The sequence below is a fragment of the Phytophthora cinnamomi genome, assembly GCF_018691715.1.
Source record: "Phytophthora cinnamomi strain GKB4 chromosome Unknown Contig102, whole genome shotgun sequence".
NCBI classification, from domain to species: Eukaryota; Oomycota; class Peronosporomycetes; order Peronosporales; family Peronosporaceae; genus Phytophthora; species Phytophthora cinnamomi.
This window is the reverse complement of record NW_027151035.1, coordinates 945,727-1,074,544: the sequence shown is the minus strand read 5'-3', so window position 1 is coordinate 1,074,544 and position 128,818 is coordinate 945,727. Positions and strand designations below refer to the sequence as shown.

The 128,818-nt window shown below is 52.3% G+C and overlaps 20 protein-coding genes across 23 annotated transcripts; 12 read left to right on the top strand and 8 right to left on the bottom strand.

The window, feature by feature from the left end:
• Positions 1-18,102: 18,102 nt before the first annotated feature.
• Positions 18,103-18,963, bottom strand: IUM83_08056 (serine protease trypsin-like protein; the record flags this gene model as incomplete). The annotated part of the gene is made up of 1 exon (XM_067932407.1): positions 18,103-18,963. The coding sequence occupies one exon, from the start codon at positions 18,961-18,963 to the stop codon at positions 18,103-18,105; it is 861 nt and encodes a 286-aa protein (XP_067783102.1).
• Positions 18,964-19,267: 304 nt separating this feature from the next.
• On the top strand, positions 19,268-20,977 carry IUM83_08055 (MADS box transcription factor; the record flags this gene model as incomplete). The annotated part of the gene is made up of 1 exon (XM_067932406.1): positions 19,268-20,977. The coding sequence occupies one exon, from the start codon at positions 19,268-19,270 to the stop codon at positions 20,975-20,977; it is 1,710 nt and encodes a 569-aa protein (XP_067783100.1).
• Positions 20,978-21,068: 91 nt separating this feature from the next.
• On the bottom strand, positions 21,069-21,864 carry IUM83_08054 (Kelch repeat-containing protein; the record flags this gene model as incomplete). Its single annotated transcript, XM_067932405.1, has 3 exons — positions 21,069-21,257; positions 21,332-21,467; positions 21,737-21,864. 3 exons carry the CDS (start codon positions 21,862-21,864, stop codon positions 21,069-21,071), a joined length of 453 nt encoding a protein of 150 aa, XP_067783101.1.
• Positions 21,865-22,810: 946 nt separating this feature from the next.
• IUM83_08053 (Kelch repeat-containing protein) lies at positions 22,811-28,406 on the bottom strand (the record flags this gene model as incomplete). The annotated part of the gene is made up of 5 exons (XM_067932404.1): positions 22,811-22,841; positions 22,920-23,027; positions 23,098-23,244; positions 23,303-24,070; positions 28,006-28,406. 5 exons carry the CDS (start codon positions 28,404-28,406, stop codon positions 22,811-22,813), a joined length of 1,455 nt encoding a protein of 484 aa, XP_067782988.1.
• Positions 28,407-33,068: 4,662 nt separating this feature from the next.
• Positions 33,069-33,926, top strand: IUM83_08052 (putative secreted RxLR effector protein; the record flags this gene model as incomplete). The annotated part of the gene is made up of 1 exon (XM_067932403.1): positions 33,069-33,926. The coding sequence occupies one exon, from the start codon at positions 33,069-33,071 to the stop codon at positions 33,924-33,926; it is 858 nt and encodes a 285-aa protein (XP_067783099.1).
• A 12,471-nt stretch (positions 33,927-46,397) lies between these two features.
• Positions 46,398-47,136, bottom strand: IUM83_08051 (putative Nudix hydrolase YfcD; the record flags this gene model as incomplete). Its single annotated transcript, XM_067932402.1, has 4 exons — positions 46,398-46,776; positions 46,862-46,914; positions 46,986-47,042; positions 47,113-47,136. The coding sequence occupies 4 exons, from the start codon at positions 47,134-47,136 to the stop codon at positions 46,398-46,400; spliced, it is 513 nt and encodes a 170-aa protein (XP_067782987.1).
• Positions 47,137-53,172: 6,036 nt separating this feature from the next.
• Positions 53,173-64,809, top strand: IUM83_08050 (Integrase catalytic core protein; the record flags this gene model as incomplete). Of its 2 annotated transcripts, XM_067932401.1 has the most annotated exons (3): positions 53,173-53,739; positions 64,317-64,693; positions 64,767-64,809. In XM_067932401.1, the coding sequence occupies 3 exons, from the start codon at positions 53,173-53,175 to the stop codon at positions 64,807-64,809; spliced, it is 987 nt and encodes a 328-aa protein (XP_067783097.1). The 2 variants fall into 2 exon arrangements, with proteins under 2 accessions (XP_067783097.1, XP_067783098.1); XM_067932400.1 differs by lacking the exon at positions 53,173-53,739 and having other exon boundaries at positions 64,152-64,693.
• Positions 64,810-72,365: 7,556 nt separating this feature from the next.
• IUM83_08046 (uncharacterized protein) lies at positions 72,366-93,163 on the bottom strand (the record flags this gene model as incomplete). Its single annotated transcript, XM_067932396.1, has 9 exons — positions 72,366-72,744; positions 72,830-72,882; positions 85,064-85,120; positions 90,330-90,528; positions 90,614-90,666; positions 90,738-90,794; positions 90,866-90,911; positions 90,990-91,016; positions 92,265-93,163. 9 exons carry the CDS (start codon positions 93,161-93,163, stop codon positions 72,366-72,368), a joined length of 1,770 nt encoding a protein of 589 aa, XP_067782958.1.
• On the top strand, positions 79,833-80,432 carry IUM83_08049 (uncharacterized protein; the record flags this gene model as incomplete). The annotated part of the gene is made up of 1 exon (XM_067932399.1): positions 79,833-80,432. One exon carries the CDS (start codon positions 79,833-79,835, stop codon positions 80,430-80,432), a length of 600 nt encoding a protein of 199 aa, XP_067782966.1.
• On the top strand, positions 80,818-83,793 carry IUM83_08048 (WD repeat-containing protein 43; the record flags this gene model as incomplete). Its single annotated transcript, XM_067932398.1, has 2 exons — positions 80,818-80,925; positions 83,404-83,793. 2 exons carry the CDS (start codon positions 80,818-80,820, stop codon positions 83,791-83,793), a joined length of 498 nt encoding a protein of 165 aa, XP_067782965.1.
• IUM83_08047 (uncharacterized protein) lies at positions 91,183-91,782 on the top strand (the record flags this gene model as incomplete). The annotated part of the gene is made up of 1 exon (XM_067932397.1): positions 91,183-91,782. One exon carries the CDS (start codon positions 91,183-91,185, stop codon positions 91,780-91,782), a length of 600 nt encoding a protein of 199 aa, XP_067783026.1.
• A 4,433-nt stretch (positions 93,164-97,596) lies between the features above and the next one.
• IUM83_08045 (Retinol dehydrogenase 10-A) lies at positions 97,597-98,790 on the bottom strand (the record flags this gene model as incomplete). Its single annotated transcript, XM_067932395.1, has 4 exons — positions 97,597-97,973; positions 98,040-98,270; positions 98,335-98,411; positions 98,489-98,790. The coding sequence occupies 4 exons, from the start codon at positions 98,788-98,790 to the stop codon at positions 97,597-97,599; spliced, it is 987 nt and encodes a 328-aa protein (XP_067783032.1).
• Positions 98,791-98,917: 127 nt separating this feature from the next.
• On the top strand, positions 98,918-103,240 carry IUM83_08044 (putative Ca2-dependent phospholipid-binding protein; the record flags this gene model as incomplete). Its single annotated transcript, XM_067932394.1, has 12 exons — positions 98,918-99,877; positions 99,949-100,107; positions 100,190-100,284; positions 100,381-100,599; positions 100,675-100,749; positions 100,825-101,038; positions 101,124-101,285; positions 101,360-101,437; positions 101,513-102,034; positions 102,120-102,283; positions 102,348-102,429; positions 102,509-103,240. The coding sequence occupies 12 exons, from the start codon at positions 98,918-98,920 to the stop codon at positions 103,238-103,240; spliced, it is 3,462 nt and encodes a 1,153-aa protein (XP_067783089.1).
• A 120-nt stretch (positions 103,241-103,360) lies between these two features.
• On the top strand, positions 103,361-104,304 carry IUM83_08043 (peptidyl-prolyl cis-trans isomerase-like 1; the record flags this gene model as incomplete). Its single annotated transcript, XM_067932393.1, has 6 exons — positions 103,361-103,417; positions 103,526-103,701; positions 103,778-103,841; positions 103,927-103,996; positions 104,081-104,165; positions 104,256-104,304. The coding sequence occupies 6 exons, from the start codon at positions 103,361-103,363 to the stop codon at positions 104,302-104,304; spliced, it is 501 nt and encodes a 166-aa protein (XP_067782961.1).
• Positions 104,305-106,403: 2,099 nt separating this feature from the next.
• IUM83_08042 (LRR-containing protein) lies at positions 106,404-108,026 on the top strand (the record flags this gene model as incomplete). 2 transcript variants are annotated; one of them, XM_067932392.1, is made up of 1 exon in its annotated part: positions 106,404-108,026. In XM_067932392.1, one exon carries the CDS (start codon positions 106,404-106,406, stop codon positions 108,024-108,026), a length of 1,623 nt encoding a protein of 540 aa, XP_067782960.1. The 2 variants fall into 2 exon arrangements, with proteins under 2 accessions (XP_067782960.1, XP_067782959.1); XM_067932391.1 differs by having other exon boundaries at positions 106,806-108,026.
• A 331-nt stretch (positions 108,027-108,357) lies between these two features.
• On the top strand, positions 108,358-111,129 carry IUM83_08041 (AP-2 complex subunit beta; the record flags this gene model as incomplete). Of its 2 annotated transcripts, none has more annotated exons than XM_067932390.1 (1): positions 108,358-111,129. In XM_067932390.1, the coding sequence occupies one exon, from the start codon at positions 108,358-108,360 to the stop codon at positions 111,127-111,129; it is 2,772 nt and encodes a 923-aa protein (XP_067782964.1). The 2 variants fall into 2 exon arrangements, with proteins under 2 accessions (XP_067782964.1, XP_067782963.1); XM_067932389.1 differs by having other exon boundaries at positions 110,671-111,129.
• Positions 111,130-111,379: 250 nt separating this feature from the next.
• IUM83_08040 (Bardet-Biedl syndrome 5 protein) lies at positions 111,380-112,426 on the top strand (the record flags this gene model as incomplete). The annotated part of the gene is made up of 1 exon (XM_067932388.1): positions 111,380-112,426. One exon carries the CDS (start codon positions 111,380-111,382, stop codon positions 112,424-112,426), a length of 1,047 nt encoding a protein of 348 aa, XP_067782962.1.
• A 151-nt stretch (positions 112,427-112,577) lies between these two features.
• Positions 112,578-113,907, bottom strand: IUM83_08039 (Histone H4; the record flags this gene model as incomplete). Its single annotated transcript, XM_067932387.1, has 3 exons — positions 112,578-113,029; positions 113,111-113,411; positions 113,497-113,907. 3 exons carry the CDS (start codon positions 113,905-113,907, stop codon positions 112,578-112,580), a joined length of 1,164 nt encoding a protein of 387 aa, XP_067783068.1.
• A 4,933-nt stretch (positions 113,908-118,840) lies between these two features.
• On the top strand, positions 118,841-119,508 carry IUM83_08038 (30S ribosomal protein S16; the record flags this gene model as incomplete). The annotated part of the gene is made up of 2 exons (XM_067932386.1): positions 118,841-119,188; positions 119,266-119,508. 2 exons carry the CDS (start codon positions 118,841-118,843, stop codon positions 119,506-119,508), a joined length of 591 nt encoding a protein of 196 aa, XP_067783069.1.
• An 881-nt stretch (positions 119,509-120,389) lies between these two features.
• On the bottom strand, positions 120,390-121,977 carry IUM83_08037 (nucleotide-binding oligomerization domain-containing protein 2; the record flags this gene model as incomplete). Its single annotated transcript, XM_067932385.1, has 8 exons — positions 120,390-120,489; positions 120,573-120,629; positions 120,705-120,802; positions 120,868-121,008; positions 121,091-121,186; positions 121,262-121,589; positions 121,667-121,825; positions 121,892-121,977. 8 exons carry the CDS (start codon positions 121,975-121,977, stop codon positions 120,390-120,392), a joined length of 1,065 nt encoding a protein of 354 aa, XP_067783064.1.
• Between the last annotated feature and the right edge of the window lie 6,841 nt (positions 121,978-128,818).

The window sequence follows — 128,818 nt, the reverse complement described above, 5'->3', positions numbered from 1 at the left end:
ATCTATGAAAGGGGTTGACAGCGGCTGGCTGTCAGAGTCCCGCCAATATGCACGTCTCTAATTGGTAGAAAGATGCTGCTTTCTACCAATAGGATTTTTGGGTAGGTGTGGACCACTCATTGTGGTGGCCCACTTCAATGTATCCGTTGGTGTGACTTACACCAAGATGAGGAAGTATCTAAAACTTTTAACAGATATTTTATCTGTTAAAAATCACAAGTGGCAACCTCGTTACACCATCCCCCCTTAAGGTTACACGCGCGGGGTCTCCGCACGTCAATCTTCTGAATTGACCATTCGTCAATTCTCCGCGTTTGGAGAAGAAACCCGCGCTCATTGAACGATGAGCGCGCCCCAGAAGAAGAACCCGAAGGCGGTGGAGAGTCATCTCTCCATCGATGACTACTTTGAGCGCCAGAAGGCGACGTATGGCGACATCGTCGACTTCGACGACGACGACGAAGACATGGAGGACGAGAAGGACTCGTCCTCAAAGCGCAGAGACTCAGTGTCGAGCGAATCACTCGACCCCCACGCTAAGAACATTCGCCAGCGTGAAGGGGACGAATCGGACGCTTCGAGTTCGAAGCGTTCGCGAACTGAGAGTGATACTCCACTCGCTTCCGCTGGGGCTCTCAGTTCTCCGCGCGCTGCAACTGCAGCGCGTGATTCCAAAGCTCAAGGCTCTCCGCGCGCTGCGCCTGCAGCGCGCGATCCGTGGATGCCGTCCGCATCCGAGATCTCGGACCGGTATGGGAACTCGATGCCTCGGAATGAGGTGCCGTTATACGTATGCAGCGCCATCAAAGATGACGCCGTGGCTGCCGAGCTGTACTTTGATGCGGAGACGCATCAAAGGCGCGATTATTACATTGGACTCTTCCATGAGCTTCGATGGTTTCAAAGCAAGAAGACATCTTCTCGCAGCAAAGTGCCCGAGTGGCAGGCACTTTGTCAAAGTTGGAATGCTTTTGTTGAGAACTTTAACAAAAAGCCGAGTGCTTACAGTGATCGGATTAAGCAAGCGCGTGATCGCTTCGAGACGTACTCGAAGCGTGGAAAGTTGGAGCAACTCCACGTTGCTGCGGAGGAGGCTAATGTGCCGTGCGCTGTGCCCGAGGGCTTTCAGTGCGCGAAGTGCTTCCCAGGCGCGGTCCGCTTGAGCGACCGCGACCTGAACGGGTACACGTCGTTCCGTGTGCCCGAGAGCCTCAAAGATCTCCGTGCTAAATTCTTAGCACGTGAGGGTTCGGGCGCTAGCGATGACCGCAGCGCTCGTACTACTTCTGCTGCACCAGCGCGTACTGCTCCTCGTACGCCCTCACCAATTCCGGAACGTCCTCCAGCAAGACGTTCCACGGCTCCCATGTATCTCGATGGGGAGGAAATCCTCTCCAACGAATACGAAAACGGGCCCCTTGAGGGTTCGTTTTCGGGATACTATGGTCAACAACCCGCTCAACAATCCAGCGGGTTGAGCCGCGGGCGTCACGGATCGGCGGTGGCGGGGGTGGGAACACGCCCCGGGTATGATCAGCCCCGGGCTGATCAGTATGCGTCTCTCCACGACCGGGTGACCGCCGTGGAGCGTTTGCAGGGCGCTGAGTTCGCCGCCCTGAAGCAGGAGCTGGCGAACCAGAAGGCCCAAGTTGCGGCGGTCTCACAGACCGCCTCGAATATCCAGGTCGAGTTGGGGACCCGAATGAAGAGAGGAGAGGCTGCTCGTCGCCGAGGCCAAGGCTTCCGCTTCTGCCTCGGCTCTTGTCGAGGCTTCGGGTCAGCCGAGCTAGATGGCTCGTGCTGCAGGTATGGCTTCAGCCGTCCGACGTAAAAGGTATGATGGAGGCGCATGCTAGACGGTATGTCTAGCGTGTAAGCGTTGCCGTGCCGTGCCAACACAGTGAACGGCCCGATGAAGCGCGGAGCAAGCTTGCTTGCCCCGAAATCCGAAACTGCATGTTTAGGCAGGTTTTGAGTAGCTAACAAAACCAATGAACTAACTTTGAATTCATTTGTGTTGCCTCTGCCCACATTGTCTGCGTTCAGCTTCTGTTGATCAACAGAAGCTGCTATTGCATCTTGGACAAACCGAATCACGGATTGTCTTTTGGTAAGGAAGTTGATTGCATTCGAGCTGAAGTCATTCAGCTCGCTCTCCGCTAGAGGCCCGGCCTCTCCGTGGTTCTTCGCGGTGTCTGCGCCCTGCGCAGAACCGTGGTCTTTGTCCTTGTTGTTGGAGGAGTCTGCGCCCTGCGCAGACTCATGCGTTTTGTTCGTTGTTGCAGCTGACATTGTGCAACTATCAGCGGTTTTCTGCGGCTGCTGTATTGCAGTCGTAGATCCTCCCCCACTTAAAGTGGGAGCCATCGCTCCGAGTAAACTCGGTAGACGTGGATGCCGCATGGCATTCACGTAGAACGGTGTATGCCCGGTCGAGGCATGCACTGAGTTATTGATGGCAAACTCTGCCATCGATAAGCACTCGCTCCAGTATTGGAACGAGTGAGCGTAGCTCTTCAAAATATCGACGAGCACGCGATTCACGCGCTCGGTTTGACCGTCCGTCTGCGGATGGTCCGCAGTCGACATGTAAAGCTGGCTCCCAAGAAGTGTAAACACTTCTTGCCACAGATGCGCTGTGAAGCGCGGGTCTCTGTCCGACACGATGTCGGACGGCATGCCATGGTGTTTGAACACCATGTCGACGAGCAGACGGGCCGTCTGCTTCGCGGTCACCTCTGCTGGCACCGCAGCAAGATGTACCATCTTGCTGAAGCGGTCTACAAAGACCACAACACCGGTGTTCCCTCCGTTATCCGGGGGAAGACCAAAGATGAAGTCCAAAGACATGGACTTCCAACACTCCGACGGAGTCGGTAGTGATTGCAATGGAGCCTGCGCAAACGGCGCAGGCTTTACGCGTTGGCATACCTCGCAAGCACGGATGTACTTGCGCACCCACTTATACTGGTGGTGCCAGTAGAAGTCGCGCGTGAGAAGGACGCATGTCTTCTCACGTCCGAGATGTCGGGGCATCATGATATTCGTACATGATCCTGAGTCGCAAGTCATGATCATTCGGCAGGACAACGCGATCCGCGTTGTCGTCGACTGCATTGTAAAGCAGTAGTCCGTCGTGCACTCGAAAGCGGTGTGCACGCGCTCGAAGGTGCTTGGGCAGCTTCTGACGGGACTTATCTGAAGGCGCTGTGCCATAGGCCAGCAAGAGCTTCGCGTCCGCGTCGTGCGCGTACGCGGCCTTCACGTCGTCCAACAGAGATGATGTGGGTTTGCTCGATCGCATGACGTCAATGGCATTGACGTCAGCAGCTTCTGCATAGTCCGGCCGACGTGATAACGCGTCGGCCACTACATTCAATCTTCCGGGTTTGTATTCGACCCGGAAGTTATACTCCGCAAAGAATGAGAGCCATCTCGCCATTCTTTGTGATATGTGTGGCGACTTCACTGCGGTGCGCAGTGAAGCATGGTCGGTGTAGACCACAAATGGTCTACTCCCAAGCAAATACACTCCGAACTTTGCGAGTGCATACTTCATGGCAAGGAGTTCCTTGTCATGCACCGGATAGTTGCGCTCAGCTGGCTTCAGCTGACGCGATTGGTAGTAGACGACACGATCACGGCCCTCGTGATCGTGCTGCATCAACGCGCATCCGATCGCGAAATCGGATGCGTCACACACTACGTGAAATGGGCGATCTTGGTCAGCTACTGCCAAGATCGGCGCCTCAGTCAAGCCCCGCTTGACAGCATCGAATGCCTTTTGGCAATCGGTTGTCCAATTCCACACAGCTTCTTTCTTAAGAAGTTGTGACAGCGGGCGGATCTTGCCCGCATAATCCTCCACGTACTTGCACAAGTACGTGGCCAAGCCAAGAAACCCCTCAGTTCCTTGACACTTGAAGGCGTTGGCCATTCATTGATCACTCTGACCTTTTCCGGGTCAGGGCGAACACCATTCTTCCCTACGAGACACCCGAGGACGGGTATCTCACTTGCCCCGAAGATACACTTCTTCAGGTTCGCGTAGAGCTTATGCTTTCGCATAAGCTCAAGTAGCTTCCGGAGGTGCACCCTGTGCATTTCTATGTCGCTCTTCCCGTCCGCAGCTCGGCTGTGGATGAACACATCATCGAAGTAGCTCGGTGCGAAGTCGCGCACCGAGCGCAACAAGTGCGTCACGCACCTGTTGAAGGTCGCAGGGGCGTTCTTAAGCCCCTGCGGCATTACTAGCCACTCCCAGAGCATGCCACTTGGCGTGCTCACTGCCGTGAGAGGGATATCGCTCTCACGCATTAGGATCTGATAGAATCCATCTCGCAAGTCGAGAGTACTGTAAACGGTGCTCCCGGCCATCGAATCGATGATAACATCTTTTTGTGGTATCGGCGTCTGCACCGGTACCGTCGCATCGTTCAGCTTGTTATACGCATGAACGATGCGCCATCCGCCCTGTGGCTTTTTGACACAGAACGTCGGATCACTGTGCGGGGACTTTGATTCCCGCACTTGTCCTGCTTTGCGACGACTTCCAAAGAAGTCGTCGATTGCTTTTACTTGTTCTCGCAGCAGTGGCCACTGCCGCGTGACACAGTACTTCGTGCCCGGCACGAGATCAATCTCGTGCTGAATGCCCTTATCCTGCGGAAGCTCCGCAGGAATGTCTTCCGGGAGTACATCTTTGTACTCTCTCAATAATTCGTAATAGGGACTCGACTTCAGCGAGTCCCAACCTTGTTCCTCGAAGCGCTCTCGCTTCGTCTTCGCACTGAGAGTGTCATCACTATCAGTGGTACTTCCCATGAAGAGCTGCCTCAGCTCTTCGCTCTCGCTCTCCGTTCTTTCGCTGTTCGAAAGAACACAGACTTGCTCGATGCGTCCATCGTGCAAGTCGCACGTGAAGCGCTTCCAGCTCATGACTAGAAGCGAAGTCAACTCCGACGCCGTCGTCGGAGGATTAGCGAGTCCCATTTCACGATACTGGAATCCAGTATCGGTGCGCGTCAAGACGCTTAGCGTCTCGACGTCCGGCGTTATCGCCTCAGTCTGCCCAGCAGCGGTTCTCGTGGCATCTCGGTCCCGGACCGAGACTTGCGCAGCGTTCTCCGCATGCGCCGTCTTCTTGTTGTGCGGAGCCCGGCTCCGCACAGTTGTTCTTCTGGTCCAGGCCCGGCCGTGGTCAGTTGTTCACCGGCGGACCCTGTCTGCGGGCGCGCGATATCAAGCCCGGCTTGATCGCATGGCGCTTCGTCGTGCAGCCCGGCTGCACGACAGCATGCAAATTGCGTCAGTGCGGTACGTTTGCAACCGTCCGCACTGTTTGCAGCGTCAACTCCCGGAGTTGACACGCCTTCGTCACCTCGACGTCATTAATTGGCGGAGCCCCTCATGGCCAAGGGTGCGTCGTTGTCGACCTGACCTCTTCGGGTCAGGGACTGTCCCTTACACACTTGAACGTGGTTGTTGGTTCCCGGAACCAGTACATCTTTTTCTTCTGACGTCGGCAGCATTGCCGACGTTGGTCTCACTTGTGCGCGCCCTCGCGCACTTCTTGGACACTCCGGGGCAGCAACATTAAGCGCTGTCTCGACTGGTGAGCCGCGCGCACCTGCTGGTGCGTGTGCTGCGGTAACAGGGCCATCGCTCTCTGTTCCGCTGTCGCGGCCGAAGCGCACGAGCGTGCGCTTCTTCCAGTCTATCACCGGATCATGCCGTGCAAGCCACGGCATGCCCATTACCACGTCAAACTTATCGTCCAGGTCCAGGACGATAAACTGTTCGACAAACACTCGTTGTTTGTACGAGAAGCGCACGTTCACGACGCACTTCTCGGTCTTCACGATGGCACCTGTTGCCAGTCGCACTTCCAGAAGACTTCGAGGTACATTTACCTCCTCGAAGTCAAGACTCGGCAGGCTCCGTAGTCGAACAAAGTTGTTCGACGCGCCTGAATCTACCAAAGCTCGAAGAGGGTCACTCGCTCTCTTCGAGTAAACCTTCAAGATGACTAGGTTCGGCCTGTCATCTTGTTTCTTGCAGTGAGAGCTAGTCTCACTGGGGGCTGCAGTCCTCAGTGTCGCGTGCCCGATGTCGGCACGCGTGACTGCATTACCAGTAGGGCGCCCCGCGCCTACTGGATGTTCGCGGTTTTTGTTGGTCCGCGGCGATGCCTAGCATCGCCACGACGGCCACCTCCAGGGGGCATGGGAGCTGTGCACTCCCGTGCAAAGTGACCGATCCTTCCGCAACGGAAGCATCGCACGTTGCCTCCCTGCTGCTGGTAACCAGCCGTTGTTGCGTTCGAGAGGTCCATTGGTTCTGGATCTCCCGTCCTCACTACCGGGCGCGGTTGCGGCCTCGGCACATTTGCATGGAGTTTAGCCTGCCGCAGGCTAAACGCTTCTTGCATGACAAGGGTGATTGCAGCTCCGAGTACTCGGGTACTCTCGGAAGAGATAGTCTTCACGGGACCATCTCTAAGTCCCTTCATGAACGTGACGACCTTAGTCGCCTCGTCAATTGGATTGGTCACGATATTTGAGACCAAGTATCGTGCGCGCTGCGCGTAAGCATGAACGTCATGCTTACCCTGCTGAAGGTCGAGGAACTCCGCCCTCGACCGGAACTCGTTTTGCGGGGGCTCAAACGCTTGTCTGAGCTCCTCTTTGAATACTTCGTACGTGCTGAAGCACGTAGGATCGGAGAGTCGGCGCCCATACGCCCAACTCCTTGCGCGTCCGCCAAGGCAGGACATGGCGAACGCGACCTTCGACAGCGGGTCGACGATGCGTCGAGCCGCTATGGCTGTGTCGAGCTCGACAAGCCACCGGAGGAGAGGCTCGCCCTCTCTTCCCACGTAATTGCTTACGCTCAATTTCAATGATTGAGCACGCGGTGTCGTCCCTGACGACGCCGTCACTGAGGAAGCAGCATCACGCTGCTCCTTCATGATGAATCCTAGAGCAACGCCATGTTGCTCCGTCGGCGATAGCGTACGCAGCATCGTAGCTATCGCCGCTTCTCCAATGCCTGTTGACAGTCGTTGGAGGGCTTCCCACTCTGGGTTGGACAGGTGGGGGCAGTCGACGCGTGCAACATGCGTTGCAAGCGTGTTGGAGCTCTCCATGAGCACCTCAGTGCTCATGTGGTTCTCGGCTCCGCGTTCGCACTCCTCGTACGAACGTCAAGCTGTCGGTCGTTGGACGGACTACAACGTGCTACCTGGTGTAGTGGGCCTACTTTGCTCACTACTTTTGGTTACTGTGACGGGGTTGAAATCACAAGTGGCTTGTAGCCACTTGTGTGTGTATATGATATAAGATATCTGTTAAAAGTTTTAGATACTTCCTCACCTTGGTGTAAGTCACACCAACGGATACATTGAAGTGGGCCACCACAATGAGTGGTCCACACATACCCAAAGATCCTATTGGTAGAAAGCAGCATCTTTCTACCAATTAGAGACGTGCATATTAGCGGGGCTCTGACAGTCAGCCGCTGTCAACCCCTTTCATAGATGATAAACAGTTTTATCAGTTCTAGGAGGAAGATCAATTTACAAACAATACAGTTCTCATTTTACCTAAACGAAGTCACTTGGAATCTTTATTTGGGTTATATTACACTTGTGTACTCAAGTATAATTAACTCAAGTTATTAATAAACTCCTACGCTTCCTCATACACGTAGCGCGACGTGTAGGCTAAAGTAGTGAGCAAAGTAGGCCCACTACACCAGGTAGCACGTTGTAGTCCGTCCAACGACCGACAGCTTGACGTTCGTACGAGGAGTGCGAACGCGGAGCCGAGAACCACATGAGCACTGAGGTGCTCATGGAGAGCTCCAACACGCTTGCAACGCATGTTGCACGCGTCGACTGCCCCCACCTGTCCAACCCAGAGTGGGAAGCCCTCCAACGACTGTCAACAGGCATTGGAGAAGCGGCGATAGCTACGATGCTGCGTACGCTATCGCCGACGGAGCAACATGGCGTTGCTCTAGGATTCATCATGAAGGAGCAGCGTGATGCTGCTTCCTCAGTGACGGCGTCGTCAGGGACGACACCGCGTGCTCAATCATTGAAATTGAGCGTAAGCAATTACGTGGGAAGAGAGGGCGAGCTCTCCTCCGGTGGCTTGTCGAGCTCGACACAGCCATAGCGGCTCGACGCATCGTCGACCCGCTGTCGAAGGTCGCGTTCGCCATGTCCTGCCTTGGCGGACGCGCAAGGAGTTGGGCGTATGGGCGCCGACTCTCCGATCCTACGTGATTCAGCACGTACGAAGTATTCAAAGAGGAGCTCAGACAAGCGTTTGAGCCCCCGCAAAACGAGTTCCGGGTCGAGGGCGGAGTTCCTCGACCTTCAGCAGGGTAAGCATGACGTTCATGCTTACGCGCAGCGCGCACGATACTTGGTCTCAAATATCGTGACCAATCCAATTGACGAGGCGACTAAGGTCGTCACGTTCATGAAGGGACTTAGAGATGGTCCCGTGAAGACCTATCTCTTCCGAGAGTACCCGAGTACTCTCGGAGCTGCAATCACCCTTGTCATGCAAGAAGCGTTTAGCCTGCGGCAGGCTAAACTCCATGCAAATGTGCCGAGGCCGCAACCGCGCCCGGTAGTGAGGACGGGAGATCCAGAACCAATGGACCTCTCGAACGCAACAACGGCTGGTTACCAGCAGCAGGGAGGCAACGTGCGATGCTTCCGTTGCGGAAGGATCGGTCACTTTGCACGGGAGTGCACAGCTCCCATGCCCCCTGGAGGTGGCCGTCGTGGCGATGCTAGGCATCGCCGCGGACCAACAAAAACCGCGAACATCCAGTAGGCGCGGGGCGCCCTACTGGTAATGCAGTCACGCGTGCCGACATCGGGCACGCGACACTGAGGACTGCAGCCCCCAGTGAGACTAGCTTTCACTGCAAGAAACAAGATGACAGGCCGAACCTAGTCATCTTGAAGGTTTACTCGAAGAGAGCGAGTGACCCTCTTCGCGCTCTGGTAGATTCGGGCGCGTCGAACAACTTTGTTCGACTACGGAGCCTGCCGAGTCTTGACTTCGAGGAGGTAAATGTACCTCGAAGTCTTCTGGAAGTGCGACTGGCAACAGGTGCCATCGTGAAGACCGAGAAGTGCGTCGTGAACGTGCGCTTCTCGTACAAACAACGAGTGTTTGTCGAACAGTTTATCGTCCTGGACCTGGACGATAAGTTTGACGTGGTAATGGGCATGCCGTGGCTTGCACGGCATGATCCGGTGATAGACTGGAAGAAGCGCACGCTCGTGCGCTTCGGCCGCGACAGCGGAACAGAGAGCGATGGCCCTGTTACCGCAGCACACGCACCAGCAGGTGCGCGCGGCTCACCAGTCGAGACAGCGCTTAATGTTGCTGCCCCGGAGTAACAAGAAGTGCGCGAGGGCGCGCACAGTGAGACCAACGTCGGCAATGCTGCCGACGTCAGAAGAAAAGATGTACTGGTTCCGGGAACCAACAACCACGTTCAAGTGTAAGGGACAGTCCCTGACCCGAAGAGGTCAGGTCGACAACGACGCACCCTTGGCCGCGAGGGGCTCCGCCAATTAATGACGTCGAGGTGACGAAGGCGTGTCAACTCCGGGAGTTGACGCTGCAAACAGTGCGGACGGTTGCAAACGTACCGCACTGACGCAATTTGCATGCTGTCGTGCAGCCGGGCTGCACGACGAAGCGCCATGCGATCAAGCCGGGCTTGATATCGCGCGCCCGCAGACAGGGTCCGCCGGTGAACAACTGACCACGGCCGGGCCTGGACCAGAAGAATAACTGTGCGGAGCCGGGCCCGCACAACAAGAAGACGGCGCATGCGGAGAACGTTGCGCAAGTCTCGGTCCGGGACCGAGATGCCACGAGAACCGCTGCTGGGCAGACTGAGGCGATAACGCCGGACGTCGAGACGCTAAGCGTCTTGACGCGCACCGATACTGGATTCCAGTATCGTGAAATGGGACTTCGCTAATCCTCCGACGACGGCGTCGGAGTTGACTTCGCTTCAGTCATGAGCTGGAAGCGTTACGTGCGACTTGCACGATGGACGCATCGAGCAGTCTGTGTTCTTCGAACAGCGAAAGAACGGAGAGCGAGAGCGAAGAGCTGAGGCAGCTCTTCATGGAAGTACCACTGATAGTGATGACACTCTCAGTGCGAAGACGAAGCGAGAGCGCTTCGAGGAATAAGGTTGGGACTCGCTGAAGTCGAGTCCCTATTACGAATTATTGAGGAGTACAAAGACGTACTCCCGGAAGAGATTTCGCGGAGCTTCCGCAGGATAAGGGCATTCAGCACGAGATTGATCTCGTGCCGGGCACGAAGTACTGTGTCACGCGGCAGTGGCCACTGCTGCGAGAACAAGTAAAGCAATCGACGACTTCTTTGGAAGTCGTCGCAAAGTAGGACAAGTGCGGGAATCAAAGTCCCCGCACAGTGATCCGACGTTCTGTGTCAAAAGCCACAGGATGGCGCATCGTTCATGCGTATAACAAGCTGAACGATGCGACGGTACCGGCGCAGACGCCGATACCACGAAAAGATGTTATCATCGATTCGATGGCCGGGAGCACCGTTTACAGTGCTCTCGACTTGCGAGATGGATTTTATCAAATCCTAATGCGTGAGAGCGATATCCCTCTCACGGCAGTGAGCACGCCAAGTGGCATGCTCTGGGAGTGGCTAGTAATGCCGCAGGGGCTTAAGAACGCCCCTGCGACCTTCAACAGGTGCGTGACGCACTTGTTGCGCTCGGTGCGCGACTTCGCACCGAGCTACTTCGATGATGTGTTCATCCACAGCCGAGCTGTGGACGGGAAGAGCGACATAGAAATGCACAGGGTGCACCTCCGGAAGCTACTTGAGCTTATGCGAAAGCATAAGCTCTACGTGAACCTGAAGAAGTGTATCTTCGGGGCAAGTGAGATACCCGTCCTCGGGTGTCTCGTAGGGAAGAATGGTGTTCGCCCTGACCCGGAAAAGGTCAGAGTGATCAATGAATGGCCAACGCCTTCAAGTGTCAAGGAACTGAGGGGTTTCTTGGCTTGGCCACGTACTTGTGCAAGCACGTGGAGGATTATGCGGGCAAGATCCGCCCGCTGTCACAACTTCTTAAGAAAGAAGCTGTGTGGAATTGGACAACCGATTGCCAAAAGGCATTCGATGCTGTCAAGCGGGGCTTGACTGAGGCGCCGATCTTGGCAGTGGCTGACCAACATCGCCCATTTCACGTAGTGTGCGACGCATCCGATTTCGCGATCGGATGCGCGTTGATGCAGCACGATCACGAGGGCCGTGATCGTGTCGTCTACTACCAATCGCGTCAGCTGAAGCCAGCTGAGCGCAACTATCCGGTGCATGACAAGGAACTCCTTGCCATGAAGTATGCACTCGCAAAGTTCGGAGTGTATTTGCTTGGGAGTAGACCATTTGTGGTCTACACCGACCATGTTTCACTGCGCACCGCAGTGAAGTCGCCACACATATCACAAAGAATGGCGAGATGGCTATCATTCTTTGCGGAGTATAACTTCCGGGTCGAATACAAACCCGGAAGATTGAATGTAGTGGCCGACGCGTTATCACGTCGGCCGGACTATGCAGAAGTTGTTGACGTCAATGCCATTGACGTCATGCGATCGAGCAAACCCACATCATCTCTGTTGGATGATGTGAAGGCCGCGTACGCGCACGACGCGGACGCGAAGCTCTTGCTGGCCTATGGCACAGCGCCTTCTGACAAGTCCCGTCAGAAGCTGCCCAAGCACCTTCGAGCGCGTGCACACCGCTTTCGAGTGCACGACGGACTACTGCTTTACAATGCAGTCGACGACAACGCGGATCGCGTTGTCCTGCCGAATGATCATGACTTGCGACTCAGGATCATGTACGAATATCATGATGCCCCGACATCTCGGACGTGAGAAGACATGCGTCCTTCTCACGCGCGACTTCTACTGGCACCACCAGTATAAGTGGGTGCGCAAGTACATCCGTGCTTGCGAGGTATGCCAACGCGTAAAGCCTGCGCCATTCGCGCAGGCTCCTTTACAATCACTACCGACTCCGTCGGAGTGTTGGAAGTCCATATCTTTGGACTTCATCTTTGGTCTTCACCCGGACAGCGGAGGGAATACCGGTGTTGTGGTTTTCGTCGACCGCTTCAGCAAGATGGTACATCTTGCTGCGGTGCCGGCAGAGATGACCGCGAAGCAGACGGCCTGTCTGTTCGTCGACATGGTGTTCAAACACCATGGCATGCCGACCGACATTGTGTCGGACAGAGACCCGCGCTTCACAGCGCACCTGTGACAAGAAGTGTTTACACTTCTTGGGAGCCAGCTTTCCATGTCGACTGCGGGTCATCCGCAGACAGACGGTCAAACCGAGCGCGTGAATCGCGTGCTCGTCGATATGTTAAAGAGCTACGCTCGCTCGTTCCAATTCTGGAGCGAGTGTTTATCGATGGCAGAGTTTGCCATCAATAACTCAGTGCATGCCTCGACGGGGCATACACCGTTCTACGTGAATGCCATGCGGCATCCACGTCTACCGAGCTTACTCGGAGTGATGGCTCCCACCTTAAGTGGGGGAGGATCTACGACTGCAATACAACAGCCGCAGAAAACCGCTGACACTTGCACAGTGTCAGCTGCAACAACGAACAAAACGCATGAGTCTGCGCAGGGCGCAGACTCCTCCAACAACAAGGACAAAGACCACGGTTCTGCGCAGGGCGCAGACACCGCGAAGAACCACGGAGAGGCCGGGCCTCTAGCGGAGAGCGAGCTGAATGACTTCAGCTCGAATGCAATCAGTTTCATCACCAAAAGACAATCCGTGATTCGGTTTGTCCAAGATGCAATAGCAGCTTCTGTTGATCAACAGAAGCTGAACGCAGACAATGTGGGCAGAGGCAACACAAATGAATTCAAAGTTAGTTCATTGGTTTTGCTAGCTACTCAAAACCTGCCTAAACATGCAGTTTCGGATTTCGGGGCAAGCAAGCTTGCTCCGCGCTTCATCGGGCCGTTCACTGTGTTGGCACGGCACGGCAACGCTTACACGCTAGACATACCGTCTAGCATGCGCCTCCATCATACCTTTTACGTCGGACGGCTGAAGTCATACCTGCAGCACGAGCCATCTAGCTCGGCTGACCCGAAGCCTCGACAAGAGCCGAGGCAGAAGCGGAAGCCTTGGCCTCGGCGACGAGCAGCCTCTCCTCTCTTCATTCGGGTCCCCAACTCGACCTGGATATTCGAGGCGGTCTGTGAGACCGCCGCAACTTGGGCCTTCTGGTTCGCCAGCTCCTGCTTCAGGGCGGCGAACTCAGCGCCCTGCAAACGCTCCACGGCGGTCACCCGGTCGTGGAGAGACGCATACTGATCAGCCCGGGGCTGATCATACCCGGGGCGTGTTCCCACCCCCGCCACCGCCGATCCGTGACGCCCGCGGCTCAACCCGCTGGATTGTTGAGCGGGTTGTTGACCATAGTATCCCGAAAACGAACCCTCAAGGGGCCCGTTTTCGTATTCGTTGGAGAGGATTTCCTCCCCATCGAGATACATGGGAGCCGCGGAACGTCTTGCTGGAGGACGTTCCGGAATTGGTGAGGGCGTACGAGGAGCAGTACGCGCTGGCGCAGCGGAAGTAACACGAGCGCTGCGATCATCGCTAGCGCCCGAACCCTCACGTGCTAAGAATTTAGCACGGAGATCTTTGAGGCTCTCGGGCACACGGAACGACGTGTACCCGTTCAGGTCGCGGTCGCTCAAGCGGACCGCGCCTGGGAAGCACTTCGCGCACTGAAAGCCCTCGGGCACAGCGCACGGCACATTAGCCTCCTCCGCAGCAACGTGGAGTTGCTCCAACTTTCCACGCTTCGAGTACGTCTCGAAGCGATCACGCGCTTGCTTAATCCGATCACTGTAAGCACTCGGCTTTTTGTTAAAGTTCTCAACAAAAGCATTCCAACTTTGACAAAGTGCCTGCCACTCGGGCACTTTGCTGCGAGAAGATGTCTTCTTGCTTTGAAACCATCGAAGCTCATGGAAGAGTCCAATGTAATAATCGCGCCTTTGATGCGTCTCCGCATCAAAGTACAGCTCGGCAGCCACGGCGTCATCTTTGATGGCGCTGCATACGTATAACGGCACCTCATTCCGAGGCATCGAGTTCCCATACCGGTCCGAGATCTCGGACGCGGACGGCATCCACGGATCGCGCGCTGCAGGCGCAGCGCGCGGAGAGCCTTGAGCTTTGGAATCACGCGCTGCAGTTGCAGCGCGCGGAGAACTGAGAGCCCCAGCGGAAGCGAGTGGGGTATCACTCTCAGTTCGCGAACGCTTCGAACTCGAAGCGTCCGATTCGTCCCCTTCACGCTGGCGAATGTTCTTAGCGTGGGGTCGAGCGATTCGCTCGACACTGAGTCTCTGCGCTTTGAGGACGAGTCCTTCTCGTCCTCCATGTCTTCGTCGTCGTCGTCGAAGTCGACGATGTCGCCATACGTCGCCTTCTGGCGCTCAAAGTAGTCATCGATGGAGAGATGACTCTCCACCGCCTTCGGGTTCTTCTTCTGGGGCGCGCTCATCGTTCAATGAGCGCGGGTTTCTTCTCCAAACGCGGAGAATTGACGAATGGTCAATTCAGAAGATTGACGTGCGGAGACCCCGCGCGTGTAACCTTAAGGGGGGATGGTGTAACGAGGTTGCCACTTGTGATTTTTAACAGATAAAATATCTGTTAAAAGTTTTAGATACTTCCTCATCTTGGTGTAAGTCACACCAACGGATACATTGAAGTGGGCCACCCCAATGAGTGGTCCACGCCTACCCAAAGATCCTATTGGTAGAAAGCAGCATGTTTCTACCAATTAGAGATGTGCATATTGGCGGGACTCTGACAGCCAGCCGCTGTCAACCCCTTTCATAGATGATAAACAGTTTTATCAGTTCTAGGAGGAAGATCAATTTACAAACAATACAGTTCTTGTTTTACCTAATCTAAGTCACTTGGTGTTTTATTTGATTTATATTATACTTGTGTACTCAAGTATAATTAATTCAAATTATTAATAAACTCCTACGCTTCCGCATACACGTAGCGCGACGTGTAAGCTAAAGTAGTGAGTCAAGTTACGCCCACTACAGCCAGCGTATTTGCAAACGGTAAAAAATCATGACCGCGCATCACCATCTTCGATAGGAGCGATGTCCAATGCAATTACAACGATATCGTGATTGGGGCTTAGCATTGTCGCACAATACAATGTGCCACCTAGATCACACTTGAGATGACAAGCATGTCAAGCAATTACAGGAAGGCAATAACGCACATGGTAACCACGGCAAAAGTGCTGAAACCACACGCTGGAAACGGCCGTCCATCACTTCAGAATCATAGTTTGAACCTGGATTTGCTTCCCCAGATTACCGATATCCATGGAATGAGCATAGAATAGCTCATCAAGCCTCGATCTAACAACGATGCTTTGATTCGCGCAACGGCTGTGCGGGGGGGGGATAACAAGGTCTAACTTGTAGTGGGTCTAACTTAGACCCACTACTTTTGCTTACATGTTGCGCTACGTGTATGAGGAAGCGTAAGTACATAGTAATTACTTGAGTTAATTATATTTGAATACGCAAATATAATTTAAATCAAATAAAGACACCAAGTGACTTAGATTAGGTAAAAATGAGAACTGTATTGTTTGTAAATTGATCTTCCTCCTAAATATGCTAAAACTGTTTATCATCTATGAAAGGGGTTGACAGCGGCTGGCTGTCAGAGTCCCGCCAATATGCACATCTCTAATTGGTAGAATCATGCTGCTTTCTACCAATAGGATCTTTGGGTAGGCGTGGACCACTCATTGTGGTGGCCCACTTCAATGTATCCATTGGTGTGACTTACACCAAGATGAGGAAGTATCTAAAAAACTTTTAACAGATATTTATCTGTTAAATCACAAGTGGCTTGTAGCCACTTGTGCGTGTAACCCCGTTACACTGGCACATTCGCGTAAGGGACTGCTCGGGGTTCTTGTGCTCGTCGATGTAACGTGCATACCACTGGGGCTCCTGTAGCCACATGAAATCGATCATTGCGCGTGTTGAAAGGGCCTATACATACTGTAAAATCAGAATAAAATCATTAAAACCACGTATTAGCATGCTTTAACCGACCTTTTCATCTCTGTGTGTGTCCTTCATAAACGTCACAAGAGCAGGGACGCTAGGAAATATTTCCTTGCGTCCCTGCCCCTTGAGCGTCGGCGATCTCGCGTTGCCGCGAAAAGCGAGCAGCCGGTCGGCCTGCTTCAACCACCCGAAAACTGTGCCGCGGGGTCTCTCGAGTCGGCGCGCTGCCTCTTCGACGCCAACTTCGATGGCGAGCAGCGCGCCTTCGCGCTACTCGTTGATTGAAAAGCGCTGTTGTTTTGGCGCCATTGAGGGAGTAACCCTCGGGTTTAGTTGGTTAGGCGTCGAGTTTTACGCTGTCCACTCGATTACATAGGGCCAGTGATTCGCTAAAAAAAATAACTCAATCTAACGGTTTTGATTTGCTAAAAAAAATCAATTTTGATATGAGACCGGTCTCTGTTTTTGACTAATGCCAGCTTTTTGAGTCTGCCGGCTTTGTAAGTCGTTGTCCGTAAACCAGCCTCACTTCTGCGAAGTTAAATTGTAAATTCCCATATCCGTGTCAATTGTATGTAAGTTAATTTTGACTCTAATGCTACAGGACCATGCCTAGCTGAAGTTGTTACCAAGGCACCCCGAATCTTGAATTCAAGTGAAAATTTCTACAGTTTCCGTGCGACTCGGAAGAAGGTGCTGAAGGCAATCATCTTCAAAGCAAGTTTGTCATCGACGGCAAAAATGTCCACGGGAATTAAGTTACTCGAGAACGGGCACACCGGTAACCTACTTGTACTTATGTGATAAAACCCACACAGATACAGGTACTGACTGCTGCGCGATTTAGGTTTATGAATTCTCTTCGTGGTGATCTGACGCCAAAACCCACGGTAAATGAGGTGGAATTGCTATTTCTCTCTCCACAAGGTGGATTTACTGCATACGGGGTCATTGCAGATTTCGGTGCAGGCTTCGCTGTCGTTGGACGAGGTGCGTTGATTCTGTCAATTTAACAAACTTCATTTTATGCTGACCTTTGTTTCATTTTAGATTGTTTCTATCAGGGGAAAATACAAGTGCGACTGTGGCAGTGTGCGCACTCTATTGCGGCAATGGTGCTGCAAAAGGATTTGGTACTAGAAGGGACTCGTCGCGCGGCTGGCCGTCAGGAAAGTAGGAGGTTGACAGAAGAAGAATCGAGGTGCGCTGTGCGAAGACCGCAGCAGCCAGCACTTCTTCTCCGTTGACAACCGTTCGCTTACACTCTGTTTAAAGTCGTTGCAATGTTCCTCAGAAATCAGCAGTTGCAAACATTAGCGTCGCCGGAATAACGATTTGAAGGTTTACTCGTTTTTCCGAGCAGAAGCGGCTTTCCTCAGAACTCAGCAACGTTTACTCGTTTTTAAGGCCGTTCCGTGATTCATTACTAGTTACACGCACTACTCGACCGTAGTACGAGGAGGAAAGGAAAAACCCTTTGGCCAGTTGCCATCCATCGGATAGTGAACAGGTCGATCACAACCTGTCCGATTGACAAATTGGTGCTTGGTAAGGAACTTGACTTCATCTTTCTCAAATGTTCCCTCATATTCTTCACCCGCTTCCTGAATGCAACTTGCAGCACTGAGCATTTCTTTAACATAATGATTTTTGTGGTCGTTTCGATGTCGCATTCGCGGGCATGGTCAGTCGAGGCGACTTTCATTCTGTATTACTATTCGAGACAACCAGGGCCGGGGTCACCGATACGCATGTAGGCTTCGCTAACTTTTTACAGTAACACAAATTGGGGTGGGGGGGGGAGCGCCGAGTAGAAATGGCTCGTGAGATGTTTTGAAATGGCTGCACCTACAATGGATATGGTTAGGCTTCGTGCTAATCCGTGTGCTGCAGTTGAAGAAAACAACCTTTTAGCGGAATGTGGTGCCGGGGGCGATGGTGTCCAGCCACTCTCGAGCGACAGACACACGCGCGTAGACGCCGGGGTATCCAGCACGTCCGCAGCCATTGCCCCAACTCACTACACCAACTAGGACATCTCCGGTTGGTTGCTCGAGGATGAGTGGACCACCGGAGTCGCCCTGGCACGAGTCCATGTCGAGTTCTCCGCCAGCGCACAGCATCGTAGCGTCCACATCGAGCACCTTGGCGCACGCAGTATTATTGACGATAGGAACGTCGACGCGCAGCAGCTCGTTGGATTGAGTGCTTCCCTGTGCCGTGGCACCCCACCCCATGACCGTCGCGTTGCCGCCGCCAGCGACGTCTGAGTCGTCGGCCTTGGCGAGCGCAACGGGAGGGAAGGAGCTGGCCTCCTCCAGTTCCAGCACTACGAAGTCGTACGAGTTGGTTTCACTCGCATACTTGGGGTGGCGGGTCGTTCTCACGACCTTGATTTGCTCACCGTCCTCGGTGCCACTTAGGAAGTGAGTGCCAACGGAGACGTACTGGATGTCTCCAGCCATGCAATGCGCGGCGGTGAGCACGTGCGTCGGCGTGATGAGGGAGCCGCCGCAGAAGTCCGTGCCATTCGCCGTCGGTCTAACACCAGTGGTGTACGTCTTGGTCCCGGGAGGTACGATGCCTCCCCCGAGGATTAGCGGCTCGATGTCGATGGGAGCCATCGAGTCGTTGCTGGTCAGGAACTGTGAGACGTACTGCTGGTAGTCGAGCTTGGAGAGGTTGTCGCCGTCGAACTTGATCTGTCCATCGGCGTTGGCCGCGAGGGTGGCCGCGATGGCAGTCAGGCGCACAAGTCCAGTGAGGTTCATCGTTGCTGGGATGCAGCAAAAAGGAGAATGAGCTGTTCCTCGTCGACTTGAGGCTCGAAATCAATATCAACTCCGAAGTATCGTGGCCTGGGCGACAGCAATCCACGCGCAGGCCGTAGTTCTCAGACGTATAGTTGATCCATACGCCGCTCAACTATATCTTTGCATGCGTGTTGCCCGCTCACAGAATCAGCTTGTGGGTTGCACGATTCCAGCAACAGCAACTCCAAGTTGAAGTAGTGACACAGCATAAAGCCTTCGACACAAAGATCAGCCTATTTATGCCACCATTGATCGAGTCGCTATGGAGCTCTTCCCGCCGCCAACCGTAGAAGAGAACGAGGCGCGCTACTGCTTCTTCCTGCCGGTGCCTCCCACCAAGCAGACCGAACAGGACCTTCTCCTTGCAGCTGAGCAGCAGTGCAGCGCGTTCCTGGACTCCGCGGCGCAGCAGACGAGAGGTTTCCTGTGGCACAAGCATCGGTTCCACCTCCAAGTGAACAGGACCAAGAGTGGGCGTTATGTTATGTCCGGACGAACCAGAGTCGGTGATGCCATTCAGGACGAGTGGGTCGTAGCCAAGCTCGTGTTCGACATCACCAAGCAGTTCTCAGGCGTCGTGGGACGTATCGCAGACTCAGACGGGGAGTTTCTGCTCATTGAGAGCGCCGAGGCGCTGCCCGATTGGGTCACGCCCGAAGACAGTGATCGGCGGGTGTTCGTGGTGGACGGAAAGCTGCACATTGCGTCGCCTGCAAGCGCCAGCAAGAGGGGCAACGACGGAGATCTATTCGATGAAGACGCGTTGCGGCAGGTGCTGGATGCAGGTGTCAAGACGGAAGCGAGTGCGGCGGTGCAGCGGCTGATTCAGCATAAGTTGAAGGAGGTGCCGGCCTACCTGCGTAATAATCGCCATCGAGTGAGGTGCTTGCTGCCGGAGAGAGCTGCGAGAGTGTTTGCGGCGAATGGAGAGCTGGTAGGGCCGGCGGTTGAGGCGTTCTACTATCGTGAGCCGAAGCAGGCTGGGTTGGTGTGTGGCAAAATGACCGGGTTTTTGCCTGAAGGAGAGGTGGTTGTGGAGCACAAGGTCTCGTTTTCGAGGGCGATGTTTGCTCAGCTGAAGCAGCAGGAATTCTTCCCGCCCAAGTCGTTTTTCCGGCGAGATGCGCGCTATCGCGTACTGGAAAGGTTGAAGAGAGATGAGATCACGCACGCGGACGCGCAGGCGGCAGACATTGGCGTCAAATTGGCGTGCGGTCTCGAGCTGCTGTATGCAGGCGACGGTGAAGACCAGCTTGGACGATCGTGGAAGCAAATTGTCGACGAAGCACTGCAGCAAGTTGGTATGAAGCTTTCAGCGCAGCCAACTGAGCCGGATGATGATGACTCGTGGCTGTACATGCACCCGGACACGCTGGAAAGTCAGCTTCAGCGTGCGGCCATGGCTGGATCTGCAGCGGGTCCTGGTGGCGCCGATGAATTGCAGAACATGGCTGCCATGTTTGGCAAATTTGTGGAAGGAGTTTCCGGTGTGGAAGGTGTGGAAGGAGCCGAGCCTATCCAGTTTGACATGAGTTCCTTCATGGACATCTTGAATGGTCATGAGGCTGGTGGCAGGGGAACTGCAGGACTGGAGGCCCCGTGGGGTGAACACTTTATGGACGAGGATGAACCTGACAGTGACGATGAGTCCGTGGAGGAAGGAGGTGACGACGAAGACCTTGCGCTGGACGAGGCCATGGCTGAAATGGAGGCGGAGTTGGCAGGCACCAAGGTCGCGAAAAGTTTCTCGCGTTTCGAGGAAGTTGAGGACGATCAAAAGGAGGCTTCACAGTCTGCCCAGGAAGACGAACCCACAGACACTGGCTCCGCATCTTTCTCGTCCGCTAAACCGCTGGACCTGGATTACAATCTGTTGTCGAACTTGCTGGAATCGTTTGCTTCTCAAGAGGGCCACGCTGGACCTGTGAGCAACATTCTGAACGAGATGAACTTCCCCAAGACCACGCCGTAAGAAGTCATTCAGCAAGCGTTGCATATCTGTCACCTATAGTGCACGAGGCAACTCCATGTGTGGACATTATCAATAGGTTAGTTACAACTTCTTAGCTGTCTACACTGTTGGGCACATTATCCGTGCCAGTGGTCACAGACTCGGATTCTGCTGTACTTATTGTCGCAGGCAGGCTAGCTGCCATTGGGTTGTTGTCACCTTGGCACCACGAGAAAAGAAATTGCCGCGCCTGCGCTTCTCTCCCTTCCACGCGCTTCAACTTCTCCGTCATTTCCTTGACCTATCCAGACAACGCAAATGTACCCACACATGAGCAGAGAAGGCTAAAATGAACACAGTCAGCACTAACATCACCTGGGTTTCCAGTGCCTCCTTCTCGGACTGCATCACTCGAATCTTCTCTTCCAGCGCTAGCACCACACGCTGCGGATATAACAGCGGTTTTGGTGGTGACGGAGTTGGCTGAGTTGCCACACTATCGTCAAGGCGTCTAGCTTGGACAAGCACACAGTAGCGTCAGTGCGCGTACGGGAATGGAAGCGAAAATGTACGATCCGTATCTGTCCTTAAAGGGAATTCTAGCCCTCTAAAGTCATCAGGAGATCATGATGAAAGCCGTGAGGTTCCAAGTTTAATGTGAGGGGCCGTGCAAAGTATGAGCTCCAGACGCGATACGAAGAATTCTTCAACCCATACCGCGCCACATCGAGCAGACCCCCAAAAGCACATGCAATATGCAGCACACAAAACGCAACGTACCCTAGTCGTCGCTGAGGAGAATCGTTGGCCTCTGTACCTTCGCCACCAGCATTACGGAGTTCATCCATGAAGTCATGAACGGCAGATATCTTGGATTCGATGACCCTCGACACGTTCAACTGCTGCATGTGCGAAGCTTCAATTGCTCGGACACGTTCATTCAGAGGCGGTATTGCGGCTTCGAGGCTGTGCTTGTGCATGTATAGCTCCGTCTCGCGTGCCATCAGTTTTTCGTGGATCGAGGCCCTTTCGGCTTCGGAACGAGCAAGGCGTCCTTCCAATGCTTCATTTCTCCCAGTCATAGCTTCAAGACGTTTGCTCTGCTCCTCACTATGAACCCGCATCAAGGTCTCTTGGTTCATGCTTTGCTGTTGTCGTGCAGTTTGCTCCCTAGTGATCATTGACAAGATACGAGCAAGCGTGTCTTCCACTCGAGGTTGATGCTGCAGAAGCTGCAGTAGCGTGGTCTGGACCCCCACCTGCGCTGTTGTCAGCTCCCCACTTCCGTTGCTGCTGATACTATTGCTATTGCTGCTGTCTTGGCTATCCTCTACAAGTCGACGGCGTTTGTGTTTTTTCAATGCACTTGGAAAGGCCGCATCCACGTCCGTAGCGGCAGTGCCTGAGGTGCGTACCACTATTGGCTGCTGTTGCTGTTTCTGTGAGTTGGAACTTGGTTGGTTTGTGATGTCGGTCAAAACGCAGCTTCCGGTGGTAGTAGTGGTAGGTCGCTGTAGTGTATCAGACCGAGATATTTCCCGTGGCGGTAGCTGTCGAGACGGAGAGCTTGCAGGTGCTACCGATGCCAAAGAGCTCTGCGGCAATGACGAGGGCTGTTCAGCATTTAACTCGTCCGGTTTGTTGTCTGGGCCAACTGTTTCTGGAGGTGGTTCCTGTAGCGGTTGCGTTGACTGAGAAGCAGGTGGAGGTTCTTGGCGGGGTGGTGCAGACTGCTCGAGTCGTCCCTCCGACTGGGTAGAGTCCTGCGGCAAGCGAGCCGACTGTGAAGATAGGCGCGTCTGAACGGGTTGCTGAGGAGCTGATAACGCTACTCGAGCCACAGCACCAATTTTGTTAACAGAGGCTCGTGTTGGTCGGGTACGTTCTGCAATAAAAAAAACAATGGCAGCGTTAGATAACACAAATGAATGTCACCGAGCAAGCACAGGTGTTCACAACGTACGCGTGGCTACCATCGATCGAGATGAGTTTCTGTTTGTAGACGGCGGCTGCATCAACACGGCTTGGGGTAACGAAAGTAAGTGCAAGTCGTCGAGCCACTGATGCGACCCTGCGTAGCCGCCGAAAACGAGCAACTTTTGCACAGCATCAGGTCCCTCTGGTTCCGGCCGAAACATTACCGTAGCGTGTGCTGTTCGCCCGACAGGAGGTTGATCATCCCGAGCCGTTTGGCTACTCCTGCGACGACTGCTTCTCTGCCCTTCAGCGTGTCCGCCGTGAACCAGCCGCCACGCGCGCGTGTCCACATTGTAAACGTAGAGTTCATTCTGGCGCAGCGCTCGCCGTCTCCCGCCAAACAACACGAGATGATTCGGCGCCGCGAACGTCAGCGAGTGGTTGATCCGGCACGACGGTCGGTCCCCCAGCGTCGCGCCCGCCAGCGAGTCCCAGCGCGCGTTGGCCACATCATACAGAAACAGCGACCCGAACTCCTGCTTCCCGTCCGTGCCGCCAAACAGGAACAGCGTGTTCCCGTCGTCGCTCGCCGTCAGACCGGCGAACGCGCGCGGCTGCGGCAGCTGGCCCGTCGGGTTCACGGCCGGCTTGACCCACTGGTTGAGCGGCGCGTCGAAGTAGAAAATGTCGTTGAAGAACGTCGAGCTGGACGCGTCCTTCCCGCCGAACACGAAGACCTGGTCTCCTCCCACCACGACGCTGCTGTGGGCGTGTCTGGCCCGGGGCTTCCACATGCTGGCGGCGTCCACGCGCCGCACTTCCCACTGGGCCTCCAGCGTCGGCTGCCGCACCCTCAGCTCCTCCACTCGGAGCGTCGGCGCGTCGAACGCGCCCGCGCCCGCCTCTGCCTGCGTGTCACTAACAGCAGCGTCGTCACTGGCCACCACCACGTTGCCCACCACCAGCACGCGCAGCCCCTGGGCGCGCTCGTCCTCCGCCGACGACTGCACGTAGTGCATGGAATGGTAGTCGCGCCCTCCCCCGGGGTGCGATAAGCAGGGCGCGCGCCGCGCCACGCCCGAGCAAAGGACGTCTCCGCTGCGGAACAGGGGCGAGCGCGGCGATTGGGACGAGCCGAGCGACACCACGAGCCGCTTCCACTGCACGTCGGAGGCTTGCAGCTGCGCGTCCTCGGCCCTGCCGCGTCCGCGCGGAGCCGCGGGCGAGGACCTGCTGCTGCTTGACGCCGCGTACCCCGCGGGCTCCAGGAGAAACACGTCCTCGAAGAAGACCTGGCCGTCGGCGCCCCCGAAGAGCAGCACGCTGGCCGTGGGCAATAGCGTCATTGCGTGGCCCGAGCGCGCCGCCGGAGAGCACACGGTGGTGTGTGATGCTGCGCGCTCGTCCTGCGGAGCAGACGCATCCAATTGCGTCCATAGCGGAGCCCTGGGGGCCGAGAGAGACGCCGCCGCGCCCGAGCGCTCCGGCCGGCGCAGCTGCATGGAGTGGTTGATTGATTAGGCCTTACAGCGCTGAGAGGCATAGGTGCTGTTACTGATTTATCTCATACCCTGTTGAATTTGATATGTGGTGATGAAGATCTTCCGTGGTTAATAACTGTTATTTTCAATAGCCTGTTTGTTTGACAAATTATGCTGGTATGTTGACCCATCCAGTTGAGATTGAAATAGAATACCTACTCTTTTGCATAGACTTTAAGAAACGATAGTACCTGTGACAAATGATTTATATGTCTACTCAAGCGACATCCGTCGGATTTTTCTCTTCTCGAGCAACAGAGTAAGGTTTGTCGCCAGTCACTCTTCTGCTTTTATAAAGCTTCCGACACGGATCTTCTTCTTTTCTACCGTTTTCTCGCTCAAGCTCCTACATTCGTACATGTCAATGACTACTATCCTCCTCTGTCCTGATTCCTCGGTAGGTCCATTACTCCAACAGAGAACACGTGGTAGGACGTTCACATTCGGCGGCCACGGGAAGCGACACTTTTGATCGTAGAGGCTGTGGATGTTTTATTGGGAGTAACGATGTCCAACGTAGCTAAGTTAAGGTGCGCAACATGAGTTTCAATCTGGGAGTGCGGCCCGCAATTTACAATCCAGAGCTGTTCCAGGCGAAGCACGGCTATGTGATTAGTGATATCGGATAGTGCGGGGCGGTGGAGATGGCTACAGCGCAGTTGAATCTGTACTCGCAAGCGAGTCGAACGGCCAGGAAGCTGTACAGGTAGCATCCTAACCAATGCGAGAGCTGCGGCAGGTCAAACGAGGGACGTTAAAATGATCCACCGTGGCCGCCGCTAAACCTACGGTACAGTAGTTAACTAAACTCGTAGTTCGTCGTCCTTAGTGAAGACGTCGTCCTTAGTGAAGACAAAAATCGTTTTGCATCGCAGCTTTAGCGAGGGTGTGCGACAGATGAAGGGCGACGCATGAACAAGTCCAAGTACGCTGGATCGGACAACCCTAACTCACCAAGATAGAAACAGCAAAGAAGTTCATCTTCGCAGTACATTTCGTAAGCCACAGATTTCTACTGCAATGGCAGGGTTCACCTCACTAGATTATGGGACGACGACATAGAACTGTGTAACAGCATCCGACTTGTATTGTACCACGACTGCTTACTCCCATCCACTTAAGATCTTGGTATTACGGGATGATGATGCAACGGCAAGGTACGCTCATGACTTTTACTAACAGTATTGAGAATCGTTCGTTGTTGCTCGTTGTGGCGAAGTTAGCATGAGCTAGTAGTCGGTTGGACGAGCGCATCATTTCACAAATTGACAAATCGGACCTACCGTAGTATTTCGTAAGCCACAGATTTCTACTGCACTTGCAGGATTCATCTCGCTAGATTATGGGACGGTGACGGGATGGTAGAATTTGCCTGGCCACATAGTATTGTAAACGGCATCTGACTTGTATTCTGGTTACAATAGACCACTACGACTGCTTACTCCCGTCTACGTAAGATCGGGATTATGGGATGATGATGCAACGGCAAGGTTCGCTCTTGGCTTTACCTTTTGGGTACTTACAGTATGGCGAATGGTCGTTGATGTTCGTTGTAGCGAAGTTAGCATGAGCTAGTAGTCGGTTGGACGAGCGCATCATTTCACAAATTGACAAATCGGACCTACCGTAGTATTTCGTAAGCCACAGATTTCTACTGCACTTGCAGGATTCATCTCGCTAGATTATGGGACGGTGACGGGATGGTAGAATTTGCCTGGCCACATAGTATTGTAAACGGCATCTGACTTGTATTCTGGTTACAATAGACCACTACGACTGCTTACTCCCGTCTACGTAAGATCGGGATTACGGGATGATGATGCAACGGCAAGGTTCGCTCTTGGCTTTACCTTTTGGGTACTTACAGTATGGCGAATGGTTCGTTGATGTTCGTTGTAGCGAAGTTGCATGAGCGAGTAGTTGGTTGGATGATCGCATCATTTCACAAATTATCAACTCGGACCAAGTCACCACCCGAAGCCTGATGCAGACGTTCGCCGTTCATACGACAGATGCGACCACCCAATTCACTATCGTCGGACCCCTTTTTACTCGAGCCAAGCGGGTACATGACACTACATGTAATAGGAGTGATCGAATGCCTGCGCGTACTGAGGACGAGAGCTACCCACTGGAGACAGTTCCTAACCCGACCACGTCGAGGTTGACACACGCTGATACGGCAATCTGTGCCCCCACCAACGCAGAAAGACTGCCCGGACCAGAGCTTTATTATCCGACACCAAGTGGGCAGACTGTCACAGCTATCCATACGCAACGGCGTAAAGCAGTCCGAGCGAACACAACGGATCGTCGGGAGCAATGCCGTCTTAGCCAAGCCAGATATCGATTTAAGCAGCGTACGAAGATAAAACTCCTTGGGGACGCCATCTCCATTCTGCAACGAGAGATATCGCAGTTGACAGTTCAGCGAGATCAGACCTTATGGGAAGGGAGGCGGAGCGTCCACAGTGTTATCGTGGAGTACTTTCATTTCTTCCGCCACGGCGTTAACGTGTTCTCTGGGGCACACAATACTAGAATCGGCAGTAACGCGTGTGATGCGGCGCAGCGGCAGCAAGTTTTTCTGGAATATGGGATGGCACCGAACATTGAGCTAGGGGAGAGTCGAGGCGTGGCAGCGTTGATGGATCATTGGTGCCAGTATTCGGCGTATTTCCAAGACTTGGAGTTCCGGTTGGAGCACATGAACGAGATGTCAAAGGGCCTCGTTATCGTCTCGGCATCTTTACGAGTGACGGTCACCACGGAAACGATAAAGCATGTCTTCCCGCACCTTTCACCTTGTCCCAGCGAGAACCGAGATGTCAAGGCCATGCTTCTTGGCAAAAAGCTCATCGGAGCGCAGCTGCTTCTCCCGTCGACACTTCATTTTGAATGGGACAGCGCGACAAGGCAGATCGTACGGCTGCAGACGTCCACGGACTTCTTGGTGCCTCTCTGTTGAGAATTTGGCAATCTGAATGATGCGTCCTTCGTGCTAGATGGGGCAAACATCACACTGGATGGCGCTATTCTGGCGCGTGGACTGTAGCACAAGTAGCAATAGAATATTGTACATGCGTGTATAATATCCTTGGGTGTCTGCGATTTTCTAAGTCCAAAATGGGAACTAACTCTGGACCCCGTTACGAGGAGTGGTGAGAATTCCATGCAGGTTCGCACTGCCGAGGTCATTAGGTTGTATACGAGCTATTTGACACACTAAGCACCGCAGCAAGACTCTGCTGCATCACTTAGTTATGACACCGGCTCTGCTCGGGCCCTAGGTGAAGCCCCGATTTCAAAGATGTCTCGTGATGAAACCTAACACAGGTTTCATTCTCCATGGTGGTTTCTGGTGTTGTAGGGTTGCGTTAAAGGTGAATATCGTTAGACTCGTATTACAGTAAAAGCTCTCACTTCCGGTAACGAGGTCCGACCATTTCCCAAGATTTGCAATTTTATTTTAAAGGGACCGCAATGAAGCACACGTAAAATATATATTATAAGCTCAATTGCGAAGCACGAATTATAATATCTTCTACGTTGACGTCTTCGTCGTAAGTAGTGCCATTGGAATCGCCGCACCTTTCGTCTACACCGTTAAAAACAATACCAGTATGTCGGAAGCAGTTTTCTATGGCCGACTTACCCTGCAGCTCTTGCCAAATCTCCTTGCTCCACCTCATTGCCTGCAACTGATCGACGGCGTAGGACTCCTTCTTCAGCTTCTTCACGTCCTTGACCTTTTCGTACACCCAGAGAAGCTGCCTTCTCCTGTACGCCCGCTTGAACAGTGCAATGATGCCGGCGTCCATGGGTTGCAAGAAGGTAGTTGTATTCGGCGGTAGGAACTCCACGCGAACGTTTGTATACACCAGATCGATCAACGCGGCCTTCTTGAGTATGTCCGAGACGGTCGACTGGGCTGGCGCGCGCTTGAGTTTGTAGTGCGCTTTAACCCATGCTGCGAGCGCCGCTTGTGACATCGTGGGGCAGTCGGTTGCCTTCTCGATGAGACCTCGCTTCTGATGTATTTTCATCCAGGCCCCCATGGCGTGCTTCTGCTTGTGTCGCTCTGTGTTATTTCTGTAACGAAAACCTGCTAAAGGTTGGCTGTGCGGATGCTCTACGGCAATGGTTGGTGTGCAGTAGTTCGCGCCAAAACGCCCGCCAAAGTTTTGTAACAATAAACCTTTCCAAATAGATCGCATCTTTTTATCCGGGATATCACTTCATACCAGTACCGGAAGTGGGCGCACTTACTGTATCAATAATTACGGTACGTTAGTCTACATCAATCTGTTTACAATCAAGTTACGAAGGTACATATGTACATGTACGTCTATGCAGGATACATGTATTATGCTTTGCAATGCGTTTGTCGTTTTCACCTAGTGTTTTGCCCGAGTTATAATATCAGGCGCCCGATATAAAAACAGATGGTCATTAAATCCTCCAAGTTATAATCGCCAGCCTCGATATCGATCTCGATTTACGCTATCTGTGGTCGAATTGCCGATCCAAAAACGAAATTCGGGCCGATTTAATTTAAATCGCGATGTCTGTGTACGGATTATAATGCCGCGCTTTATATATATATAATAATATGCAATTGGACACTTACATCTGGACACTTGACGAGTGGTCGGCAGATCGCGCTGCTGATCTGTCGAAGCACCGCAGTTTCCGAAAACCTTCACCTTGCACAAGTGCAGAATGTACTCTCTCGACTACCGTTGGCGAGCCGTTTTTCTTATGCATGTGTGTGGAATTTGTATGCAGTATGTTAGCGATATATACCGCTCGTCGCGTTGGCCGAGTGCCGTGGTTACCCATGTTCGAAAGTACGTGAAAGCCCACCCTACATTTTATTTAGAGGAGCTACAGCGATTCATACGAAACGCTTTTCCTAAAGTAAAATGGTAGCGTAGTACTGTATCAACATGTGGTCTTACATGGCGGGGAGCTGCTCGCGCCACAGAGAAGCGGAAAGCCCAGTGTTGCAGGAGCCGCTCGTGCACTAACAAACGAAGCTAACGAGCCATCAAACACGTTCAACAGATTAGTATTAGAGTCGCAAGGGCCGGAGACACACTAAGTTTCAGTATGGTAGCGTAGTATCGACATGCGGTCTTACATGGCGGATTGCAGCTTGCGCGACAGACAAGCGGAAAGCCCAGCGATACAGGAGCCGCTAGTGCACTCACAGACGAAGCTAACGAGCCGTTAAACACGTCCAACAGAGCCGTATCGGAGTAGCAGTGGCCGGCAACGTTACCTCGATGTCCTGAGAACCAACTATGCGCCCGTTATATTTAGTAGGAAGAGGCAGTGCGACTTACCTACACCTGGAGGTCGATTTACTACCATGTCGCATGTTTATGTCTTCGAATTATTTTATCTCAGAGATCGATCTAAGCCCTAAATCCGAGCGACAAAATATCTGCAAACCACAATACATGTACATGTATAATACTTATACAGTATAATAGTATGCAAAATGTTTAAGTTATACTACATGCAATACACTGTACTGTACTATGGTATAATACTACAGGTGTCCCCGCTGAATCTGCAACTGCCATCGGCTATCTACCGCGAACACAGAGTGTGCGGGAGTCTGCCAGTGCACAAGATTTGCCACAGCTGTCTGGTGATATGTACTGAATTAGTAAGATCATTGCGGCTAAATGTCTCTCTGCGGGAAACATCGAGTTGCTAGATCACGGTAGAAAATGAAAGGCCCACAATGAACATTATATCTTAGATCAGGGCATCATTGCGTGCATCAAGAGTCTCTTTACGCGCATTAAGGTCGAGGATAGCATTGATCGGTATATTGTAGGGTCGCCGCAGGAGAAGATCTCAATCTATACAGCCTTAAGTTGGGCGTCACAGGCTTGGAATGCTGTAACTCCGGCCTCTCTATCAGGAACTGCTGGATGCATTCTGGCATCGTATCTAGCGCAAACTCAGCTATGTCGATCCGTAACATTCTTCATTAAAAAGCAGTACATTGGCGTCTATAAAAGAAGTACATTAGCTTCTATGCGCAACCTGTGAAGATATTGTAACCTCGCAGTTTTTTTTGGTCCCACCTTTGCAGATTCAGCGGGGACACCTGTACACCATTTCACAATCAAGTTGCAAAATGGCCCGTCCATGGGACAGCTAATCCAAGGCAGTGTTACAACACAAAATTTGTAATTCTTGGCTATAGAACGTGATGATTTGCAAGAAAACGTTGCTTTTCCCAGACTTGCAAAAATCGTCCGATCGTAATCCCACCAATTTACAAAACTCACCAGATACGTGACCGCCCTGTGGTATACATGTACAGTGTTTTGCCTCAATAGCGCAGCCATCACATCTAATAACCTCGCAGACTATATATAATCACCCTGTTTTTCACGAACAGCAAGATTCAGCCAATCACGCCATCGACAGTATGGTTCCGCCAATCAAATTACCACAACCGAGGACATAGGGAAAACGTCAAAACAAAAGCGTCACACTCATGTCATTGCGCGCCAAGATCACCTTGGTCGGTCGGAGCGACCGGAGCGACTCGCTCCTCATTCTTTCATTAGCCAAGCCTAACCAAGTCTACAAGCATCGAGTCTGCAATGCCGTCTCTTCCGAAGCCTTTCCAGAAGCGCCAACGCCTCACGAAGCAGCAGGAGCTGCAGATTTGTGACCTCCGCCGCCAGCTGCCTGCCATTACCAACGTTGAGCTCGCTGTGGTGGCCAAAACCAAACTCTCCCTACTGCGTTGTTGAGTACGTCCTCATGTGCGAGGACATCCAAGTGTCGCTTACTGGCGAGATGATCATCATGCGGGCTCGCAAAATCGCCAGGCTTCTAGAAATTCCGCCGTCGTCACTACCAAGCTTTACCTGGTCTTGGCTACGCCACGTGCAATCTCGCTACGGGATTCGCTGGAAGAGAGCTCACGGCGAGTCGGGTGCGGTCGACTTAGAGGCTGCAGCGCCTGAAGTTGAGCGCTTGCGCGGCATCATTGCGACCTACTCCCACTCGTAGTCGACTAGTAAAACCTCTGTCACCCCATTTACTTGAGAAATTGTATACAAAGTACGACTGCGCTATTGAGGCAAAACACTGTACTGCACTGAACGATTGGTATATATACTCAGAACAGCTAATGTGCCATACTACGGTAATGTCCATGTGGATTAACCACTTTTCACACGATTCGGGGACATTACGCTGATTTCGCATGGGGCAAGTGCCCCTCCACCAATGTATGCAATACTACAGAGCGGTCATGCATCTGGTGAGTTTTCCAAATTGGTGGGTGACGATCGGGCGATTTGGGAAAAGCGCCGTTTTCTTGCAAATCGCAGCTTTCTGTAGCCTAGGATTAAAATTTGTGTGTCGCCCGACAGCCTTGAATTTGCTATCCCATGGACGCGCCTTTTGCAGCCTGGTTGGGAAACTTGTCAACTTGATTGAGAAATGATGTACTAGTACATAGTACTAGTAGAATCTACTTGTTCAAAACCGTTGCCAGCTAATCGCTATATTTATCCCATCTGGTGGAAAGCTCAGTTCTCAGAACTGGCGCTAAGTACCAGTCCGAGTTCGGGCACACTGGTGTAGTCTGAGACTACGGATACCTGCTAGTGATGCAGCCCTGTAGCAAAGTGTGACACTCAAAGCACCCCACGAACATAGTGCCGGAGACCCGTGCGTGCATTGAGGGTTGATACATAGTTTTCATCATTTCCGAGCTATCCACTTGTTTACATGGCGTCCGCGTCTCCGGACTCCGGAGTCAACCTTCTTTGTTAAGCAAAGCTCATGATACAGTCCGCCTTTCTTTATTTTGCAACCATGCGAATCCCTGGGATTGGATTCAATCCCAGTTATGGTTGATGGGGATCGGCGCGCTTCAGCACCGCGCAGCAAGGAAAGCCGTTCCCTCTGTACAACTTCACTGTTGCTGAACGTCAACAGGTAACATATGTACATACATATTACTGCCGGTGGTAAAATCGAAAGCCAGGGAGATATCCAGGTAGTCAGTACTAGTAATTCGTTACTGTATGACGCCCCCAAATATCGGACTCCGTCTTTCTTGAGCTTTGCTCGTTCGGTTTTGCTCTCATTTTCGTTCAAACCAAGCATCCCACGAGGAGAAGCCCAAGCGAGCTAAAATAAAAACTCAACTTGTGAGCTCTCGTCGATCAAGCGAGCACATAGATTAAGGCTTTAGAGCTCCCTCTACTAAATACGCCCGAAACGAGCAGGGGGAGCACCGCTCTTTCCGCGCTCTGCTCTATTTTACCGAACCCCGGCCTACATGTAGTAATTTATTATATCCAATAAATTATGATATGTAAAGAGCGGCTCCCCTGTCGAATCGAATTCACAGGGAGCGCTCAAATCCCGACGACCGCGCTCGCAGGCTTTTTGCTGCTCGTGCTCGTTCCCGCGAGCAGTGCTCCAGCTCAGCTCGTGGGATGCTTGATTGTATTTTTATAAGAATACATATGACTTGTACATCTGTGGTACAGTGCTGTTCGTGTACCGTACAGTATCGTTATTCCACGAACAGCCCCTCTCACCTCATTCTTCAAGTCGCCTTCCAGTCCCGCAGTGTGTTTTCTCCGATTCAGGTGTCGTCCATGCGTCTGTCATCCATCCTCCTGGCAGTGTCGGCGGCCACCCTCCTCGCGAGCGGTGGCGCACTCTCTGCGGATGCCAACCAAGGGACAAAGGTCTCCGCTATGGCGTCTCCGGACCTCGGTGTGCTGGATGTAAGCCTCAACGCCGGTGACGAGAAGAGATCCCTGCGCGGCCTCAAAGTTGTGGATGAAGAGGACGAGGAGAGGCTGGCCGGTGACAACATGTTCAGCATCGACAAACTCACCAAAGCGATGAAGGACGCCAAATACGCGAAGACGCTAATGCGACGGTGGAAGCGCAATGGAATCGAGATTGAACAAGCAAAGAAAATATTGGAGAACAGTAGAGTTGGGAAGAACCCAAAGCTCAACGTCGTGTACCGCAAGTACGCTGAGTGGCTCGATAAGCACTTCCCACCCATGGCACCTGCTTCGGGCGGTAATAACCTGTTCCACCCAGCCAATCTTAAGAAGGCACTGAAGGACGACAAGTACGCGAAGAGCTTGTTCACGAAATGGGCAACGCACGAATACAAATCGGACGGTATGCTAGCAAAACTCAAGGCCGTCGGTCTCAAGGAACCCGAGTACAATATGCTGTACAAGAATTACATCTCTTGGCTCAACCTCCATGTCCCGAGCGAAAAATTTGCGGTCGGGGACGACTTGTTTGAAGAGAGTATGCTCTTGAGGGCGAGAAAGGACCCCGTCTACAGTGTGCATTTGTTCAGGGCGTGGAGAAATCAAGGGAAAAACGTCGAAAAGAAGCTTGCAAGCAAGCTGGGCAACGGCAAAGACGTTCTGCTCAACAAGTACAACGCCTGGCTCAAAACGCAGCCGAGAACCACTCGTTCGTGAAGTGCTCTCGCACACGCGGCTTATTTTGGGTTTACTGGCAGCACCATAATATAACCCGCTTGAACGTCAATAAATGGTTTTGCCAAGAATATGTAATGCTCCCTGCAATGAACTAGTCATGGCTGTTCTCAACAACTTTCGACCATGGATTTTCTGATCGAAGACTGCTTTCTCATGTTTCGCGATAGACACTCTCCGCCTGTGGCTGGCGCGGTAACAGCGCATGTAAAAGGCTCGCTTCTGTTGCCTTTTAAGCAGCTCTACATGAGCTGCTTGCTCAGTTTTATCACGCTCGCGCTTGTTTTCCCTCATTCTTCGGGTGTTCCCAGTATAATGCATCCTCGAAACCCAAGGTCAATGGAGCGCGTACATATTGCCACATGCTCGCGGGGACTGTACTTTCCTTCTCAATGGTGAAACTCCAAGGCGCAACTTGGCCTTGCCGAATCAATCGCATCGTGGGTACGTTCAAGCCGAACATGGGCACAAGTCGAAGTGAACGAGTTTCCAGCACCCGCCGAGCACCAAAGCGCATGTTGTGCGGTCGCAGATGCTACTACCAACGGAGACACTGCAGCTAGTAGCGAAGGATAAATCGCTCAGAGGAATCGGCACGCTGAGCTGGACATCTAACTCGAAGAATAGTGGAAATGTCTTAATTGTACGTGCTGCATAATGATGTTTGGTTGAGGTCTCGATCTTGTCATTCTTGTCTTGCAGCAATACCCCAGCACATTTGGTATTCAAGCCTTGAATAGTCATGAATTCATCAACATGGTTTCGAGATGATGCGCGTCGATTCTCAATGTCATTGATTTCAGTCGCCAGCTTCCTACATGCTTGAGTGGATGTGTGTAACTTCAGGATGAATTATTTGGCTTGTATACCGACGTGCTGAGCACGATCGACGCAGGGACACAAATCCCAATTGAGGATAGAAAAGGTGGCCGCATTCCTAAAAAGACGCCAGAAAAACTGCGTGAATGGGTGTCGTATACAGATCTAAAGTAGATGATCGACGACTGGCCGACCTTAACAAGAGTTGGGTGCAGCCTCTAATAACAATGCTAGCATCATTGTAGAGTACAATTCTGAGGAAGTTACTGGCGGTAGTCCAACACTGAAATCCAACTAGCAGCGATATCTACTAAGAGGGAGTTCAGTTTGATTATCTTGAAGGCTGATGTGACTGTTGTTCAGAAGCGGGAGGAGACGCAGTCGAACCTGCAAACTTATCCATGCGTCATGTGCTTCCGCTCAAAGATGTGGCTCTAGGAACACTGAAGTCGTTGTCAGCTACGTCCGAAACAATGGGACGACGGATCAAAGTACAAATGTTACGGTGTTTTCTCGAGTTTGTGTGTACATGGGATGATATCGAAGGGAGAAATTATGGCGTTTCATACGTGCAGTGCCCGATACCAAGATTATCGTGAAGCATGGATGCCCACCTCCTTCTTTCTTCCTCACAGCACAATTTATCAGCACCACAGTGTGCCGAAAATCTATCATCCCGTCATCGTGACAAGACCGCCAAGATCTTCACTGACGATGGCGCTTCCGCACTTGCTCAGACCATCTTGCCCCCAGCGTGCGGAACGCGCCGCTTAATCCTCGGTTACTGTGCCGGATCCGACACCACTTGGAACTAATTCCCGTTAGACAAGGCACGGAAACAAGACCAGCTTTGTGTAGCGACTCACCTTCAGTCCTAGAACAACGCAGCCGAAGGGGAATTAATCAATTGGTTAATTCTTGCACATTGCCTTTCATCAGGATTATTGCTTTGACAAAAGTGAACGGCGTTGATGGCGATGAAGACGAGCTGCATCTCTGTTTTGTTTTCTTTCCTTTTTCTCTACTTGCGTTCTTCTTCGATGAATTTGAGGTACTTTTCAAACGCGAAGACGCCGTCGTAGATTATTTTGGGGGTCGTATTTGGGTCGGGTCGGGATTTATGGTCGGGTGTTTTTCCCGACCTAAACCACCGACCCCGACCGAACAAGCTTTTCAGCTAAATCTATTCCTGCTGAACATGCAAACGCTGGCGGCAGCTCAATAGAGTGCTCTAGCAAGCAGTGCACTTATGTACTTACATTGTTCCAATTAGTGTAGCATAGTGGTTTCCTTCGTAGCGCCCCTCGCCCTCGTAGTCGAAGGAAAAGTCGGGCTCGTCATCTTCACCTTCGTCACCGCTGTTGTCGGTACCGCGATCGCTGTCTCCATCGCTTTCACTATTGCTATCGCTACTGCTGCTACCGTAGCTGCTACTGTCACTGCTGCTGCTTTCGTCGGCTTCTTCAGCCACGACAGCCTCATCTTCACTTTCAGATTCTGAGAGGCCTTCAACATGGAGTAGATCGATCGGCAGCGGAAGTCCTGACTCATCCACAGGTACTGATGGTGCTTGGTTGTTACTGCCTTTACACTTCTTCTTGGCCTTCTTCTTACTCTTACGTTTCTTTGAGTTCTTTGCGGCACCTTTCTTTCGGCGACCAGCAGCAACATTGGAGAGCTTTGCGACGTAGTCCTGTGAAATGCATCGGATGGTGACTACAAAGGTGACTATGTTGCTCTAGCGGGTTATTTGTTCGTGCCACAAGGTCGCGCTCGAAACCGTGCACATTCCATTCCTCAATATCGTAGAGTTCTAGTATGTACCTCTGAAGTAGCCCCAAAGTGCACGCCACTTGATGTGAGAGTATTCAATTCCCTTTGCAGAACAACGCGCTCGAATCTGTTTCTTTATCCACTTTATGCCTTTGGCAGGAACCAACTCCGGGTCGACGATTGTAAGCATATCAAGGACACCCCGGGTCATAGCTATCTCAATCTCTTCTTCTGGTATGTGAAGGATCTGCTTCATTCGACGACGAATTGCCTGCTTCCAAAGGAAAAGGCACCCGATTATCAATGCGTTTTCGAACTGCTTCTGGCAAGCTTTAATCAATTGTTTCTCGAAGTCGCAGATGATTTCACTTGGAGACAACTTTTCGCCAGTATTTCGGTAAATGAGTTCAAGTATGTCAAAGTACATATATTCCGTCTTGCCAGTGCACAAAACAAAATATACGGGTACGTAGAGTTATAAGGCTCGGTCATGGACCATTACAATGACGCATTGCTTGAACCCTCTTGGTACGCAGCGGAAGGTGCCATCTACGAAAATGGTAACTTGTCAGGAAAACGTCGTATAAAACTTGTGGTTTCTATGCATTTCTTCGTGCACTGTGCACGAGGATTTCACCGAATGCAGTTATTTCAGGCATACAAAAAGCTAGTGGGTTCACGAGAATGCAATCATTCACTAGAATTCATCGTGCAATTTGCACGATGGGACTCGATGCGTGATCAGCTCGAAAAAAGAAAGAAAATATACATTTTTCAGCGTAAGTTTTGGGTGCTCATCTCTCTAGCTAGTGTTTTCCACGACAAGTGATCTAATCTTCGTTCTTTGCCCCTACTAGACACAGACGAAAACGGAAGACGAGATTTGATCTGCTCGTACAGAAGGCCAGCACAGTCGGTAGAGCTATTAGCTCGGCGCAGATCGGTGTTTGATAGTAAGCCTTCTATAACATGCATCAGTCGCTGGAGCTCAGCTAGCCGACCCTTTCCAACTCGGGTAGCCATGTCATGCTTTGACAGCATCCGTAGTGCAGGTGATCCAACACACCAATGCTGCCATATTAGCCGGAGTGTCCCGTTAGGAAGTACAAAATCTTCTGCAACTCGGCGAAAGCCACCACCCCATTGCTGTAGCTCGAGAGGTGATTCCGTCGTGGAAACGACATCAACAGTCCTTCTATCCGGTTGTTCGCCAGCTAAATGGGTACAACTAAGTTGTGAACGAGCAAGAACCGCAGCAAAAGCTGATTCCAACGCCTCGATCGTCGTTATTGAACCATGAACGTTCCGTTTAAGAGTATTCGCGAAGGAATTAGTCAGACCTTGTTTTAACGAATCAATTTCCGCTTTGTACTGTGCCAAGGTGACCATTATTCCCACATGTGGAGGAATTCCACTTGGAGTGATGGGATCATTGACTTGAAAATTACGACAAACAACTCGTTGGCGAAGCCACTCAAAATGCGATCGATTGCATGGTGTAAATAAAGAGGTAGTGAACAGCAGGTGATTATGTGGCAAGTGTTCGCGTAAGAACACAAAGTGATACAGTATTGAAGCAAGACCGAACTGACACACCATTCACAAGCTTGGTGGTGCTCCAGATTAGACGGTACCCATAGCAAACTTTAAACGCTTTTCTAGCTCCAATCGATCTTCTTCACAGCTGGTTACTGGGCTAAAAAATGGGGTAATGTAGCAAAGTTTGGTGAATCAAAGGGCAGACCAGACACATAGCGCCCAACAATCATATCACCAGCAGCCTCAAATCTCACATACTTGTCCTGGACCCCAGGAAGAGTCCAGCCAGAGCGAAGGCATATTGACGCAGCGGACGGACCTGGTGTTGAGCAACCGCTAGCGTATGTAGAAGCTCCTTTCCTCGCCGAATGAGTGCCAAAATCCTTCACTGTCATCCCTAACTTTGATAGCACATTTTGCAATACGTCTTCACTTAGCACGCGTTTCAGTAACTTGAGAAATCGATTGTATTGATTTCCACCCTAGAATAATTTTCCATCGCTGGCGAAGTCCAGAACAGCAAAATAAATCCCCAAGCCCAAAATTGGACAAATCTCTGGCATCGTCGGATTGGCGTAAATATGGCGAGGTTCCCGAGGACGACTACCGTCTTGGTCGTTCTTCATGTGTGCAAATTTTATGGTAACGGCATCTTCTTGCCACGAAACATGTGCATGTCGAATGGTTGCTGCATTCTTAGCGCGGCACATGAAATTCCAACAAATAAGTAAAAAGGAGTGACCAAAAACATCTTTATTCTTGCTTGAGCGCAGCATAGCTTTGGCAATCTCTGTGTACATCGAAAATGAGAACGGCTCCTTACCCTCAGTAAGTCGCTCGTTGTTTCGCTGCGCAGTGCAGGCAACAGTGTGATGAAGTCCCTTGAAAAATCTTTTCATTTGGCGGTCATAATCATGAGGACGTGAGTACTCAGTCGTAGCGTACAGATACACTAAAGCCGAACAAACATTACCAAACGTAGACTTCCCTCCTATACCGCGCTGCTACATCGAGGTTAAATAGCGCATGCAATCCTTAGTCGTTAGCACCTGCAGGTCCATGGGGATCTCCAAAGGTTCACGTGTGAACCATTGAGATATGCTGTCATCATTGACGGACTCCAGTGCGAGAAATTGCCTTGTAAACAGGACTTCACGGTGATCACAATCTGTGTTGGCATTTAACCACCCCACAAGCTGTATCAATGCACGACAATACACGTATTTGGTGGACGCTGCGGTGGTGTTGCCGAGTACTTCATCAACTCGAGCGTCCAGGGCCTCCATGATGCTGTTGTGCGACTGTTCACTAGATTTGAAGTCTAAAAATATTTTCTAAAATAGACTGCGTGCACTTTGCACGACGAAATCCATTTATCTATACATTGTGGTACAGCAAGAGTTAACGAAGCTCAGGATGGGCCCACCCAACGATTCTTTGGGGCTTATCTGTGGGGTCTGGACGGGGGCGAGAAACGTGAAATTGGAAGAAACTTAGCTTCTTCCCTTCAACCATTGATAGCGGTGGAACTTCTACCATGCCTAGAAGATGTGAGCCATAATGCTTTCGGCGAGTACGATATACTCGGCTGGTTACCTGCTCTTCTACAAACCTGTGCGAGAGATGTCATCATTTGGGTAGTACCTTTCACTAACCGCTTTCCAAATGTCGTGCACAGGTTTGGCGAGATCTGGTATGCTCAACGTATTCACCATTTCTTTCATCTTTCGTGTCACATCCAAAGTCTCGCTGTTCTCATGCTGTGCGGAAACGCATGGGTGCTCATTGATGACAACTTTTCCACCAGCAGGATACACGTCCAATCGAGCCTTGCATGCGGTTCTGCGGTAAACACTGCACCGCAACGTAATTTTCTTCATTGAGGACCAACCCGTTGTGTATCGAAAGCCTTTATACTGCATACACGTTTTACCCTTCCCACGGCCCTTTGGTTTCCTCGAACTCCGAGAAGATGATGCAGCATGGTGTGAAGAACTCGGTGCAGAATCGCCCACACTTTGACGAGTCATGGGCACTAGGTACTTGATGTAGCTTACTCAGCACCGATCCACGGCTAGACAGGTGGATCACACAGTGATGTCGCTCGTGAAGTCAATTTCCTTGTGCAGCTCGATAGGAATAGTCGTAACGGACGATGCACGTCCGGTAAAGTGGAGCTCTCAGCACAGCTGGACAACGATCTACATGTTATGGGGTTTGTTGCATGCGAAGGAGCTTGCATCGCGTTCATTGTGCTGATTGCTATCTTCGCCCCGACTTAAATAAAGTCCCGGCACAACCCAAACTACACAATTTGAACTATCGACCATAAATCCCGACCCGACCCAAATACGACCCCCAAAAAAGTCTATCGATGCCGTCAGGAGTGAACTCCTTGCGGCGCGCAAGAATGTCGTCCGCAGTCATTGTCAGCACTTCGTCCACTTCTTCCTCTTGCAGCACCAACGGGCCATCAAACGTGCAGTCGAAGAGTCCGCCCCACACGCGGCTGCGGTCGTCTCCGTAGTAAAACGTGGTCAGGTAGCGCAGCGGCGTGTTCTTGACACCCATCTCCTCCTCAGCCTCACGATCAGCGTTCACGTCCATGGGCTCACCGAACTGCACGACTCCACCGGTCATGGGGTCCAGCATCCCGGGGCACTAGTCCTTGATCATTGTGCGACGCTGCACGTAGTACTTGCCACTATCCACACGTAGCAGCATCAAAAAGACAGTAAGTATATGGTAAGTGTATGCAGACCGCGGATTCTTTCAGGATAATCTCCTACCTCGAATTCTTGATGACGATGTAGGACGCGCGATGCGGCAGGTTGAATGCTCGCTGATCCATGGCAACGGCGGGCATCAATAAAAAAAAGCATAGCTCAATTGTTATTAAATCCTTTGTCTTACCATGACGGCGCGATCGGCCTTGCCAATCACATTGTTCTCCTCGTCCACGATGCAGACCTAAAGGGGCGCGCATATCTCCCTTGTTAGCGACGGCTCCCTTGTCTTCACAGGGATAAAAACATTATACCTCTTCCTTCGCACTCAACGACATCCTGTTGGCACTCAGTGACATCCTGACAGTGAATGAGAGGAAGCAAACGATCGTACTTAGTCTGGTCTCGAGACGGGGACGCAGAGGGTAACGTCAATACATGTAGTCTCTCGTGGTCGTGGGCCTCCTCCGTGTGTGCCGGCATCAACGCAAAATGACCACGATACACCACTTCGTGTCTTTCGAGTGGGTTGTTGCGGCAGTAACAACTTCATGGCTGCCGGTTCCCGCTTAGTCTGCTCAGATGTCATTCCTCAAACGGAGCCGAAGCACGAACACGTCAAGCTCCGACCATGGACCCAAGTCTCACGCCCCCGCAGTGGTCCATCGATCTCTGGCACCACATCCAACTACGTGACGAGTGGATTCTACGCGACTTCCGCGATCAGCTGCTGCAGTCGGAGCATCGGATGTTCCAGCGACTCCAGCAGTCGGAAGAGCTGATCCAGCAGCAACAAGAGCAGATCGAGCTCGGAGCGGAACAATCGAGGAGCCTCCGCCGGCAGCTGAGTCAACTTCAAGAGGAGCAGCAAAGGACCGGCGCTATTCTGCACAACACGCGGGCTGCGGTGCATAACGCCCGAGTCTTTCGTGACGGTGCAGTTCATGGCGGGGTGCGCCAACTTCACCGATTTGTCAAGACCACGCCAGGCCTCGGGGACTTGCTTCCTGGTATGTCACCTCCGTGCCGCGATATTCCCCGGCTGCCAGTGGGTGAAGTTGTCCCTCGTCGGTTCTTTCCGACAAACTATGCGTCGTTGAGGAGGTGGGGCCACCGCCGGATCAATGAACTCAGTATTCTGCTGAACGACGACTTCGGTATCGATAGTGCCGATGTTTTGGAGGAACGGCGCGTCAAGTTGCAGCACTACCTGGCAGGGGGGATGAGGTAAACCAAGGCAATCAGTTGATGCAACGATGACAGGATCGGCAGAGATGGCGATATCCGTAGGTCTCTGTAGCTCCTTTGATTTTACGTAGGCAAAGCTCGTATCACGCAATTCCGCTCGATACATCATAACATATGTTTGTGTATGTTAGCTCTGCCTTAGACATCGCTCAGCATAAACTCTGGAGCCACCGCCTATAAACAAGTCCTGTAATCGTATTCTGGTGCTTCCACTGGGTCCGAATACGAGACGGCCGAGAAATTGGACACTTCCGTCGTGTCCGAGCGGGAAGCGGTTGAGAGGGCTTTGTAAGACCTGCAACCTGTAGCTTGGTCGATGGCCTGCTGCTGCTTGACGCCGCGTACCCCGCGGGCTCCAGGAGAAACACGTCCTCGAAGAAGACCTGGCCGTCGGCGCCCCCGAAGAGCAGCACGCTGGCCGTGGGCAATAGCGTCATTGCGTGGCCCGAGCGCGCCGCCGGAGAGCACGCGGTGGTGTGTGATGCTGCGCGCTCGTCCTGCGGAGCAGACGCATCCAGTTGCGTCCATAGCGGAGCCCTGGGGGCCGAGAGAGACGCCGCCGCGCCCGAGCGCTCCGGCCGGCGCAGCTGCATGGAGTGGTTGATTGATTAGGCCTTACAGCGCCGAGAGGCACAGGTGCTATTACTGATTTATCTCATACCCTGTTGAATTTGTTTGTGTTGATGAAGATCTTCCGTGATTAATGCCTGTTATTTTCAATAGCCTGTTTGTTTGACAAATTGTGCTGGTATGTTGACCCATCCAGTTGAGATTGAAATAGAATACCTACTCTTTTGCATAGACTTTAAGAAACGATAGTACCTGTGACAAATGATTTATATGTCTACTCAAGCGACATCCGTCGGATTTTTCTCTTCTCGAGCAACAGAGTAAGGTTTGTCGCCAGTCACTCTTCTGCTTTTATAAAGCTTCCGACACGGATCTTCTTCTTTTCTACCGTTTTCTCGCTCAAGCTCCTACATTCGTACATGTCAATGACTACTATCCTCCTCTGTCCTGATTCCTCTGTGAGGTCCATTACTCCAACAGAGAACACGTGGTAGGACGTTCACATTCGGCGGCCACGGGAAGCGACACTTTTGATCGTAGAGGCTGTGGATGTTTTATTGGGAGTAACGATGTCCAACGTAGCTAAGTTAAGGTGCGCAACATGAGTTTCAATCTGGGAGTGCGGCCCGCAATTTACAATCCAGAGCTGTTCCAGGCGAAGCACGGCTATGTGATTAGTGATATCGGATAGTGCGGGGCGGTGGAGATGGCTACATCGCAGTTGAATCTGTACTCGCAAGCGAGTCGAACGGCCAGGAAGCTGTACAGGTAGCATCCTAACCAATGCGAGAGCTGCGGCAGGTCAAACGAGGGACGTTAAAATGATCCACCGTGGCCGCCGCTAAACCTACGGTACAGTAGTTAACTAAACTCGTAGTTCGTCGTCCTTAGTGAAGACGTCGTCCTTAGCGAAGACAAAAATCGTTTTGCATCGCAGCTTTAGCGAGTGTGTGCGACAGATGAGGGCGACGCATGAACAAGTCCAAGTACGCTGGATCGGACAACGCTAACTCACCAGATAGAAGCAGCAAAAAATTTCATCTTCGCAGTACATTTCGTAAGCCACAGATTTCTACTGCAATGGCAGGGTTCACCTCACTAGATTATGGGACGACGACATAGAACTGTGTAACAGCATCCGACTTGTATTGTACCACGACTGCTTACTCCCATCCACGTAAGATCTTGGTATTACGGGATGATGATGCAACGGCAAGGTTCGCTCATGACTTTTACTAACAGTATTGAGAATCGTTCGTTGTTGCTCGTTGTGGCGAAGTTAGCATGAGCTAGTAGTCGGTTGGACGAGCGCATCATTTCACAAATTGACAAATCGGACCTACCGTAGTATTTCGTAAGCCGCAGATTTCTACTGCACACTTGCAGGATTCATCTCGCTAGATTATGGGGCGGTGACGGGATGGTAGAATTTGCCTGGCCACATAGTATTGTAAACGGCATCTGACTTGGATTTTGGTATAATAGACCACTACGACTCCCATCTACGTAAGATCGGGATTACGGGATGATGATGCAACGGCAAGGTTCACTCTTGGCTTTACCTTTTGGGTACTTACAGTATGGCGAATGGTTCGTTGATGTTCGTTGTGGCGAAGTTGCATGAGCGAGTAGTTGGTTGGATGATCGCATCATTTCACAAATTATCAACTCGGACCAAGTCACCACCCGAAGCCTGATGCAGACGTTCGCCGTTCATACGACAGATGCGACCACCCAATTCACTATCGTCGGACCCCTTTTTACTCGAGCCAAGCGGGTACATGACACTGCATGTAATAGGAGTGATCGAATGCCTGCGCATACTGAGGACGAGAGCTACCCACTGGAGACAGTTCCTAACCCGACCACGTCGAGGTTGACACACGCTGATACGGCAATCTGTGCCCCCACCAACGCAGAAAGACTGCCCGGACCAGAGCTTTATTATCCGACACCAAGTGGGCAGACTGTCACAGCTATCCATACGCAACGGCGTAAAGCAGTCCGAGCGAACACAACGGATCGTCGGGAGCAATGCCGTCTTAGCCAAGCCAGATATCGATTTAAGCAGCGTACGAAGATAAAACTCCTTGGGGACGCCATCTCCATTCTGCAACGAGAAATATCGCAGTTGACAGTTCAGCGAGATCAGACCTTATGGGAAGGGAAGCGGAGCATCCACAGTGTTATCGTGGAGTACTTTCATTTCTTCCGCCACGGCGTTAACGTGTTCTCTGGGGCACACAATACTAGAATCGGCAGTAACGCGTGTGATGCGGCGCAGCGGCAGCAAGTTTTTCTGGAATATGGGATGGCACCGAACATTGAGCTAGGGGAGAGTCGAGGCGTGGCAGCGTTGATGGATCATTGGTGCCAGTATTCGGCGTATTTCCAAGACTTGGAGTTCCGGTTGGAGCACATGAACGAGATGTCAAAGGGCCTCGTTATCGTCTCGGCATCTTTACGAGTGACGGTCACCACGGAAACGATAAAGCATGTCTTCCCGCACCTTTCACCTTGTCCCAGCGAGAACCGAGATGTCAAGGCCATGCTTCTTGGCAAAAAGCTCATCGGAGCGCAGCTGCTTCTCCCGTCGACACTTCATTTTGAATGGGACAGCGCGACAAGGCACATCGTACGGCTGCAGACGTCCACGGACTTCTTGGTGCCTCTCTGTCGAGAATTTGGCAATCTGAATGATGCGTCCTTCGTGCTAGATGGGGCAAACATCACACTGGATGGCGCTATTCTGGCGCGTGGACTGTAGCACAAGCAGCAATAAAATATTGTACATGCGTGTCTAATATCCTTGGGTGTCTGTGATTTTCTAAGTCCAAAATGGGAACTAACTCTGGACCCCGTTACGAGGAGTGGTGGGAATTCCATGCAGGTTCGTACTGCCGAGGTCATTAGGTTGTATAAGAACTATCAGACACACTTAGCACCGCAGCAAGACTCTACTGCATCACTTAGTTATGATCCCGACTCTCCTCGGGAATTAGGTGAAGTCCCGATTTCAAAGATGGCTGGTGGGGGCGACTGCGACGTCGTGTAGCCCAGCAAACACGCGCGGGGGCGGGCCCTTGGACGACATCGTCTGCATAGGCAAGCCCCTTGCAACACACTAAAGGTGGCAGTGATCAAAGCCAGCAAAAAACTATGACGCATTGAGTCGGGGTGACGCTGTTTGATGCGATGAGTTCTGGTTTTGAAATGAGAATCCACAGCCGAGTTCAGCATTTTGTGAAGTACATGGCGTGGCGATGCTATTTCGACAAATGTTGTACCCGGCTTCTACCACCATGCGTTAGCATTTTGTTGTGCCTGCTTCAAATTTCCTTTGCGAACCGATGCCAGCATGGATGTCCACCTCCTTCTTTCTTCCTCACAGCACAATTTATCAGCACCACAGTTTGCCGAAAATCTATCATCCCGTCATCGTGACAAGACCACCAAGCTCTTCACTGGCGATGGCGCTTCTGCATTTTCTCAGACCATCTTGCCCCCAGCGTGCGGAACGCGCCGCTTAATCCTCGTTACTGTGCCGGATCCGACACCACTTGGAACTAATTCCCGTTAGACAAGGCACGGAAACAAGACCAGCTTTGTGTAGCGACTCACCTTCAGTCCTAGAACAACGCAGCCGAAAGGGAATGAATCAATTGATTAATTCTTGCACATTACCTTTCATCAGGATTATTGCTTTGACAAAAGTGAACGACGCATTCATGGCGATGAAGACGAGCTGCATCTCTGTTTTGCTTTCTTTCCTTTTTCTCTACTTGCGTTCGTCTTCGATGAATTTGAGGTACTTTTCAAACGCGAAGATGCCGTCAGGAGTGAACTCCATGCGGCGCGCAAGAATGTCGTCCGCAGTCATTGTCAGCACTTCGTCCACTTCTTCCTCTTGCAGCACCAACGGGCCATCAAACGTGCAGTCGAAGAGTCCGCCCCACACGCGGCTGCGGTCGTCTCCGTAGTAAAACGTGGTCAGGTAGCGCAGCGGCGTGTTCTTGACACCCATCTCCTCCTCAGCCTCACGATCGGCGTTCACGTCCATGGGCTCACCGAACTGCACGACTCCACCGGTCATGGGGTCCAGCATCCCGGGGCAGTAGTCCTTGATCATTGTGCGACGCTGCACGTAGTACTTGCCACTATCCACACGTAGCAGCATCAAAACGACAGTAAGTATATGGTAAGTGTATGCAGACCGCGGATTCTTTCAGGATAATCCCCTACCTCGAATTCTTGATGACGATGTAGGACGCGCGATGCGGCAGGTTGAATGCTCGCTGATTCATGGCAACGGCGGGCATCAATAAAAAAAAGCATAGCTCAATTGTTATTAAATCCTTTGTCTTACCATGACGGCGCGATCGGCCTTGCCAATCACATTGTTCTCCTCGTCCACGATGCAGACCTAAAGGGGCGCGCATATCTCCCTTGTTAGCGACGGCTCCCTTGTCTTCACAGGGATAAAAACATTATACCTCTTCCTTCGCACTCAACGACATCCTGTTGGCACTCAGTGACATCCTGACAGTGAATGAGAGGAAGCAAACGATCGTACTTAGTCTGGTCTCGAGACGGGGACGCAGAGGGTAACGTCAATACATGTAGTCTCTCGTGGTCGTGGGCCTCCTCCGTGTGTGCCGGCATCAACGCAAAATGACCACGATACACCACTTCGTGTCTTTCGAGTGGGTTGTTGCGGCAGTAACAACTTCATGGCTGCCGGTTCCCGCTTAGTCTGCTCAGATGTCATTCCTCAAACGGAGCCGAAGCACGAACACGTCAAGCTCCGACCATGGACCCAAGTCTCACGCCCCCGCAGTGGTCCATCGATCTCTGGCACCACATCCAACTACGTGACGAGTGGATTCTACGCGACTTCCGCGATCAGCTACTGCAGTCGGAGCATCGGATGTTCCAGCGACTCCAGCAGTCGGAAGAGCTGATCCAGCAGCAACAAGAGCAGATCGAGCTCGGAGCGGAACAATCGAGGAGCCTCCGCCGGCAGCTGAGTCAACTTCAAGAGGAGCAGCAAAGGACCGGCGCTATTCTGCACAACACGCGGGCTGCGGTGCATAACGCCCGAGTCTTTCGTGACGGTGCAGTTCATGGCGGGGTGCGCCAACTTCACCGATTTGTCAAGACCACGCCAGGCCTCGGGGACTTGCTTCCTGGTATGTCACCTCCGTGCCGCGATATTCCCCGGCTGCCAGTGGGTGAAGTTGTCCCTCGTCGGTTCTTTCCGACAAACTATGCGTCGTTGAGGAGGTGGGGCCACCGCCGGATCAATGAACTCAGTATTCTGCTGAACGACGACTTCGGTATCGATAGTGCCGATGTTTTGGAGGAACGGCGCGTCAAGTTGCAGCACTACCTGGCAGGGGGGATGAGGTAAACCAAGGCAATCAGTTGATGCAACGATGACAGGATCGGCAGAGATGGCGATATCCGTAGGTCTCTGTAGCTCCTTTGATTTTACGTAGGCAAAGCTCGTATCACGCAATTCCGCTCGATACATCATAACATATGTTTGTGTATGTTAGCTCTGCCTTAGACATCGCTCAGCATAAACTCTGGAGCCACCGCCTATAAACAAGTCCTGTAATCGTATTCTGGTGCTTCCACTGGGTCCGAATACGAGACGGCCGAGAAATTGGACACTTCCGTCGTGTCCGAGCGGGAAGCGGTTGAGAGGGCTTTGTAAGACCTGCAACCTGTAGCTTGGTCGATGGCCTGCTGCTGCTTGACGCCGCGTACCCCGCGGGCTCCAGGAGAAACACGTCCTCGAAGAAGACCTGGCCGTCGGCGCCCCCGAAGAGCAGCACGCTGGCCGTGGGCAATAGCGTCATTGCGTGGCCCGAGCGCGCCGCCGGAGAGCACACGGTGGTGTGTGATACTGCGCGCTCGTCCTGCGGAGCAGACGCATCCAGTTGCGTCCATAGCGGAGCCCTGGGGGCCGAGAGAGACGCCGCCGCGCCCGAGCGCTCCGGCCGGCGCAGCTGCATGGAGTGGTTGATTGATTAGGCCTTACAGCGCTGAGAGGCATAGGTGCTGTTACTGATTTATCTCATACCCTGTTGAATTTGATTTGTGGTGATGAAGATATGTCCGTGGTTAATAACTGTTATTTTCAATAGCCTGTTTGTTTGACAAATTATGCTGGTATGTTGACCCATCCAGTTGAGATTGAAATAGAATACCTACTCTTTTGCATAGACTTTAAGAAACGATAGTACCTGTGACAAATGATTTATATGTCTACTCAAGCGACATCCGTCGGATTTTTCTCTTCTCGAGCAACAGAGTAAGGTTTGTCGCCAGTCACTCTTCTGCTTTTATAAAGCTTCCGACACGGATCTTCTTCTTTTCTACCGTTTTCTCGCTCAAGCTCCTACATTCGTACATGTCAATGACTACTATCCTCCTCTGTCCTGATTCCTCTGTGAGGTCCATTACTCCAACAGAGAACACGTGGTAGGACGTTCACATTCGGCGGCCACGGGAAGCGACACTTTTGATCGTAGAGGCTGTGGATGTTTTATTGGGAGTAACGATGTCCAACGTAGCTAAGTTAAGGTGCGCAACATGAGTTTCAATCTGGGAGTGCGGCCCGCAATTTACAATCCAGAGCTGTTCCAGGCGAAGCACGGCTATGTGATTAGTGATATCGGATAGTGCGGGGCGGTGGAGATGGCTACATCGCAGTTGAATCTGTACTCGCAAGCGAGTCGAACGGCCAGGAAGCTGTACAGGTAGCATCCTAACCAATGCGAGAGCTGCGGCAGGTCAAACGAGGGACGTTAAAATGATCCACCGTGGCCGCCGCTAAACCTACGGTACAGTAGTTAACTAAACTCGTAGTTCGTCGTCCTTAGTGAAGACGTCGTCCTTAGCGAAGACAAAAATCGTTTTGCATCGCAGCTTTAGCGAGTGTGTGCGACAGATGAGGGCGACGCATGAACAAGTCCAAGTACGCTGGATCGGACAACGCTAACTCACCAGATAGAAGCAGCAAAAAATTTCATCTTCGCAGTACATTTCGTAAGCCACAGATTTCTACTGCAATGGCAGGGTTCACCTCACTAGATTATGGGACGACGACATAGAACTGTGTAACAGCATCCGACTTGTATTGTACCACGACTGCTTACTCCCATCCACGTAAGATCTTGGTATTACGGGATGATGATGCAACGGCAAGGTTCGCTCATGACTTTTACTAACAGTATTGAGAATCGTTCGTTGTTGCTCGTTGTGGCGAAGTTAGCATGAGCTAGTAGTCGGTTGGACGAGCGCATCATTTCACAAATTGACAAATCGGACCTACCGTAGTATTTCGTAAGCCGCAGATTTCTACTGCACACTTGCAGGATTCATCTCGCTAGATTATGGGGCGGTGACGGGATGGTAGAATTTGCCTGGCCACATAGTATTGTAAACGGCATCTGACTTGGATTTTGGTATAATAGACCACTACGACTCCCATCTACGTAAGATCGGGATTACGGGATGATGATGCAACGGCAAGGTTCACTCTTGGCTTTACCTTTTGGGTACTTACAGTATGGCGAATGGTTCGTTGATGTTCGTTGTGGCGAAGTTGCATGAGCGAGTAGTTGGTTGGATGATCGCATCATTTCACAAATTATCAACTCGGACCAAGTCACCACCCGAAGCCTGATGCAGACGTTCGCCGTTCATACGACAGATGCGACCACCCAATTCACTATCGTCGGACCCCTTTTTACTCGAGCCAAGCGGGTACATGACACTACATGTAATAGGAGTGATCGAATGCCTGCGCGTACTGAGGACGAGAGCTACCCACTGGAGACAGTTCCTAACCCGACCACGTCGAGGTTGACACACGCTGATACGGCAATCTGTGCCCCCACCAACGCAGAAAGACTGCCCGGACCAGAGCTTTATTATCCGACACCAAGTGGGCAGACTGTCACAGCTATCCATACGCAACGGCGTAAAGCAGTCCGAGCGAACACAACGGATCGTCGGGAGCAATGCCGTCTTAGCCAAGCCAGATATCGATTTAAGCAGCGTACGAAGATAAAACTCCTTGGGGACGCCATCTCCATTCTGCAACGAGAAATATCGCAGTTGACAGTTCAGCGAGATCAGACCTTATGGGAAGGGAAGCGGAGCATCCACAGTGTTATCGTGGAGTACTTTCATTTCTTCCGCCACGGCGTTAACGTGTTCTCTGGGGCACACAATACTAGAATCGGCAGTAACGCGTGTGATGCGGCGCAGCGGCAGCAAGTTTTTCTGGAATATGGGATGGCACCGAACATTGAGCTAGGGGAGAGTCGAGGCGTGGCAGCGTTGATGGATCATTGGTGCCAGTATTCGGCGTATTTCCAAGACTTGGAGTTCCGGTTGGAGCACATGAACGAGATGTCAAAGGGCCTCGTTATCGTCTCGGCATCTTTACGAGTGACGGTCACCACGGAAACGATAAAGCATGTCTTCCCGCACCTTTCACCTTGTCCCAGCGAGAACCGAGATGTCAAGGCCATGCTTCTTGGCAAAAAGCTCATCGGAGCGCAGCTGCTTCTCCCGTCGACACTTCATTTTGAATGGGACAGCGCGACAAGGCACATCGTACGGCTGCAGACGTCCACGGACTTCTTGGTGCCTCTCTGTCGAGAATTTGGCAATCTGAATGATGCGTCCTTCGTGCTAGATGGGGCAAACATCACACTGGATGGCGCTATTCTGGCGCGTGGACTGTAGCACAAGCAGCAATAAAATATTGTACATGCGTGTCTAATATCCTTGGGTGTCTGTGATTTTCTAAGTCCAAAATGGGAACTAACTCTGGACCCCGTTACGAGGAGTGGTGAGAATTCCATGCAGGTTCGCACTGCCGAGGTCATTAGGTTGTATACGAGCTATTTGACACACTAAGCACCGCAGCAAGACTCTGCTGCATCACTTAGTTATGACACCGGCTCTGCTCGGGCCCTAGGTGAAGTCCCGATTTCAAAGATGGCTGGTGGGGGCGACTGCGACGTCGTGTAGCCCAGCAAACACGCGCGGGGGCGGGCCCTTGGACGACATCGTCTGCATAGGCAAGACCCTTGCAACACACTGAAGGTGGCAGTGATCAAAGCCAGCAAAAAAACTATGACGTATTGACTCGGGGTGACGCTGTTTGATGCGATGAGTTCTGGTTTTGAAATGAGAATCCACAGCCGAGTTCAGCATTTTGTGAAGTACATGGCGTGGCGATGCTATTTCGACAAATGTTGTACCCGGCTTCTACCACCATGCGTTAGCATTTTGTTGTGCCTGCTTCAAATTTCCTTTGCGAACCGATGCCAGCATGGATGTCCACCTCCTTCTTTCTTCCTCACAGCACAATTTATCAGCACCACAGTTTGCCGAAAATCCATCATCCCTTCATCGTGACAAGACCACCAAGCTCTTCACTGGCGATGGCGCTTCCGCATTTTCTCAGACCATCTTGCCCCCAGCGTGCGGAACGCGCCGCTTAATCCTCGGTTGCTGTGCCGGATCCGACACCACTTGGAACTAATTCCCGTTAGACAAGGCGCGGAAACAAGACCAGCTTTGTGTAGCGACTCACCTTCAGTCCTGGGACATCGCTCATGAGGCCTGTGCTGCTCACAGCCTCAGAAACTTGTAGTTTGTATGGTGTTTGTAGTCGCCCGCCCGATCGATACTTAGTTTAGTTGAGTACAACGCGTTTTCTCTTAAAGGAGTCCACTCTGGTGGAGCTCCCGCAATCCCAAAACTGCTAAGTGGGGCGAGCACTGCGTTGACGTGTCTGCTGTACGTGTTCACGACCTCTACAAACTCGACTCAAGTGGCAGCGCAAAGCTGTTAGGTTATGAGCCCAAAGGGAGACTCTTCCTGTGGTTATGTGAACGTGAACAATGGCGCGCTTTCCGTCAATGGCAGATTTGCTCAGTGGTACGGCATCGACACCTGGAAGTCGGCGGATGATGGCTGTGTCAACTCCATCATCGACACCAATGCCAGTACGAGCATTACCGATGACGAGTCTGGCTGAAGTCTCTGTTCTGCAGCCTCCGTCGTCAGCAGTGCCCGTACACCAGTTTGGAAGCGGAGTCCCAGCTGCAAATGTAACTGCGCGTGTTCAAGTTCCTGTCGTGAACCCTGTTTCACAAGTGGCGCCGCCACATTCATCGACCGACGTGAACAAGATACCTCCAAAGATGGCAGGCAGTTTTAATCTTTATCGAGCGCAAGTCAAGGCATATTTGCACCGGTTCAATGCGTGGGGTCTAGTGGATGGCACCATTCTGCGCCCTGCTGTAGCTGGTCCTGCTCAACAACAGTATGACCAGTTGGACTTCTTTGTGAAGGATACTTTGCTTCGTGGGGCAAAAGTGGAGGATGCTGAGAGGATGTGTGATCTCCCCACGGACAGCGAGATGTGGGAAGATTTGGAAGCTCATCATACTAAAAGAGAATTTTCAAATTATGTCTGGGTGATGAAGAAATTTTTTCATGCTACCTATTCTCGTGAGCAGATGATGGATGCCTGGCTGCAGGAGATTCACGACACTCGCCGTGCACTGGCGAATTTAGGTCGCGTGATAGATGATGATCTTACGGTAGATGTGATCCTCATGGGTGTGGTGCACACTCACAGAGCTGTGGTGCGTCAGTTCTCGCGGATCATGGCTCCTGGCACACGGCCAACGCTCCAGCAAGTACTGAACACGCTGAAATCTGAAACAGAAATGGACGACCTTGTTCGTGACGAGGATGAGGACACCGGGAAGATTATGCACGTGGCCAAGAAGCAGAAGACTGACAACGATTCTGGACAGCAGAATAGTGGGGGCAAGCCCAGCACCGGAAATGCAGGAGAAAAACCTCGTGATAAGGCGGCGGATCCAAACGAAAGATTCAGGGAGTGCTTCTATTGTGGCAAGGAGGGGCATTACCAGAATGTGTGTCGAAAGCGGCAATTTGATCTGAAACATGGTGCTGCCGGTACGTCAAAACAAGGTGCTGGAGGCAAGTCCAACAGCGATGGTGGCAAGAAGCCAGGCCCGAAAGGCGGTCCCCCTCAGCCATCACCATTAGGAATGGTTGGACGTCTGGAAAATACGTGTGCTATAACAAGCTCAGAGTTGAGTATTGCTTCTTCGCCGAATGTATCTAATTCTTTGGAGTGGATTTTGGATTCTGCTGCAATTACTCACACCTGTGCCGACCGATCGCTCATGCTCCGTTTTCCGCATTTTGAGGAGACGAACACACCACATGAGTCCTGGACCGGCGAAATTACAAAGGAACATTTGGTATCAGAATTGGAAATATCATATGTGTCCACAGAGGATCCGCGTGGAAATAGCGGAGGCAAACTACGGTACACTTTGACTGGGGTTCGTAATGTTCCTGGTTGTCATGTGAATTTGCTGAGTGTGAATGTATGGGAGGAAGAAGGCTGGAAGTGCGAGCCCAGATACTCCGAAAATGGTCCTCCACAGCGTCTAATTTGGAAGGATGGAAGAGCAATTGTGTTTGAGAAGAGTAATGGATACTATCGTACTCGGAGTCGTCATGCACCTGCTCGTGTCGTCGCGTCTGTGGTTTCTACCGATAATTCTCTGTTTCGGTGACATCTTCGGTTCGCGCATATGAATGCTGACGCATTGCAGAAGGTCTATCGTAATCAGCATGTTACCGGGATGCAGATTCCTCCTAGTGAGCAGACTGGAGAAGTGGTTGACTGCTTGAGTTGCACGTTGGCCAAGTCGCGGAGAATGTCCTACAAGCGGTTGCGGCCGCGGCGTTCAATTCGCTGTTGCGAAAAGTTGATGTCTGATGTCTGATGTATGTAGCTATGGAGAAAAATCAGTGGGCGGAAAAAACAAAATTCCAACTTGTCGAGGACGAATACTCTCGCTATTTATGGGGCTTCTTGTTACAGCAAAAATCTGAGAGTGGTGATAACTTGAAGACGCTCACACTACAGCTACATCAAAGTGGACTGCGCGTCAGATTTATCGGTTCAGACCAAGGAACTGAGTTCAAGAACGAAGCCTTGAAGAAGTATATGCGGGAGACTGGAGTTCGCCCTGTACGCACAAATACGTACTCGCCCGAAGAAAATAGTCTCGTAGAAAAGATGAACAGCATAATGCTGCGGGCCGTTCGCACAATGTTAGTGACGACAGGATTGCCGACGAGTTTGCGGGGAGAAGGATTGAAATTTGCAGTAACAGTTTACAACTTCTCGCCTACGAAAGCCAATCAGGGTCGTACGCCGTACGAGCTCTATGAAGGTCGGAAACCTGATGTGTCTGGCTTACGTGTATGGGGGGGTGCTGTCACGTATTTTGTTCCGAAGAAGAAACGGAAAGGCAAGCATTGTAACGGGGTTACACGCACAAGTGGCTGCAAACCACTTGTGAATTTAACAGATAGGTTATCTGTTAAAAGTTTTGGATACTTCCTCACATTGGTGTAAGACACACCAATGGATACATTGAAGTGGACCACCACAGTGAGTGGTCCACACATACCCAAAAGATCTTATTGGTAGAAAGCAGCATCTTTCTACCAATCAGAGACATGCATATTAGCGGGGCTCTGACAGCCAGCCGCTGCCAACCCTTTCATAGATGATAAACAGTTTTTAGCAGATTTTAGAGGAAGATCAATATACAAACAATACAGTTCTCATTTTACCTTAAACTAGCTACTTGGAGTCTTGTCTAAGTTAACTTATATTTGTGTATTCAAATATAATTAACCTAAGTAATTACTAAGTACTTACGCTTCCTCATACACGTTGCGCAACGTGTAAGCTAAAGTAGTGAGTCAAGTTAGACCCACTACACCTGGTAGCACTTCGTAGTCCGTCCAACGACCGACTGCTTGACGTTCGTACGCGGTGTACGAACGCGGAGCCGAGAACCCCGTGAGCACGGAGGTGCCCATGGAGAGCTCCAACACGCCTGCAACGCATGTTGCACGCGCTGACTGCCCCCACCTGTCTGACCCAGAGTGGGAGGCCCTCCAACGACTGTCAACAGTCATTGGAGAAGCGGCGATAGCTACAATGCTGCGTACGCTATCGCCGACGGAGCAACATGGTGTTGCTCTGGGCTTTATCATGAAGGAGCAGCGTGATGCTGCTTCCTCAGTGACGGCGTCGTCAGGGACGACACCGCGTGCTCAACCATTAAAGTTGAGCGTAAGCAATTACGTGGGAAGAGAGGGCGAGCCTCTCCTCCGATGGCTTGTCGAACTCGACACAGCCATAGCGGCTCGACGCATCGTCGACCCGCTGTCGAAGGTCGCGTTCGCCATGTCCTGCCTTGGCGGACGCGCAAGGAGTTGGGCGTATGGACGCCGACTCTCCGATCCTACGTGCTTCAGCACGTACGAAGTGTTCAAAGAGGAGCTCAAACAAGCGTTTGAGCCCCCGCAAAACGAGTTCCGGTCGAGGGCGGAGTTCCTCGACCTTCAGCAGGGTAAGCATGACGTCCATGCTTACGCGCAGCGCGCACGATATTCGGTATCAAATATCGTGACTAACCCGATTGACGAGGCGACCAAGGTCGTCACGTTCATGAAGGGGCTTGGAGATGGGCCTGTGAAGACCTATCTCTTCCGAGCGTACCCGAGTACTCTCGAAGCTGCAATCACTCTTGCCATGCAAGAAGAGTTTAGCCTGCGGCAGGCTAAACTGCATGTGAACGTACCGAGGTCGCAACCGCGCCCGGTAGCGAGGACGGGAGGTCCGGAACCAATGGACCTCTCAAACGCAACAACTGCTGGTTACCAGCAGCAGGGAGGTAACGTGCGATGCTTCCGTTGCGGAAGGATCGGTCACTTTGCACGGGAGTGTACAGCTCCCATGTCCCCTGGAGGTGGCCGTCGTGGCGATGCTAGGCATCGCCGCGGACCAACAAAAAACGCGAACATCCAGTAGGCGCGGGGCGCCCTACTGGTAATGCAGTCGTGCGTGCCGACATCGGGCACGCGACGCTGAGGACTGCAGCCCCCAGTGAGACCAGCTCTCACTGCAAGAAACAAGATGACAGGCCGAACCTAGTCATCTTGAAGGTTTACTCGAAGAGAGCGAGCGACTCTCTTCGCGCTCTGGTAGATTCGGGCGCGTCGAACAACTTTGTTCGGCTGCGGAGTTTACCGAGTCTTGACTACGAGGAGGTAAAGTTACCTCGAAGTCATCTGGAAGTTCGATTGGCAACAGGTGCCATCGTGAAGACCGAGAAGCGCGTCGTGAACGTGCGCTTCTCGTACAAACAACGAGTGTTTGTCGAACACTTTATCGTCCTGGACCTGGACGATAAGTTCGACGTGGTAATGGACATACCGTGGTTTGCACGGCATGATCCGGTGATAGACTGGAAGAAGCGCACGCTCGTGCGCTTCGGACGCGACAGCGGAACAGAGAGCGATGGCCCTGTTACCGCAGCGCGCGCACCAGCAGGTGCGCGCGGCTCACCAGCCGAGACAGCGCTTTATGCTGCTGTCCCGGAGTGCCCAAGAGGTGCGCGAGGGCGCGCACAATTGAGACCAACGTCGGCAATACTGCCGACGTCGGAAGAAAAAGATGTGTTGGTTCCGGGAACCAACCCCACGTTCAAGCGTGTAAGGGACAGTCCCTGACCCGAAGCGGTCAGGTCGACAACGACGCGTCGGCTCCGGGAGCCGACGCACCCTCGGTCATGAGGGGCTCGGCCAATGAATGGCGTCGAGGTGACGAAGGCGTGTCAACTCCGGGAGTTGACGCTGCAAACAGTGCGGACGGTTGCAAACGTACCGCACTGACGCAATTTGCATGCTGTCGTGCAGCCGGGCTGCACGACGAAGCGCCATGCGATCAAGCCGGGCTTGATATCGCGCGCCCGCAGACAGGGTCTGCCGGCGAGGGGACACATTACCGTGCAGCCGGGCTGCACGAAGGAAAATGCGGTCAAGCCGGGCTTGATACCGCGCGCCCGCGGACAGGGTCCGCCGGCGAACGACTGTCCACGGCCGGGCCTGGACAAGAAGAACAACCGTGCGGAGCCGGGCTCCGCACAACAAGAAGACGGCGCAAGCGGGAAACGCTGCGCAAGTCTCGGTCCGGGACCGAGACGCAACAAGAGCAGTCTGCTGGGCAGACTGCGGCGGTGACGCCGAATGTCAAGACGCTAAGCGTCTTGACGCGCACCGATACTGGAATTCAGTATCGTGAGATGGAACTCGCTAGTCCTCCGACGATGGCGTCGGAGTTGACTTCGCTTCCAGCCATGAGCTGGAAGCGCTTCACGTGCGACTTGCACGATGGACGCATCGAGCAAGTCTGCGTTCTTTCGGACAGCGAAAGAACGGAGAGCGAGAGCGAAGGGCTGAGGCAGCTCTTCATGGGAAGTACCACTGAGAGTGAAGACACTCTCAGTGCGAAGACGAAGCGAGAGCGCTTCGAGGAACAAGGTTGGGACTCGCTGAAGTCGAGTCCCTATTACGAATTGTTGAGGGAGTACAAAGACGTACTCCCGGAAGAGATTCCTGCGGAGCTTCCGCAGGATAAGGGCATTCAGCACGAGATTGATCTCGTGCCGGGCACGAAGAACTGTGTCACGCGGCAGTGGCCACTGCCGCGAGAGCAAGTCAAGGCGATCGACGACTTCTTTGAAAGTCGTCGCAAAGCAGGACAAGTGCGGGAATCAAAGTCCCCGCACAGTGCTCCGACGTTTTGTGTCAAAAAGCCACGGGGCGGATGGCGCATCGTTCATGCGTATAACAAGCTGAACGATGCGAAGGTACCGGCGCAGACGCCGATACCGCGAAAAGATGTTATCATCGATTCGATGGCCGGGAGCACCGTTTACAGTGCTCTCGACTTGCGAGATGGGTTTTATCAAATCCTAATGCGTGAGAGCGATATCCCTCTCATGGCAGTGAGCACGCCAAGCGGCATGCTCTGGGAATGGCTAGTAATGCCACAGGGGCTTAAGAACGCCCCTGCGACCTTCAACAGGTGCGTGACGCACTTGTTGCGCTCGGTGCGCGACTTCGCACCGAGCTACTTCGATGATGTGTTCATCCACAGCCGAGCTGTGGACGGGAAGAGCGACATAGAAATGCACAGGGTGCACCTCCGGAAGCTACTTGAGCTTATGCGAAAGCATAAGCTCTACGCGAACCTGAAGAAGTGTATCTTCGGGGCGAGCGAGATACCCGTCCTCGGGTGTCTCGTAGGGAAGAATGGTGTTCGCCCTGACCCGGAAAAGGTCAGGGTGATCAATGAATGGCCAACGCCTTCAAGTGTCAAGGAACTGAGGCAGTTCCTTGGCTTGGCCACGTACTTGTGCAAGTACGTGGAGGATTATGCGGGCAAGATCCGCCCGCTATCACAACTTCTTAAGAAAGAAGCTGTGTGGAATTGGACACCCGATTGCCAAAAGGCATTCGATGCAGTCAAGCGGGGCTTGACTGAGGCGCCGATCTTGGCAGTGGCTGACCAAGATCGCCCATTTCACGTAGTGTGTGACGCATCCGATTTCGCAATCGGATGCGCGTTGATGCAGCACGATCACGAGGGCCGTGATCGTGTCGTCTACTACCAATCGCGTCAGCTGAAGCCAGCTGAGCGCAACTATCCGGTGAATGACAAGGAACTCCTTGCCATGAAGTATGCACTCGCAAAGTTCCGAGTGTACTTGCTTGGGAGTAGACCATTTGTGGTCTACACCGACCATGCTTCACTGCGCACCGCAGTGAAGTCGCCACACACACATTTCACAAAGAATGGCGAGATGGCTCTCATTCTTTGCGGAGTATAACTTCCGGGTCGAATACAAACCCGGAAGATTGAGCGTGGTGGCCGACGCGTTATCACGTCGGCCGGACTATGCAGAAGCTGTTGACGTCAATGCCATTGACGCCATGCGATCGAGCAAACCCACATCATCTCTGTTGGATGATGTGAAGGCCGCGTACGCGCACGACGCGGACGCGAAGCTCTTGCTGGCCTATGGCACAGCGCCTTCTGACAAGTCCCGTCAGAAGCTGCCCAAGCACCTTCGAGCGCGTGCACACCGCTTTCGTGTGCACGAAGGACTGCTACTTTACAACGCAGTCGACGACAACGCGGATCGCGTTGTCGTGCCAAATGACCATGACCTGCGACTCAGGATCATGTACGAGTATCATGATGCCCCGACTGCGGGACATCTCGGACGTGAGAAGACATACGTCCTTCTCACGCGCGACTTCTACTGGCACCACCAGTATAAGTGGGTGCGCAAGTACATCCGTGCTTGCGAGGTATGCCAACGCGTAAAGCCTGCGCCGTTTGCGCAGGCTCCATTGCAATCACTACCGACTCCGTCGGAGTGTTGGAAGTCCATGTCTTTGGACTTCATCTTTGGTCTTCCCCCGGATAACGGAGGGAACACCGGTGTTGTGGTCTTTGTAGACCGCTTCAGCAAGATGGTACATCTTGCTGCGGTGCCAGCAGAGGTGACCGCGAAGCAGACGGCCCGTCTGTTCGTCGACATGGTGTTCAAACACCATGGCATGCCGACCGACATCGTGTCGGACAGAGACCCGCGCTTCACAGCACACCTGTGGCAAGAAGTGTTTACACTTCTTGGGAGCCAATTTTCCATGTCGACTGCGGACCATCCGCAGACGGACGGTCAAACCGAGCGCGTGAATCGCGTGCTCATCGATATGTTGAAGGGCTACGCTCACTCGTTCCAATACTGGAGCGAGTGCTTATCGATGGCAGAGTTTGCCATCAATAACTCAGTGCATGCCTCGACCGGGCATACACCGTTCTACGTGAATGCCATGCAGCATCCACGCCTACCGAGTTTACTCGGAGTGATGGCTCCCACTTTAAGTGGGGGAGGATCTACGACTGCAATACAACAGCCGCAGAAAACCGCTGACACTTGCACAGTGTCAGCTGCAACAACGAACAAACCACATGATCCTGCGCAGGGCGCAGACTCCCCCAACAACAAGGCCAACGACCACGGGTCTGCGCAGGGCGCAGACACCGCAAAGAACCACGCAGAGGCCGGGCCTCTAGCGGAAAGCGAGCTGAATGACTTCAGCTCGGATGCAATCAGTTTCATCACCAAAAGACAAGCCGTGATTCGGTTTGTCCAAGACACTATAGCAGCTTCTGTTGATCAACAGAAGCTGAACGCAGACAATGCGGGCAGAGGCAGCACAAATGAATTTAAAGTTGGTTCATTAGTTTTGTTAGCAACACAAAACCTGCCTAGACATGCAGTTTCGGATTTCGGAGCAAGCAAGCTTGCTCCGCGCTTCATCGGGCCGTTCACTGTGTTGGCACGGTACGGCAACGCATACACGCTAGACATACCGTCTAGCATGCGCCTCCATCCGACCTTCTACGTCGGACGGCTGAAGCCATACCTGCAGCACGAGCCATCTAGCTCGGCTGACCCGAAGCCTCGGCAGGAGCCGAGGCAGAAGCGGAGGACTTGGCCTCGGCGACGAGCAGCCTCTCCTCCAGCGCGCGGACGCGCTGGAGCAACCCCTTCATCTGGGTCCCCAGCTCGACCTGGATGTTCGAGGCGGTCTGCGAGACCGCCGCGACTTGAGCCTTCTGGTTCGCCAGCTCCTGTTTCAGGGCGGCGAACTCAGCGCCCTGCAGACGCTCCACGGCGGTCACCCGGTCGTGGAGAGGCGCATACTGATCAGCCCGGGGCTGATCATACCCGGGGCGTGTTCCCACCCCCGCCACCGCCGATCCGTGACGCCCGCGGCTCAACCCGCTGGATTGTTGAGCGGATTGTTGACCATAGTATCCCGAAAACGAACCCTCAAGGGGTTCGTTTTCGTATTCGTTGGAGAGAATTTCCTCCCCATCGAGATACATGGGAGCCGCGGAACGTCTTGCTGGAGGACGTTCCGGAAATGGTGAGGGCGTACGAGGAGCAGTACGCGCTGGCACAGCGGAAGTAACACGAGCGCTGCGATCATCGCCAGCGCCCGAACCTCACGTGCTAAGAACTTAGCACGGAGCTCTTTGAGACTCTCGGGCACACGGAACGACGTGTACCCGTTCAGGTCGCGGTCGCTCAAGCGGACCGCGCCCGGGAAGCACTTCGTGCACTGAAAGCCCTCGGGCACAGCGCACGGCACATTTGCCTCCTCAGCAGCAACATGAAGTTGCTCCAGCTTTCCACGCTTCGAGTACGTCTCGAAGCGATCACGCGCTTGCTTAATCCGATCACGGTAAGCACTCGGCCTCTTGTTGAAGTTATCAACAAAGGCGTTCCAACTTTGACAAAGTGCCTGCCATTCGGGCACTTTGCTGCGAGAAGAGGTCTTCTTGCTTTGAAACCATCGGAGCTCATGAAAGAGTCCGATGTAGTAATCGCGCCTTTGATGCGTTTCCGCATCAAAGTGCAACTCGACAGCCACAGCGTCATCTTTGATGGCGCTGCATACGTACAGCGGTACCTCATTCGGAGGTACCGAGTTCCCATACCGGTCCGCAATCTCGGATGCGGACGGCATCCACGGATCGCGCGCTGCAGGCGGAGCGCGCGGAGAGCCTTGAGCTTTGACATCACGCGCTGCAGCAGCAGCGCGCGGAGTACTGAGAGCCCCAGCGGAAGCGAGTGGGGTATCGCTCTCAGTACGCGAACGCTTCGAACTCGAAGCGTCCGATTCGTCCCCTTCACGCGGACGAACGTTCTTGGTGTGAGGGTCGAGCGATTCGCTCGACACTGAGTCTTTACGCTTTGAGGGCGAGTCCTCCTCGCCCTCCATATCTTCATCGTCGTCGTCGAAGTCGACGACGTCGCCGTACTTCGCCTTCTGGCGTTCGAAGTAGTCGTCGATGGAGAGATGACTCCCCACCGACTTTGTGGACTTCTTCTGAGGCGCGCTCATCGTTGAATGAGCGCGGATTTCTTCTCCAAACGCGGAGAATTGACGAATGATCAATTCAGAGATTGACGTGCGGGGACCCCGCGCGTCTAACCTTAAGGGGGGGATGGTGTAACGGGGTTACACGCACAAGTGGCTGCAAGCCACTTGTGAATTTAACAGATAGGTTATCTGTTAAAAGTTTTGGATACTTCCTCACATTGGTGTAAGACACACCAATGGATACATTGAAGTGGACCACCACAGTGAGTGGTCCACACATACCCAAAAGATCTTATTGGTAGAAAGCAGCATCTTTCTACCAATCAGAGACATGCATATTAGCGGGGCTCTGACAGCCAGCCGCTGCCAGCCCTTTCATAGATGATAAACAGTTTTTAGCAGATTTTAGAGGAAGATCAATTTACAAACAATACAGTTCTCATTTTACCTAATCTAAGTCACTTGGAATCCTTTTATTACTTAACTTATATTTGTGTATTCAAATATAATTAACCTAAGTAATTACTAAGTACTTTCGCTTCCTCATACACGTTGCGCAACGTGTAAGCTAAAGTAGTGAGTCAAGTTAGACCCACTACAAGCATGCTCCAACAGCGCGGGAGTCACTTTTCCTCGGTTATCCTGAAACGACGACTGGGTATCGCATGCTGGATCTAGTCTCGGGTCGAATTGTTGAATCACGCGACGTAAAATTTCGTGAACAGTGGACTGTAGCAGGTGACTATGTAAGTCAACTATTGGAGAAAGTATACTCTCATCAGTTAGGTGTGGTGCTACCCGATAGAATTCCGTACGTAAAGTTGCCTCTTCATGATTACACGTGCTCCGATTCTGCCAACGAGGTTGCCGTAGCATCTCACGACTCCGGTGATGAGAGCATGGGTGACCAGGAAGTTGGAGACGGAGTCGTTGGCAAGAAGAGAGTGAGAACTAGCGGTACGGGGGAGATTGAGGCGGCTGAAGCTGCCTCTATTCCTAAAAGGCACAAATGTACGGGGGAGCTGGCCCTGAGTGATGATGCGGAGAATTCTGACGATAGTTTACCTGCTAGTGAAGATTCGATCGAGTGTGGTGATCAGCAGCAAGACGTTGAAGGCGATCAGCAAGGCAGTCGCAAGAAACGAAAGCCTGGGTTGGTAAAATACAAGAGAAAGCCTGGCTTGGTAAAATACAAAGGAAAACCGGCTTGGTCGAGGTGAAGCAGCCTCGTCGTTCGATGAAGACACAGTCTGAGCCTCTCCGACGGTCGACTCGTCTTCGCCGACCAAATATTCGGCTCCGTGGGTATTCGTTGGCGAACTATTTTATTTCGACCATGGACAAACTGCCTAAGAATGTTCGTGGAGCAATATCTGGTCCTGATCGAGATAAATGGCTAGAAGCACTGGAAGTTGAATTCAACCTCATCCAAAAGAACGAAACGTGGATACTGGTGGATCGTCCGCCAAACAGCAAAGTCATGACAAGTCGTTGGGTTTTCGTAATCAAACGAAATCAACACGGAGAGATTGAACGGTATAAGGCCAGGCTTACCCTTCGAGGCTTTGAGCAAGTATTTGGTTCGGACCATTGGGAAATTTATCCACCAGTAGTTAGCATGGAAGCAATTCGTGTGGTGATTGTTTTAGCATTCAATTATGATCTGGACCTTCGTCAAATTGACTTCACTACAGCTTTTCTTAATGGCTGCATGGACGTCGATGTGTACATGGAGCAACCGGAAATATTCAACGATGGGAGTGGTTGTGTTTGCTTGCTGAAGAAAAGTTTGTATGGCTTGAAGCAGGCTCCTCTCATCTGGAATGAAACTCCGAAGAAATACTTGCTGAAGAAAAGTTTGTATGGCTTGAAGCAGGCTCCTCTCATCTGGAATGAAACTCTGAAGAAATACTTGCTGAAACTTGGTTTCAAGGCTAGTGTTGTTGCAGATGGTGTCTACGTGAAGTGGATAGGCGACACCCCCATGTTTCTTACAGTCTACGTCGATGATGTGGTCATTGCTGCTAAGACCGAACACATCGAGTGGCTAATCGAAGAGCTCAAGAAAGAGTTTCAGCTGAAGGATTTGGGCGAGGTGAACCTGCTGCTAGCCATGGATGTGAAAGTTGAGACAGATCGAGTTACACTTTCGCAGGAGTCGTACGTTCGCCATCTTGTGGAGAAATTTGGTGTATGTGACACTCGTGTTGCACGTACTCCAATGGATATGAAGGTTAGGCCAGCCAACCCCAACGAACCGTATGGACCTGAGGTGAATCGGTCTGATTTACCTTACCGTCAAATCGTAGGCTCGCTGCAGTATCTAGTATGCTGTACGCGGCCCGACATAGCGAATGCAGTTTCAATTCTGAGTAAGTTCATGAATTGCTACACGGGAGAACACTACACTTTGGCTCAGCGAGTGTTAGCATAGCTGAAAGGATCTGCTTCCTATGGGCTGGTTCTACCGAAGAAAATTGCAAAAGAAGATTTGTCGATTGTTGGCTACGCGGATGCTGATCTCGGCAACGATCCTGACACTCGTCGTTCAATTTCGGGTCAAGTGGTGAAACTTGGTGGTTGTGTCATTGCTTATCAGAGTAAGCATCAAGATGCTGCACTCACCGACACATGTAGTGCAGAACTGACTGCTGCAAGTTCATGCGCCGATCGAATTCGATGGCTACAAAATCTGCTTGTCGAATTAGGAGTGCCTGTGCAGTTTCCTGCAACATTGTGGACAGATAGCATGTCTGCCGTTCAAGTGATGACACACTCAAGCGGCCACCACAAGATCAAATGCTTAGATTTGGCAGTGTACAAGGTCATTGACTACGTGAATGCTGGTTAGATGCAGATCAAGCATTTGTCGTTAGCCGATATGCCAGCAGATGCTCTAACCAAGGCGCTGGGAAAGAACAAGTTCCGCAAGCACCGAAAGCAATTAGGTGTTGAATGCCTGTGCACTGAAGAATCTGAAGTGGGTCAACCGGATTGATGATGCAGACTACAAGTTTCGGGGGAGTATGAGGCCTGTGCTGCTCACAGCCTCAGAAACTTGTAGTTTGTATGGTGTTTGTAGTCGCCCGCCCGATCGATACTTAGTTTAGTTTAGTACAACGCGTTTTCTCTTAAAGGAGTCCACTCTGGTGGAGCTCCCGCAATCCCAAAACTGCTAAGTGGGGCGAGCACTGCGTTGACGTGTCTGCTGTACGTTTTCACGACCTCTACAAACTCGACTCAAGTGGCAGCGCAAAGCTGTTAGTTCTGGTTTTGAAATGAGAATCCACAGCCGAGTTCAGCATTTTGTGAAGTACATGGCGTGGCGATGCTATTTCGACAAATGTTGTACCCGGCTTCTACCACCATGCGTTAGCATTTTGTTGTGCCTGCTTCAATTTTCCTTTGCGAACCGATGCCAGCATGGATGTCCACCTCCTTCTTTCTTCCTCACAGCACAATTTATCAGCACCACAGTTTGCCGAAAATCTATCATCCCTTCATCGTGACAAGACCACCAAGCTCTTCACTGGCGATGGCGCTTCTGCATTTTCTCAGACCATCTTGCCCCCAGCGTGCGGAACGCGCCGCTTAATCCTCGTTACTGTGCCGGATCCGACACCACTTGGAACTAATTCCCGTTAGACAAGGCACGGAAACAAGACCAGCTTTGTGTAGCGACTCACCTTCAGTCCTAGAACAACGCAGCCGAAAGGGAATGAATCAATTGGTTAATTCTTGTACATTACCTTTCATCAGGATTATTGCTTTGACAAAAGTGAACGACGCATTCATGGCGATGAAGACGAGCTGCATCTCTGTTTTGCTTTCTTTCCTTTTTCTCTACTTGCGTTCGTCTTCGATGAATTTGAGGTACTTTTCAAACGCGAAGATGCCGTCAGGAGTGAACTCCATGCGGCGCGCAAGAATCTCGTCCGCAGTCATTGTCAGCACTTCGTCCACTTCTTCCTCTTGCAGCACCAACGGGCCATCAAACGTGCAGTCGAAGAGTCCGCCCCACACGCGGCTGCGGTCGTCTCCGTAGTAAAACGTGGTCAGGTAGCGCAGCGGCGTGTTCTTGACACCCATCTCCTCCTCAGCCTCACGATCGGCGTTCACGTCCATGGGCTCACCGAACTGCACGACTCCACCGGTCATGGGGTCCAGCATCCCGGGGCAGTAGTCCTTGATCATTGTGCGACGCTGCACGTAGTACTTGCCACTATATACACGTAGCAGCATCAAAAAGACAGTAAGTATATGGTAAGTGTATGCAGACCGCGGATTCTTTCAGGATAATCCCCTACCTCGAATTCTTGATGACGATGTAGGACGCGCGATGCGGCAGGTTGAATGCTCGCTGATTCATGGCAACGGCGGGCATCAATAAAAAAAAAAGCATAGCTCAATTGTTATTAAATCCTTTGTCTTACCATGACGGCGCGATCGGCCTTGCGAATCACATTGTTCTCCTCGTCCACGATGCAGACCTAAAGGAGCGCGCATATCTCCCTTGTTAGCGACGGCTCCCTTGTCTTCACAGGGATAAAAACATTATACCTCTTCCTTCGCACTCAACGACATCCGGTTGGCACTCAGTGACATCCTGACAGTGGATGAGAGGAAGCAAACGATCGTGCTTAGTCTGGTCTCGAGACGGGGGCGCAGAGGGTAACGTCAATACATGTAGTCTCTCGTGGTCGTGGGTCTCCTCCGTGTGTGCCGGCATCAACGCAAAATGACCACGATACACCACTTCGTCTCTTTCGAGTGGGTTGTTGCGGCAGTAACAACTTCATGGCTGCCGGTTCCCGCTTAGTCTGCTCAGATGTCATTCCTCAAACGGAGCCAAAGCACGAACACGTCAAGCTCCGACCATGGACCCAAGTCTCACGCCCCCGCAGTGGTCCATCGATCTTTGGCACCACATCCAACTACGTGACGAGTGGATTCTACGCGACTTCCGCGATCAGCTACTGCAGTCGGAGCATCGGATGTTCCAGCGACTCCAGCAGTCGGAAGAGCTGATCCAGCAGCAACAAGAGCAGATCGAGCTCGGAGCGGAACAATCGAGGAGCCTCCGCCGGCAGCTGAGTCAACTTCAAGAGGAGCAGCAAAGGACCGGCGCTATTCTCCACAACACGCGGGCTGCGGTGCATAACGCCCGAGTCTTTCGTGACGGTGCAGTTCATGGAGGGGTGCGCCAACTTCACCGATTTGTCAAGACCACGCCAGGCCTCGGGGACTTGCTTCCTGGTATGTCACCTCCGTGCCGCGATATTCCCCGGCTGCCAGTGGGTGAAGTTGTCCCTCGTCGGTTCTTTCCGACAAACTATGCGTCGTTGAGGAGGTGGGGCCACCGCCGGATCAATGAACTCAGTATTCTGCTGAACGACGACTTCGGTATCGATAGTGCCGATGTTTTGGAGGAACGGCGCGTCAAGTTGCAGCACTACCTGGCAGGGGGGATGAGGTAAACCAAGGCAATCAGTTGATGCAACGATGACAGGATCGGCAGAGATGGCGATATCCGTAGGTCTCTGTAGCTCCTTTGATTTTACGTAGGCAAAGCTCGTATCACGCAATTCCGCTCGATACATCATAACATATGTTTGTGTATGTTAGCTCTGCCTTAGACATCGCTCAGCATAAACTCTGGAGCCACCGCCTATAAACAAGTCCTGTAATCGTATTCTGGTACTTCCACTGGGTCCGAATACGAGACGGCCGAGAATTGGACACTTCCGTCGTGTCCGAGCGGGAAGCGGTTGAGAGGGCTTTGTAAGACCTGCAACCTGTAGCTTGGTCGATGGCCTGCTGCTGCTTGACGCCGCGTACCCCGCGGGCTCCAGGAGAAACACGTCCTCGAAGAAGACCTGGCCGTCGGCGCCCCCGAAGAGCAGCACGCTGGCCGTGGGCAATAGCGTCATTGCGTGGCCCGAGCGCGCCGCCGGAGAGCACACGGTGGTGTGTGATACTGCGCGCTCGTCCTGCGGAGCAGACGCATCCAGTTGCGTCCATAGCGGAGCCCTGGGGGCCGAGAGAGACGCCGCCGCGCCCGAGCGCTCCGGCCGGCGCAGCTGCATGGAGTGGTTGATTGATTAGGCCTTACAGCGCCGAGAGGCACAGGTGCTGTTACTGATTTATCTCATACCCTGTTGAATTTGTTTGTGTTGATGAAGATCTTCCGTGATTAATGCCTGTTATTTTCAATAGCCTGTTTGTTTGACAAATTGTGCTGGTATGTTGACCCATCCAGTTGAGATTGAAATAGAATACCTACTCTTTTGCATAGACTTTAAGAAACGATAGTACCTGTGACAAATGATTTATATGTCTACTCAAGCGACATCCGTCGGATTTTTTCTTCTCCAGCAACAGAGTTAGGTTTGTCGCCAGTCACTCTTCTGCTTTTATAAAGCTTCCGACACGGATCTTCTTCTTTTCTACCGTTTTCTCGCTCAAGCTCCTACATTCGTACATGTCAATGACTACTATCCTCCTCTGTCCTGATTCCTCTGTGAGGTCCATTACTCCAACAGAGAACACGTGGTAGGACGTTCACATTCGGCGGCCACGGGAAGGGGCACTTTTGATCGTAGAGGCTGTGGATGTTTTATTGGGAGTAATGATGTCCAACGTAGCTAAGTTAAGGTGCGCAACATGAGTTTCAATCTGGGAGTGCGGCCCGCAATTTACAATCCAGAGCTGTTCCAGGCGAAGCACGGCTATGTGATTAGTGATATCGGATAGTGCGGGGCGGTGGAGATGGCTACATCGCAGTTGAATCTGTACTCGCAAGCGAGTCGAACGGCCAGGAAGCTGTACAGGTAGCATCCTAACCAATGCGAGAGCTGCGGCAGGTCAAACGAGGGACGTTAAAATGATCCACCGTGGCCGCCGCTAAACCTACGGTACAGTAGTTAACTAAACTCGTAGTTCGTCGTCCTTAGTGAAGACGTCGTCCTTAGCGAAGACAAAAATCGTTTTGCATCGCAGCTTTAGCGAGTGTGTGCGACAGATGAGGGCGACGCATGAACAAGTCCAAGTACGCTGGATCGGACAACGCTAACTCACCAGATAGAAGCAGCAAAAAATTTCATCTTCGCAGTACATTTCGTAAGCCACAGATTTCTACTGCAATGGCAGGGTTCACCTCACTAGATTATGGGACGACGACATAGAACTGTGTAACAGCATCCGACTTGTATTGTACCACGACTGCTTACTCCCATCCACGTAAGATCTTGGTATTACGGGATGATGATGCAACGGCAAGGTTCGCTCATGGCTTTTACTAACAGTATTGAGAATCGTTCGTTGTTGCTCGTTGTGGCGAAGTTAGCATGAGCTAGTAGTCGGTTGGACAAGCGCGTCATTTCACAAATTGACAAATCGGACCTACCATAGTATTTCGTAAGCCGCAGATTTCTACTGCACTTGCAGGATTCATCTCGCTAGATTATGGGACGGTGACGGGATGGTAGAATTTGCCTGGCCACATAGTATTGTAAACGGCATCTGACTTGGATTTTGGTATAATAGACCACTACGACTCCCGTCTACGTAAGATCGGGATTACGGGATGATGATGCAACGGCAAGGTTCACTCTTGGCTTTACCTTTTGGGTACTTACAGTATGGCGAATGGTTCGTTGATGTTCGTTGTGGCGAAGTTGCATGAGCGAGTAGTTGGTTGGATGATCGCATCATTTCACAAATTGTCAACTCGGACCAAGTCACCACCCGAAGCCTGATGCAGACGTTCGCCGTTCATACGACAGATGCGACCACCCAATTCACTATCGTCGGACCCCTTTTTACTCGAGCCAAGCGGGTACATGACACTACATGTAATAGGAGTGATCGAATGCCTGCGCGTACTGAGGACGAGAGCTACCCACTGGAGACAGTTCCTAACCCGACCACGTCGAGGTTGACACACGCTGATACGGCAATCTGTGCCCCACCAACGCAGAAAGACTGCCCGGACCAGAGCTTTATTATCCGACACCAAGTGGGCAGACTGTCACAGCTATCCATACGCAACGGCGTAAAGCAGTCCGAGCGAACACAACGGATCGTCGGGAGCAATGCCGTCTTAGCCAAGCCAGATATCGATTTAAGCAGCGTACGAAGATAAAACTCCTTGGGGACGCCATCTCCATTCTGCAACGAGAAATATCGCAGTTGACAGTTCAGCGAGATCAGACCTTATGGGAAGGGAAGCGGAGCGTCCACAGTGTTATCGTGGAGTACTTTCATTTCTTCCGCCACGGCGTTAACGTGTTCTCTGGGGCACACAATACTAGAATCGGCAGTAACGCGTGTGATGCGGCGCAGCGGCAGCAAGTTTTTCTGGAATATGGGATGGCACCGAACATTGAGCTAGGGGAGAGTCGAGGCGTGGCAGCGTTGATGGATCATTGGTGCCAGTATTCGGCGTATTTCCAAGACTTGGAGTTCCGGTTGGAGCACATGAACGAGATGTCAAAGGGCCTCGTTATCGTCTCGGCATCTTTACGAGTGACGGTCACCACGGAAACGATAAAGCATGTCTTCCCGCACCTTTCACCTTGTCCCAGCGAGAACCGAGATGTCAAGGCCATGCTTCTTGGCAAAAAGCTCATCGGAGCGCAGCTGCTTCTCCCGTCGACACTTCATTTTGAATGGGACAGCGCGACAAGGCAGATCGTACGGCTGCAGACGTCCACGGACTTCTTGGTGCCTCTCTGTCGAGAATTTGGCAATCTGAATGATGCGTCCTTCGTGCTAGATGGGGCAAACATCACACTGGATGGCGCTATTCTGGCGCGTGGACTGTAGCACAAGCAGCAATAAAATATTGTACATGCGTGTCTAATATCCTTGGGTGTCTGTGATTTTCTAAGTCCAAAATGGGAACTAACTCTGGACCCCGTTACGAGGAGTGGTGGGAATTCCATGCAGGTTCGCGCTGCCGACGTCATTAGGTTGTATAAGAACTATCAGACACACTTAGCACCGCAGCAAGACTCTACTGCATCACTTAGTTATGATCCCGACTCTCCTCGGGAATTAGGTGAAGTCCCGATTTCAAAGATGGCTGGTGGGGGCGACTGCGACGTCGTGTAGCCCAGCAAACACGCGCGGGGGCGGGCCCTTGGACGACATCGTCTGCATAGGCAAGCCCCTTGCAACACACTGAAGGTGGCAGTGATCAAAGCCAGCAAAAAACTAGGACGTATTGACTCGGGGTGACGCTGTTTGATGCGATGAGTTCTGGTTTTGAAATGAGAATCCACAGCCGAGTTCAGCATTTTGTGAAGTACATGGCGTGGCGATGCTATTTCGACAAATGTTGTACCCGGCTTCTACCACCATGCGTTAGCATTTTGTTGTGCCTGCTTCAATTTTCCTTTGCGAACCGATGCCAGCATGGATGTCCACCTCCTTCTTTCTTCCTCACAGCACAATTTATCAGCACCACAGTTTGCCGAAAATCTATCATCCCTTCATCGTGACAAGACCACCAAGCTCTTCACTGGCGATGGCGCTTCCGCATTTTCTCAGACCATCTTGCCCCCAGCGTGCGGAACGCGCCGCTTAATCCTCGTTACTGTGCCGGATCCGACACCACTTGGAACTAATTCCCGTTAGACAAGGCGCGGAAACAAGACCAGCTTTGTGTAGCGACTCACCTTCAGTCCTGGGACATCGCAGCCGAAAGGGAATGAATCAATTGGTTAATTCTTGCACATTACCTTTCATCAGGATTATTGCTTTGACAAAAGTGAACGACGCATTCATGGCGAGGAAGACGACCTGCATCTCTGTTTTCTTTCCTTTTTCTCTACTTGCGTTCGTCTTCGATGAATTTGAGGTACTTTTCAAACGCGAAGATGCCGTCAGGAGTGAACTCCATGCGGCGCGCAAGAATCTCGTCCGCAGTCATTGTCAGCACTTCGTCCACTTCTTCCTCTTGCAGCACCAACGGGCCATCAAACGTGCAGTCGAAGAGTCCGCCCCACACGCGGCTGCGGTCGTCTCCGTAGTAAAACGTGGTCAGGTAGCGCAGCGGCGTGTTCTTGACACCCATCTCCTCCTCAGCCTCACGCTCGGCGTTCACGTCCATGGGCTCACCGAACTGCACGACTCCACCGGTCATGGGGTCCAGCATCCCGGGGCAGTAGTCCTTGATCATTGTGCGACGCTGCACGTAGTACTTGCCACTATCCACACGTAGCAGCATCAAAACGACAGTAAGTATATGGTAAGTGTATGCAGACCGCGGATTCTTTCAGGATAATCCCCTACCTCGAATTCTTGATGACGATGTAGGACGCGCGATGCGGCAGGTTGAATGCTCGCTGATTCATGGCAACGGCGGGCATCAATAAAAAAAAGCATAGCTCAATTGTTATTTGTGACGTGGACGTCCGTCTGCCAATGAGATGGCAGAGGACTCCCACGTCAATTGCTAATGCATACCTTTCTGTTTACGCTGTACAGCGTAATAAAACATTGCATGGTTTATATTCGTTACATGCTATCCTACTGGCCAATATCAAGAATAATCATGATTATGGGACGCATAAACATGGAGTTTCATGCGACCCCATTGGCTAAAAATCCTTGAGATGTGCAAGAATCAAGTTTTCGAGCCGAACTTTTGATTATGGGACGCGAGTCGCATATTTGGATCAAGCTACGTTTTGGATTAGTAGATTCTCATTGGTAGATCAGGATAGAATTAGGATCTGCGATTGATAGACTTTAGGATGGGACCTGGATACTTGTTTGCGTGTCCAGGTCGCCAAGAACTACTGGTTGTGCGGCGGCAATGAGCCGACGCCAAACTAACGATTCAATCAATCACTTTTCAATTTCCAATCTTCCTCTCAAGTGTTCGACGGGCGCCCGCCACTGCGCCCTCAAGCTTCGGGTCTTCGCATCGGTTTGTGTGACATAGTAGCACTTGCCGTGTCAAGCTTCGGTTCAAGTTCAAGAAAGGTTTACTCGTGGCCACATCGTGGGAAGCGAATTTTACCTGTGACTATTGGAGCCAGCCACATCGTGGGGAAGCTCTAGGTTGCGAACGTGCAGCTTTTGAGGAGCACACTTCGAAGAAGTGGGTACATTATCATTCCGTGTGGCCGGTGGAAATACCACGTAGGGACTTTGCCTCCGCCTAGATCGGATTGTACCTAACCTTCGCTGTGTGCTGGGCTTTCACTAGAAGTCGGTTTAGCACCAGGGCGCCTGCATTGTGTCTGCGAAAGCGGAACTTTGTAGAAGTATAACGGTCCTTGGTTACCCGGTGGTAGTCTTGCCTCTTTTTCGATCTTTGGAGTCGATCTATGGCCCGCTACAAGAAGGGTCACAACCAAAGCAGTAAGAGGAAGCATCAGAAAGCGAGTGACGTCAAAGTATCATCGACGTCCACTCCTGCTCCACCACCTGTTACGGCGATTGACACCAGTCTTTTCTTCTCGCCAGCCGAGGCGGAGAGTTTCGCTAAACTTCAAGTGGATCTCCTCCGCCAGGTCAAAACGGCTAAGCGGGTTTTGGGCAAGTTTCGCAAAGAGACTTTCTGGATCAAGGACGAGAGCATCGAGGCCCAGGTTGATCGCCAACTTAACCGGGCGTTTCTGAACCTTTTGGAGTGCCAAGACAACCTTGCTGCGAAGCTTAACAGCCTTATTCGCCAGAAACCGCAGCAACACTAAGTTGTAAAACACTTTTTGAGCTTTTAATTCCTTTTCCGTTTTATTTCGCCGTATTTTACGGATCACTCACCGAAAAGTCCATCTGTCCTACCCCTAATGACTATGACAAGGGGTAGGGCAGCTGAGAGTGAATCGCCTAACCCGCGGCAACGCCAAGTGCCACGGACGGCTCAAACGGAGGCGGCAACGCCGCAGGAAGCTCACCATGAAGTCCCACCCGCCGGAACGGCAAACGTTGCACCTGACGCAATGTCAATGCAACAGTTAATGATCTGGTTAACGCAACAACAGCAAATGTATCAGACGCAGATGCAAACGCAATTTCAGATGCAAATGCAGCAAGCCAATAACCGTTTTGAACACTTGCTCGCATCACAAGGTGAAAGACGGAAGAAGGATCCTCCCATGTATGAAGGGAAGTTCGGTGAAGATTTGGAACTATGGATCTTTGCCATGGAGGAATATTACGCTAACAAGCGCGGATTGATGGAGGCCGATACGTCCGATTTTGTGACCATGATATCCAGCAGTTTAGGTAAATCTGTGCTAAACTGGTATCGCGCTTTTTTTCAGATTGTGAAGCGGCAGGAGTTCCCAAAACATGGCAATTGTTTAAGGCGAAGCTACGTGAACGCTTTCGTCCCAAAGACTTTGAATACAATCTACGTGAGCGATTGTTTCAGCTGAAACAACACGGGACCATCCATGAATATGTGTCATCGTTTCAGGATCTGATGTCTCAATCCGAGTTGGAGATTTCGGAGATGGAGAAGCGGTTCTACTTTCAGAACGGACTTCGGCCGGAGACAGCGAAAAAGGTGAAGGAGCTCAGTCCAAGATTCTTGCATGAAGTAATTGAAATTGCAACGAATTTCGAGTTTGCTCACTATGGAGGACTCTCGGCAAAGACCACGGCGAATCGCCAGCCTTCTTCGAAAGCGGCATCATTTGTGAAACCAGCGGCTAACAATACCAGCAAGCCGCTGGAGCGAAAGCTGTCACCGAAGAGTGGACCAAAAGAGGATTGGCGAAAGTCAGCCACTTGTCATAATTGTGGACAAGTCGGTCATATCAAGCCGCAATGCAAGTCCACCAAGGAAAGCAATCACTATGTTGGCGGATCATTCTACGCCATTTTGGAAGTGAAAGCTTTAGCCTACAATCAGGAGGAGGCAGCGACTGACGTCTCAATATTCGTCGACAATGGAAGCAGCCTCAACGGTGTCACTGAAGATCTAGCTGTACGACTTCAGCTGGACATCAAGGAGCATCCTGACGACATGATGACAGTTCGTCTAGGATACAACCAAACAGTGCAAAGACCAAGACGTACCGTCGAAATGATGTTGCAGATTCCGGATTTCCCGGTGACGTGTGAAACGTTTACGGTCATGTCCCGGAGGATAAGGATGTGCTTCTCGGAATGAAGTGGCTTCGGGAGAATAACCCTGACATCGATTGGGAACGTTTACTATTGCGCCCGCGTATAAGGACTGAGGAACCCCAGGCTCTCCAATTGGTGGTACCTAACAGACCTCGAACGCGTATGATCGGAGGCCGTCGTTTCAAGAACGCAAACCAGAACCGCGAAATCTTCCATTACTACCGTCGGCATGGTCACAAGGGTGCGTTCGGTGAAACGAAACTGATCACAACGAAGCAATTTCTGAAGGAACTCCGCAAAAAGAAGGATATCGAAGCTGTGTTTGTTGTCAATCCACATGACTCAGAAAAGGCTGAGCATTTTAAACAACAAGGATGGGAGGCACTGGCGAACAACCCCGCATATGAAGTCTTGCTCAAGTATCGCGATACTGTGTTTCGCACTGAGCTGCCAAGTACCACACCCCCTGTCCGCGAAGGCATTGAACACGAAATTCAACTTCAGCCGGGAACACAACCGATCTCGGTGAAACAATGGCGCCAAAGCCCGGAGCAGCGAATGGTGATCCAGGATTGGACGAAAGAGATGGCGCAGGCAGGTATTATTCGACCTAGCACCTCTGCATTCAGCGCTCCGACGTTCTGCGTCAAGAAGCCCGTGGGTTGGCGCATTGTGCACGATTATCGTCAACTCAATAGTGCCACCATTTTGCCAGCGATACCGATGCCGAGAAAGGAGGACACATTTGATGCGATGGGCGGTAGTTACTGGTTCTCCTGTATGGACCTCTTGTGGGGATACTATCAGGTTAAACTTCGTGAAGCTGATATTCCATTTACTGCTTTTTCGACGCCCGATGGGCTGTTTGAGTATCTTGTAACCCCGATGGGTTTGAGCGGTAGTCCGGGCACATTTAACAGGCTGTTACAGCGAGTGTTCAGTGACTTGCGCGATGTGATGCGCATCTATTTTGACGACATCTACGTTTTTACGCAAGACAAGGACGTGCAGGTGCATGTCGACGCGTTGGACAGAGTGCTTCAACGGTGTCAAGAACAGCAATTGTACGTAAAATTGTCGAAGTGTCAGTTCTGCGTCGAAGAAATTCCCTGTCTCGGTGACTTTGTGGGTCGTCATGGTGTTCGAATGGACCCTGACAAAGTGCGCGTAATCAGCGACTGGCCGATTCCACGTACCAAGAAACAAATGGAAAGCTTCTTAGGTACGACGGTCTACGTCTCGCGTTTTTGCGCCGACTTCGCACAATTTGCAGGCCCACTGCACGATAGTACTACGGGTTTACGCCCAAAGGAAACGTTACACTTGTCTGAGCATCAGTTGGAATGCTTCCATGAACTCAAACGCCGTCTCTCCACCCCTCCTGTACTACGACTTCCTGATTTCGACAAACCGTTCGGTATTCGTATGGATGCCTCGAATTTTGCCATAGGGGGAGTCTTGTTTCAAAACGAGGGAGGGTTGGAGCATCCGATTGCATACACAGGACGCAAAATGAAACCAGCGGAACTCAACTACCCTGTTCGTGAGCAGGAGTTACTGGCTATCATGCATGCCCTTCGTGTGTGGAGAGTTTACCTTCTCGATCGCCCATTTACCGTGGAGACAGACCACAAGAGCATCGAGACTATATTGACGCAAAAGACAACCAATCGTCGTGTTGCGCGCTGGTTTAACGAGCTAGCTGAATTCCAACCGCAGTTCAAGTGGATTCCAGGAGAAAGTAACCAAGTGTCGGATGCAATGTCCCGAAACCCACTGTTTGAGCATAAAGCCGCTCAGGTTAGTCTCAGTGATCTCATCGAAGCTGCTCGAAACCGTGAAATTGTTACTAGTATCCAAACACCAAGTGCGACTGTGACGCACTCGGCCAAACAACTGTACTCTACCGACCGGAGAGTTCAGGAGTTGTTGCAGAGTATTTCTAGTGGTAAAGAGGTACCACGCTACTCTGTGAAGAATGGATTGTTATTTTACCAAACGAGAGATGATGAAAATGCTCGACTGGTAATTCCGGATAATGAAGATCTGAAGAACCGTGTTATTTGTGAAAACCACGATGTGGTCACGGCAGGTCACCCCGGATACTTTAAGACATACTTGGGTGTCCAGAAAAAGTATTACTGGCCCAAGATGTCGAAATACATTCAACGCTATGTCAACACGTGTGAACGTTGTCAGCGGAATAAGGCACGCCAAACGAAGCCGCCCGGACTACTACAGCCTTTGGAGATTCCAGGAGGTAGATGGGTTGATGTGTCGATGGACTTTATGATTGCACTGCCGAGCACGGAAACCGGAAAAGATGCCATTATGGTTATGGTGGACCGGTTGACGAAGCGCGCGAAGTTCATCGCAACCAATACGAATGCGACAGCAGAAGAGACTGCTGCGCTATTCATGGTCAATTATGTGAAAGACCATGGCGTGCCGAAATCGATCATTTCAGACAGAGACTCCAAATTTACGTCCAAGTTCTGGCAAGAAGTGATCAAGACTTTGGAGACGACCCACAATCTGTCGTCTGCCTTTCGCCCACAGACTGATGGTCAGACCGAACGTACTAATCGGTTTATTGAAGACTATCTTCGGGGTGTCGTGAACCCATTCCAAAATGACTGGGATGAATATTTGCATCTCGCTGAATTCGCGTACAATAGACGTGTTCATTCCTCAATCGGTATGTCACCGTTTGAGGCTGATCTGGGTTATGTGCCCTATATGCCAGATGATGTGGCTAGGGACCCGGAATTTGAACAGTTGCACAAATCGGCGCAAGAATTTCTGCTCAAGCAAGATGCAATTTTGAAGATGGCACAAGATGCAATGAGTGAAGCCCAAACTCGTATGAAGTCTTACTACGACAAGAACAGACTTGCTCAAGACTTCAAACCTGGAGATATGGTACTCCTAGATGGACGAAACTTGGACATTCGTCATAAAGGCTTCGCACAGTCAAAGAAGCTGGCACCGCGGTTTATTGGACCTTACCCGGTTATGAAACAAATTCATCGTGACTCATACGAGCTGAAGTTATCGAAGGGTCTCAAGTTGCATCCCGTATTTCACACCTCATTGCTCAAGCCGTATCGCAGTGATGAATCACGGAGCCAAAGTGTTAACAAAGTGATTTTGAAGGACGGTACGGAAGGTCAACTTGTGCGCGAAGTCATTGGTCATCGTAAGAAGAAGAAGAAACTCCAATACCAGATTTGGTGGCTTGGTGAATCACGCGAAGAAGCAACGTGGGAACCAGTAGAGAACCTGAATCAGATTCCAGGTCTCATTGACAAGTACTGGGAAACGAAGAAGAAGAGAAAGCCAGCTTCGAAATAGCGGGGTCTTCTTGGAAGGGAGGTCATGTGACGTGGACGTCCGTCTGCCAATGAGATGGCAGAGGACTCCCACGTCAATTGCTAATGCATACCTTTCTGTTTACGCTGTACAGCGTAATAAAACATTGCATGGTCTATATTCGTTACATGCTATCCTACTGGTCAATATCAAGAATAATCATGATTATGGGACGCATAAACATGGAGTTTCATGCGACCTCATTGGCTAAAAATCCTTGAGATGTGCAAGAATCAAGTTTTCGAGCCGAACTTTTGATTATGGGACGCGAGTCGCATATTTGGATCAAGCTACGTTTTGGATTAGTAGATTCTCATTGGTAGATCAGGATAGAATTAGGATCTGCGATTGATAGACTTTAGGATGGGACCTGGATACTTGTTTGCGTGTCCAGGTCGCCAAGAACTACTGGTTGTGCGGCGGCAATGAGCCGACGCCAAACTAACGATTCAATCAATCACTTTTCAATTTCCAATCTTCCTCTCAAGTGTTCGACGGGCGCCCGCTACTGCGCCCTCAAGCTTCGGGTCTTCGCATCGGTTTGTGTGACATTATTAAATCCTTTGTCTTACCATGACGGCGCGATCGGCCTTGCCAATCACATTGTTCTCCTCGTCCACAATGCAGACCTAAAGTCAATACATGTAGTCTCTCGTGGTCGTGGGTCTCCTCCGTGTGTGCCGGCATCAACGCAAAATGACCACGATACACCACTTCGTCTCTTTCGAGTGGGTTGTTGCGGCAGTAACAACTTCATGGCTGCCGGTTCCCGCTTAGTCTGCTCAGATGTCATTCCTCAAACGGAGCCAAAGCACGAACACGTCAAGCTCCGACCATGGACCCCAGTCTCACGCCCCCGCAGTGGTCCATCGATCTTTGGCACCACATCCAACTACGTGACGAGTGGATTCTACGCGACTTCCGCGATCAGCTACTGCAGTCGGAGCATCGGATGTTCCAGCGACTCCAGCAGTCGGAAGAGCTGATCCAGCAGCAACAAGAGCAGATCGAGCTCGGAGCGGAACAATCGAGGAGCCTCCGCCGGCAGCTGAGTCAACTTCAAGAGGAGCAGCAAAGGACCGGCGCTATTCTCCACAACACGCGGGCTGCGGTGCATAACGCCCGAGTCTTTCGCGACGGTGCAGTTCATGGCGGGGTGCGCCAACTTCACCGATTTGTCAAGACCACGCCAGGCCTCGGGGACTTGCTTCCTGGCATGTCACCTCCGTGCCGCGATATTCCCTGGCTGCCAGTGGGTGAAGTTGTCCCTCGTCGGTTCTTTCCGACAAACTATGCGTCGTTGAGGAGGTGGGGCCACCGCCGGATCAATGAACTCAGCATTCTGCTGAACGACGACTTCGGTATCGATAGTGCCGATGTTTTGGAGGAACGGCGCGGCAAGTTGCAGCACTACCTGGCAGGGGGGATGGGGTAAACCAAGGCAATCAGTTGATGCAGCGATGACAGGATCGGCAGAGATGGCGATATCCGTAGGTCTCTGTAGCTCCTTTGATTTTACGTAGGCAAAGCTCGTATCACGTAATTTCCGTTCGATGCATACATAACATATATTTGTGTCTGTTAGCTCTGCCTTAGACATTGCTCAGCATAAACTCTGGAGCCACCGCCTATAAACAAGTCCTGTAATCGTATTCTGATACTTCCACTGGGTCCGAATACGAGACGGCCGAGAAATTGGACACTTCCGTCGTGTCCGAGCGGGAAGCGGTTGAGAGGGCTTTGTAAGACCTGCAACCCGTAGCTTGGTCGATGGCCTGCTGCTGCTTGACGCCGCGTACCCCGCGGGCTCCAGGAGAAACATGTCCTCGAAGAAGACCTGGCCGTCGGCGCCGCCGAAGAGCAGCACGCTGGCCGTGGGCAATAGCGTCATTGCGTGGCCCGAGCGCGCCGCCGGAGAGCACGCGGTGGTGTGTGATGCTGCGCGCTCGTCCTGCGGAGCAGACGCATCCAGTTGCGTCCATAGCGGAGCCCTGGGGGCCGAGAGAGACGCCGCCGCGCCCGAGCGCTCCGGCCGGCGCAGCTGCATGGAGTGTTTGATTGATTAGGCCTTTCAGCGCCGAGAGGCATAGGTGCTATTACTGATTTATCTCATACCCTGTTGAATTTGATATGTGTTGATGAAGATCTTCCGTGTTTAATGCATGTTATTTTCAATAGCCTGTTCGTTTGACAAATTATGCTGGTATGTTGACCCATCCAGTTGAGATTGAAATAGAATACCTACTCTTTTGCATAGACTTTAAGAAACGATAGTACCTGTGACAAATGATTTATATGTCTACTCAAGCGACATCCGTCGGATTTTTCTCTTCTCGAGCAACAGTTAGGTTTGTCGCCAGTCACTCTTCTGCTTTTATAAAGCTTCCGACACGGATCTTCTTCTTTTCTACCGTTTTCTCGCTCAAGCTCCTACATTCGCACATGTCAACGACTACTATCCTCCTCTGTCCTGATTCCTCTGTGAGGTCCATTACTCCAACAGAGAACCCGTGGTAGGACGTTCACATTCGGCGGCCACGGGAAGCGACACTTTTTATCGTAGAGGCTGTGGATGTTTTATTGGGAGTAACGATGTCCAACGTAGCTAAGTTAAGGTGCGCAACATGAGTTTCAATCTGGGAGTGCGGCCCGCAATTTACAATCCAGAGCTGTTCCAGGCGAAGCACGGCTATGTAATTAGTGATATCGGATAGTGCGGGCGGTGGAGATGGCTACATCGCAGTTGAATCTGTACTCGCAAGCGAGTCGAACGGCCAGGAAGCTGTACAGGTAGCATCCTAACCAATGCGAGAGCTGCGGCAGGTCAAACGAGGGACGTTAAAATGATCCACCGTGGCCGCCGCTAAACCTACGGTACAGTAGTTAACTAAACTCGTAGTTCGTCGTCCTTAGTGAAGACGTCGTCCTTAGCGAAGACAAAAATCGTTTTGCATCGCAGCTTTAGCGAGGGTGTGCGACAGATGAAGGGCGACGCATGAACAAGTCCAAGTACGCTGGATCGGACAACGCTAACTCACCAGATAGAAGCAGCAAAGAATTTCATCTTCGCAGTACATTTCGTAAGCCACAGATTTCTACTGCAATGGCAGGGTTCACCTCACTAGATTATGGGACGACGACATAGAACTGTGTAACAGCATCCGACTTGTATTGTACCACGACTGCTTACTCCCATCCACTTAAGATCTTGGTATTACGGGATGATGATGCAACGGCAAGGTTCGCTCATGACTTTTACTAACAGTATTGAGAATCGTTCGTTGTTGCTCGTTGTGGCGAAGTTAGCATGAGCTAGTAGTCGGTTGGACGAGCGCATCATTTCACAAATTGACAAATCGGACCTACCGTAGTATTTCGTAAGCCGCAGATTTCTACTGCACTTGCAGGATTCATCTCGCTAGATTATGGGACGGTGACGGGATGGTAGAATTTGCCTGGCCACATAGTATTGTAAACGGCATCTGACTTGTATTCTGGTATAATAGACCACTACGACTGCTTACTCCCGTCTACGTAAGATCGGGATTACGGGATGATGATGCAACGGCAAGGTTCGCACTTGGCTTTACCCTTTTGGGTACTTACAGTATGGCGAATGGTTCGTTGATGTTCGTTGTGGCGAAGTTGCATGAGCGAGTAGTTGGTTGGATGATCGCATCATTTCACAAATTATCAACTCGGACCAAGTCACCACCCGAAGCCTGATGCAGACGTTCGCCGTTCATACGACAGATGCGACCACCCAATTCACTATCGTCGGACCCCTTTTTACTCGAGCCAAGCGGGTACATGACACTACATGTAATAGGAGTGATCGAATGCCTGCGCGTACTGAGGACGAGAGCTACCCACTGGAGACAGTTCCTAACCCGACCACGTCGAGGTTGACACACGCTGATACGGCAATCTGTGCCCCCACCAACGCAGAAAGACTGCCCGGACCAGAGCTTTATTATCCGACACCAAGTGGGCAGACTGTCACAGCTATCCATACGCAACGGCGTAAAGCAGTCCGAGCGAACACAACGGATCGTCGGGAGCAATGCCGTCTCAGCCAAGCCAGATATCGATTTAAGCAGCGTACGAAGATAAAACTCCTTGGGGATGCCATCTCCATTCTGCAACGAGAAATATCGCAGTTGACGGTTCAGCGAGATCAGACCTTATGGGAAGGGAAGCGGAGTGTCCACAGTGTTATCGTGGAGTACTTTCATTTCTTCCGCCACGGCGTTGACGTGTTCTCTGGGGCACATAATACTAGAATCGGCAGTAACGCGTGTGATGCGGCGCAGCGGCAACAAGTTTTTCTGGAATATGGGATGGCACCGAACATTGAGCTAGGGGAGAGTCGAGGCGTGGCAGCGTTGATGGATCATTGGTGCCAGTATTCGGCGTATTTCCAAGACTTGGAGTTCCGGTTGGAGCACATGAACGAGATGTCAAAGGGCCTCGTTATCGTCTCGGCATCTTTACGAGTGACGGTCACCACGGAAACGATAAAGCATGTCTTCCCGCACCTTTCACCTTGTCCCAGCGAGAACCGAGATGTCAAGGCCATGCTTCTTGGCAAAAAGCTCATCGGAGCGCAGCTGCTTCTCCCGTCGACACTTCATTTTGAATGGGACAGCGCGACAAGGCAGATCGTACGGCTGCAGACGTCCACGGACTTCTTGGTGCCTCTCTGTCGAGAATTTGGCAATCTGAATGATGCGTCCTTCATGCTAGATGGGGCAAACATCACACTGGATGGCGCTATTCTGGCGCGTGGACTGTAGCACAAGCAGCAATAAAATATTGCACATGCGTGTCTAATATCCTTGGGTGTCTGTGATTTTCTAAGTCCAAAACGGGAACTAACTCTGGACCCCGTTACGAGGAGTGGTGGGAATTCCATGCAGGTTCGCACTGCCGAGGTCATTAGGTTGTATAAGAACTATCTGACGGCGATGCTATTTCGACAAATGTTGTACCCGGCTTCTACCACCATGCGTTAGCATTTTGTTGTGCCTGCTTCAAATTTCCTTTGCGAACCGATGCCAGCATGGATGTCCACCTCCTTCTTTCTTCCTCACAGCACAATTTATCAGCACCACAGTTTGCCGAAAATCCATCATCCCTTCATCGTGACAAGACCACCAAGCTCTTCACTGGCGATGGCGCTTCCGCATTTTCTCAGACCATCTTGCCCCCAGCGTGCGGAACGCGCCGCTTAATCCTCGGTTGCTGTGCCGGATCCGACACCACTTGGAACTAATTCCCGTTAGACAAGGCGCGGAAACAAGACCAGCTTTGTGTAGCGACTCACCTTCAGTCCTGGGACATCGCAGCCGAAGGGGAATGAATCAATTGGTTAATTCTTGCACATTACCTTTCACCAGGATTATTGCTTTGACAAAAGTGAACGACGCGTTGATGGCGATGAAGACGAGCTGCATCTCTGTTTTCTTTCCTTTTTCTCTACTTGCGTTCGTCTTCGATGAATTTGAGGTACTTTTCAAACGCGAAGATGCCGTCAGGAGTGAACTCCTTGCGACGCGCAAGAATCTCGTCCGCAGTCATTGTCAGCACTTCGTCCACTTCTTCCTCTTGCAGCACCAACGGGCCATCAAACGTGCAGTCGAAGAGTCCGCCCCACACGCGGCTGCGGTCGTCTCCGTAGTAAAACGTGGTCAGGTAGCGCAGCGGCGTGTTCTTGACACCCATCTCCTCCTCAGCCTCACGATCGGCGTTCACGTCCATGGGCTCACCGAACTGCACGACTCCACCGGTCATGGGGTCCAGCATCCCGGGGCAGTAGTCCTTGATCATTGTGCGACGCTGCACGTAGTACTTGCCACTATACACACGTAGCAGCATCAAAAAGACAGTAAGTATATGGTAAGTGTATGCAGACCGCGGATTCTTTCAGGATAATCTCCTACCTCGAATTCTTGATGACGACGTAGGACGCGCGATGCGGCAGGTTGAATGCTCGCTGATTCATGGCAACGGCGGGCATCAATAAAAAAAGCATAGCTCAATTGTTATCAAATCCTTCGTCTTTACCATGACGGCGCGATCGGCCTTGCCAATCACATTGTTCTCCTCGTCCACGATGCAGACCTAAAGGGGGGCGCATATCTCCCTTGTTAGCGACAGCTCCCTTGTCTTCACAGGGATAAAAAAAATTATACCTCTTCCTTCGCACTCAACGACATCCGGTTGGCACTCAGTGACATCCTGACAGTGAATGAGAGGAAGCAAACGATCGTACTTAGTCTGGTCTCGAGACGGGGGCGCAGAGGGTAACGTCAATACATGTAGTCTCTCGTGGTCGTGGGTCTCCTCCGTGTGTGCCGGCATCAACACAAAATGACCACGATACACCACTTCGTGTCTTTCGAGTGGGTTGTTGCGGCAGTAACAACTTCATGGCTGCCGGTTCCCGCTTAGTCTGCTCAGATGTCATTCCTCAAACGGAGCCGAAGCACGAACACGTCAAGCTCCGACCATGGACCCCAAGTCTCACGCCCCCGCAGTGGTCCATCGATCTTTGGCACCACATCCAACTACGTGACGAGTGGATTCTACGCGACTTCCGCGATCAGCTACTGCAGTCGGAGCATCGGATGTTCCAGCGACTCCAGCAGTCGGAAGAGCTGATCCAGCAGCAACAAGAGCAGATCGAGCTCGGAGCGGAACAATCGAGGAGCCTCCGCCGGCAGCTGAGTCAACTTCAAGAGGAGCAGCAAAGGACCGGCGCTATTCTCCACAACACGCGGGCTGCGGTGCATAACGCCCGAGTCTTTCGTGACGGTGCAGTTCATGGAGGGGTGCGCCAACTTCACCGATTTGTCAAGACCACGCCAGGCCTCGGGGACTTGCTTCCTGATATGTCACCTCCGTGCCGCGATATTCCCCGGCTGCCAGTGGGTGAAGTTGTCCCTCGTCGGTTCTTTCCGACAAACTATGCGTCGTTGAGGAGGTGGGGCCACCGCCGGATCAATGAACTCAGTATTCTGCTGAACGACGACTTCGGTATCGATAGTGCCGATGTTTTGGAGGAACGGCGCGTCAAGTTGCAGCACTACCTGGCAGGGGGGATGAGGTAAACCAAGGCAATCAGTTGATGCAACGATGACAGGATCGGCAGAGATGGCGATATCCGTAGGTCTCTGTACCTCCTTTGATTTTACGTAGGCAAAGCTCGTATCACGCAATTCCGCTCGATACATCATAACATATGTTTGTGTCTGTTAGCTCTGCCTTAGACATTGCTCAGCATAAACTCTGGAGCCACCGCCTATAAACAAGTCCTGTAATCGTATTCTGATACTTCCACTGGGTCCGAATACGAGACGGCCGAGAAATTGGACACTTCCGTCGTGTCCGAGCGGGAAGCGGTTGAGAGGGCTTTGTAAGACCTGCAACCCGTAGCTTGGTCGATGGCCTGCTGCTGCTTGACGCCGCGTACCCCGCGGGCTCCAGGAGAAACACGTCCACGAAGAAGACCTGGCTGTCGGCGCCGCCGAAGAGCAGCACGCTGGCCGTGGGCAATAGCGTCATTGCGTGGCCCGAGCGCGCCGCCGGAGAGCACGCGGTGGTGTGTGATGCTGCGCGCTCGTCCTGCGGAGCAGACGCATCCAGTTGCGTCCATAGCGGAGCCCTGGGGGCCGAGAGAGACGCCGCCGCGCCCGAGCGCTCCGGCCGGCGCAGCTGCATGGAGTGGTTGATTGATTAGGCCTTTCAGCGCCGAGAGGCATAGGTGCTGTTACTGATTTATCTCATACCCTGTTTAATTTGATATGTGTTGATGAAGATCTTCCGTGTTTAATGCATGTTATTTTCAATAGCCTGTTTGTTTGACAAATTATGCTGGTATGTTGACCCATCCAGTTGAGATTGAAATAGAATACCTACTCTTTTGCATAGACTTTAAGAAACGATAGTACCTGTGACAAATGATTTATATGTCTACTCAAGCGACATCCGTCGGATTTTTCTCTTCTCGAGCAACAGTTAGGTTTGTCGCCAGTCACTCTTCTGCTTTTATAAAGCTTCCGACACGGATCTTCTTCTTTTCTACCGTTTTCTCGCTCAAGCTCCTACATTTGCACATGTCAACGACTACTATCCTCCTCTGTCCTGATTCCTCTGTGAGGTCCATTACTCCAACAGAGAACCCGTGGTAGGACGTTCACATTCGGCGGCCACGGGAAGCGACACTTTTTATCGTAGAGGCTGTGGATGTTTTATTGGTAGTAATGATGTCCAACGTAGCTAAGTTAAGGTGCGCAACATGAGGTTCAATCTGGGAGTGCGGCCCGCAATTTACAATCCAGAGCTGTTCCAGGCGAAGCACGGCTATGTAATTAGTGATATCGGATAGTGCGGGCGGTGGAGATGGCTACATCGCAGTTGAATCTGTACTCGCAAGCGAGTCGAACGGCCAGGAAGCTGTACAGGTAGCATCCTAACCAATGCGAGAGCTGCGGCAGGTCAAACGAGGGACGTTAAAATGATCCACCGTGGCCGCCGCTAAACCTACGGTACAGTAGTTAACTAAACTCGTAGTTCGTCGTCCTTAGTGAAGACGTCGTCCTTAGCGAAGACAAAAATCGTTTTGCATCGCAGCTTTAGCGAGTGTGTGCGACAGATGAAGGGCGACGCATGAACAAGTCCCAGTACGCTGGATTGGACAACGCTAACTCACCAGATAGAAGCAGCAAAGAATTTCATCTTCGCAGTATTTCGTAAGCCACAGATTTCTACTGCAATGGCAGGGTTCACCTCACTAGATTATGGGACGACGACATAGAACTGTGTAACAGCATCCGACTTGTATTGTACCACGACTGCTTACTCCCATCCACGTAAGATCTTGGTATTACGGGGTGATGATGCAACGGCAAGGTTCGCTCATGACTTTTACTAACAGTATTGAGAATTTCGTTGTTGCTCGTTGTGGCGAAGTTAGCATGAGCTAGTAGTCGGTTGGACGAGCGCATCATTTCACAAATTGACAAATCGGACCTACCGTAGTATTTCGTAAGCCGCAGATTTCTACTGCACTTGCAGGATTCATCTCGCTAGATTATGGGACGGTGACGGGATGGTAGAATTTGCCTGGCCACATAGTATTGTAAACGGCATCTGACTTGTATTCTGGTATAATAGACCACTACGACTGCTTACTCCCGTCTACGTGAGATCGGATTATGGGATGATGATGCAACGGCAAGGTTCGCTCTTGGCTTTACCTTTTGGGTACTTACAATATGGCGAATGGTTCGTTGATGTTCGTTGTGGTGAAGTTGCATGAGCGAGTAGTTGGTTGGATGATCGCATCACTTCACAAATTATCAACTCGGACCAAGTCACCACCCGAAGCCTGATGCAGACGTTCGCCGTTCATACGACAGATGCGACCACCCAATTCACTATCGTCGGACCCCTTTTTACTCGAGCCAAGCGGGTACATGACACTGCATGTAATAGGAGTGATCGAATGCCTGCGCATACTGAGGACGAGAGCTACCCACTGGAGACAGTTCCTAACCCGACCACGTCGAGGTTGACACACGCTGATACGGCAATCTGTGCCCCCACCAACGCAGAAAGACTGCCCGGACCAGAGCTTTATTATCCGACACCAAGTGGGCAGACTGTCACAGCTATCCATACGCAACGGCGTAAAGCAGTCCGAGCGAACACAACGGATCGTCGGGAGCAATGCCGTCTTAGCCAAGCCAGATATCGATTTAAGCAGCGTACGAAGATAAAACTCCTTGGGGACGCCATCTCCATTCTGCAACGAGAAATATCGCAGTTGACAGTTCAGCGAGATCAGACCTTATGGGAAGGGAAGCGGAGCGTCCACAGTGTTATCGTGGAGTACTTTCATTTCTTCCGCCACGGCGTTGACGTGTTCTCTGGGGCACACAATACTAGAATCGGCAGTAACGCGTGTGATGCGGCGCAGCGGCAACAAGTTTTTCTGGAATATGGGATGGCACCGAACATTGAGCTAGGGGAGAGTCGAGGCGTGGCAGCGTTGATGGATCATTGGTGCCAGTATTCGGCGTATTTCCAAGACTTGGAGTTCCGGTTGGAGCACATGAACGAGATGTCAAAGGGCCTCGTTATCGTCTCGGCATCTTTACGAGTGACGGTCACCACGGAAACGATAAAGCATGTCTTCCCGCACCTTTCACCTTGTCCCAGCGAGAACCGAGATGTCAAGGCCATGCTTCTTGGCAAAAAGCTCATAGGAGCGCAGCTGCTTCTCCCGTCGACACTTCATTTTGAATGGGACAGCGCGACAAGGCAGATCGTACGGCTGCAGACGTCCACGGACTTCTTGGTGCCTCTCTGTCGAGAATTTGGCAATCTGAATGATGCGTCCTTCGTGCTAGATGGGGCAAACATCACACTGGATGGCGCTATTCTGGCGCGTGGACTGTAGCACAAGCAGCAATAAAATATTGCACATGCGTGTCTAATATCCTTGGGTGTCTGTGATTTTCTAAGTCCAAAATGGGAACTAACTCTGGACCCCGTTACGAGGAGTGGTGGGAATTCCATGCAGGTTCGCACTGCCGAGGTCATTAGGTTGTATAAGAACTATCTGACGGCGATGCTATTTCGACAAATGTTGTATCCGGCTTCTACCACCATGCGTTAGCATTTTGTTGTGCCTGCTTCAAATTTCCTTTGCGAACCGATGCCAGCATGGATGTCCACCTCCTTCTTTCTTCCTCACAGCACAATTTATCAGCACCACAGTTTGCCGAAAATCCATCATCCCTTCATCGTGACAAGACCACCAAGCTCTTCATTGGCGATGGCGCTTCCGCATTTTCTCAGACCATCTTGCCCCCAGCGTGCGGAACGCGCCGCTTAATCCTCGGTTGCTGTGCCGGATCCGACACCACTTGGAACTAATTCCCGTTAGACAAGGCGCGGAAACAAGACCAGCTTTGTGTAGCGACTCACCTTCAGTCCTGGGACATCGCAGCCGAAAGGGAATGAATCAATTGGTTAATTCTTGCACATTACCTTTCATCAGGATTGTTGCTTTGACAAAAGTGAACGACGCGTTGATGGCGATGAAGACGAGCTGCATCTCTGTTTTGCTTTCTTTCCTTTTTCTCTACTTGCGTTCGTCTTCGATGAATTTGAGGTACTTTTCAAACGCGAAGATGCCGTCAGGAGTGAACTCCATGCGGCGCGCAAGAATCTCGTCCGCAGTCATTGTCAGCACTTCGTCCACTTCTTCCTCTTGCAGCACCAACGGGCCATCAAACGTGCAGTCGAAGAGTCCGCCCCACACGCGGCTGCGGTCGTCTCCGTAGTAAAACGTGGTCAGGTAGCGCAGCGGCGTGTTCTTGACACCCATCTCCTCCTCAGCCTCACGCTCGGCGTTCACGTCCATGGGCTCACCGAACTGCACGACTCCACCGGTCATGGGGTCCAGCATCCCGGGGCAGTAGTCCTTGATCATTGTGCGACGCTGCACGTAGTACTTGCCACTATACACACGTAGCAGCATCAAAAAGACAGTAAGTATATGGTAAGTGTATGCAGACCGCGGATTCTTTCAGGATAATCTCCTACCTCGAATTCTTGATGACGACGTAGGACGCGCGATGCGGCAGGTTGAATGCTCGCTGATTCATGGCAACGGCGGGCATCAATAAAAAAAGCATAGCTCAATTGTTATCAAATCCTTCGTCTTTACCATGACGGCGCGATCGGCCTTGCCAATCACATTGTTCTCCTCGTCCACGATGCAGACCTAAAGGGGGGCGCATATCTCCCTTGTTAGCGACAGCTCCCTTGTCTTCACAGGGATAAAAAAAATTATACCTCTTCCTTCGCACTCAACGACATCCGGTTGGCACTCAGTGACATCCTGACAGTGAATGAGAGGAAGCAAACGATCGTACTTAGTCTGGTCTCGAGACGGGGGCGCAGAGGGTAACGTCAATACATGTAGTCTCTCGTGGTCGTGGGTCTCCTCCGTGTGTGCCGGCATCAACACAAAATGACCACGATACACCACTTCGTGTCTTTCGAGTGGGTTGTTGCGGCAGTAACAACTTCATGGCTGCCGGTTCCCGCTTAGTCTGCTCAGATGTCATTCCTCAAACGGAGCCGAAGCACGAACACGTCAAGCTCCGACCATGGACCCCAGTCTCACGCCCCCGCAGTGGTCCATCGATCTTTGGCACCACATCCAACTACGTGACGAGTGGATTCTACGCGACTTCCGCGATCAGCTACTGCAGTCGGAGCATCGGATGTTCCAGCGACTCCAGCAGTCGGAAGAGCTGATCCAGCAGCAACAAGAGCAGATCGAGCTCGGAGCGGAACAATCGAGGAGCCTCCGCCGGCAGCTGAGTCAACTTCAAGAGGAGCAGCAAAGGACCGGCGCTATTCTCCACAACACGCGGGCTGCGGTGCATAACGCCCGAGTCTTTCGTGACGGTGCAGTTCATGGAGGGGTGCGCCAACTTCACCGATTTGTCAAGACCACGCCAGGCCTCGGGGACTTGCTTCCTGGTATGTCACCTCCGTGCCGCGATATTCCCCGGCTGCCAGTGGGTGAAGTTGTCCCTCGTCGGTTCTTTCCGACAAACTATGCGTCGTTGAGGAGGTGGGGCCACCGCCGGATCAATGAACTCAGTATTCTGCTGAACGACGACTTCGGTATCGATAGTGCCGATGTTTTGGAGGAACGGCGCGTCAAGTTGCAGCACTACCTGGCAGGGGGGATGAGGTAAACCAAGGCAATCAGTTGATGCAACGATGACAGGATCGGCAGAGATGGCGATATCCGTAGGTCTCTGTAGCTCCTTTGATTTTACGTAGGCAAAGCTCGTATCACGCAATTTCCGTTCGATGCATACATAACATATATTTGTGTATGTTAGCTCTGCCTTAGACATCGCTCAGCATAAACTCTGGAGCCACCGCCTATAAACAAGTCCTGTAATCGTATTCTGATACTTCCACTGGGTCTGAATACGAGACGGCCGAGAAATTGGACACTTCCGTCGTGTCCGAGCGGGAAGCGGTTGAGAGGGCTTTGTAAGACCTGCAACCTGTAGCTTGGTCGATGGCAGCCTGTTGTGGGTCACAGGCAGAGGCTTTGCTGATACACGTCGCACAGAAGGCAATTTTGCGCTGAACTAATTTGCCGCCGAGAGCGATGAAGCTGATGCGCCAGTTAATCCTGCACGAGTGACACACGGAACCATAGCACAGGTTGCATGTGCTCTTGCCGATTCTGCCAACGATCCCCGAGCTTGTGTCCTTGTTGCACATCACGCAGCTTTTGTTTCGTCCTCTTCGCAGACCCATCGAGCGCTGCTGCTGGAGCATCCACGACATTTTCTTCATCTGCGCGCAGAATACGAGGTTGTACGTCGAAAGAAGAGCATCTGTAGCCAGTCGGATCGATCTAAAGCGCCCGATCATGCCTCCGGGGGCAATAGTGCTGGTTCCAAAGACGTCGATAACGTTGGTGTGACTCTGTCGGTAGAAGCTGCAGTATGATAGGTTTGCGCGGATGACGTTCGGCTGTGACTTGGTCTGCGTGAGCTCAATCGAATGCTTGAGGTGGTAGCCAACGCGGTCGCCGTTGCTGAAGTGTAAAATACCGGTCGCCTCGATGTACACGAAGTCACGGGCTTTCAGCTGCAATGGGGCATCAAGTGTCAGCCACTTAATGACGAGCGAGCGGAACGGTTCCTCTTCGCTTGGTTCGACAATTCGACACAATATTGTGGAAGCGTCGACGTCATGAACGTACGAGGTTTGAACTTGCATAGCGTCTGGCGTCGGGTTCACGACGCCAAACATGAGATCGTCCAAGCGACCGGGAACCGTTCCAACACGTAGCATCACGGGCATACCCGAGTTCGTGACCACTGTACTGCTGGCTTGGTTCAAGCGGTCTTCGTACACATGCAGGTCTTCCTTGGACTTGAAATATTTCCAACGCTGTTCGTCCACGCGGCGGTTGTCAACAGCGACGTACTCCTCGTACTTTTGGAAATGCTCCGCCAGAAGTTCGTTCTCGAGGTCGATTAGCTGGAATTTTGTCTCCTCGGACACGCGCAGACCCGGGTAGGGGGTTTCAGCGAACAAGTCCTTCGGCATATTTTTTCTAGCTGTGTCTTGCGGAGGAAATTGGCAAGTGAGCCGAAGCCTCCGAGGGCAGCTTGAAGTGTTTGGATCTGCTGACGGCCAAGCGTCCTGCCATGATAGAAGGCGGACCTACCGCCAGACCTTCCAACGTGCGCAAGCAACAAAAACTGGTGTTTGCGCCTGTGCAAGCTTCAACGACACCATTATGGCCATCACCGAGGAGGGACCAGTAACGCGCTTGCACCTACATTCTTTCCACGAAAATCTTATTCGAGATCTCGGGGATTTGCAACTTCAGTTTTCATAAATTACGTACAGTATAGTGCAGTACGCCCGCACTTTCAGACAAAAAACTGAACACGAGCGAGAATCTCACTGAATAGGCCACGATTCGATAGGTATGTTCGGTGTGCGATATTATACTGAACAGTAATTTATCAGCCGTCGGACGTTTTATCATGGGTGGCTTCGGATAAGAATTTCATCGTCGTAGTATCGTGCCCTGCACGAAAGATTTGTGCCACTTCACCATGAACATGATGGAGTTCATGACATTTCACTTGCTATAGCCTCAGGAGTTCTTATCGCTGCCGTTCATGTACATACGATCCTTAGTCGGTGCCGCGCCAAGTATCAATACACTATCACCGTAGTGCACTGTTTTTGTTGTTGTTGTTGTTGTGAGTCTTATGATCTTGATCGGAAGTACTATTACTACATGTACGTTAGATGTTCGCTCGTAAGCAAGTCGACAAGCAATGCCAGCAGCGAGAATCGTTCTTACTTGGGGTTCGTAACGAGCGTTCCAGATCATATAATTTTTGAAGTGACTAAATGCCGAGTAGAACGCTACCTGTGGTTTATAGGCCGTGTGCGTTGCACGCGGGTGTAAACCCAGGCACAGGTCGAGTAGAACGCTACCTGTGGTTTATAAGCCGTGTGCGTTGCACGCGGGTGTAAACCCAGGCACAGGTCGAGTAGAACGCAACCATTGTAACTTGAACTGAGATGTAATTAATTTCGAAACTTGATCGCATATTGTATTAGTTACTTTTTGCTATTCAGCGTCACTAGTGGCTAGTAGAGAACGAAGAATAAAGTGACTAGTCAATACATTTTCGACTAGTTACTTTTGGTTGTCACTACTATGTAGTGACTCACTAGGAACTAGTCGACAATGAAAAAGTAACCAGTCGAAACATTACATGTATTGTCGAAAGTGACTAGTTCAAAATTAAAAGTGCCGTGCTTACGAGGTGAAGATCCTCCTCGAGGACCGGAAGAGCAAGCACTGGAGCACTGGCTTCCTGGACGAGAAGGAATACTTGACGACCATCAACAGTATTCCCAACACCACCCTGGTGGACTACGTCAATGCCATATTACTTCCCAGCAATACACTACGTAAAACAATAAAATACTAACAATATCTGCTTGATAACCTGCTATTCAAAGATACACTGGAGTACTTGATGGACCGTGAAATTAAGGAGGAGGAGGAGGAAGAAGAAAACAACCACAGCAAGAAGTCCAACGACTCGGACAGCGACTCGGAGCAAGGGGTCTCAAAGATGGATCCGAAAAAAAATCCCGGAACTTGACTCCACTCATTGATGGCGCTGTCCAACTGGAGCTCACCGTGAAAATCCGGATCTTCCGCTCGGCTTGGAACGCCAAGTACATTTTCCGCCTCGAACCGGTCGCATTCGACCACATTGACATACTGGAAGCAAAGCTTCGTGACGTCGAGGACGAACTTGAGGAGACCAAGAAGGCACTTGCGGAAGAATAGTCGACAAAAGCGAAGGTAATTTGTTTCATCACTACTTCCAAAAACGTGCCCCAGCTCAAGAATGAAGTCTTGGTGTGGAGTAGTGGGAAGGACTTCTTATCGTTAACGAAGGAAAATAAAAGCATCCGCTTTCTCGTCGCTAGTTGGTACGTCATCAGCTTGAAGGTGTCCAAATTGTCGGGTGTACTGCACCGAAATGCGAAGCGTATCGCCTCGGACATTGTTCTATTGGGCAACAAACAGGCCGCCAGTGCTTCAATACACGTACATCGACTACTTTGTGATGGAAGACTAATTGTCTGTTATCACCAGGGGATCTCCGATTAACGTTGGAGCCGAACTCACAGCAGTCAAAATTGGAGATTGATGTGAAAGAGCGACTGACGGGCTTATGGAGTGCACATGATTTACGGCGCAGCACGAGGTCTTGCAACGACGAATGATCGGATGAATATGGGCCCATTTTTTTTTACAACACGGATTGATTTTACTTCGACTGTGGCTGAATTCAACCAAAGGAGCACTCAAACCCCTTGAGAGGTTTCTGAAAGTTTTTAAAGTAGCTGTCGTGCGTCAGAAACGCTGTATCTGCGTGATTCAACTCGGCCGCGTAGATGCGATCCAAGTAGCTGTTTCCAAACAAGGCTGGGTCAAGGCCACCCAAGCAGCTCTGAAATTCCACGAGGGCGTCGTTCTTTTTGGATTTGTGCGGAATCAATTTGCCTCCAAGTAGGCTTGAAAATGAATACTTGGAGAGAACGCCGTGATAACTAGTACTGCAAAGTGCTGCAGTCACGTTTCCGCGATAGGCTTCCTGGGCCGCAGTATATGCGGCGTTTAATTTTGGGGTGCTGTATTTCCCATTTTGGTACACAATTGATTGGACGCAGGACATTCGCCAAGTAGATCCAGCAATCCCCTCACAACTTTAGTGTAGCCATCACTGCAGAGGTCTTGGATGAAGTCTCCGGCCATACTTCCCATCATCGGCGCGCTCAAACTCACCCACGATGTGCTCTCGGCGAATTTGCACTTGTCAGTAGCTAGCGCCGTCCCCACCACGAGCCCGCCCATGGAGTGTGTCACTATGATAGTATCCGCGATGGTTCCAGTAGTTGCGTCGCTCGAGTCGCTCATGGAGAGAGAGAAATCGCAGATCTTCTGCTGCAGTGTGTCGTTTGTCCAACCGACATCGTCGGTATTCATGACAGCGTACTTGACCGTTGTGCAGCACGGAGCGTGGTCGCCGATGTCGTCAAACTTGCTTTTCGTCCGTTTTGGGTTGTCTTGCAGCTCTGCCTCCTCACTCGGGTTCCCCAGGCCGTGCAAGAAAATGCACGGACGAGGCGTGGACTTGCACGAGCAGGAGTCTGCCTCAATGGCCATGGACACTGAAGCTCTCAGTTTCCGCGGCGACGTGGGCGAAACCGTACTGCCAGGCAAAAGCTGTCGGTGTAACCAGCGTAGGCTCTACCGCAGTGTCACAAGATGGGGGGCCATCGGTGATATTGGGTGTCGCGATATCCACAGGCTTCTGCAGATATTCTGCCTTAATGGCGAAGTCGAGACTAGTTGCAGTGAATCCGGACACATTCGAAGCACAGATAGCGAAAGTCGTGTCGCCAAACAAAGTTTTGAACAGATCACCACTTGTACACTCAATTTCTTCATCGCCTACCGAAGCGTTAGGGATTGCGACCGCGTCGTTCGATGCGGGAAGTACAGCGTCGAATGATAGAGCACCCGACGGGAGGCACTGAACAGTTTCCAAGTCAGCATCGTCGTCCCTGGTGACCAAGTAGCTGGCACCGCCCACAGGAGAGTAAGTAAACTGCGTCCCATCGTCAACGAACGTTGCATAGCCATCATAACGTATACTGGTGCTGTCGTCCGACACCACGGGCCTAGCGAAGACCTCGAACTCGGATTGTCCATGAATGTGCGTGTTCTTGCGCTTGAGCCCAACGTGAATTCTTAGGGAAGGGATGGTGGATGATGGCTTCGGGGAAGTAGCTTCCGTTGCAAGATTTAGAGTAGCAAGGGAAGCTATCAGTCCCACCCAAATCCACGTGATGGTACGTCGTCTACCTAGAGCTGGAGAAATCGAAAGTGACTTCTCCTGGCAGTTCGAATTGCTACAACGTAGCGAACGGTAAGAGTTACTGCATGCCAACGCTTCAACGCACGAAGCCTTGCTTTGAACTCAATTTGATCCTAAAATGGTGTGAGCGAATTTCTTTATTTCACCACGCAATCGTTGGTCACCGGGATCGCGTGGTGAGCAAAAACTTGCGATTCAAGTGTTAAAACGTTTACGGGGCGGTAACTGTGATTTGTAGGCACGAAAAGCCAATGAACACCGATACATGTGCCGTCAGTTCTGCTTTGCCCACACAGCCGGAACCAGCTCAGATCCTAACCACAGTGTGACTCGTCATCGTCGCTCTATTTGCAAGCAGCCATTCGAACACACCCTCAGTTGATCAACGCATCAAGACGCTGCTCGACGCACCCTCACTTTACCTGCACGTCCTGCTCACGGGCAAGAACATGGGTTCGCTAAACCAGTAGTCTTTCCTTCCAGGAAGAAAACCCACCACTACTGTACAGTAGACCGAAGACAACCGTCAGTTGTCTATGGAAATTCTTTTTCTCACGTATCCTTTTCCTTTCTAGCACTACGTTGCTTGCCGACAAATGTATCCATGCCGTTTAGACCTCCGCCCAGCCGAACCACCATGTCGTACAGCGGAACCGGTAGCAGTCGTGAGATTGCAGGCGCCCAAGCCAGCGCAATTCCCCTCCACCCAGAAAAACACGAAACCAGCAACTCGTCACCGCGCAACATTGCTCGATAGATCGTGTCGACGACTTCAGACTCGGAAAGCATAGGAATGAAAAATCGCGAAATCTTGACAGCCCAATCGTCCGCAGCCAAAACGCCAGCAAACATGCCTGTGTCCACTGCAGCCGGGCACACCAAAAGCGTGCGAATCGTCGTGACATTATCGCGCCAAAGCTCCAACCGCACTGCACGAAAAATGAAAACATTCAATATGCAACAGCAACAAATATGCAACGCATTCATCAACCTACAAGCTTCGTGGAAGGCGTTCACGGCAGCTTTGCTGGCACAGTAGTCCGTCAACCCGGCGCTGCTCGTCATCCCCATCACCGACGACAGCGTCACTAGCAGCGCCTCCGGGGCCTTCTTCATCGACGGCAAAGCTGCCTTCACCGTCCAAAAGTGTGCTTGTGTGTTCACCGCAAACGTCTTCTGGATCTGCTCCGGCGTCAACTCTTGCAGCGACCGCCCCATCACGACACCTAAAACCCCACAAAACACTCAGGCACACGGTGCACGACCCAAAAAGACCCATTTTCCTCCTACCTGCGTTGTTCACTAGCACTCCAATGTGCTTGGGTGCAACGTCCGCCACCACCTGGGCGATGCACTTGTTCACCGCTCTAACAACCCAACCACCCAAAAACCCACTTCAGCTTCCACCCCAAAAGACCCAAAATGTTTACCACCCACTTCTTACTTGTGATCCGATACATCGCATCCATGCACAAACACCAGGTTGCCGCTATCCTCACGCCGCTGCAGCAGCTCCGTCCGCAGCTTGTGCAGCGCCGGCAGGTCCACATCCAGCAGCACCAGCGTCACGTCCTCCGCCTGCTCGAACACCTTCCGCGCTAGCCTCCGCCCGATTCCGCTCGCCGCGCCAGTAATGACGACAACCTTGCCATCCAACGAGAACCCCCGCCTCCCAACAACAGCAGCCCCAGCAGCTCCAGCCACCACGAGCAGCAGCACCAGCAGCAGCACCCAGCCGAGCATCATCTTTTTAAAATGACTCATTTCCAGTATACCTCAATATCCGCCAATCCGCAGCCACAACTACCCCTAGTTTCAACCAATCCACGACGAGATACCTTCGACGACACACACTCCGCACCGCACCGCACCGATGCCGTGCACCATCAAGATCCGCCTCGTGGAGGCGCGCGACATGCCCGTGGTGGACCGCGCGGCCAAGCTGGCGGACGCGTACGTGGGCATCACGTTCGCGAGCTTCGAGGCCAAGTCGTCCGTGTCCAAGAAGACGCTGAACCCCAAGTGGGACGAGGAGTTCCGCTTCGACGTGGCCGACGACTCGGTGCTGCAGTCGCAGCCCATCGAGTTCAAGCTCATGGACCACGACGTGTACACGACGGACGCCACCGTGGGCATCGTGTACGTGGACCTCAACTGCCTGCTCATGCGCGACGGCCACGTGATCCAGGGCTGGTTCCCCGTGTACGACACGCTGCTGGGCGTCCGCTGCGAGCTGAGCCTGGTCATCCGCCTGCAGTACTTCGGGGACGTCAACCCGTTCCGAGAGTCCTCGGCGGGCGTGCAGTTCTTCGGGCTGTCCACGCTGGACCCGAGTCTGTACCGCATCGAGTCCATGCTGGGCTTCGTGGAGGAGCTGGTGGTGCACGCCGACCCGGAGTACTCGTGGAGCGACAACTTCCGCACGTCCAGGCGGAGCAACGAGCACCGCCAGCTGCTGCTGTATAAGCTGTCGTCGCAGGTGGTGACCTTGGTGGGCAAGAAGGCGCTGGAGCTGGGAGGCAACGCCGTGCTGGCGTACAAGCAGTTCTTCGATGTGGAGGGGGACAGTGGCCTCGTGGCGCGCGCGTGCGGCACGGCGTGCTTCATTACGCCCGTGGGCAAGAACGAGTTGACGTCAGGGGAAGGAGGCAACCTCCACCGCACTCATAGTGAGGACGGCCATGGACATGATGGGGAGCTGAAGGTGGATGTCGGAAAGGATGACTTGACGGCGGGCGATAATGTCGAGGCCTTGGTGTCTCCGAGGTACTTTCCCAGGCGGGTGTTGAAGTCACTGAAGGCCCCTGAGGCGTTTAATATCTCAGCACATGACGTGAGTTGGCTGGCAGTGGAGAGAATGAGCAGGCGTTGGCTTTGACTAACTCGTGCGGTTGGGTGATGTAGGAGGTGCAATTGATCACGCTCAAGGTGTTTAACCCGGCTACGAGGATTCGTCTGGGTGGAATTGTTAGCGCACGTTCAGTGAAGTATCTGGGCAAATTGGCGACTAAGCTGGCTGATCAGGAAACAAGAGACTCGTGGTGGCTTGAGCTGCGTGAAGAGGTTCGTTGGCATCGAAATGGTATTTTACCCGTTGCTGAAAGCTGATGTTAATGAGTTGGTGAACGTTATTGGATCTGCGCAGATCCGAGCTCACGCGCAGTCGCTGCAATGTCCCTTCGTAATCGGCTACACTGAATCCTGCACAATCCATGACGACGTGTGTGTGATCTCCGCCTCGTAAGTTATCATTTCCTCAGCTATAGCGTATAGCATGGTGCAAAATATTGTTGTTCCCCGATACAAGTGGCAACTAACCCTGTGTCTTAACTTCAGAGGAACTGCCGCGGTGATGAAAAATCCGCTTGAAGAGCGACCAACTCGGCGAGATGTGGCCGCGAGCTATGATGGGGACGATGATGGACCCGATGCGCATGCAGCATCATCACCGATGCTAAACCTCCCTCTACCGGAGGTTCCTGGCTCACTTGGTCGCCGTAGCCCTTCGTTCTCGTACATAGCGCATCTGCCTGTTGCTCCAAGAACGAAGACAAGGTTTGACACCTTCCAATGAAGTTTCGAATTAGGGTGCACTACTAACTCGAGTTCGTTGTATGTGACTGTGACCAGGAGGAGCCGGGTATCAAAATCTCCTTGTCTCCTATGTCACATTCCCTATTCACGATCATTGGCACCGTTTTCAAAGTATGTGGGTCAAATGCTTGCAACGTTTCATTTCTTGCTTCACAGTTATTGATATTTGGGTGCCCGGTTTTGCAGTATGAGGATGGTTCGCTGCGGTGTATGTGGGAATAAATGGGTTCCCGAGATGATGATCGCATCCATCGAGCCTCCTGCCGGTCTCGCCATGATGGGAAAAGGGACTTTTATCCAGGCACGAGTATGTCGTCAGCGCAGGAAAGGAACGGGTGATGTTAACGCCACAATTGTGTCGGATGCTTTGCCATTCCTCGAATACGAGCTGTATCGACAGGTACGCTTTCTTTTTCGAACACCAGAAATCATTACAGGCAGATTCGAGGTTTAATATTGGATTGTAATTTGTTTGTCTCCTTAAGCTCATTGTGAAGATGAGAGTGCTTGGCGTGAATGCCGTGTTTGCATTTGATTCGCAAATTCAAGTCGGCGGATCGCTGATTGTCGGTGTCATTACTGGCACGGGGCTCTACCTTCCCGCTCTCCCTCCCCCACCAACGCTCCGAATCGAGCGAAACATTGATGTGAGTTGGTAGTCTTGATCATTGATGTGCAGACTTACCACTGACGGGTATACGGTGTTCGTGATTTTTATTAGGTAAAAGACGACGAAGATCGACGCCTTGTGCAACTGCAAGCCCAGATTGAAGAGCTGAGCACATTTAACAAGGACAGGGTGCGTGAGATGTCTCGCTGGACACGCAATTCCCTGATTCTAACCTGATTGGCACTTCCTCTGAATTTTGTGCAGCTTCACCGAGACCAAATATGCATTGTTCAACCTGAGTACGAATACTACATCGGAAATCGAACTGCACGCAATCAGCTGCAGCCTAGTACGTCTCTGTCTTCAGATCAGGATGATGATAGCGGAAAGGGATCCAAGCGCCCATTCCAACTTGCCCAGTCTAGGTCATCATCACGGCGCGCGCGTCGAAAGCGACTTCATCAGCCTTCTTCGGATGATGGCGCTGCTATCCAGACGAACGGCAGTGTGGATAATACCCCTGCATCAGAAACCTCGGCTACACTGGATGCTGGCGGGACTACCACCCCTACTGGAGGTTCAGATACACCTCCCGCCCCGGCATCTCAGACTTCCCTGGACAACGACTCGAAGACACTCAGCTCATCTTCGGAGTCAAGCTCAGAGTCGGAGGAAGAAGCGTTCGTCGATGGTTTCAGTGACTCAAAAGAAACGTTTGTATTGGAGATCGATGACGAGACGGACGAAGACCTTATGTCGGTATTGTTAGAGCAGGAACTTCCAGAGGTAAGTTACTGCCTGTTATTTACCAAAAGGTTTGCAGTAGTCTAACGCCTAATGACCTAATGACGTCGTGTGCAAATTTACGCAGGGGATTTACATGTGCAACACAGATCGATTACCAGGAGACTTCACTCCCGGCGAGAATGTGCACTTGATTGTATCCATGAAGCGAGTGGAGTGGGACGAAGACCGTATGCGTGATACGCGTCTAAACGAGCTGCTTTCGGTTGTATTCAAGGAGCTATTTGCCAGGTTTGTTGATGCGTATTTCGTGTTCAGTTGCACCCTCCAATTGTTGCTTACTCGTTCGTTTCAGTCTGCTGTTTAAGGTGCGGTCGTACGCCCCCTGTGCTATCTGCGGCTTGAAGACACGAGTTGCGGTGGCCTCCGAAACTATGGTACGCAGGTGTAGTATTGTATTGCATCCGGTGTGTTACCGGATCTAATCTGTGTTGTGTTTGACTGTTTGACCTGCAGCTCGAAGTGGTTCTGAGCGGCATGGCAGTCCTGGAGAAAAATTGGGAAGATCCGCTGGATAACCTTCTGAACAATGCTGCAATGACACTGGAGATGGAAGAGGCCCAAGAAGAGAACTCTCCAAACAAGCCTTCGTCGTCGTCCCCAGCGGTGTGCGGCATTCCACTTTCCGGTAAAGCCAGCCCGTCAAAACTCCACATTCAAATGCCGCCTCCGACAAGAAGCTGTTCGCAGTTCCGCAACGTCGCACTGGGATCCGGTCGCGGTGCAATGGCTGCGCCAGCTCCGTACGGTCGCGAGTGGATCGAGCTGACTCCACTTGGCTACATCCCCGGTGCTCATGTGACGCGCTACCTCGGCCGCGTGACGCTCCACTTCATCAAGGAAAGCTGGACGGTGCGTGAAAGTGGAGGCCTGGGTGCTTTCTACCACTTGTTCCTGAGCGAAGCCATCGCCATCGTGCGCGCCCACGTGCGGTCTTTGGGTGGCAATGCCATGCTTACGTTCCGCCTCGTGCCCATTGAGTCCAGTCAGCTGTACCGCAACCAGGTGTACAACATGATCAGCATCACGGGCGACGTCGTCATGATCGAGCGCGAGGTGGACACCAACATCGCGTACCCGCCAAACCTCTGGGGGTCCAAATCCTCCCATGCAGGCGAGATCGACAAGCTCTCCTCCCTCGACGACGCCTTCGGCAGCGTCATGCTCAAGGACTCGGACTTCGAGTGATAGTTGAAGTTGAAGAAGTACTTAAAATGGCTACATCTATGTGTTCGTACACGAAAAATCCCATATAAGAACACTCTAACGTAAAAATCACCTTGGGAAACTCGCTAGAACCACGCAATAATGGCTGCGCCTGCGACGTCCAAGCCGCCGACGCACGTCGTGTTCGAGACGACTGTGGTGCGTGCCGTCGCTGTCTACACGGCTGCATCTACTCTCCAGCCTCTTGGCTTCGTGTGGAAGGCAAAACTTAGTGCTAATTTGCCGCGTAAGTGGCTACAATGACAGGGAGACTTTACTATGGAGCTGTACACGGAGCACACCCCCAGGACCTGCTGGAACATTGCGGAGCTGGCGCGTCGCGGCTACTACAACAACACCATCTTTCACCGCATCATCAAGGACTTTATGATCCAGGGAGGAGACCCCACGGGCACAGGCCGCGGTGGAGAGTCCATCTACGGGTAATGTAGCCATGACGCACAATGGAGACCTTGTATTATGGCTACGCGGCATGCTCACTTGTGCTGGACATTGTAGAGCGAAATTCGACGACGAGATCACCAAGGAGCTCAAGCACACGGGCGCGGGTGTGCTGTCGATGGTAAATAACACAAATGGTGAAATATCGGTTGGGAGGGAAGACTGACTGGGGTCTTTTGTGTAATGTTGTTGCTGTATTTGTGTAGGCGAATTCGGGGCCGAACACAAATGGCAGCCAGTTCTTCATTACGCTGGCACCGACGCCGTGGCTGGATGGTACGAAACGGACTTGGTTCGAAGCGAGAAAGCAGGGAAGACGGGAAATTGCTGCTAATGTTATTTTGTTTTTCTTGGTTGCAGGCAAGCACACGGTGTTCGGCCGCATCTCGTCTGGCATGAAGGTGATTCAGCGAATGGGCATGGTGCCGACGGGAGCCAACGATAGGTAAGAAGATTCGGAGGTTTGATTACATTGAAAATGTCGTTGCCGAACTGACGTCCTGGCGATTCTGCCGCTGGCTTGGACTTGATGCAGGCCTCGTGAGGAAATCCACGTCAAGCGCGCGTATCCAGTTTCTCAGTAAAGAGACCGCGATAGAGATCTCGCTGTCGTTGAGCTGCAGCACGTAAGGATATCATAGATTGCTCTTGCTGCGATCATCCAGCAGCGACGCGAGTGGATGTTTGTCATGTAGCGTTGATAGAGGTGTGCGTCTATGAGTTGTGGAGTGAGTATAGCAGCTTGAGTTGGTATGCTATTGAGACGGCTTGCAAGCGAGGGGCTGAAGAGTCACTCCAAATCCGTTTGGTGTGAAAGATGGCAGACTTCTGCGGAGCGTTCATGCGGTAGCAGAGTAGGCCGGCATATATGAATACGCCTGGCGGCCCAGAAGAGAGCGGTACCGACGGAGATCTCCAGCCATCGAACAATGGGGACTATGCAATGCCGGAAGTAGCGATTGTCGAGCTACTGCATCAAACAGAGCTGGTGGGGTCTTCCAACGGTGGGCAAAAAGGTGGTGACACTGAGGGTGATGTGATTGCTGATGGAAATGGTGACCATCACGACAACAATGGAGACGACGATAGCGCGGGCTTGCCACGGAAGGTAGCTTGGATTCAATCGGTTGATTCCGTGGCAGATCTACGGTCGAGCATTTTCGAGTTCGTGCCCCCTGAAGCAACCGCGGGAAACACCGATCACGTACATAAGCGTGTAGTGGGGAATGTTGGCCAACTGTCAGCCACGCCGAAGATGAATACCCGTCGGAAGAAGCGGGTGAGCTTTTCGGTCGAGGTCGAGGTCGAGGGAAGTAGCAGCCTCGCCCACGATCACGTTCTCTTGATCGATGCATCGACGGAGAGGTCCGAGCTGCTATCAATAATGGACCAAAGCCGTCAGATTGAGAGAAGCTATGTTGTTCCTGACGATATCCCGCCGTTCGGGTGGTGGGACTGTTTCCAACTTGGGTTATCACTAACATATACGACCATTTGTCTTCGAAGAAATATTTCTGCTCGACGGCTGGTTTTTGAAGACCAAGAGAAGCAGAAGAAACGAAAACAATCATGCATTTCAGCAACGCAGATTTCGGTTCTCGCGCATGCGGGATTGGCTTTCAACTGTAGCACGAGGTCTTTGATAGTTCGACAAGGCCAGCCACCGCCACGATTGATACCTGCGCCAGCACAACGGAAACCGAAGCGAAGGAGACGTTGCAAACTAGCACGTCTCGGATTTATCAGCATGGTGATAAGACTTCGGCATCGGAAGCGCATGAGACACAAACCAAAGTACAAATGGGCTGCAAAACTGTACAAACGAATGCCCTCACGAGCACAGACGATGACGACTATCAAGGCTACGCCTCCTGCCAAGCCAAAACGCCCAGTGAAACTTAAGTTAAAGCTCAAGATTAAATTCAAGTTCAGAGGGAAATCCAAATCGAATGGATCAAGTGGTGAGGCGGAGAGTGCTAATGTCCCGAAGATCAAGAAGATGACAAAGGGTCCTGACAAGCACAAGATTGGTTCGTATGGGGCCATTGCCGTATTTCAAGCGCTCCGGGTAAATCGGACGTTGTTGTCTCTCCGCCTCGAGTACGTTGCGATCGATGACTCCGCTATGAGCGCTCTTGCCGCAGCGCTGCGCGTGAATACAGCGCTCACCCAGCTAAGTCTCGTTGGAAATCGAATCGGTGCAACTGGAGCTCGTGATCTTGCAGATGCCTTGGAAGATAGTCCGGATTCAATGTTGATAGACCTGGACCTTCGAGATAATCGACTTGGAGCTCAAGGTGCTGAAGAACTCGGTCGGGCGCTACGTGAGAACGAGACGCTCACACGATGCGATTTCTCATGGAATCAGATGGGTCCACTGGCTGTGCTTGGGTTGCTGTCAGCGTTGAGAGACAATTTTGCCCTTCGTGAACTCTGTGTGTACGGACGAGACCTAGCTGAAGACGGCACACATTATCTCGCGAACCTCGATTATGACTCTGCCAAGAGGATAGTTGTGGCACTCCGTCACGTTAACGAAAGTTTTGCGGTGGTTCGGCTAAGTGGTGCTCGGGCAGTTCTCCCGATTGACAAGATGAAGACGTCTCGATGGATACAATTGGCAAGCCGGGAACTGGTCGAGCTCGATGGACTCGTGATTGCAGGACTGATACCTCGAAACAATATGTTACTGTCACTTGATCTGCATGACAACCCTGGGTTGGGGAGAGCTGCGGTTCTCGAGTTGCTGTCTGTCATTAGGCGCTGCCCTACACTGCGAGATGTGAATCTATCTAACACGGGCCTATTTCCTGAAGCTGGGGAGAGCGTCGGTGAGCTCGTGGGCCTGAACAGCACGCTCGAGACCATAAAGATGCACGAGACCATATTCGCTGTCCAGCAACTTCGTGGGAATCAACGCGCAAGCGAAGTACCCGATGTGATGGTGTTTTCCGTCGCACCGAAACACTTTCTGGATCGTTGGATTCTTGCCAAGTGTCTCGCAGTGAATCGGCTTACCCAGGAACTAAACGAGTTGCGACTGCCTGCTGCCTCGAACTCCATCAAGGCGGCAGCAATAGTCAACATGGCAGCAAAAGAAAAAGATCATCATGACCTGATCACTGTCAATGTATGCGGACGTCCGCTGGAGCTGTTTGAAGTTGCTTTCCTGGGCAAGAAGATGCTTCACCATCTTCACCTCGGTCGTGTGGCTCTCAACAGCTGCATGCTGGACGGTGCAGCAGCCCGTGCGCTGGCTGATGGAGTTCGTAACCACGCCACACTGCACACTCTCGAACTGGAGAACAATCCGCTGGGCCCTATAGGAGGCCAGGCACTAGCCGAGTGTCTGGCTGTAAGTAGTGCTCTCACGTATCTGAATTTGAGCTGGACGCAGCTAGGTGACGACGGAGTTATGGCATTCCGAGAGGCGCTGATGCGCAACAAGTCGATCGAGAGGCTCGACTTGCGGGGGAACGAGCTGCGGGTGCGTGGTGTTGTGGCTATAGCGGAGGGTTTACGGCGCACCGCCACACTGCGTGAACTCCATCTACGATGGAACACTGTATCACCTGCAGGAGCTGAGGCGCTAGCTGTCGCGCTGGAGGTGAACCAGAGTCTGCATCTGCTCGATATCGAGCACCACACGATGGGATCCCGTGGTGCTGCAGCGTTTGCGTCGATGCTGGCGAGAAACAAGCATCTCCAGCATCTCAATATGGGAGGCACCGACTCGGACGACGCGCTGGATGCAGGACCTGGCATCGGCTCCGAACAAGCTCAACGAATCGCAGAAGCACTCGCTAACTCCAACCATTCGCTGCGGATGCTACACGTTGGTGCCAACCGCATTGATGCCGACGCTGCTGCTCGATTCGGGGAGCTGCTGAAATTCAACAAGACGTTGGTGGCCCTGGACCTATCGCATTCCGGTCTGGACGCGAAGAAAGCCCCTCGGTTCTTCGCTTGCCTATCGGTGAACAACACGCTGGAGCGACTCAACCTGGCATACAACCGCATTGCGAATGAGGGCCTCGTGGCTTGTACTCGTGCGCTGGAAACCAATCGAACGCTGCGTGAGCTCAACCTGGCGTGTAATGGCATGACGGAGGAGCCTCTGGCGATGCTGGCGGCCAAGCTGCACGCACCAAAGCGCTCGATCACGCCGACGCTGGAATGGCTCTGTCTCACTGGCAACAGCATGACGGAGCGAACTCGCCGAGAGTTCCTTGCACTGCCCCAGAACGTCATTGCAATAGAGCTACAGGATAAAAACGACGAAGCAAGCGACAATGAAGGCATGTAAAACTGTTGGCCAAGTGAATCATATTCACCATCGTTATAGTACAACGATGGTGCCTAAGTCGAATAGAATTCACCGCATCTCGTAAATCACGAGTCGTAATTCGTTGTTAGCGTTGAAAACTAACTACGGTACCGGTAAGTTACTCGTTGAAGTGGCTACATTACGTGATCCACACCACTTGCTTGGGCGGCGTATTTTCCGCCAATGGGCGCTCCCCGTCCGTTTCATATCCGGCTTTTCATCGCGCGCCTCGTCAGCAGCAGCCAAAAGGCGAAAAGCTCCGATAAAAAGCCGCGTAGCCCCCTCAATTGACAGCGCAGTGCAGGCAGCCATGGCGATGCCCACGATGGCCGCGATCGCCAAGCGCATGACGGGCGCCGCGAACGACTCCAAGTTCTTCAGCACGACGAAGAAGGGCGAGACGCACGAGCTGCGGCAGGAGCTGGCCAACCCGAGCCGCGAGAAGAAGAAGGACGCGGTGAAGAAGGTGATCGCCAACATGACGGTGGGCAAGGACGTGTCCATGCTCTTCACGGACGTGGTGAACTGCATCCAGACGGCCGACACGCAGCTCAAGAAGCTCGTGTACCTCTACCTCATCAACTACGCCAAGAGCAACCCGGACCTGACCATCCTGGCCGTCAACACCTTCGTCAAGGACGCCGCCGACCCCAACCCGCTCATCCGCGCGCTGTCCGTGCGCACCATGGGCTGCATCCGCGTGGACCGCATCACCGAGTACCTGTGCGAGCCGCTGCGCCGCTGCCTGCAGGACGAGGACCCGTACGTGCGCAAGACGGCGGCCATCTGCGTGTCCAAGCTCTACGACATCAACCCGGACATGGTGGAGGAGCAGGGCTTCCTGGACATGCTCAAGGACCTCATCTCGGACTCCAACCCGACGGTCGTGGCCAACGCCATCGCCGCGCTCTCCGAGATCGCGGACAACAGCGGCGGCGCCATGGCCTTCAAGATCACCAAGTCCGTGCTGCAGAAGCTGCTGGCCGCGCTCAACGAGTGCAACGAGTGGGGGCAGGTCTTCGTGCTCGACGCGCTCGCGGGCTACACGCCCGCGGACTCGAGGGAGGCCGAGGGCATCATCGAGCGCGTCACCCCCAGGCTGCAGCACGCCAACTCGGCCGTCGTGCTGTCCGCCGTCAAGGTGATCATGAAGTTCCTGGAGAAGGTCTCGGACGCGGACACCGAGAGGAGCCTGTCCAGGAAGATGGCCCCGCCCCTCGTGACGCTGCTCTCCGCGGAGCCAGAGATCCAGTACGTGGCGCTGCGCAACATCAACCTGATCGTGCAGAAGCGCCCCGCCATCCTGGCCAACGAGATCAAGGTCTTCTTCTGCAAGTACAATGACCCGATCTACGTCAAGATGGAGAAGCTCGAGATCATCATCCGCCTCGTGTCCGAGAGGAACATCGAGCAGGTGCTGCTGGAGTTCAAGGAGTACGCGACCGAGGTGGACGTCGAGTTCGTGCGCCGCTCCGTGCGCGCGATCGGCCGCTGCGCGGTCAAGCTCGAGCGCGCTGCCGAGAAGTGCATTAACGTGCTGCTGGAGCTGATTCAGACCAAGGTGAACTACATCGTGCAGGAGGCGATCATTGTGATCAAGGACATCTTCCGCAAGTACCCTAACCAGTACGAGAGCATCATCGCCACGCTCTGCGAGAACCTGGACACGCTGGATGAACCCGAGGCGAAGGCGTCCATGATCTGGATCATTGGCGAGTACGCCGAGCGCATCGACAACGCCGACGAGCTGCTCGAGTCGTTCATGGACTCGTTCGACGACGAGACTGCCCAGGTGCAGCTGCAGCTTCTGACCGCGACTGTCAAGCTCTTCCTGAAACGTCCCAACGAGACGCAGGACATGGTCCAAAAGGTGCTGCACAAGGCTACGGAGGAATCGGACAACCCGGACCTGCGTGACCGCGGTTACGTGTATTGGCGTCTGCTGTCGGCTAACCCGGAGGCTGCCCACGCTGTTGTGCTTGCCGAGAAGCCTGTTATCAGCGACGACACGTTTGCTCTTGAGCCTTCGGTTCTGGACGACCTCATCGGCAAGATCTCTACTCTTGCTAGCGTCTACCACAAGCAGCCCAGTGCCTTCGTGGTCCGCTCGACGGTCTCGGAGTTGCGCGAGCACCGCCAGGACGACGACCACAGCAATGAGGACGAAGACGAAGGCTCTTCCGACCAGCCAGAGGAAGGCTCTAGTGGCCAAGAGGGAAGCGGACCCGTGGACCTGCTGGACATGGGCGATCTCTCCCTGGGTGGCGCTGCACCGACCGCCCCTGCTCCTGCTGCGGCTCCAGCAAGCGCTAGCCTGGTTGATATTTTCGGTGCCCCGGCACCGCCTCCTGCTCCTGTGGCTGTCGGTGGTGGCGCCCCCGCTGTACAGAAGAAGTTGCTGATGAATGCGCAGCAAGGCAAGGGTCTGGTGATGACGGGCGCCTTCACGCGGCGCGGTGGTAACTTCGTGCTGGACGTGGACTTCGAGAACCAGTCGCCTGCGCCGATCGCGGGCGTGAGTATTCAGTTCAACAAGAGCACGTTCGGCGTGGTGCCTATGCAGGCAACAGTTACGTTCCCGCAGCCACTGGTTCCTGGTCAAACTGTGAACCAGGTTGTGTCCATGGGCGTGAGTCCTCAGTTCGTCAACGCCGCCGTGGCGCCAAACCTCAGCCTGCAGGTCGCTATCAAGAACAACTCCAGCGGCGATGTCGTGTACTTCCAGTCGGAGCTGGACCTGTCGGCGATCTTCACTGAGGCCGGCAGCATGGCATCGACCGAGTTCATCAGTATGTGGCAGGGCATCCCCGAGGCCAACGAGCACTACTTCACGCTTGCCACGGGTGGCCACGGTGTCGACGCCGTGTCGGAGCGGCTGGGCCGCCACAACGTCTTCTACGTGGCCAAGCGGCCTATCGACGGCAAGGAGATCGCGTACTTCTCTGTCAAGACCATGACCAACGTCGTGGCACTGTTCGAGCTCACCTTCGACAACTCGGGCACCACCAAGGTGTGCCTCAAGCTGGAGCAGAAGGCGTTCAGCGCGCTGCTGCAGCAGACAATGGAGCGCTTGCTAGCGTAGGGACAAGAAGGATTACCGTTGCAGCATAGAGGCGGAGGACAGACCGATGAAACATAGCGATAGCAGCAGTTTGGGGCCAACACCGCGCCTACGCGAGACGAGTAAGAGGTAAAAGTGAGATTCATTTGTTTGGTTGTCCGGTGCATACTCGTCGCTGGTGTCCTGAGCGTTGCAGCGTGTCGAGCGGACGCGTCCGTTTGAGACCATTCGGTCAGTCGGCTAGATCCTCTCGAGGCAGCAGGTTGCAACCATGGCGACGGAGATCCGAGCGGCGCCCGAGGCGGTGACTTGGCAGGATCGCGAGATCCGCTTCGACATCTCGGCGGCGGCCATGCAACTTCGCAAGGGCGAAACCTTGGTGGACGCCATCAACTCGGTCGAGGACACCAAGGGCAATAACGGAGACCGTGGGTCGCTCGAGATCACTAACCTGCGCCTGCTGTGGGCCTCGCACAAGTCCATTCGCACCAACCTGAGCATCGGCTACAGCTGCATCCAGAGCCTCAAGATCCGCACGGCCACGTCGAAATTGCGGGGCAGTACCCAGGCGCTGTACGTCATGACCAAGTACGCCAACAGTCGATTCGAGTTCATCTTCACGAGTCTCGTCAAGGCCAGTCCGAGGCTCTTCACCACCATCCAGGCGGTGTTTCGGTCCTACGAGACCACCAAGCTCTATCGAGAGCTGAAGCTCCGAGGAGCTATCATCAAGGAGAAGGAGCTCACGCTGTTGCCTCATGAGCAAGTGTACACCAGACTGAATGGGGTCTGGAACTTGTCGTCGGACCAGGGCAACCTCGGCACCTTCTTCGTGACCAATGTCCGCATCGTGTGGCACGCCAACCTGGCCGAGAACTTCAACGTCAGCATCCCGTACATGCAGATCAACTCGGCTCGTATTCGTGGCTCGAAGTTCGGGCCGGCCCTGGTGATCGAGACGTCGGCAGCGAGTGGCGGCTACATTTTGGGCTTCCGCGTGGACCCCGAGGAGCGTCTTCACGAACTCTTCAAGGAGATGCAGAGCTTGCACAGTGTCTTCTCGACGAACCCGATCTACGGCGTGGAGTTCGAGATCGAGGAGAAGCCGGCCCCACTGGAGCAGCTCAAGCAACCACGCAAGATGGACGACGTCGAGATCGAAGAAGACTACTCCAGCTCTATGGACGCCTTCGCGGCCTACTACGCAGCGGTGAACAAGAATCAAGACCGGCCTCCCACTTTTTCCAAGGAGCTGGGGCTAGCCATTGAGAGCCTACCTGATGGGTTTAGCGTTGGAGATCTCTGGTACGTCAACTAGACGGCAGCGTTAGTGACGACAACATTGAGATGCTCCTGCATAACCGGTAAATGAAACATTACATTGCTAGGATACTCGTCAAAAACGAAAAGCACAGGTTTGCCACGCCTACCTGGAAAAAAAATGGTTGCGAAGGAGATAGATGGAACTATTATTGCTGTAGGTTCAGCGATCCTGTGGCATTGTTGTTCTGCACGTAGTCCATGGCGTCTCGGGTCGTGACAACGGGGATTCGGCCGCTCTCGACAACCCGCAGGAACATGCGGAGCTCGGCGTAGCAGTTTGCAAACCGGTCGTCATCCATCTCTGCCATAACCTCAGCAACCTCCTTGCCGATGTTGAATGCAGCTAGAAACTTGCCGTACTGCGTCGATTGCTCTTTAGCGGCGGCAGGTGGAGGTGGAGGCTGCGTCTGAGGCTGTGGTCGAGTGTGAGCTGCATTTCTGATCACGAATTGCAGAGGTCGTTCCGCCGAGCCAGTAACGGTTGGTCTAGGCGCTGCGGCACCACCAGGAGGTGCAGCAAGAGCACTCCCCGCGAAATGTGGAGAGCTTTCAGGCTGCCCTGCGGTTGGTTGAGACGATGGCTGAGGTGATGCAGTAGCTGCAGCAAAAGTCGTATCAGCAGCAGGAACAGGAGCAGGAGTAGCAGTAGCAGTAGTGGTAGTGGTAGCAACGGATGTACTGGGCGCAACAGTCGTAGGCGGCGGGTTCTTCCGCATCGACGCCAGCAAGTTGTGCACGTCTCGCATCACGAGCTCCTTGTCTGTGTGTTCGCGCACATACTCGAGGATCTTCCTCGGCTGTGCGTTGGCCTTCTGGAGCACGCGCACCGTGCGCAGTATGTCCGCGTCCGTGATCTTCCGGATCTTGGGGTGTCTGCGATAGTCCCCGCCCGACAGCTCGTGGTTGTGTCTCGCCGTGTGCGACGTCACGTGCACGAAGTAGCTGCCACTGGAATGGTCCTTCCGCAGCAGCATCGTGATCTCCAAAACAAAGCAAAAAATAACAAAAAATAACTTAGCACAAATACCACAACAAATTACAATAAAATAATACTATTATGCCTACCCGTGCGGGGCAGTTGATAGCTCTCGACGGCTTCCTCGTCCGCTGCCCCGTGGCTTTGGGGCGCGGTTGGCCGTGATGGGTACACACGTAGGCCTTGCTGTAGATGCCCATTTCTTCGGGCAGCAGCTCCCCCGGGGGCGGCGTCTGCCCCGTCCCGGCGTATCGCTCCGTGATGCGCCGGTTCCTGGTGGTCACCTGCGTCACGGTGCGCGTCGAGTAGACCTGGTACGTGCGCTTCTGGTACTCGGCCAGGAACTCGTGGAACTCGGCCCAGCTGCCGAACAGCGTCTTGTCCATGGGCGGCGCCGTCACCAACAGCCCGCCCTGCCCATCGCTGTCCACTGTGGGGGACCCGGGGGCGGTGTCTGCATGCTGCTGCTGCTGGTCGATGTCGTCCTGCTGACGCAGCATAATTGCACAGTTCACCCCGTCCAGACAGTGGCGGTAGGGAAAGCGGTTGTCGGATTAGGGTGAGGCATAGTTTGGTAGGAATGGGGGGAGCAGTCATTTCGATATACCTTGATTGGACAACGTCAAAGGGCTTTTTCTTTCACGAACGGCATGCAGCGGAGGAGACTAACGTAACGAAGACGATTGAAATGTATTGACATGTACTACACTCACTTTGCCTTATCGGTACGGCAGTTGCTTTGCTCGCTGGATGGCACAGTGGAGCAGTGAAAGTCATGTTCGGAGTCATGTTCAACCGATAGTGCAGTCAACAGAGTAGCTCAAATAGGCCTGGAAAGTATGCCCAATGCCGCTGTGTTGTACCTAATAGTGTTTAATTCACCAACATTGAATATATTACCGTATATATAACGCTAAGCTTTTTTTACGAGTTTGGCTCCTCAACAAATATATGAACCGATTGGCGACGACCCGGGTCACCGCAAAAATTAAAGGAAGGATTTTTGAGTTAATTATTTTATCTGAGGTGGAGTCTTACATTTTGCAGTATTGAACTTGGAATTTGCAGTTTTGAAGTTGAAAAGGTGTACAAGTAATAACACGGCGTAGAGCTTTTCTACACCTCTATTGGCTTGGTAATGCAAAAAGCGTTTGGAATATCTGGGTGATTGCGTGAAATCTGTACACAGTCGCTGATTCTCTCATTAATACACAGGAAAGAACTCCCGTATGCATCACAGGTTGCATCTTGTACTGTATTTTTTTTTCAGCCTACCGGAAGCAGACGAGAGTGGTGTTCCAGCGCTTATGATGATAAACCGAAGCTGCGGAAAGTAGGCGAGTGGCTAAACACAATTGAACGTAACCATCTTCCGTTCCAGCAATTATAGCCATTTTGCTCATTTCAACGATAGGAGAAACAATTCACTTTGTGAAACACCAAGAAGGACATAAGCCCCGGGCCTGGGGTAGTTCGCCTGCGGACAACCAAGCTTTTCACTTGGTTGTCCGAGGGACCGTCCTGCTGGTCAGATTCCCGAGCAATTGACTCTGTGACGAGCCATAACAAGGGCGGTTTCAGTTGTGCACTGTCATACTTCGCGAGGTGTTGCGCTGCGGCAGCCGATGCAGAGGTGCGGCGAACGGCGACGACGGTGATGGAGTGTAAGTACGCAGATTTTGCTCCTTTTGGTTCCGAGTGAATGCACTAACCAGTGTGTTCGCATTGCTACTGCAACTACGTCTGAAGAAGATGGATACTGAGTCTGGCTGGTAGCGGATCAATAGACAATGGTGCTGTCGGCATTCTGCAAAACGGACAAGGCTTCCATCAGGGCTTTAGTGTAGCTTGTCGTCTATGCGGTTGCGTGTCTGACAATGGTGCTCAATGACGACGCACCTATCTCTATCTAGAAGTCGGACTGTGGGCTGAACATCTCGTTTTGCTAGCTACCTCAATGTACTGTGGGCTGAACATCTCGTTTTGCTAGCTACCTCAATGTAATGGACTAAGCTGTTCTGCTAGTTACTGCCGAGGAATCCAAACTTGACTTGCAACTGGGGGAATAAGGTGCGCGCAGGATTCTTCAAATCTCAATCGCTGGAGGACTACTCTGACTGCATGTTCATCAAATCCGAGCTCTTTCGAGTGGCGAATAATAAATTGGCAATGCCAGCCAACAACACTTTCACGTTTTGTGTACTTGGTTTGTCAGCCTCACTCTCATCGAAGTAGATATCATTTCGAAGTCTCCATATACCATGAAACGCAATGACAGTGTGCACAACGAGACTTCGTTTTGGTGCCGTCTCCAGATCCCGAGGTTTAGCACAAAGTAGTACTTCAAGTAGTGGCCAATCCAGTTTTGAAATAAACATATGAATGGTCGCGAGGGGTTATACTATTTCAAAAATCGTATCCCTGCTCGAAGTATTAAGTGCACTCACTTCGCTCACTCACCCCATGCAGTTTTCGCTAACTACGAGTTGGCGCATTCATGAGATGGCGCGGTGCCTTGGACGGTGTTCTACCTCGGGACCTTGGCGGTATTCACGGAGTCAATAGATCACATTTTGCATGTTTCGGTTTCTTGATCGTTTTGAACCTGTGGCTATCGTAATGACATTGCAAGGCAGTGCAATATACTCGCTGCGAGTCCGCTCCGTTATGTTGCTGCCAGTGAGATCGAGCCATTCTAGTGTCGGCGTGATCGAGCGATTTGGGCGTGCAGTTTGGTCGCCAGCACCGCCAGAGACATTTCTGGCCATGAAAATATTTAACTGCCGTGTTGTGATGCTCCAACATGGGATCATTCAACTTGAAGTAATAGCGTATGAAGATATGTTCCGTGCACGCTCCACTAGTCGAGCTGTGGCGACGAGAACTTGGCCTCTCTAGACAACATGCAGTAACGGCCGATGCTTAGCATAGCACTGAACATACTGACCGTCGTCCAGCTCCACCATTACCTCTGCAATCTCCTTGTCGATGTTGAAAGCAGTTAGAATCTTGCCGTACTGCGTAGGATGCTATTTCAAGGTGACAGGCGGAGGTGACGGTTGAACTTGAGGTATAGGCTCACTTCTTCTCAAAAGATGCGGAGGTTGTTGAGGTGATCCAATGGTTGGCTGGAATCGAGGCGATGCAGCAACAGCAACAGTATCAACCGCAGTACACTGGGCGGGTCAGTCGGGGGTGGCGGATTCTGTCAGAGTGACGCCAGTAAATTGTGTACATATCGCAGCGCGACCTCCTTATCTGCACTGTCACGCACGTACTCGAGGATCTTGCTTGGCTGCGCGTTGGTCTCCTGGAGAGCGTACACTGTGCGAAACACACTTGGGTCCGTAATTTTCCGGATCACCAAGTGTCTGCGATACTGCCCGCTCGATAGTGCGTGGCTGTGGCGTGTCGTGGGCGAACTGACGTGCACGAAACACTTTCCACTCGTGTAGTCTTTCCTCAGCACTAACGTGACCTACAAAACAACAACATCGAAAGTACTAGAGTAATTTATTTCCGACTCTAAACGAAAAGCAGCGTTCAAAGAGTTTGTTGTCTACCTGCGCAGGGCAGCTGATAGTTCTGGAGGGTTATCGCGCTCGCATCCGCGTCCGTGATGGGTTCACATGGCCGCTTTACTGTATGGACCCATTTCTTCAGGTAATAGTTCTCCTTGGGGTACGGGCAAGCCCCGTTTTGTGTGTTTTTCCTCAATGCGTTCGTTTCTGGTGGCGACCGGGGTGGCCATGCCAGTTGAGTAGACCTGGAACGTGCGTTGTTGGTACAGTGCTCGGCCAATTACTCGTGGAACTCAATTCAAGAGAAGAAGACAGTTTTGCACAGGGTGGCACTGTTACCGGTGCTCATCACTGTCCGCCAGGCACCGGACAATGTCCGATGTCGGAGACCCAGGGGCGGTCTCATCTTGTTCTCTGCGTCCAACTCGGACTCGGTGGCATAATTGTACAGTTCCCCTGCATCTGAATGAGGTGCTTTCAGACACAAAATGGTTGTCTAATTAAGTGAGGCATAGTTTGTTCAAGAGCACATAGGTATCATCATTTCGGTACACTCTCTTCGGACAACTTCAATGATGAACTATCAGACGAAATCAGGAAATACGTACCTGTACACGAACGTTTAAACTTTGAGTTTGTATCACAAGTTCACTTTTTGGTAGAATGCTACTACGAAGATGTTGATGGCGGCATTCCCAACCGCTCTACGGATCATGCATCCGTTACGTACTATAGTTCCTCTGAGCCTCATGGGCATTGCATGTTTGGCTGGGGCTGGAGTGCTGGACCCAAGATACGGCGCAACTTTTTTCATGCTGTGGGCATGGGGGCGCCAGCAAAGGTGAGTCGCGAGCGCTGCGGTCTTGGGTGTAGGAGCTGGCCAGACAGCGTGGCGAACTGGAGCTCCACCCACCAAGTTGAAAAAAGTCTCGGACGCAATGTGCCTATTGTGGCCGTTAATCAGGCGAAAGTACAGAGCACTGCAGCGCGGAGATCGTCGGGTTGCGGCGGCGCGAGTCTGGCGCAACGTGACAACTTGTGTCTGCAGGATGAGCGGCAGCAATGATTGTTTCCGGCACCCCGTAACAAGAGTGTTGATACAGGGGGTCTGTGTCGTGTCAACCGAGGCACACCGCCGACACATGGGCTACTTCATTTCCTACTTGGCATCTTCAGGTGTTGCCTTGGGAACCGTCTCGATGCCAGGTAAGAAAATCCATTCCGCCCTTGCACGGATGCCCACCGAGTCTTGCAAGGATGTGGGATCGATGCTTGTGATGTTACTTTTTCTCGCTGGGTGAGTACGTAACCAGAGTCGGGTTCCGGAAAGAGCTGGAGCGTCTTATTTCCCCTTTCGACCAGCTGGAAGTCCCCTATGGTCTCGAGACGACTACCGTATCTCGGCGATCGAGAACGTGCAGAGAAATAGGCGATGGCGGCAGCACGTGATGCAGAGCGTCATGTGGTCCAAAGTATCCTCTATTCCGCTGGGCGTCCACAGACAGGGAGGCAACTTCAACTCTACTTGCGCGAGTGAAGCTTGGCATGGCGAAACCAGTGTGGGCCGACGAGTATTCGGTGTAGGCCGAGTCACCTTATGGAGACGAGCCTCGTCGTGGCAACAATGTAAAATGCGCGATAGATAACGGGCTACTGCTGGTGCTGCTTATGGGCAAACAACTTATGGCCACGGCTTCAGCTGGCGAGGATGTTGCGATAGGTGTCGTGTGCGTCAGACAAGTCGGGGCAGATAAGCACAAAAACGTTGACGAACTCGACGGCTGGAACCCCATCAAAACGCCTTCGCCACTAGTCTTTGGCAGGAGCTCATTTTCCAATCTCCTCGTGCGAGCGCACGTTGATCACAGAGCTTTTGACTCGCACTCTACCTACTTCACCGCAAGCTACCACCATGTCACTGGAGCCCCTCCCAGTATTCGCTGCTCGCGTCACCGACGACCTAGAGCCGATGGACCCTGAACTCCTCAGCTTGATCGCTGCCGACGACAACGAAACCTCTTTTCCGATGGACGTCGACAGCAAGAACCACATCATCGACGACTTCACGCCTCTGAACCCCACCTCGACACCGACGGCGGTGGACACCTTCAACCCCGGGTTCTCGAAGCTCGAGGTGGAGGACCTCATGAACCTCCTCGCGCCGGAGCCCCTGCCCATTCCGAGGATGGTTCGCAGCTACTCGGAGCCGATCAAGAAGGTCGCCAAGCGCACCAAGAAGTGCACCTACGCAGCTCGCAGGGTACGTTTGATATCGCGATTCGACTTCTCAAGTATCGAAAGCTTGCGACTAACTATTGTTCGTGGTTATCTTTACAGAGAGAGGTGGCATTCCTTCGCCAGGAGTCGATGGTGCTGGAGCAGCGCCTGAACGACCTGCGCCGGAACCGCGCAGTGTCAACGCAGAGCCGCGACCAGGTTGCTCGTGAGACCTTTGAACTGGCCAAATCTCAAGAAGAGAACAAGCGTCTTCGAGCTCTTGTCTCCAGCCACGAGGTTAAGATCCGCCAGGCCGACGCGTACATGGTCCGTGCCAACCACAACCCACTGCTGTCGCCGTAGACCGGAAGAAGCCAAGCGAGCACCCACCCAATCGAAGATGGTGTGTCTACACTAGCAGGACGGTCCCTGCTGCATTTTTGACCTCAGTTGTCGCTGCAGGTCGGAGCACTCACCCGAGCGAAGGTTGGGTGTCAGCATTGGCGGGTCGATCGGTCGTAGCTGCTTTTTTGAGTGTCATAGTCTGTCGAGTGTCGTTCCTAAATGTTTATAAGATTGGAACTATGGATTACTTGAAACATGGCTGACTTGTGTGCTGTTTTGCATTGTGTGTCTCGACTTGGTGGTCGTTGCACTTTTCGTTCGATAGTACTGGGTGGACTTTTGCTGTCTTCAAGAGAACACCTCTACAAAACGCTTTCGTGCACTATGATGTGAAAACAAACATACATACTCAACTGTTTTGTTGTACTTCCTTTGCTACACCACCAAGAGTTCTGGCTTGCAGTTACCCAGCTCATCCATCCTAAATGAGAGTTTTGAATGAGAATGTTGTGTTCAAATGTAAGATGAACAGGTAACGCGATCACCAACTGCTAAAAGACTCTTTCACAGCAGTTCAACAAGCGCATCTCCGACACCCAAGCCAATCTGTTTGACCAATGTCATTGGTAACACTAAGCAATCATACACAAACCTTCAACGAAGCCTATCGTAGCCTGCAAATCTCACGCACTGGAGATTGACGTTGTTCTTCATCTCCATCAAGGTGATGAACCGAGTTTCTGGTTTACCCCTGCGGCGGCCAGACCCACCCCTTCACGGACTCTTTCGTTTGCCGACTGTGCCCATTTTCGCATCTACACAATGTGTAGACATTGTGCCATGTGGTTTGCACTGTAAATCGTGCGCTGTTTGGTGTAGATTCCACCTTCTCGTGGCAATCAATTCTCGGATTCGGAATATTTAACAGCCTGTATGGAAGCCAACTTGGTGCCCACTCCAGGTCGCAAAGCGCACCACAGCATGCTTAGCAGCTTCAGACTGCACACGCACGGAAGAGTTGTTATCACAGTAGTAGCACAGTGTATACATGTGCCTGTACCCAGCATTCCTCCGTAACCCACCTCTTTGATCTCTCAAATGCGTCGATGAGGCGTTCGGCACCGTCTTGAATGCGAGTTCTACAAGCGCAAGAAGAAATCTTGTTTAGCTTTGCCATGCAGGAGAAAATCATATATGTCGTAAAAGCATCGTACCGATCAAGTTGTAAGCTCTGAAGACTCGTGTTCTTCCTCAGCATTTCTGCGAAAGCATGTGCGCCCGCAACTCCGATAGGATTTCCGCTCAAGTCAATCTGTTTGAGCGTAGGAAACACTGAGCAAACACGGGATTCAATGAAGCAACCCAACTCTCGCCTACCCGTGTCACAGTTTGATTTCTCTCCAGCACCAACGCAATAGCCTGCGCGCCGTTTTTTCCAACCTCATTTTCCATCGATTCTTCGTCGCCGTAGACGGATTCTTCATTGCTGAGATCAAGTAGTTGTAGCGTCTTGGTAACCTACGTGCCCGATCGATAACAGACGAACGTAAGTACATCAGTACTTCAAGCGGTGGCAATACGAGAATAATGCCGACCACACCCGTATCCCGCTTGCTAGTAGGATCGCTCCAGCATCTGTGACTTGGCAATTGTTCAGACGCAGCTTCACAAGTGCACCCGAGGTTCTGAGCAAGTTCTGTACAAATGGAAGTAAGCTAGTGGGCTAACAAGCTTCAAGCCAAAACCCAGCATGTCAACATCTTGTACGTACAGCGATGATGCCGCATCCGGCACTCGCGGCCGAAAGGCGGTAGCAAACAACTTCGTGCACCGGAGCCTCGTTCGTAAATGGTTTGTCTCCTTCCACAACTGGGACCTCAGGCTCAACTAGATCCTCCGATACCCATCTCGGACGAGGAGTCACTAGCGGTGTTGGAGGCCGCAACTCCATCTTCATTAAGGCGGGTTCGAGACCCAGCGCAACTGATAGCTCTCGGAGACGCCTATCAACCTGGTTATCCGCGGGTGGCAGCAACACAACCCGCAGAAACCTCTTCAACGCACGGTCGACACGTTTCGACGTCCATACCCCACAGCGGCTGCAAGAAGGGAGAGTGCAATGCACGTTAGTCTTATACCGTGCTTCGAAGTACCAGGTTCATCGTTCGTCTCGTACTGGCGCCGCTTGTTGCGCTCCACCTTGACGCACCAGGCGTCGATGGTCTGGAGGAACGCCTGCGCCTCGAACACGTCCAGCCTCGACAGGTCGTAGGCGTAGATGAGCTGCTTCTCCGGCTCCGACAGCGTCTGCGCCACCGCCGGGTGCAGCCTCAAGCTTGGCACAAAATCACACGTTAGCACGTGCTGTACGGATGCAGCAGTTGCTTGGGGACGGCCTCACTTGCAGAAGTGCTTGAGCTGGCGTCCGACGGCCTTCAGGCAGAGCTTCTGCAGCGACTGCACGCGGCCCAGCGAGTCGGAAGCCATGCAGCGAGGATGTAGCCACTTGGATCTTGAAGCGCCGCGCCTGTGACGTGGTGCACCCCACCAACCCTCCCTATTCCGATTATCCGTACGCATATCGTGTTCACTTGAATTCCCTTCCACCAAGAGAGTCAGCGTGGATGCATCCGCCAATCAAATGCTTCTCTCGGCATTTCAGCGAATGAAAGGCTTTGACATGTCGCACCGCGTCTGAGTCTGCGCTTCTGGCCTCACACAACACTCACAACCCAACAAGCGCCCAAGAGCTCAAGTCGAAGCGCGTCGTGCTGCTCCATGCGCTGACCAGCAGCCCCGGGGCCTCTGGCCCCCAAGACGTAGGAGAGCGTAACGCTCCCTTAGGGCAGCCCCAGCCCACGGCGAGCCCTGGAGCCAGGAGCCGAAGCAATTTTAGGCGCATGGCCGGAGAAAAGGTGCGGTAGAGCGCCATGTAGACGTCCCCGAGCTGCAGAGGAGGCCGCGCCGTGTGTTCCACTTTGGCTGTAGCCTGTAGGCGACCAGCGTGGACTGGAGTTGGCGCTTTCCACCGCGCAAGATGAAGAGCGCGCACACGGTGGGAAAGTTCTCTCAGTTTCTTGCGTTATGCATGCTGGAGGGAGATGCCGCTGTTGTCGTTCGCGTGCGTTTGTGGCGTAGAAGTTAAGTGGCCACGCTATCAAGGCAAATGACTACGTTGAGCTACCGTGCCACCGACAGCTGCGAAGGCTGAGATTCTCTTTCATTCCGTTGACCTTTGGATTTTTCCCCTCTGGGTTTGTTACTTTGCTACAAGTCAACGCGTGGTGTCTGTGGGTGCAGGATGTTGGCCTCCTTTTGCCAAGTTGTAAGACGGCATCAGGCAAGTCTTTTGGCCAATTTGTTATCGCCTATTCGAAACAAAACCCTTCGTAAAACCCAGGTAGCACTGCAGCTACAACCGAAGGAAGTCAACACGTCGGAAAGGCACGTGGTTATAGATTTCGTGCTGCTCGCTTTAATGGTGAAACCAAAACTGTGGAGTGCAGGCCCGAATACATTAACCATTACGCGTTACAATCGCCAATATCGGTACGGCTTTATCTCCTCAACAAACTCAAACACCACTACTTCGAAAATCTAAGTTCAATACCAGCAGTGTTCAACACACGCGTACTGCAGTTTTCTAAATCGAGCTACTGTGATCCAAGTTTTAAACGAGTTCAAACACTCGAGTCGGTCAGTGCGTGATGCTTTCATCTTTGTTCATGATCGGTGTTCTTCGCTTGGTGCAATCGGCGGCGTGTGGTGTTGGCTGGTGGTTCTGTACGTGTGAAGGCTGCAGAGAGATCCGCTCGACCGTCAAAAGCAAGAGTGAGCAAGGAAGTGAGCAAGGAAGCAAGCGAGCGGCTGCGGAGTTCTTGAATCTCCGCCAGGCAAGCGTAGCATTTTCTTCTTTTGCTGTTACATCTACGTTTCGGGGAGGTTGTGGCATGCAGGCGTGCGTGCGTGTGCGGGCGGATGGATCTTCGTTCGTCGGTGGTGTGTGCTTCGGGCCGTGTAGTTTCGTCATTTGTCGTGTATGCATGTGTAGGCTAGAATGCGCAGGCAGGCAAGAAGAGAGCAAGGACAAGAAGAAGAAGGCGAGCAAAGAGGGTGGGTGAAGAAGAAAGAAATCAAGGCAGCGAGGTGACTTTGAAGCTAGATGTGTTGGTTGGTGGCGTGTCTTTTCTTGTTGTCGTGGATTGGATGGATGTGTCGGTGTTTCGTTCGTGCAGCTTTTGGATGCGTTCTCGAGTTGCGATGGTGTGTTGGTGACGGCGACGGCGTCGACGTGGGAGATGGAAGTGTGAGTGAGTGTGCAGTATTCGAGTGTGGTGTTTGGAGTGCGGGTGATCCGCGGAGCGTGTATGCGGGGTTGATCGTGTCAGTTAGTGTGCGGGTGGTGACTGTTAGCTGGTGGTGACTGTTAGCTGGTGGTGGTGTGGTGTACTTTGAACTGTGGCTACGGAGTGATGTTTGCGTGGTGTGCAAGTGGTGTTTTGACTGGCGGTGCGTGCGTTTGGCTTTGTCGTTCTCTTTGGTAAGCGGAGTGTTTGTGTGAAGATGAGTGTGGATGCGGTGGTGTGGCGGCTGATGATTTTCGTGAATGGCTTCGAAGGTGGTGTCGGTGATGCATATCTACGACTGGTGCGGCATGTGGAAGACGTGTTCGAAATGCAACAGTTGTGTCCTGCGTGCAGGCTGCCATGTAGGCTTTGTCGGGTTGGCGTGGAGCCGTATTCAAGTTTGAGGTGGAGTCCAAGTCCAAGTCAAGGTCCCAGTCAAGGTTCGAGTCGAAGTCAAGGTCCAAGTCGAAGTCAAGGTCCAAGTCCAAGTCAGCGTCCAAGTTCCAAGTGTCGAGATACTTCGGTCCGCATACGTGCAAGCAGAACCCGCAAGCTCGAGTCGGTCAGTGCGTGATGCTTTCATCTTTGTTCATGATCGGTGTTCTTCGTTTGGTGCAATCGGCGGCGTGTGGTGTTGGCTGGTGGTTCTGTACGTGTGAAGGCTGCAGAGAGATCCGCTCGACCGTCAAAAGCAAGAGTGAGCAAGGAAGTGAGCAAGGAAGCAAGCGAGCGGCTGCGGAGTTCTTGAATCTCCGCCAGGCAAGTGTAGCATTTTCTTCTTTTGCTGTTACATCTACGTTTCGGGGAGGTTGTGGCATGCAGGCGTGCGTGCGTGTGCGGGCGGATGGATCTTCGTTCGTCGGTGGTGTGTGCTTCGGGCCGTGTAGTTTCGTCATTTGTCGTGTATGCATGTGTAGGCTAGAATGCGCAGGCAGGCAAGAAGAGAGCAAGGACAAGAAGAAGAAGGCGAGCAAAGAGGGTGGGTGAAGAAGAAAGAAATCAAGGCAGCGAGGTGACTTTGAAGCTAGATGTGTTGGTTGGTGGCGTGTCTTTTCTTGTTGTCGTGGATTGGATGGATGTGTCGGTGTTTCGTTCGTGCAGCTTTTGGATGCGTTCTCGAGTTGCGATGGTGTGTTGGTGACGGCGACGGCGTCGACGTGGGAGATGGAAGTGTGAGTGAGTGTGCAGTATTCGAGTGTGGTGTTTGGAGTGCGGGTGATCCGCGGAGCGTGTATGCGGGGTTGATCGTGTCAGTTAGTGTGCGGGTGGTGACTGTTAGCTGGTGGTGACTGTTAGCTGGTGGTGGTGTGGTGTACTTTGAACTGTGGCTACGGAGTGATGTTTGCGTGGTGTGCAAGTGGTGTTTTGACTGGCGGTGCGTGCGTTTGGCTTTGTCGTTCTCTTTGGTAAGCGGAGTGTTTGTGTGAAGATGAGTGTGGATGCGGTGGTGTGGCGGCTGATGATTTTCGTGAATGGCTTCGAAGGTGGTGTCGGTGATGCATATCTACGACTGGTGCGGCATGTGGAAGACGTGTTCGAAATGCAACAGTTGTGTCCTGCGTGCAGGCTGCCATGTAGGCTTTGTCGGGTTGGCGTGGAGCCGTATTCAAGTTTGAGGTGGAGTCCAAGTCCAAGTCAAGGTCCCAGTCAAGGTTCGAGTCGAAGTCAAGGTCCAAGTCGAAGTCAAGGTCCAAGTCGAAGTCAAGGTCCAAGTCCAAGTCAGCGTCCAAGTTCCAAGTGTCGAGATACTTCGGTCCGCATACGTGCAAGCAGAACCCGCAAGCTCGAGTCGGTCAGTGCGTGATGCTTTCATCTTTGTTCATGATCGGTGTTCTTCGTTTGGTGCAATCGGCGGCGTGTGGTGTTGGCTGGTGGTTCTGTACGTGTGAAGGCTGCAGAGAGATCCGCTCGACCGTCAAAAGCAAGAGTGAGCAAGGAAGTGAGCAAGGAAGCAAGCGAGCGGCTGCGGAGTTCTTGAATCTCCGCCAGGCAAGCGTAGCATTTTCTTCTTTTGCTGTTACATCTACGTTTCGGGGAGGTTGTGGCATGCAGGCGTGCGTGCGTGTGCGGGCGGATGGATCTTCGTTCGTCGGTGGTGTGTGCTTCGGGCCGTGTAGTTTCGTCATTTGTCGTGTATGCATGTGTAGGCTAGAATGCGCAGGCAGGCAAGAAGAGAGCAAGGACAAGAAGAAGAAGGCGAGCAAAGAGGGTGGGTGAAGAAGAAAGAAATCAAGGCAGCGAGGTGACTTTGAAGCTAGATGTGTTGGTTGGTGGCGTGTCTTTTCTTGTTGTCGTGGATTGGATGGATGTGTCGGTGTTTCGTTCGTGCAGCTTTTGGATGCGTTCTCGAGTTGCGATGGTGTGTTGGTGACGGCGACGGCGTCGACGTGGGAGATGGAAGTGTGAGTGAGTGTGCAGTATTCGAGTGTGGTGTTTGGAGTGCGGGTGATCCGCGGAGCGTATGCGGGGTTGATCGTGTCAGTTAGTGTGCGGGTGGTGACTGTTAGCTGGTGGTGACTGTTAGCTGGTGGTGGTGTGGTGTACTTTGAACTGTGGCTACGGAGTGATGTTTGCGTGGTGTGCAAGTGGTGTTTTGACTGGCGGTGCGTGCGTTTGGCTTTGTCGTTCTCTTTGGTAAGCGGAGTGTTTGTGTGAAGATGAGTGTGGATGCGGTGGTGTGGCGGCTGATGATTTTCGTGAATGGCTTCGAAGGTGGTGTCGGTGATGCATATCTACGACTGGTGCGGCATGTGGAAGACGTGTTCGAAATGCAACAGTTGTGTCCTGCGTGCAGGTTGCCATGTAGGCTTTGTCGGGTTGGCGTGGAGCCGTATTCAAGTTTGAGGTGGAGTCCAAGTCCAAGTCAAGGTCCCAGTCAAGGTTCGAGTCGAAGTCAAGGTCCAAGTCGAAGTCAAGGTCGAAGTCAAGTTCCATGTCGAAGTCAAGGTCCAAGTCCAAGTCAGCGTCCAAGTTCCAAGTGTCGAGATACTTCGGTCCGCATACGTGCAAGCAGAACCCGCAAGCTCGAGTCGGTCAGTGCGTGATGCTTTCATCTTTGTTCATGATCGGTGTTCTTCGTTTGGTGCAATCGGCGGCGTGTGGTGTTGGCTGGTGGTTCTGTACGTGTGAAGGCTGCAGAGAGATCCGCTCGACCGTCAAAAGCAAGAGTGAGCAAGGAAGTGAGCAAGGAAGCAAGCGAGCGGCTGCGGAGTTCTTGAATCTCCGCCAGGCAAGCGTAGCATTTTCTTCTTTTGCTGTTACATCTACGTTTCGGGGAGGTTGTGGCATGCAGGCGTGCGTGCGTGTGCGGGCGGATGGATCTTCGTTCGTCGGTGGTGTGTGCTTCGGGCCGTGTAGTTTCGTCATTTGTCGTGTATGCATGTGTAGGCTAGAATGCGCAGGCAGGCAAGAAAGAGCAAGGACAAGAAGAAGAAGGCGAGCAAAGAGGGTGGGTGAAGAAGAAAGAAATCAAGGCAGCGAGGTGACTTTGAAGCTAGATGTGTTGGTTGGTGGCGTGTCTTTTCTTGTTGTCGTGGATTGGATGGATGTGTCGGTGTTTCGTTCGTGCAGCTTTTGGATGCGTTCTCGAGTTGCGATGGTGTGTTGGTGACGGCGACGGCGTCGACGTGGGAGATGGAAGTGTGAGTGAGTGTGCAGTATTCGAGTGTGGTGTTTGGAGTGCGGGTGATCCGCGGAGCGTGTATGCGGGGTTGATCGTGTCAGTTAGTGTGCGGGTGGTGACTGTTAGCTGGTGGTGACTGTTAGCTGGTGGTGGTGTGGTGTACTTTGAACTGTGGCTACGGAGTGATGTTTGCGTGGTGTGCAAGTGGTGTTTTGACTGGCGGTGCGTGCGTTTGGCTTTGTCGTTCTCTTTGGTAAGCGGAGTGTTTGTGTGAAGATGAGTGTGGATGCGGTGGTGTGGCGGCTGATGATTTTCGTGAATGGCTTCGAAGGTGGTGTCGGTGATGCATATCTACGACTGGTGCGGCATGTGGAAGACGTGTTCGAAATGCAACAGTTGTGTCCTGCGTGCAGGTTGCCATGTAGGCTTTGTCGGGTTGGCGTGGAGCCGTATTCAAGTTTGAGGTGGAGTCCAAGTCCAAGTCAAGGTCCCAGTCAAGGTTCGAGTCGAAGTCAAGGTCCAAGTCGAAGTCAAGGTCCCAGTCAAGGTTCGAGTCGAAGTCAAGGTCCAAGTCGAAGTCAAGGTCCAAGTTCCAAGTGTCGAGATACTTCGGTCCGCATACGTGCAAGCAGAACCCGCAAGCTCGAGTCGGTCAGTGCGTGATGCTTTCATCTTTGTTCATGATCGGTGTTCTTCGTTTGGTGCAATCGGCGGCGTGTGGTGTTGGCTGGTGGTTCTGTACGTGTGAAGGCTGCAGAGAGATCCGCTCGACCGTCAAAAGCAAGAGTGAGCAAGGAAGTGAGCAAGGAAGCAAGCGAGCGGCTGCGGAGTTCTTGAATCTCCGCCAGGCAAGCGTAGCATTTTCTTCTTTTGCTGTTACATCTACGTTTCGGGGAGGTTGTGGCATGCAGGCGTGCGTGCGTGTGCGGGCGGATGGATCTTCGTTCGTCGGTGGTGTGTGCTTCGGGCCGTGTAGTTTCGTCATTTGTCGTGTATGCATGTGTAGGCTAGAATGCGCAGGCAGGCAAGAAGAGAGCAAGGACAAGAAGAAGAAGAAGAAGAAGAAGGCGAGCAAAGAGGGTGGGTGAAGAAGAAAGAAATCAAGGCAGCGAGGTGACTTTGAAGCTAGATGTGTTGGTTGGTGGCGTGTCTTTTCTTGTTGTCGTGGATTGGATGGATGTGTCGGTGTTTCGTTCGTGCAGCTTTTGGATGCGTTCTCGAGTTGCGATGGTGTGTTGGTGACGGCGACGGCGTCGACGTGGGAGATGGAAGTGTGAGTGAGTGTGCAGTATTCGAGTGTGGTGTTTGGAGTGCGGGTGATCCGCGGAGCGTGTATGCGGGGTTGATCGTGTCAGTTAGT